We start from the raw sequence: 108,673 nt of genomic DNA on the forward strand, positions 1-108,673 counted from the left end.
GCCGTGCTTTGCCTGCTCTCCGTCTGCTCTGAGCAGTGGGAAACCAGCGGGGTTTGAACTCCTGCCTGCTCGGAGGGAGCAGCCAAACCTGCAGCAGCCAAACCAGCCTGGGCTCACAGAATGGGGAGAGAGAGAGGCTGGGGCATGAACAGCCCCCAGGGTGGCACAGGAGAACCTCAGGGTGACCTGAGACTGTCACTCACACCAGTCACTGCACCCCCAGGTTCATGGCACTCCTGCAGAATAAACCCTGTGTCTGCTGGGGCTGCTCTCTCTTGGGTGCTGGGACTGCTCTCTCTTGGGTGCTGGGACTGCTCTCTCTTGGATGCTGGTACTCTGCTCTCTCTTGGATGTTTGTTACCCCTGCCCTTAGAGGGGCAACACATTGTGATGTGGTGCAGACCCTCACAGAGGACAGCAGGCAGCAGCAGCAGGTCAAACATGGAAGGCTCTTTATTATCTGACTCCAATTCTACTTATATACACTTTGTACAGAGGGCCAGGATTGGCCCAAGGAGGTCACAACCTCCTGACCCCATTGGTCACTGTGACCATCAGTCAAATTCTCCTCTCAGAGAACAACTCTGCAAAACACACAGATAAATTCTAAGAATACAATATTGTTTACATCAAGCAGCATAAGAATCAGGCTGCAAAGGTTCAAACACTCAAAAGCAAGAAATGTAGGGGTGACAGATGCTGGGACTGTTCTCTCTGGGATACTGGGACTGCTCTCTCTTGGATGCTGGGACTGCTCTCTCTGGGATACTGGAACTCTGCTCTCTCTTGGATGCTGGGACTGCTCTCTCTTGGATACTGGCCCATGGCAAACAGGGGCTGAATCTCCTCTGAATGGGATTAATTCTGGAAAAGAGCTTCCCCTCCTGCCGGGCAGCAATCTGTGCCCAAATCCGGGAGCTGATCTCTCTGTGGAGCAGAGGCCCCAGCCCTGGGAGCAGTCCTGGGAGAAAGGGCAGGCACAGTGTGTCCTAATTCCAGAGACACCCCAGAGCTCACTGGACAAAGCCACCAGGCTGCCCGAAATACCTGCTGGGTGGGTTGGGGAAACCTGAGCTGGCTCCTGTGGATCTGTGCTGGCACAGCTATTCAACTATATGGGTTTTCTCAAAGTCTTATTATTTCAAGGGAAGGGAAAAAAAAATACCCGTGGGCAGAGCAGCCAAACAGCCTGGGAACCTGTCGGGGAGAGCTGTGAGTGCCCTGTAGGGGAGGGGAGTGTGGCAGACACTGTCCCGACATCAGCCCTGGGGTATCCCACCTGGGAATGCTCCCCTGGCTGCCTGGGAGCCCCTGCTCCTCACTGCAGCCCTTCTTTGAGCTGCTGAGACTGAGCAGTGTCAGTGCCCATCGCTCTTGGGTTCTGTGTGAACACACTTGTCTGCTCAGTCTCTCAAGTAGAGGGAGAAATCTGTAAATTCTACAGAGAAAATAACCTCTGTCCTGCTGCAGGGCAGCTTCCACACTCAAATGCCACCTCACATCCAGCCAGGCAGAGATCACAGTGTGTGTGATTGCCCAGCCTGGCTCCCTCTCCATCCCCTGCATCCCCTCCAGGAGTGTGCAAGGGGAGGAAAAGGCACAGCTCAACCCAAAGCAGTTCCAGTTCTGCTGGACTGGGGTGAACTCTGCCCCAGGGGTTTCCCCTGTCTCAGACTCCACAGCTCCACGTCCTGCTGCGTTTCCAGCTCGAGTGAGAACACAGGATCACAGAATCCCAGGCTGGTTTGGGATGGAAGGGACTTTAAAGCTGTGTGAAATCATTCCCCCTTGTCCTGTACCTCCAGGCCTTGCTCAAAATCCCTCTCCAGGTCTCTTGGAGCCCCTTAAGGCACTGGAAGGGGCTCTGAGATCTTCCTGGAGCTTTCTCTTCTCCAGGCTGAACTCCCCCAGCCTGGCTCCTTAGGGGAAGAACAGGAGGAACCTGAGTTACTTCAGAAATATTAACTCTGAAAACTTGATTTAAAAAGTGCCGAGACAAAGCAAGCAATGAAAACTACTGAAAGCAGGGAGTGAGCAGTGGAACACGAGGTAACATTAAGTATTAAAAACCCAAAAGCTCGTGTCCAGGCATGAAAAAGCTCAAGGAATGTCCTTTCAGAGTGCCCTGAGCTGCCCAGGCTGGCCGTGTCCCCAGTCTGTGACACTGTCCCTGCAGTGGCAGGAGCAGCCTGGGCAGGGATGTTTGTGCTCTGCTGTGTCCTCAGTTCCAGGCTGCTGCACACTCCCTGTGCCGGTTCCAGCTGCTCTGTGCTTGGATATTCTCATGTTTGCACGAGGAGGGAAAGAAAATTATCTGTATTTTAAATAACAGCTCAAATCCTGGAGACCTAAACTTCAGGGAGGACGGCCTGTTGCCAAGCCACCCTAATCCCAGCTTTTTCCTTCTTTTTGTTGAGCATTCCTCTAATGGAATTTGGGCTACAGCTAATGCTGATTAACATTTCCCTGTTAGTTATTGCACATAATCTCCTCTGCAGCTGTGGCAGAGCCTAGAAACGCCCCATTTATCCTCCTTCAGCCTCTGCTCCCCAAACTCTGCCAGCCAAACTGGGACTGAAAGGCTGCTCTGTTAGGGGTAGATTAATCCCTAAATGCAGGAATGTTGTCCTTTCCCTCTAATAACCTGGATAATGAGGTTGTGAGCTGATCCTGGGGTGGGAACAAGGCTCTGCTCAGGGGGCAGGAGCACAGGCTGAGCTGGACATTTCCATGATGGAGCAGTGGTAACAGCCAGCCCAGAAATAATCCAGCTAATTTTACACCTGCACTCATTCTTCCCTGCGGGGATCCAGCGCCAGAGACCAGGGCCAAAATTAGGGCAGGTTATAGACATGACCCTTAACACCACATTAAAAGTGGAAACATGCCAATGGATGCAGTGCCCTTAACTTTAATTAAAATAGATATTGTGAGGTAAGGTAGCTGAGCTTCCCTTTTGTTAACAGGAGCTGCATTGAAGGAACTGATAAATCATGGAACATGTCAAACTTGGCTTTTGCATCCTGAATAATCAATAGATTCCATGAATACAATACAGTCATAAATCAAACAGTCCTGGAAAAACAACATTCAGTTGTCATGTAACACTGAAGGTTAAAAAATCAGAGTTGAGGAAGACAATCTTTCTTCATCATTTTGGGACCCCACCCCATAAAAAAGACCACCGACCCATTTCAAAGAACAAACTCCCCATGCTTAATGGCTTTTTGGCTAATTACCATACAAAGCAGAGAATGGGATGTACCAGAGTTATGAATATACATTTGTGTTTTGGGTTTTCAATACTCCTGTGAATAAAAATACCCTGTGACCATCTGTGGATTGTGGTGTGAATTTGGGAGCAATCCCGGTGTCATAATAAACACACACTTTCTAACTTTAAACTGTTAGAGAGTCTTTGTCCTTCATAGTTGGATATTGGTATTAGATCAATACTCATATTTTTTTAATAATTCAGGAGTGGCACAGGAAGGTGCCCAGGCCCTGCAGGTGAGACAGGAAAACTTCAGTCCCCAGTGTCCCCAGGGCTGAGTGTGGAGCACAGAGAGGTGACAGAGTCCCCAAAGTAACAACTTGTAATGGTGTGCTTTTGGTTTTATCAGATTTATGTATGTATTTGTTGCTTGTTTTATGTTCTTTTTTATAAGTTGTAATGGTTTGCCCCATGTTCCACCCTCATTGGTTTCACCCCAACCACAGTGACTGGACAAGACTTCAGGTGTCTCCCCACCTGAGTTATTGATTTATTACAATGTGTGTCATTTACCTGGAGAGCCCCTGATTTGTCCTCAGTTAAACCCATCCCTGAGTTCCTCGCCCCAATAAAAGGAGTTACACTGGGGGGTTTCCCACTTTTTTTCCCTCGCTTTTCCTTGCAAATGTACTGATCTCATCTCCTCAGAGAACTGGCTGAGGCACCAGTTTGGGGTTATTCTGGTATAAGTGGGTTTTCACTCATTAAAAAATAATAATAATAATAATAAATCCCTTTTGGTGACACACACCAGTTGTTAATCCAAATTAATTTCTCTCTATCATTAATTCTCCAGGTGCGAAAAAATAGATATATTATATCTATATATATATGTATAGATATAATATATATACACATATGTATATATATAAAATATATAATGTATACACATATGTATATATATATGTATTTTTATATATATATATATAATTCCTCCTGGGAGTATCACCCTCACCAGGGCTCGAGCTTTGGGGGTGTCGGGGTCAGGGCTCCCCACACAGGTTTGGGTGTGGTGGTGATACCTGCCCTGGGCTGGGCTGCATTCCTCTCTCCCGGCATCATCGTGGACTGATGGAGCCAGGGAGGGAACAGGGGAAATGGGTATGGGATGGGGATATCCTCAATGCAGGGAGGGCACAGGGATGGGGTATCCTCAATGCAGGGAGGGCACAGGGATTGGGGTATCCTCAATGCAGGGAGGGCACAGGGATTGGGGTGTCCCCTCAATCCAGGGAAGGCACAGCTGTTTTGGGAAGCCAACAAGGGAACCCAACAATTCCTGCCTCAGGCCAGCCTGGGAGAGTTCAGCCTTTCCAGGAAGAGCTGGAAGGAGCAAAGACTCCCAGCTCCGAGGGGCAACAAAGCACCAGGTGTCCTCTCCCTGGGAACCTTGGATTGCCGGCAGGAGCCCAGGGACCTTCCCAGATAAAACAGGATCAGCAGAAGGTCCCAACAGGCCTCGGTACAAACCCTGTTCTCTGAGCACTGACAGCAAAAGGCCCTTTTCACTCTTGGAGCAGTTGGCAAAGGATAAATCCATTGTTCAGACTGGAACATGATCCTGGCTCGGGGTAATGGCCAGGATAAATAATGAGAAGTGGTTAATTAACAATGCTGAGGTGAGCAGGCAGTGATTGGAACAGCACCAGGAGCCAGAGGAGCCCCCACCTTCCCACAGAGCTCCAGCCCAGAGCTGGGCAGGGAACCCACAGTGCCCCTTCCCTGCTCCCTGCCTGCCCTGGACAGAATTTGGGGAAGGAACCCGCCTTGGAAGTGCCAGAGCTGCTCCCAGCCCTCTCCCCATTGCTCAATATTGCTTTTCCCATGGAACAGCAGATCCTGCTGCTTTTCCAAACGCCTCCTTATCCATCCCAGCCCCAGCTCAGCACAGGAGGGCACAGGGCAGGCTGGATTCCTGTGCTCACACCTTCCCCCAGCAGCCCAGCCCTTCAGCCCGTGCTGGGGACACCTGTGGGAGCCTCATCCCCTGCAGGAAAGGCTCAGTCCCAGCCCAGAGCAGCCCTGGGGCAGGATGGCTCCCACCTCCCTGTGGCTTCCTGCAGTAACATCTGTGATTTAAACCTGGTAGTTTGCCTGCAAAGAGCAGCCAAGTCACGCAATGCCTCCCAGAGATCCAAACCCCTCATTCTCTTGATCAGCCAGGCCAGAAGGCTCACAACTGATGCGAACACAAACATCAGAAAACCCACATTTGAAATTAAAAAAAGTTTATTTTGCAGATCCGTAAAAACAGCTCCGCGAAAAGACCAACATTTCCAAACACTACGAGATGAGAAATGCGTTTTTCCTATCATCAGGATATATATAAAAAAAAAAAAAAGTCACAGTCCTTCAACTACCCCCATGAAAAGCAGACATTTATGAAAACCAAACATCAAAACTTCCAACACCAAAGAGTCACTGGGGTGAGTGAGACAGTCAATAGCACCAAACACAGGTGACAACAGCCCTCGTGGGTCTGTCATTGCTATGGGATAAAGCAGGTTAAGTGAGGCCAAGCCTCCAGGGTGGGGGAGAACAGCCCTATGAGCACTGAGTTCAGACAATGACACACCAGGACAACATCCCTCCACATCCCAGCGATGCAAATATGAGCCACAAACAGCCCGGAGCTCCCCGAGCTCCCACTTGGAGCAGGACGAGGAATCCTCCCTGCTGGTGTGGCAGTTCCATTTCACACACACACACACACACACAGAGGGGTTTATTCACTCTACAGGAGGTGCAGGGCAGGAGGCAGGGTGGGCAGTGGTGCAGGGTGCCAGCCTTGCTCCAGGGGAGGAGGGGGTGGGTTTTATGGATTTTATGGATTTTACACGGCTTTGCGGTGGTACTCGGGAGGCGCCACCTCGTAGTCGCTGGCACTGAACAGGGCAGAGGAGTTCTTTGCTAAGTATCTACGAAAAAAACCAGAAAATGTTATGTTGTTTCTTGCCCAAACCCTCTGTTGGTCAGTGTTGGAGGGGTTTGAGAAGCATCAATCCCACGTATCAGCTCTGCCAAGGACTTACACAGCTCAGTCTGACAGCTCAGCCAAAAAAATCCATCCCAAAGGAGCTGCCCAGCACCTCTGAGCTCCAGGTGAGCTCCAGCATTAACAGGATGGAGCTGCTGATATTTGAGGCTCGCTCCAGGTGAGGTTCACCCCTGGCTTTAGGTGAGTTTCCACAGCTCAGCATTAACAGGATGGAGCCTTTGATATTTGAGTTTCACCCCTGGCTCCAGGTGAGGTTCACCCCTGGCTCCAGGTGAGGTTCACCCCTGGCTCCAGGTGAGGTTCACCCCTGGCTCCAGGTGAGGTTCACCCCTGGCTCCAGGTGAGGTTCACCCCTGGCTCCAGGTGAGGTCCAGCAGCTCAGCATTGACAGGATGGAGCTGTTGATATTTGAGGTTCACCCCTGGCTCCAGGTGAGCTCCAGCAGCTCAGCATTGACAGGATGGAGCTGTTGATATTTGAGGTTCAGGCAGGTGCTGTACCAAGGATTTATTTGGTCCTGCTCTGCTCAGAGGAGCAGGGACAGAGAGCAGGACAGCAGGAAACTCTGTCTGCACTAAAAGGGACCCTCAAGGGCTGGGTGAAGGGTGGCAGAACAAGGAATGGCCAAAGGTGAGGCTCCTGTGCCATTAATTCTCATGAATTCCTGGTCCCTGGGTTCACATTTCCACCTCACAGCCAGAGCTCTTCAGCACCTGCATTTACCTCAGAGTGCCCCAAAATACCAGGGCTGTCCCAGGGCAGGTTTCCCTGATCCCTGTCAGGCTCTGCTGCAGAGCCATCCTGGATATACTGAAGGTTTTCTTTCAGCTCCCAGTAACTCCTAATGATAGACCCATGGAATTATTTGGGTTGGGAGAGACCTTAAAGCTCACCTCATTTCACACTGAAGTGTTTTATTATTATCAGGATGTTTTCCTCCTAAACATCCCGTGGCTACAGGGTACCACAGAACACTAAAGCCCCTGGTGACAGTCTGTCCCAGAAATAACATTCCTAAAGTTCATCAGTTTTTTAAACGTTTTGCTCAATTGTTGTTGAGTAACTGTTGCATAATTTAATAGCTTTGCTGGGATTATCATCTGCTTTTTTTAGCAGCTATAAATAAATGCTTTGAAGCGTTTTATTTTGCAACAAGGAGCAGAGGGGACAGGGTAGAGGAGTGGAGATTAACAGAACCAGAGGAGTGGAGTCTGAGAGGCTTCACTGGGGGAAGATTTCACACACAAGTCTTAAAACAATTCACTGAGAAGGGGCAGCCTGACCTTTGTGTGTCCTGCTGGGAGCCCTCCCAAATACTCACTTTAAGAAGTCATGCAAGTAGTTCAAGAGCAAAGCCAGACTCTTCTCATCCAGGGGCGTGTAGGCCAGCATGGCTCCGATCCGCACTGCTCACAGAGGACATTGTCACAAACACTGCCAGGAGCCACTGTCAGCCCACAGCTTTACACAAAACACCCCAGGAATCTATTCCAGCATGTCCCATCCCACCCAAACCAACCAGACTTCAACAATTTATTTCCACCCCAAACCCCGCAACAGCTCTGAGCCTTTTGGAGAAATGAACAGGGAACAAACTCTCACTTCAGAGCCACTGTGAGCCCACAGCTTTACAGAAAACCAGCCCAGGAATATATTCCAGTATGTCCAATCCCACCCAAACCAACCAGACTGCAATAATTCATTTCCATCCCAAACCCTGCAACAGCTCTGTGAGCCTTTTGGAGAAACAGACAGGGAATGATCCCTCACTTCAGAGCCACTGTGAGCCCACAGCTTTACAGAAAACCAGCCCAGGAATCTATTCCAGTATGTCCAATCTCACCCAAACTTCAACAATTCATTTCCACCCCAAACCCCACAATGGCTCTGAGCCTTTTGGAGAAATGGATGGGGAATGATCCCTCATTTCAGAGCCATTGTCAGCCCACAGCTTTACACAAAAACACCCCAGGAATCTATTCCAGCATGTCCAATCTCACCCAAACCAACCAGACTTCAACAATTTATTTCCACCCCAAACCCTACAACAGCTCTGTGAGCCTTTTGGAGAAATGGATGGGGAATGATCCCTCACTTCAGAGCCACTGTCAGCCCACAGCTTTACTGGAATAGATTCCTGGGCTGGTTTTCTGTATGTCCCATCTCACCCAAACCAACCAGAATTCAACAATTCAATTCCCATCCCAAACCCCGCAAACAGCTCTGAGCCTTTTGGAGAAATGAACAGGGAATGAACCCTCATTTCAGAGCCACTGTCACAGGCTGGAGAGAGGGAAACAAGCCCTTGAATCCTTCCCCTTTATCCTCTTCAGGGGGGACTCACCAAAGAGCCTGAGGAGGTGTGGGGCCCCATAGACCTGGGACATGGGGGCGTCGGGGTGGTCCGCCAGGATCTCGGCGTACTGCGGCCTCTCGAACTTGTAGAGCAGCTGAGTGCCCAGCATGACATTGAAATACTCCTTGATCCCAGCCACCACCTCGTTGACAGCGTATTCCCTGGGGACAGAGAGATCTGCAAGGCCTGCTGAAAGCACCACCCGACCCAGGGCTGCCCCAGGGGGAGAGGATTGGCTTGGGGTGACCCTCCCAAAAATCGGGAGGGTGTTTGATTTTGTCTGGAAATTTGTCTGGAGAATTTAAAGTCTACAGACACAGGGAGGGATGGCATTCCTTGGAAAATGGGATGTTCTGAGCTGAGACAGGGTTTAGGCAAAGCAAGAGCAGCAGTTTTTAGTCATCCTGTCCAAGAGATGGGCTTGGAGCAGGCACAGGCAGCGCTGGGGACACTCAGCAGCTTTTTGCTGTCACCCAAAGCTCAGCCCAGCTCCAAAGGAAACACTGAATTAACTGCACTGAACAAGGGAACAGCCCCACAGTGTCTCAGGCACCTGCTCCCTTCCTCCCAGGCCTCTCCTGCCGGATTCCTGCAGGCTCACCCTGCCTGGACAGGATCTGACAGAGGAGCACAAGCCTCACCCCACCCTGCCAACAAATTTAGAACAAGCATCAGGGACAATTACATCAGAGGAGGTTAAAACACCCTGACAAGTCAATAATCAGCTTCCTCTTGAGTGGAAGAAAATGACTTCCCCTTTCTGTTGTCCCTTTCAAGCAGGAAAGTTTCCTGCAGAGTAAACACACCTTGTTTTGCTCAGGGCTGATTGCTGGGCTAATTACAAACAATAATTGGCTTTGCCCATCTGAGGATTTACAAGTCCTCGTGCACCTCCCTGGCCCCAAGGCCTGTGAGGGAGCCTTGGGCACTGAGCTGCTTTTCTGGGAAGTTTCTATCAGCTTCCTTCAGGAAATGGCTTTAGGGCGAGTGGGGGAGCAGAAATCTCATCCAGAAATCAGAATATGAAGTTTGGAATTAATCCCTCAGGATTTCTGAACACCACCATCACCTTGGGCTTGGGACAGGGCGTTGGACACGGGGCTGGCTCAGATTCCACAACATAATTCCAATTTTCCATGGAACCCAAGTGCAACAAGAACAGCCCAGGAGGTGTCTGAGGCTGGCAGGGAGCAGCACTCACTTGTTGTCAGTATTTCCCCTGGATTTCTTGTAGTTTGCATAATCCTCCAAGATGGAGTCCACGTTCTTCTTGGCAGGGAGGTAGAAGAGCTACAAATGCAAATCAGAATAAATGCAAGTTTGTCTTATTCTTGCAGACAGACATTTATACCTGGAAGCTGAACAGAAATCCTTTCTGGGATGGAATCAGCGGGTTAAGGTGGTACAGGTTAGGAAAGGAAACTCCTCCAAGAGTTTAGCTGGGTATTAAATAAACCTGGGCAAGCTGGGAGAGGGGAAAGTGTCCCCAGGATTGTCACAGGTACCTGTTTCTGCCTGGTGATCAAGTCCCAGTCATCCACCAGCCACGGCTTCAGCTCTTCGGGGATCTTCACCTTCACCTCCACTCTGTTCATAAAAGTTTCCTCCTGAGAAAAGCCAGGCAGGACTCATCACTCTCAGGTTCTAATTGGGAGCACAGAACTCTTGTGTTTTCACCCAAAACCCTTTGGAGGGAATGGAAAAAATACTGAAATACTCACACTTTCGACTGTTGGGTCCACACGAGCCCTTTTCTTCCTGGGAGGTTGGGGGGTCTCACTGGTGCTGCTGCCCTCCCCAATGCCTGGGGCTGTGCACAGCAGGAAAAACAAACAAAACAAAATAAAGGGGACAGTTTAGGAGGAGGATTTCAAAGCAAGGCTCAGATTTTTCTTAAATTTGGGAAATTATTTTTTTTTTTTTTTTTTTTTTTTTTTTTTTTTTTTTTTTTTTTTTTGTTTTGTTTTGTGTGGGTTTTTTTGTTTTGTTTTTGTTTTAAATATTATTTGTGTTCTGGGAGTGCCCTGTTTGAACTGCTGCACTGGCATTTACCTGAGGGAGGTTTCTGCACTAGAACCTCACCAGTTTCATATTTTTTGGGGGGAGAATTTTTAGACTCAGCAGCTCAGCTCTGCAGCTGTGTCAAATCTCCATCTCCAACATTTGACTTAGGAAATTATTTCAGCAGATCAACTTTGATTTTCAACTGCAAGAGCTCAAAATGCTGACAGACTGAAACCAGCAGATTTTGTGTGAACTTTCCCCTCCTCCTGAGCAGGGAGAGCCCCAGAGGAGCCCAGGAGGGACAGCACGAGGTGTCACTGAATTATTGGGGCAGATTGAAAGTCTTAATTCAGCTCCAAATCCTGGGAAGACCCACCCAGATGGCAAATAAAACACACTTACTTTTCTGCTTGTTCTTTTTCGTTTTCCTGCAAGAACAACAAAAAATATTGCACATATTAAAAGAGTGGTACTTAATGCAGAAAATGTTTCAAGCATTCAGCAGAGGGAGCAGATCCTCAGGGGCCTGGGCAATGTTTAGCTAAGGACACACAGAGGAAATACATCTAAATTCCATCTAACTTGGCTCCAGAGCTGTGGGACCGTGAGATCCTTCATGAACAGGTCAGAATTCACCGTTTTTTGGGCAAGTTTTGTCCTTCCCAAGTGCTCTTTGGAGAGGTTTGTAGGTGTTTTATCTCAGCCAGAATGTGGCACAAGGAAAACAGAAGTGCTGGGAATTCCCAGAAAAATCTCACTCAGCTGAATTGACTTCCAAAAAAAGACTGAAAAAAAAAAACAACCAAAAAACCCAGCAGCAGCAGAGGGAAGATTGAGGAGCACTTTGTCTATTCACTACCCATTTTCAGGCAGTTTTAGCTGGAGTTCTATTACTCATCCTCAGTTTTCTCCCTGCCAAAACCAGCCTGGATCCTCTGCTCAAAACCTGGCTGGGTAAAACTCTGCCAGCCCCACTCTGATCCCTGGGAAATCCCAAGTGATTCCTGTTCCCAGGCTCTGCACTGGGTTTATCAGGGCCAGGAAAAGGCAGAGCTCTGAGGAAAGGCTGGAGATAGGGAGAGAAAAGGGTTTGTTAAAAAGGCTTTTCTTAAACCCCACAGGGGGGAACAGGGAGTCCTTCCCAGCATTAATTCACAAATAAAAATCATGTTAACAATTGGAACCAAAGCAGAGCTTTTTAAAACTGCATTTAGATCATTTAAAACCAGATGTAATTCCCTGATTTGTCCCTCAGTGCCACATCTTCCCTCCAGAACTCTTGGTTACCCTTTCCTATTTTTCAAGCACCCATTAACTCTGACTGTTTCCTGATTTTTAGGCCCATGAAATGCAGAATAAACTCTTGGAAGCTGGAAATCAGCAGAGCCAGAATCTGCATCAAACCTGCCTTTTTTTTTTTTTTTTTTTTTTTTTTTTCTCCTGCTTTAGCTTCCAGTTATCAGATTAGTAACTATTTTAAACCCAAACTTTTGCATTTCACACATATTTCTGCTTGGTCACAGGTTGCTTTTGGAGCCAGGGGCTGAACAGGCTCAAACACAAAACACAGCACAGGGAGCAGGGGCTGAGCTCTCCCTTCCAGCACCAGAATTGCTCCCAAGGCTCCAAAAAACTCCTGGTGCTGCTTCCCATCAGCTCAAAGTTCTGGAAAGATCCAGTGCCAGGAGTCTGGAGACAGCTGGAAGTGTAACCCAGCCCAGGAAAAACAGGGCAGGAACTGGAAAGGGGCTTTAAATAACCCCCAAACAAGGCCCTGCTGCCAAATCACACCAGGACATGGCCAGGGAGCAGGGAAAAGGGGAGAGAGAGCAGGGAAAAAGGAGAAACAGGGAAAAGGGGAGAGAGAGCAGGGGAAAAGGGGGAAACAGGGAAAAGGGGGAAGAGAGCTCTTTGTGTTATATAAACCAGCAGCTCAGGTATAAAAATCACTCTGGTCAAGCCCAGAGGATCTGCCAGCAGCAGCACCCAGCCCACACTCAGACAAAGCATCTCCCTGGAAAGGAAACAGAAATCCTGCTTTTATTCCATGTAATGCTCACTTTTTATTCCAAGCACTGGAATGGATAAAAGGGGGCAGAGAGAACGGGGAAAAGAGGGAGGAGAGAGGACAGGGAAAAGGCAGAAACTGGGAAAAGGCAGAAACTGGGAAAAGAGGGGAGAGAGAAGACAGGGAAAAAGGGGAGGAGAGAGAGGGCAGGGAAAATGGGGAAACAGGGAAAAAGGTGGGAGAAGGCAGGAAAAAGGGGAAAGAGAACAGGGAAAAGGAGGGACAGAGAGAGCAGGGAAAAGGGAGAAACAGAGAAAAGGGGGAAGAGAGGGCAGGGAAAAGGAAGAAGGGAAGAGAGGGCAGGGAAAAAGGAGGAGAGAGAGGGCAGGGGAAAAGGGAGGGAGCAGGAAAAGAGGGAGAGCAGGGAAAAGGGGGGAAAACAGGGAAGAAGGAGGGTCCCAGGGGGACAGAGCTGTGCCCCAGCCTCACTCACCTCGTGGAGATGGCCGGGGTCTCCAGGCAGCACACGGTGTGAGCTCCATCCCTCCTGAAAAACCTGCACAGACAGGGCACACAGAGCTCAGCTCACACAGCCCCTCACCATCATCACTGAGCATTCCTGGGGGATAAACTGTGTTTACTGTGCCTTGGTTGGCTGAAAAATCGATTTTAGGGTATAAATTACCTTTTCCTTCAGATCCTCCAAGAGATACAAAAGGTAAATTCAAAGTTACCCTTTTAAAACAATTGTGTGAACAGTTTCTCCCCCTCCCCACCAGCAGGAATTTATGGAGCTGCAATGAGCTCAAAACGTACAAAAGTTGGATTTTGGGAAATGTAATTCTGTAAATATTCTGTGTAACACACACTCACAGCTGAGCCAAACTCACAGCCACAATCAGCTCCCTCCCACCACTCTCAGAGCAGACACTCAGGTGAGACACCCCCTTCAGCAGCCACATTAGTGCTGCTAATCATCATTTAGAGCTGTTTTAATTAGGTTTTGATGATGTTTGTTATCAGCTGAGCTGGGCTGGGCTTTGTCTGACCCCACATGAGGACAGGGAGGGGCTGGTCCTGAGCTGGAATAACTCAGCAGATCAAGGGAGATCCAGGAGGATCCAGAGGGGATCCAGAGGAGTGATCCAGCAGATCCAGGGGGGATCCAGGAGGTCCAGGGGGGATCCAGGAGGGTTCCAGCAGATCCAAGAGGATCCAGGGGGGTCCCAGCAGGTCCAGGGGGGATTCAGGGGAGGATCCAGGAGGCTCCAGGGAGGATCCAGGAGGGTCCCAGCAGATCCAAGAGGATCCAGGGGGGTTCCAGCAGATCCAGGGGGGATCCAGGAGGTCCAGGGGGATCCAGGAGGGTTCCAGCAGATCCAAGAGGATCCAGGAGGGTCCCAGCAGGTCCGGGGGGGATCCAGGGGGGGTCCAGCAGATCCAGGGGGGGATCCAGGGGGGTCCCAGCAGATCCAGGGGGGATCCAGGGGGGGTCCAGCAGATCCAGGGGGAAATCTAGGGGGGTCCCAGCAGATCCAGGAGGGTCCCAGCAGATCCAGGGGGGATCCAGGGGGGTCTCAGCAGATCCAGGGGTACCCAGCAGATCCAGGGGGTCCAGAGGGGATCCCCTGGCTCCCCATCCCCAGAGCAGAGCCAGCTCCAGCCCTGGATCCTGCCCCAGCCCCCTGTCCCCATTCCTCAAAGGCACAATCCACACCTCACACCAAACCTCCCCTGGATGAGGCACAGAACCCCAGGCTGCTGCCAAATCCACTCCTGAAGGGCTGATGGCACTTCAGCAGCTTCCCTTGTGAAGGCCAGAATCACAAATGAAATCAGGGATTAAAACATCTCATTAACAAGGGCCACGTCCATCATTAAAGGGAAATCCTGCCCAAAATTTCCTGAGCAGAAAATCCACCATAAAATCTGCCCTGAAACACCAGAAGGATGGAGTGAAGGAAACCTGACAGTCACAATTTGTTTCTGGCCTCTCAGGATGCAAACCCATTTTTTTAATTGTGTATTTTTATTGGTTTGGTTTTGTCAGAACCAGCCAAAAAAGGCTCTTTTAAAGGTTCTGATAAATGGCAGAAGGCAAAGAATTGTGAGGGGTTTATTCCAGAGCACTGAAAATTAAATATATATATATATATATATTATATATATATTATAATATATAATATATTATATAATATATTATATAATATATTATATATTATAATATATAATATATTATATAATATATTATATAATATATTATATATTATTATATTATATAATATAATATATATATAATATTATAATATATATATTATATAGATCCACCAGCATTAGGAGGAAGCACCACTTTTGGAGTGTGTCAGGTCACCAAAAACAGAGTGCAAAAAAAAAAAAAAAATGCAGAATGTGTCTACCCAGCACCTCAATTCAACTCTGCACCACCCAAAAGGCATTTTCAATGAAATACTTGAACTTTTGGGTGCCATCCAACTGCTTTTTGCACAGGAAAAAAAACCTGCATTTTCTCCTGTGCCACCAGAAATGAGCTGCAGAGCCAATTAAAAATCAAACTGATGAGTCAAATTTTGGGAGGTGTTTTGTGCAGGGGTTTAAATAAAAAAAGAATCTTACACTTCAACATTCTTCTGCTGCAGACCAGAAGTCTTCTTGCCTGGAGCAGCTCCTCTCATCTTCCCCTCTGCATATTGTTCCCTTTAAAGAGATCACATTCAGGAATAAGGTGGTGATGGGGGAAAAAAAATCTCCTTTTATTTTGGTTTCAAACTCAGTGATTTTCCCCTGATAACTCTGGATTAAACAAATATTTTTGTGTTAAACAAATATTCCTTTCTGCCCCCTCACTACTCACTGGTTGGCTTTCTGGAGTTCTTTTTGTTTCTGCAGGTTGGTGTCCACGTATTTGAGCACTCTGCTTTCTGGAACCCATTCATCCCAGCTGCAAAAAAAACAAAACAAAACAAAACAAAAGCAGAGAGATGATGAATAAATCATCCCACGATTGCCTCCTACACACAGCAGTCAATTAAAAGCTTCAGAGAATTCAGGACTGAATTTTGCTCTGTGTTAAGTCATGGAGTGGCAAAATGATGAAATATTTCCCAGTGACAGGAGCTGGAATGATTTCTCCCCCCTCTGTCATTTCCAGCTTCCCAAAATTTAAAAGATGGGCAATTTTAGGAGGGGGAGAACAGCATTTAATTCAAAAAGAAGCATCACAGGATTAAAAAAAATAAAAAAAATATTCCAAAAAAAAAAAAAAAATATATTCCATGCTTACAAAATGATGGGATATCTGTAGCCATGGTGTATTATGTAGATAAAGTTTCCTTTATTTATCCCAACATTTTAGAGGTTAATAAATTCAGCAAGAAGATTTCTAAATTCATAAGGATCTCCTTACTGCAAGGAGAAGAGCTCTGATTCCTGTCTGTGAAGGAAACCAAGGTGGAATGAATATTTGCAGAACCTGAAGTGACCCATTTAAGAGAACAGGTCTTGGGGAAATTTGCCATCACCAGCAGGAATTTCCACTCCAACACTCCAGAGGGGCTCAGCTGAGCAATCTGACAAATAAAACACACTAAAAGTGGCCAAGATAACATGAAATTCATCAGTTAAAGCTCTTTATGAAGAGCTCTGGGCTGTTTTTCCAGCCTTGGAGCATCATTGTGGCCAAAACAGGATTTCAGAGGGTGGAGAAAAGGCAAGAGCAGCATCTCCAAACTGCAGAGAAACATTTCCAGCTGAGTTTTTTTTGCTCAGCTCTTTCAGCCACTCCTGCCTGTCTTTTCTGCCTTTCTGACTGTTGATATTAGAAAAACAACCCCAAGTCAAGCCCTTCCAGCTGCAGGGGCTGTGCTGCCCTGGCTCTGGCAGCAGTGACACTTTTAATCTCCTCAGTTGGAAGTTTGGGGGCAGAAATAAAAACTCAACCAGCAAAAGGAAGAAAATCAGGGTCAGGACTCCACTCCTGGTCCCCTCCATGGCACAAAGAGGGGAAGGAAAGGCCAGGTTGGTGCTGTCTCAGAGAGAGGAGCCACCTCAGGCAGGATGTAATTAAAAGTCACATCCAAAATACGAGGTTTGGCTTTTAGTCACATCACTCAGATCAAGGCTGCTGTGAGTAAGAGTGCTCAGCACTGAAATGAGACCAAAGCAAACAGGAAACTGCTCTCTCAGGCTTTCTGGGGCTGAAGAGATGAGGTTTTTAATCACTTAGAAAAAAAAATACAAAACAAACTCCACTTTTCCTGAATTCAAACCGAGAGGTAGAAAACAGCTCTAAAAAAAAGGGAGAAAAAATTAAAACAACCTTGTGGAGGTTTCCACCTTTAATAGGATCAAAATTGATCTCCCAGAGGTGCCTGTGGGCCTGAGCCATCCCTCACCTGGAACTCTGCCAGCCTTGCAGGAGGGGAAAAATATCTGTGAGTTTATTTTAATGTGAGACTGGAGCACAGGCTACACCTGCAGCCTGAACCCAAAATCCCCTGCCAAACCCAGGGGGAGAAACAAATCCAGGGGATCTCAGTGGTTCTGCCCCTCCCAAAGCACAACAAGGAAGTTTTCAGAGTTTTCTGCCAGGGAGGAATTCCAGCCTTTCCCACCCTGAAGCACCAGAACATTCCAGAGCATTCCCAGCCAGCCCTGCAGGAAATGGGCACTTTGGAAATGTTCTCTGTGTTTTATATAAAACCAGCAGCTCAGGTATAAAAATCACTGTGGTGAAGCCCAGAGGATCTGCCAGCCCACACTCAGACAAAGAAAGGAAAGAGAAATCCTGCTTTTATCCCATGCAATACTCACTTTTTATTCCAACCACTGTAGTGGATAAAGTATTTCACTTGCTTGTCCTTGATGGCAACCTTTACACACTGCAACAGAGAAGGAAAGTCAGTCAGGCCCAGGGAAAAACGAGGAGATCTCAGGGAGTTTTGCTGAGTTTTCCCTGAACAAATCAAATCCACCAACTCAACACTTGCTGCAATAAGTTCAGGCCCTGCTCTGGAGGTGCTGAGATTGAGCTGCCCTGAGCAGTGACAGAATGAGGCAAAACCTGCAGGGCTCCACATTTCAGCCTCTTTTAAGAGGAGTTTTTCTTCCACTGAAGTAAAAATGACTCCCAGAAGTTATAATTGGTATTTTCTTGGCACCTCCAAGAGTCTGAGAGGGCAGAACCTTTGGCTGGACAACATTTCCTCAAGACCACACTGTGCTGTGCCCACTTCAACTCCAAAATATTGTCAGAGAGGAACCTCCTGTTTCAGGGAACATCTGTAAAACATCTGGAATTTAAACCCAGGCTCAGGTGGATTTGCAGCCAGGACTAAGATTCTCCTGCTGGATGCAGTTCTGAGAGTCTGGAGTTAAATCCACACACAGCCTGTGCCCGTCTCTGCTCATTTTGGAGAATAAAGGGGCTAAAGGTGACTCAAACACAGCAAAATGTTTTTCCTGCTGCAGGTCAGGAGGGCCTGAAGTGACTCTCCTTTAGCTCTGCACAAACAGCTCCTGTTTTCCCTCCCAAAGAGCTGCCCTGAGCACCTTGTTGTGCTCTGGGACACCAGGGATGTGCTCAGGAACAAACCACGGGGGAAAAAACACATCAAAGGAGCAGGAAGAAAGGCAGGGTTGTTATTCATCACGACTGGCAAAGCAGCTTTTAAAATTAAACCCCTTTAAAATAAACAAAGGCGAAGCTTTTTGGAAATTAAACTTCTGAGTTCGTTGTGACAGGGCAGGAGCTGAGAAGGATGAACTCAGCACAAAGAGCCAGGGAAATTCCTCTGGTGAGCTGGGAAAGCCCTCCCAGCACTCAGCAGACAGAAATTCCCAACAGAAAAAATGGGATTTGTCACATATTCCCAACAGAAAGTGGGGATTTGTCACACATTCCCAAGAGAAAATGGGAATTGTCACATATTCCCAATACAAAGTGGGGAATTGTCACACGTTCCCAAGAGAAAATGGGAATTGTCACATATTCCCAACAGAAAGTGGGGAATTGTCACATATTCCCAACAGAAAATGGGAATTGTCACAAATTCCCAATAGAAAATGGGAATTGTCACATATTCCCAAGAGAAAATGGGAATTGTCACACGTTCCCAATAGAAAATGGGGAATTGTCACACGTTCCCAACAGAAAATGGGAATTGTCACATCCCCAACAGGCTCCTCCTCGTGCTGCAGAGGGGAAGGAGCAGAGCAGGAATCCTGAGGTGGGAATGGTCTGGCACAGCCCAAACCCTCCCATGGGCTGCTCTGGGTGTGATTTCAGCATCACAACAACTCCTTCTCCTGCAGAGAGGAGCTGAGTGCTGGTCCTGCCTCCCTGTGCTCCCTGACACCAAATCCTGAAGGATTTAAACCCCTCTCTGAGGTGCCCCAGGAATTTCTGTGAACCTTCCAACCCACACAGCCTCAGGAGTCTTTTCTTTCCCTTTCAGAGGGAGTGGGAAACCAGAGCTGTGCCTGCACTGACAGAGCAGCAGGGACACAAATCTGCAGGGGAGGCTCCTGGGGTTAAAAAGCCACAACTGGGGGAGCAGGACTGGCACTGCCACCTCCTTTGTCACTGCAGTGCAGCTTCCCCTGGGCACTGAGGGACCTCCAGGGGCAGCTCAGGCAGCAAATTCTGCAGGCACAAAGTGTCCTGGGGTATTTCCAGTTTTCTGGGGTATTCCCAGTGCTCTGGGGTGTTCTAACAGCTCCTGGGAGCTCCCCAGAATAGCTGAGATTGTTCTGGAATAAGAACTCCAGGGTTTCAAACTGATTCCAGGCAGGTTTTTGTTCATTTTAGTTCCAGTTCTCGGTCCATTCTAGAGGCACAGCGGACAAAAGCAGGTCCTTGTTCTCCTGACACCCACCTTGGCTTCGTAGAGGAGAGGTCCATGGAAACACAGCACTCGTTCACCTGCAGGGGAAGAGCAGAGAAACAGCTCAGAGCTCCCTTTCCATCACTTGTGTCAGCAGGAACTGCCCTGAGCCAGCCCAGGGAGCTGCTCCAGGGCAGGGAATGGCTGGAAAAGCAAATTCCCTCTCCCACCTGAGGGGAGCAGAGCTCTGCCCCAAAGCTGTGCAGAGAGAGATGCCCACAACTAGTGAGGAAATATTTATTAAAAAAAAATTATATTTATTTTTATTTATCTGATTTATATATCTTATTTTATTTTATATTTTATTTATCTTATTTATAGCTCTTATTTTATCTTATATAATTTTTATCTTATTTAAAGATTTTATCTTATCTTATTTTTTTATTTATCTTATTTAAAGATCTTATTTTATCTTATCTTATATTTTATTTATCTCATTTATAGATCTTATTTTATCTTATCTTATTTTTTATTTATCTTATTTATAGATCTTATTATTTTATCTTATTTTTATTTATCTTATTTAAAGATCTTACTTTATCTTATTTTTTATTTATCTTATTTATAGACCTTATTTTATTTTGTTTCTTATTTATATTCCTCTCAACCACAACCATTACCTAAAAATCAAAACACACACAGAAAAACCCTCCTAAAAAAACAAGCCCAGCCCATCTCTGTTACAGATGTGGATTCCAGCTGTGCCCCCACAAATCCTGCACCAGGTTCCTTTTTGGGGGGACAATAAATAACAACCATCTCCCAAAACGCATTAAAACCCTCAAAAAACACCCTGACAAATCGGAGGGACGATTCCAGCAGCTTTAATTAAATTTAATTAAAGGAAAATTAAGGATATTTGGAATAACGGGGTGGGAAAGGGCCTGCTCTTTATGGGGAGGAAAGAAAGGGACAAAGATTGCAGAAATTCCGCTTTTCCCACCTATTGGCACCTGGTGGGGGCAGAGAAGGGAAAAATCAGAGGCGAATCCCCCCAGAGCTGCAGCTCCAGCAGGGCCAGCACTGAACCCCCAGGCCCAGGACCCCCCGGAACCCCAAAAAACCCCCCAAACCCGCCCTGCCCGGAGCCCCCCAGCCCTGTCCTCGCTCACCCTCCTGGAATTTGGGTTTGGGGTCCTGCTTGGGCGCCATTTATGAGCGCCGGAGGCTCCTGGGCCGCTCCCCGCGGGGCCCCGGCGCTGCCCGGCCCGGCCCGGCCCCAGCGCGCAGCCGCGTTCCGGGGCATGCCGGGATTTGGAGTCCGGGGGCTCCCCGGCCCCACTGCGCAGGCGCATTCCGGGGCATGCCGGGATTTAGAGTCTGAAGACTCCGGGTGCCACTGCGCAGGCGCGTCCCGGGGCATGCCGGGATTTGGAGTCTGAAGACTCCGGGTGCCACTGCGCAGGCGCGTCCCGGGGAATGCCGGGATTTGGAGTCTGAGGGCTCTCCGCGCTTTTCCGGCCCGCTCCGCCGGTCCAGGAAGTTCGGTTGCCGAGTTTTGGCTGCCCGTAACGTCAGGAGATAGATTGGAGATGTAAAAAAAAAGCATATATATATATATATAAAATTAATTAAAATGGAGAAAAAAGGACTGCGCCCAACGTGGGGCTCGAACCCACGACCCTGGGATTAAGAGTCCCATGCTCTACCGACTGAGCTAGCCGGGCGCCACGCGCTCCCAGCGGCCGCCCCGGGTGTCGGCAGCGCCCCGCCGGCCCCATGCAATTCCCCGTCTTGGCCGCGAGAGGGCGCCTGTCCCGCTTGATTTGCATATTTAATGATCTCGCCCTAATTAAACATCATCCCAAAACCCGCAGAGGTGCGGAGTGACAGGAGACGCGGCCGTCCAGGGAAAGGTGTGGGATGACGGGGCCATCAGCGGCCCGAGAGGGGTTAATTAATAGCGCCCCGTAATTCCAGGCGTTTGCTCTCAGTGCGCTTTAACCTGAGAGAAAATTAAAAAAAACAGCGATGGGCAACCCCGGATGAGGAAGGAGGGACAAGGCGGCATCAGACAGGCCGTTTTTCATTTTTGACCCAAAATTCGCTGAATTTTTGTGATTTTTTTTTTTGTTTAATGGCAATCCTCGCGGCGGGGCAGATGATGCAAAGCGGCAAAGCCACGCCAGGGGGCGCCATGGGACAAGAGAAACCCCTCCCTGATGTGACTAACCCCGCCCTTAATATGAATAGCCCCGCCCTCAAAGCCATAACCGTGGTTTTAATATGCATAGTCTTTACTGTCATAACCCCGCCCTTAATATGCATAGCCCCGCCCCAATAATTATAACCACACTGATATACATAACCCCGCCCATCTGTTGTACACAACCCCGCCCTTATTATTCATAACCCCGCCTATATGTTGCCCATAACCCCGCCCATCTGAGGACAATAACTCGCCCTCATTATGCAAAACCCCGCCCATCTGTTGTCCATAAACCCGCCCTTATTATGCATAACCACGCCTATTTGATGTGCATAACCCCGCCCATCTGTTGTGTCTAACCCGTCCTGACACTCACTATCCCGCCCCTAATTTGCATATCCCCACCCCCTGTTGCACACAGTCCCCGCCCCCTACTGCGCATAGCCCCGCCCCTATTTTGCATAGCCCCGCCCCGATGCGCACAACCCCGCTCCCTATTTGCATAGCCCGGCTCCTGTTTTGCATAGCCCCCGCCCCCTGGTGCTTACTGCCCCGCCCCCTATTGTGCATAGCCATGCCCCCTATTTTGCATAACCCCGCCCCTGATGCAAATGACCCTCTCCTATTGTGCATAGTCCCACCCCTGATGCGCACAACCCCGCCCCCTATTTTGCATAACCCCGCCTCCTAATTTGCATAGACCCATTCCTGTTTTGCATAACTCCGCCCCTGCTACACGCAGCCCCGCCCCTATTGTGCACAGCCCCTCTCCTATTTTGCATAGCCCCGCCCCTGGGTGCTGACAGCCCCTCGCCTATTTTGCATAGCCCCGCCCTCTGATGAACGTAGCCCCGCCCTCTATTGTGCATAGCCCCGCTTCCTGATTTGCATATCCCCGCCCCCTACTGTGCATGGCCCCGCCCCCTGGTGCCCACAGCCCCGGCCCCTGTTTTGCATAGCCCCGCCCCCTATTGTGCATGGCCCCGCCCCCGGTGCCCACAGCCCCGCCCCCGGCGGACCCCCACACGCCGCAGCCATGGCGGCCCCGCCGCTGCTGCCCCTGCTCCCGGTGCTGGCGCTGGCGCTGGCGCTGCCCGCGGGCGGGGACACGGCGGGGACAGGTCCGGGGGGTCCCCGGGAGGGGCGGGGAGCGGGGGGTCCTGGGGATGAGAGCGGGGGATTGTCCGCGGGGCTGGGCGGGGGGAGCGCCGGCTGTTCCCGGGGTGCGGGCGGGATGAGGGCCGGGATTGTCTGAGGGATGCTCGGGGGTCTGAGCCTCGGGTGTCCCGGGATGGTCCGCAGGAGGCTCCGGGGCGCTCCGTGCTCTGCTTTCCCCGAGACGCGTCTCAAAGCGGGGATTGGATTTTTTCGGGAGTTGTTTTCGTTGTCCGTTCGGTGTGTTTTACTGGCAGGAGGAGTTTAACGGCGGGAGCGAGTGGCCGGTGACCGGGGCCAGCTGAGGACCCCCTGACCCTGACCCTGGCCCTGACCCTGACCCTGACCCTGACTCTGTCCTCCTGTCCCCACTGTCCCTGCCATCCCTCTGTCTCCCTGTCCCCCTGTCCCTCTGTCCCCCTGTCCCTCTGTCCCTCTCTCCCCCTGTCCCCCTGTCCCCCTGTCCCCCTGTCCCTCTGTCCCCCTGCCCCCTGTTCCCCTGTCCCCTGTCCCCTGTCCCTGCTCTCCATCTGTCCCCCTGTCCCATCCCAGTCCCACCCCAGTGCTCCCCAGTCCCATCCCCATCTATTTCCCATCTCCCTGAGGCTGCAGGGGAAGGTGTGTCAGAGGAAAGGTGAAGACCCCCAGGTGACCCCTGTCCCTTTTCCCAGACCCGAGTCCCAGCAGTGACATCGTCCATCCCATCAAGGTTGACGAGAGCGGAGCTTTCCTGTCCTACGATTTATCCCACCGCGCCCTTCACCGGAGATCTCCCTCCTCCTGGAGCAACCTGCCCGCCTTCTACGAGCTCCAGTACCGGGGACAGGCCCTGAAATTCAACCTGAGCCTCAACAGGCACCTGCTGGCCCCGGGTTTTGTCAGCGAGAGGCGTTTCGGGGGCATCGCCGGGGCCAAGATCCAGCCCCGCTCCTCCAACTGGTGCCACATGCTCGGGGAGGTGCAGGGCCAGGCTCTGCAGGCAGGGCTGGCTGCCCTCAGCACCTGTGATGGCCTGGTGAGTACAGCCCTGCTCCTCATGGAGCCTTCATCCACCAGGGAATAGCAGGAGTTGGGGAAAAAAACTTATTTTTTTTGCCAAAAGTCACAGCAAAGTTCCCAGCAGCAGAGTCAGCATCTCATCAGGCAGGTGTGGTGCAGCCATGGATGAGCTGACTGTTGATTTCCCATGGATTGCAGTGGTTTGGGAGCTTTCCAGGGCTGTGTTTATTTGTTTGTGCCCAAATTCCCCCAAAAAGACATCACCCAGGTGTGGTGCAGCCATGGATGAGCTGACTGTTGATTCCCCATGGATTGCAATGGTTTGGGAACTTTCTGGGGTTGGATTTATTTGTTTGTGCCCAAATTCCCCAAAAAGACATCACCCAGGTGTGGTGCAGCCATGGATGAGCTGACTGGTGATTCCCATCATCCATTTCCCCATGGAATCCATTTCCCCATGGATTGCAGTGGTTTGGGAACTCTACAGGGTTGAGTTTATTTGTTTGTGCCCAAATCCCCAAAAAAGTCATCACCCAGGTGTGGTGCAGCCATGGATGAGCTGACTGGTGATTTCCCAAGGATTGCAGTGGTTTGGGAACTCTACGGGGCTGGGTTTATTTGTTTGTGCCCAAATTCCCCCAAAAAGAGCAATTCTCTGCCTTCTGCTGCATAAATGGGATTTGGGGGGCACATCTGGACATGGGGGCTCACAGCTGGAGGTGATAGCACAGCTCCCAAATAGTGAAGCTGCTGGTTCTTTCCTGAACTCTCCTCTGCCTTGTTCCACTGTGGGTATTTATTTCCTAAAGCAGCAGTGGCCTGGAGCAGTGGCACTTTGGGGGAAAGGACTTAAAACTTACTGTGGGTTTGCAGAAATGGTCCCAAATAACCAGTAGGGCAATGCTCATGCTCCTGTCTCACATTTTGGGATGAGGACAACTCCATCAGATCCTCCATGGCTTCCCAGAGGACAGGAATAAATGGGATTTTGGGATGAATCCTTCCCTGGGAGGGTGGTGAGGGGCTGGGCTGGAATTCCCAGAGCTGCTGTGGCCACCCCTGGATCCCTGGCAGTGCTGGACATTGGGGTTGGAGCACCTGGGACAGTGGGAATGTCCCTGCCATGTCAGGGGTGGCACTGGGTGGGCTCTGATGTCCCTTCCCACCCCAAAACCCAAACCCAAACCCATCCCATGGTGCTGTGCTGGTCACTCCCAGTCCCTGGGGGTGAGCTCAGGGCGCTGCTCTGTGTCTCCCTGGCAGAAAGGAGTGTTCCAGCTGATGGATGAGGATTATTTCATCGAGCCCGTGGCCGGCAGCCCCCGGGAGGAGGGAGCAGCTCAACCCCACAGGATTTACAAGCGCCAGGTGCCCCAGGATGGGGCAGGGCAGGGCAGGAGAGCCCCAGCCCCAAGGGAGCCCTGTGGAGTGACAGGTACTGACCTTTTCCTGCCCTTTGGGGACAGTCCAGGCCAGCAGGGACACCATGGGTGCTCCCAGCCCTGCTGCAGCCACAGGGGATGATGTGGAGACAGAGATTTTGCTTTCATTTCTATGAAAACTTTGCTTTTTGGACTGTGGGAGCGGAGCTCAGTCACTGCCCCACTGTGGGTCCTTCCCTGTGCAGAGCAGACGGGCTGGATGAACTCCCAAATGCAGGATTTTCAAGTGCTGAGGAATTCAGTGCGTTCCCAGAAGCTCATGGGCACTTCACTCCCTGAAGAAGCTGCAGTGCTTGATGTGCTGCACATTTCCTGCAGCTCTCTGCTCTCCCAAACTGGAGTGTGCTTCTGTAACAGGGTTATCTCCAGGCATTCTTCTGATAATCTCAATTAATTCTTTAATCTGTGATAATAATCTTAATGGGCTTCTTTGAAGTCTGTTCTTGACTCGAGTCCATTGTGGACTTTGAAGTTCTATTCTTAAAAATTAATTTCTCTGTGTGTAGCTCATGTGGATCTCCTCTGTGATCAGGGCTAAAGGGGTGGCTGTGCTGCAGGGAAATCCCAAAAGAATCCCAAAATCTGTAGGATTTCAGTGCCTGCCCCTCTATCACTGAGCTGTTGCTGTTTGCTTTGCCCCACAGCAGGAGATGCTGCTGGTGTTGTTGAGCTCCTGCCCCTGTGCTCAGCTGGGTGGGGTTGGACAGGGATCACCCCAAAGGAGGGATCACCCCAAAAGGGGGATCACCCCAAAGGGGAAAAGCCCCAGGAGCCCCCCAGGGACCCCCAGCAGCCTCAGCCCAGCCAAAGCCACAATGGGGACAGAGCTCCAAGGAAGCTGCTGCCATTAAACTGTCACAGTGGCATTAGCAATTCATCAAGAGCTCCAGATAATTGGGATTTTTCAGGCGTGGGGGGGGATAAAACAGCCCTTTGACAGCTTTCAGCACAGCCCAGGAAATGTGGGAGCCCATTGTTAGGGCGGTGAGGCTGAGCCATGAAAGCCATTCCCACTGTGTGGGATGAGGTTTGTAAAGCCTTCACCCAGCTTGGGGCTGACCCTGACCTTGCTCTCAGAGCTTTGGCACAGGAAAAGTCCTGCCTGGAGAATTCCCAGTGCGTGAGGAGCTCCTCTGGGAGCTCAGCCAGAGCATTCCTGTCCCTTGTCCCTTGTGTAGGAATTTTTTCCGTGGATGGCAGGGACAAGGAGCTCTGCAGAGCTGAGATGTTCTGGAAACACGGGGGTTTATTATTCCAAGGGTGGTGGGTGAAGAGGGCTTTGCCTTCAGCCACCAGCCTGGGCTGGAGCAAAGCCCTAAAGAGAGAATGGGGAGAGAGAGAGAGAAGAGAGCTCAGGGGGAAAAACGGGGCAGGAGCAGGGGAAAAACGTGGGGAGAAAACAGGAGCAAGTGAGGTGAGAGAGAGGAGAGGGGATGGGCCAAGAGAGGTGAGGGAAGAGAGGTGAGAGGGCCAGAGGAGAGAGGTGAGGGCAAAAGGGAGGAGAGCCAGGACAAGAGAGCGATCCTCTTGTTCCAATCCATTATATCCTTTTTTCTGTTGAATATTCTAATTCACATTGACCAACCGGCGTGAGATACAAAACCTACAGACTTTGCCTGCAGCCCGTGAGAACTACTACATCACCATGTCATTTTATATTCTAAACTCTACAGACTCCTTTCTTATGTTCCCTGATGTCTTTGCCAAGGTGGAAAGGCAACATTCTTGTCTTTTTGTCAGCTCATCTCCGTCTTCCTGCCTGCCATGCTCACATCTCCAAACCGGCTTTCATTCCTGTTTCACTCAGGTTTTACATCTACAGTATTTCTTGCCATGCAGTCACATCCATAAGTCCTTCCTGTCCCATCTTTCCCTGTCCCTTGTCCCTTCCCTGTGTGTGCCTGGAGGGATCTCGGTGCTGCCCTCACTGTCCTGGAGCTCTGGTGCTGCTGGGATTTGCCTCCAGTCCCCCAATCTAGTATTGGAACACAGAATTTATCATGATGGGAACCATCCCTTGCTGGAAAATACAGATTTGGGATCACCCAAAATGTTGATCACCCAAAATGTTGATTTTTTTTTTCTCTCAGTTTTTTTTCTCAAGCATCTCTGCATTGTTGCCTATAAATTCCTTGTTGTCTATATTGTTGTCTATAAATTCCTTACAAACGCCAATCCCTGTTTTTTTGTGGAATATTGCAAACCCTGTTCTGGTCAAATTAATTCCTTCAAATGTTTTGTTAATTTTTTGGTGTCCTGCTTTTTTTTTGGTTTGTTTTTTTGGTGTCCTGCTTTTTGTTTGTTTGTTTTTTTGGTGTTCTGCTCATGTGCAGCAGGTTGAGCTCAGAGTCCACAGCAAAATGCAGGTGAATTATTGAGTTATGGGTCCAACCGTGGAGCTTTCTCCAAACTAAAGGCAATTCCTTTGAGTTAAAAAAGAAAAAGACATTAAAGTTGCAGGTGTTTTATCAGGGAAAAAAAAAAGGAAAAAAATCCTTTTTTTTTTTTTCCGTTTTTAAAGTTGCAGGTGTTTCATCAGGGAAAAAGAAAAAAAAAAGGAAAAAAAAGGAAAAAAAAATCCCTTTTTTCCCCCCCTTTTTAAAGTTGCAGGTGTTTTATCAGGAAAAAAAAAAAAAGAAAAAAAATCCCCTTTTTTTTTTTTTCTTCCCTTTTTAAAGTTGCAGGTGTTTTGTCAGGGAAAAGGAAAGAAAAAGGAAAAAAAAAGGGGAAAAAAGGAAAGAAAAAGGAAAAAAAAAAGGGAAAAAAAGGAAAGAAAAAGGAAAAAAAAAAGGGAAAAAAAGGAAAGAAAAAGGAGAAAAAAAAGGGAAAAAAAGGAAAGAAAAAGGAAAAAAAAGGGAAAAAAAAGGAAAAAAAAGGGGGGGAAAAAAGAAAAAGAAGGAAAAAAGAAAAGGAAAAAAAAGGGAAAAAAAATCCTTTTTTTTTTTTTTTCCCCTTTAAACCCCTCAGAGTCCCAGGAGAGGCCGGAGCAGTGGGAGAGGCGCAGGGAGAGGTGGCAGCAGAGGCAGCCCAGGAGCCAGAGGAGGCTCAGGCAGCGCTCAGTGAGCAGGGAGAAGTGGGTGGAGACCCTGGTGGTGGCTGACACCAAGATGGTCCAGTTCCACGGCAGCCACAACATCGAGAAATACGTGCTGACTGTGATGAACATGGTGAGTGCCAGGGGAAATCCAGTGTTCCTGCAGCCCTGGAGGGCTCTGGGTGCTCAGGGCTCAGCCAGGTCACCCCCTGGATTTCTGGGGGGGTTTGAAGGTACCCAAGAGCACCAAATTCCTCTGGGATGTTAAACAAGGAAAGGGTGGGATGGGGCAGGGGAGCTCAGGTAATTTCTGGGAGGTGGTGAAGGCACTCAGAAAACACCAAATTCCTCTGGGATGCTAAACACACCCAACAGCAGCAGAGCAAAGGGGCTCCCCAGGCATTTCTGGCCCAGCTCCAGAGCCTGCACAGATCATACCCACTGTTACAGGATTTCATGGCAGGGCCTCACTCTCAACCCCTGCCTGTTCTTATCTCCCACCTGGGGAATTCCTGAGCACCTTCCCCTGCAGGAGAGGGGTGGCACTGGCTACAGCCCTGTCCCCGTGGTGTCCCCTTGCAGGTGGCCGGGCTGTTCCACCACGCCAGCATTGGGAACCCCATCAACATCGCCATAGTGCGCCTCATCCTGCTGGAGCACGAGGAGGTGAGGCCACCCCGGGCTGGGCTGGGCTGGGCTGGGCTGAAAAACCCTCCTGGGGTGGCCTGGTGGCCTGGCTGGGTGTGGGACAAATCTGGGTTTGACTCCTTGTCTTGGTTGGTAGAGACAGGGATGATGTGGTGGGGAGAGGTTTGGGGTGGTTTATGGGAGCACAGGGGCTGCAGAGCTGGTTTGGGGTGGTTTATGGGGGCACAAGGGCTGCAGAGCCTGGTTTGGGGTGGTTTATGGGAACACAGGGGCAGTGAGGTGGCAGAGGGCTCTGGGTCACTGGGTGGCCTGTCCAGGCTCCTCTTTTGGCTCTGGGGTGTCTGAGGTCCCCCCAGCCACGTCCTTCACTCTCACCAGCACAGGGGCTTTTCCTTCACCTCTGCCCCTGGACGGTTTCATGTTTTGGTTGAATCACAGATGAAAAGAAAGCAGGAAAAGGGCTGTCATCCCACCCATCCTACAGGCTACAAACATGGAGCAATTCCATCTGTGTGACTCCCAATTCCCCTCTGCTGTGTCTGGGGCCAAACCTCTCCCCTCCCCATCCCAAACCCCAAACAGCTCCAGCAGATCTCCCTTTCCATTGCCAGGAGGAGCTGAAGATCTCCCACCACGCAGACAACACCCTGAAAAGCTTCTGCAAGTGGCAGAAGAACATCAACGTGAAGGGAGACTCTCACCCCCTGCACCACGACGTCGCTGTGCTGCTCACCAGGTCTGGGGCCCTGGGATGGCTTTGGGGGGCTGTGGCACCTAAAATCTCACCTGGGCAGGCAGGGAAACATCTCCCTGGGAGCTGTGGGAATCTCCCTCTCCCCACCTGGACACCTGAGGGATGTGATGTGGAGTCTGGGGATATTTCCTGGTGGCTGGAGCTGCTGTGGAAGGGTTGGAATTAGGTGATCTGTAGGATCCCTTCCAACCCAAACCATTCCACCTGGAAGGGTTGGAATTACCTGATCTGTAGGATCCCTTCCAACCCAAACCATTCCACCTGCAAGGATTGGAATTAAGTGGTCTGTGGGATCCCTTCCCAAACCCAAACCATTCCACCAGGCTGTGATTCTGTGGGCTGGTCTCAAATCTCAGGTTTGAACCAGGTCACAGCTCCCAGCTGAGGTTTCCAAACCAGGTTTTCACCGTGGCCCAGAAGGGCTGGATTCTCCCAGCAGTTGTACACAGAATTAACTCTCTTTTTCCCCTCAGGGGCTGGGCTTGGCACAGGAGCCTCTGGGAAGCCCCTGAACCTCCCAGGGAGCTTGGCAGGAATTCCACCCCTGGCCAAGTTTGTGTACCTTGCAGTCAAAGCCTGCTTTGAGCCTTTCAGGCTGTTGTGGTGGTTTGGGTGATGATTCACAACCCACAGCAGCTTTGTCTTCTCTGGGAGGTTCCTTTGCAGCAGAAATGAGCCACTTCAGGCCTTGTGCTTCTTCCTGGGTGGCTGGAAAACCACAGCACCTCTGGGATGTGCCTCCCCACAAAGCACTGCTTGATTATCCCCAGCATCAGCTTTATTTACACAGCGGGATAAACGCAGCCAGGCTGGCCAGCAGCTCCCATTAATCAGCCTCAATAACGGCCTGGGGATACTGGGAAGAGGGAAGGGGAGAGGAAAGGTCACCAATGTTTTTCCCCTGTGGAAGGATGTTGCACGTCTCCACTGCGGCTCCTGTTTGGCCGCTGTCCCCGTGTGCCGGGTCCTGCCGCCTTCCAACGCCCTCTCTGCTCTCTGTCTGTCTGTCCGTCCGTGTGTCTGTCTGTCTGTCCGTGTTTCCCCATCCCCCTGGCCCCAGGAAGGACATCTGTGCTGCCATGAACAGGCCCTGTGAGACCCTGGGGCTGTCCCATGTGGCCGGGATGTGCCAACCCCACCGGAGCTGCAACATCAACGAGGACACGGGGCTGCCCCTGGCCTTCACCGTGGCCCACGAGCTTGGACACAGGTACCACCCTCCTCCTCCTCCTGTTCCTCTGAGTGCATCCTGGGGCTGGAAAAGACACGGGGGAAATTGGGAGGTGGTTCCCAAGTGGTTCCTGGCAGGTGCAAACACTCCCTTGCTCCCGGAGGATTTAATTCCAAAGTTTTGGGTTGTCCCAGGTTTAAGGAGAACCACATAATGCAAGGCAGCCTGGAGAAATTGCACTTGTGTGTTGGCCTGGGGTGGTTTGGGAAGGGTTTGGAGCAGGGGTTGCCCACTGAGAGGTTTTAAAATAGGATCTGTCTGTGATACCAGCGACAGAATTTTGCTTGTCGCAGTTTAAGTTAAATTTCGCAACTGAACGCTGCAGTTCCCAATAGAAATCCCTGTGTGGGAAAAACACCCACCAGCACGGTCTGGTTGGATATCCCCAAGTTTTCAGTGGGAAAGCTGAAGTGAAAGCACAGAGGGACAAAGTTGAGGGCTGCCAGCAGCACGTCCCCCCCCAGGGCAGGTCTGTGCCGGGAGCGGTGGCTGTGCTGACTCTGGTGCTCGTGGCTCACTCCCCTCCGTGGGCTGTGCTCTTACACAGTTTTGGGATTCAGCATGATGGAAGCAGCAATGACTGTGAGCCAGTTGGGAAAAGACCTTTCATCATGTCTCCACAGCTCCTGTATGACACGTCCCCACTCACCTGGTCCCGCTGCAGCCGCGAGTACATCACACGTTTCCTCGAGTGAGTGCTGCCTCCTCTTCCTCCTCTCTCCTGGGGCTGGGGGGTCTGGCCCACATTATCTCTGAAATCAGCTCTCTAAGAGTGTTTGGGGTCTTTGTCCAGAGCAGCTGTGGAGTGACCAAAGGGCTTGGAGCAGCCTGGGACAGTGGAAAGTGTCCCTGTCCATGGCAGAGGGTGGGATGGGATGAACTTTAGGGTCCCTTCCCACAAAACTATTCCATGGATCCTCCCTGGGTCTCTGAGATCTCTCTAAGAGTGTTTGGGCTCTTTGTCCAGAGCAGCTGTGGAGTGTCCAAAGGGCTTGGAGCAGCCTGGGACAGTGGAAGGTGTCCTTGTCCATGGCAGAGGGTGGGATGGGATGAACTTTAGGGTCCCTTCCCACCAAACTATTCCATGGATCCTCCCTGGGTCTCTGAGATCTCTCTAACAGTCTTGGGGGTCTTTGTCCAGAGCAGCTGTGGAGTGTCCAAGGGGCTTGGAGCAGCCTGGGACAGTGGAAGGTGTCCCTGTCCATGGCAGGGGGTGGGATGAGATGAGTTTTGGGGTCCCTTCCCACCAAATTATTCCATGGATCCTCCCTGGGTTGCCTCACTGTGTAAAGGGGGTCAGGAGCTTTTTTGGGGAGCACAGGGGCTGTGGTTGTACAGATAAAACCAGAGTGTTTGTTTTCCCTCTATGCTCTCTCCAGGTTCTGCAGAATCTCTTCCTCTCTCTCTCTCTCTCTCTCTGCCTGACATGGGCAAACCAGACCCAGCCAAATTCTTCCCTGCCTTTGTTTATTTTTAGCACCCGTGGCTGATGTTTCAGCCTGCTGTTGGGAAGTTCCAAGGAGTTTGGTTTGTCAAGGAGGGACATTTTCCCCTCTTGGAAAGCAATGAGGGGAGAGCTGGGCCATGTGGGCTCTGAGCAGGGGGAATTATTGCTGATTTATGGCTTTTTGGGGGAATAATGGAGCTTTTCCAGCATCCGCAGCGCTCTTAACCTTCCCTTGGCAATGAAGGATTTCCTGCTTGTGATGACCCTGAGCTGCTGCTGCTGAGAGCTGTGCTGGGGGAGACACAGCAGCTGGAGGCTCCTCTGGAGGGGTTTGGGTCTCTTTGCTCCCCCAGAAGGAGCAGCTCTTTTGGGGGGCTCAACAGGCATCTGTCACTGGCTGTGACACCCCGGACAGGAGCTCTTTGTTGGGATTTTGGCAGGAGAACAGGGAGCAGAGAGCCAGGAAACAGGACCCTGCTGACCTGGGGCTGCTGGATGGAGCTCAGGTTGGGAAAAGCCACGCTCTGGGGCGATGGCTGTGATTATTTTACACAAGATAATTATTATTTCACAAGCTGGAGAATCTGAGAGTGAAAAGCCACGCTCTGGGGTGATGGCTGTGATCATTTTACACAAGATAATTATTATTTCACAAGCTGGAGAATCTGAGAGTGATTCCAGCACTGCAGTCAGCACTGGGGGTTCCCTCAGGGCCATGAGGGGACTGTGGGACGGGTGGCAGCAGTGTCCCCAGGGAAGGTGTCCCCTCACTCAGGCCACTGCAGATGCTGGCACGGAGTGTTGTGATGCTCTGCTGGTGAAGGGACCCTTCAATCTTTGCTCTACATCACACAATCAGATTTTTAGCTTCTTTCCACAAGGCTGGAGCTCTTTTTCCATCCTTCTCCTCTTGCCAGGGAGGATCCTGGGTCCTGCTGCCTTTTCCCTGCCAGCCCCACCAGTTCTGTCCCTCTGCAGTTGATTCCTCCCAAGCTCCAAGCTCTGCCTTTGTTTTTGTTCAGTTCAGTTTTTTGGGCCCTTCCTCCAGTTCTCTGGGAGCTTTTGGAATTTTAATCCTGCTCTCGAATGTATCTGCAGATCCTCTCAGGCTGCTCACAGATGGGGATTTAATCATTGTTCCATCCCCAGCCTGTTAAGGAGTGAGCTGGAACAGGCAGAGCCCCTGCATCTTCCCCCATGGACTGGGATTTACTGCAGGTCCCTGGAAGCCAGAGGGAAACTCAGGCCAATTTTTCCCTGCTTGGAGATGTGTTTTGGCCAATTGAACAGACCAGGAGAACGACTTTGTTAAAATATTTAACAAAGAAATAGATTCTGGAAAAGCTGGGGAGTTGAGGGCAGATCCCAATCACCCCCAGAGTGGACAGAGTGAGCTGGGGCAGGACAGGGAGTGCCCCAAACAGCTCACAGGGACAGGGGACAGTGTAGGGAGGACCTGTGGGGCCAGACAGGCACAGGGTGAAGAGTCCAGAGCAGCATCAATGTCACCCTGGGCTATTCCCAGTTAAGGACACAATTCCTTCTGTTTTTAGAGAAAACATCCCGAATGTGCAGAATGGGATGAGCCTTAAGGCTCCTTCCAACCCAAACCATTCCAGGATTTTGTGTGGAGGTGCCTGCAGGGTCCAATCCATGCCCCACATCAGCCACAGCCACCCTGCCCTTCCCTGGGCTGGGAATTTGGAAAAGGGGACTTTGGAGCCCCTGGGCTGCTGAAAGTAACCCTTTTCCTGGTTTTTCCACAGGGAACTAGAAATATATCCCAGTGAGGAGTTTAAGGGGCTGTGTCCAGCCAAGGGAGCTGTTTGCAGGTGTCCAGTGTGGGATGGGATGGGAGAAGGAGGTGCTGGTTCTGCTGGGCATCACCCCATGGCACTGCCAGCACCCAAAGCAGGAGCTCTCCTGCTTCCAGCCCTTGACTCTGTGCTGCTGCTGCTGCTTTGGGTTAAAAAGGAATCTCATCTCGAGTTAATTCAGAGTTTGAGTAATCTGATCCTCCAGGACAGCCTTTGCCAGAGGCTCGGCTGGGCTGGAAGGGAGTTTGTTTAAATCAACACTGAGAGCTGAGCTGGTGACAATTCCATGTGTGTTTGGGAAATATGGGAGCAAAAGCAGTTGGAGCAGAGAGAGGCACTGCCTGCCTTGGCCACTCCATTCCCACCTCTGCTCCAAAGAAATCTGTGAGCACCTCTGGCTGCTGATAATCTCCTTTATTCCTGCGAGCAGAGTCTGCCCAGGGATGTTTCTGGAGGTTGTGAGTCCATCAGGACTTTGTGGTTGTTGCCCCTTCACCTTCCCCATGTCCTGCCACCCCAGGGGGATGTGGGGGGATCACTCTGGGGGGCTCCCACCCCAAAAAAGGTACCCAGGGGGGCCCATCCATACTAGAGGAGCTCAGGGATTACAGAACTGGGGTGGTGTCAGTGGGAAATGCTGATTGCTCCTCACCCAGGGACACTGAGCAGCTGCTGGAGGTGTTGGATCTGGGGGTGACACTGCTGTGACCTCTCTCTTTCAGCCGGGGCTGGGGGCTGTGCCTGGATGACCCCCCGGCCAGGGAGGTGCTGGATTTCCCCCTGGTGCCCCCGGGTGTCCTGTACGACGTGGGCCACCAGTGCCGCCTGCAGTACGGCCCCTACTCCACCTTCTGCCACGACATGGATGTAAGGGGCTCTGGGGGCAGCCTGGGGGGCTCCAGGGGCTCTGGGGGGCTCCAGGGGGACTGGGGGGCTCCAGGGGCTCTGGGGGGCTCTGGTGGGGCTGTGCTCACCCTGCCCCAGGGACGGATCTGCTCTGTGCCCAGGGATGGATCTGATCTGTGCTGGAGGGATAGATCTGGTCTGTGCCCAGGGATGGATCAGATCTGTGCCCAGGGATTGATCTGATCTGTGCCCAGGGATGGATCTGATCTGTGCCCAGGGATGGATCTGATCTGTGCCCAGGGATAGATCTGCTCTGTGCCCAGGGGTGGATCTGATCTGTGCCCAGGGATAGATCTCTGCTGGAGGGATGGATCTGCTCTGGGCAGGAACATGTCCCCTGTCTCCCCAGAGTGTCTGCAGCACACTGTGGTGCACGGTGGGGAACACCTGTCACTCCAAGCTGGACGCTGCCGTGGATGGCACAGCCTGTGGGGACAGCAAGGTAACAGGGGACCCCCCTGCAGGGCCTGGGGACCCTCTCTGCACTCACAGGGCTGGGCAGGGTCCAGTGCAGGGCTGGCCTCATCCCACTGCCCCTGCTCTGCCCAAACACCCCCTGCCCCCAGCAGGGGCTGCCCTCGGGGTCACTGGGATCACCTGGGAAGGTGAAACCCACAGTTAATGACCATGGAGAGCACAAGGCTCATGGATTGTCCTCTCTGGGATCTTCTCCATTGCAGGGGAGGCACCTCTGAGCCCCTCTGGGCTGTGAATCCCTTTACTGAGGGGTCTCTGTTACCCCACTGCCCTTAGAGGGGCAACACATTGGTGTGGACCCTCCCAGGGGACAGCAGGCAGCAGCAGGTCAAACATGGAAGGCTCTTTATTATCTGACTCCAATTCTACTTATCTACACTTTGTACAGAGGGCCCAGATTGGCCCAAGGAGGTCACAACCTCCTGACTCCATTGGTCACTGTGACCATCAGTCAAATTCTCCTCTCAGAGAACAACTCTGCAAAACACACAGATAAATTCTAAGAATACAATATTGTTTGCGTGAAGTAGCGTGAGAATCAGGCTGCAAAGGTTCAAACAAGAAAATCAGGGGTGACAGGTCTCTGTGGAGCTTTGGGTTTGTTGCCTCCCCCTAAATCCTCAAGCAGCCCAACAACACCTCTGAGTTTCCCATTGCTCAAGGAGCTCCAGGCTCAAGGACCCCTCCATGCAAGCCAAGCAGGGATTTCCATGGGACAATGGAAATTGCCCACCCTTAACCCTGTGTTTCCCTGTCCCCACAGTGGTGCTTCAACGGCGAGTGTGTTCCCGTGGGATTCCGGCCCCAGCCCATCGACGGTGCCTGGGGCTCCTGGAGCTCCTGGGGCTCCTGTTCCCGCAGCTGTGGGGCAGGAGTGCAGAGTGCTGAGAGGCACTGCAGCCACCCCACGTAAGCCAGCCCTGCCCTGCACTGCACGGGTGGAGGGCAGGGAGAGGGAACTCTGCAGAGCTGAGATATTTTAGAAATATGTGGGTTTATTGCAAGGGTGGTGGTTAAAAAGGGTTTTGCCTTCAGCCACCAGCCTGGGCTGGAGGGAACCCCAAAGAGAGAGGGGAGAGAGAGAGGGGGTGAGGTAAGAGATAGCAGGGGTAAGGGAGGTAAGAGAGCTGGGGCAGGTAAGAGGGCAGGGGTCAGAGCAGTGAGAGGGGTAAAAAAGGTAAGAGAGAGAGTAAAGACCTTGTTCCAATCCATTCTATCTCCTTTCGTGTTGAATATTCTAATTTACAGTGACCAACTGGCGCGAGATACAAAACCTACAGACTTTGCCTGCAGCCCATGAGAACTGCTCTATCACCACATCATCCTGTATTCTAAACTCTAAAGAGACTTTTCTTATCCACCTTTTCCCTGATGCCTTGGCAGGGTGGAGAGGGGCTGCACCCTTGGGGCCTTTTGTTTTCTGTCCTTCCACCCATCTCCAGCTCATCCCCGTCTTCCTGCCTGCCATGATCACATCTCAGAGCTCAGCTTTCATTTCTATTTCACTCACAGCTTTTACATCTCCAGCATTTCTTACCAGGCAATCATATCTGTAACCTTTTCCTGTCCCATCTTTCCCCACACCCAGGACACCAGGCAGGAATCACAGAGTTCGGGGGTGCTTTGGCTTGGAGGGGACCTTGTTTCATCATCCCCTGCCCTGCCCTGGCAGCGCTGCAGGGTGACTCAAGCAAAGGGCAAAGACTCCACGCTCGGAGATGTAAAACATCCCCCGTGTCCTTTAGTGACAGACAGGCAAACCAGGCATTCTTGGAGCCTGATTCAGAGTTGTTTTGAAAAATCCTGCTGCGGTTTATCACCCTGTGCATTCCATGGGCCAGCGCTGGCTCCTGCCTGGAAATGTCCAGGCACTGCTGGAGGAGCTGCCCTGTCCAGCCTGGGGTTTCTGGGCTGACCCATCTGCTCCCCAGATGTCCCTTTGGCCACCAAATCACTCTTGTCCTGGATTCAGCCAAAACCTCCAGCTCGCCCTTGGTGTCAGAGCACCCTGGGGTGGGGAGGAAAAGGGGTTTGTAGGGATGTTTTCCATGGCATGGGGAGCTCTGGCAGCCCCAGGAGTGAGCTCCTGACCCTTCCAGATGTGTTCTGCCCATCCTCTTCCTCGGGTGAGCTGCTTCTTGAGGGAAGTGCTCAGTCATCTCAGTCCTGGATCAGGCCCTGGGTTGGTGTTTGACATAAACTCTGTGGCAGAGGTGCTCTGGTGGTTTGTGGAGTGTTCCAAACACAGCTGTGGACAGGCAGGAGAGCAAACACTGGGAATTTCCCGGGCAGTTGTTTGCTTTGGCTGCTGGAGGTAAATATTCAGCTTTGCCCTTGGGATGAAGTGAGAAAATGTGTGCTGGGCATCCCCCCCTCCCACACCACAGCCATTCCTCAGGGCAGAGCGTGTAAACACAGCCCTAAAATAATCATTGGCTTCATTCTCTTCTGCAAAGTGTGCCCAGGAGGAGGAATTTTCATGAGGTCACTGACAAATGGCCACGGACAGTGGTGTGACTGAAGGAACAGGCACTGTGGGGGGAGATGGTGGCCCTGTCCTGAGGGTCTGGTGGCATCTGAGAAAAACAACATTCTTGATGCTTCTCAAGTCTCTTTTGCTTTAAAAAGTGCAGTGTCAGCTTTGCCATTCCCTGGGGCAGCAGGGGAGCAGGGCCAGGAGGATCCCCTGGGTGGGATGGGGAGCAGCTCCTCCAGAGCTGCAGCAGGACAGGGCTTGGAGCAGACTGGTCTATGGAAGGTGTCCCTGTCCCCACAACAGGGATGGACTTTTACATCCCTTCCAACCCAAACCATTGCACATCTGCAGCAGCAGGATGTGCAGGATGAGCAGCAGCAGGATGGGGCTTGGAGCAGCCTGGTCTATGGAAGGTGTCCCTGTCCCCACAGCAGGGATGGACTTTAACATCCCTTCCAACCCAAATCAATTCACATCTCAGTGATTCTGAGGTCCCAGCCCCTGTGTGACCCCTGTTTTCCCCCCACAGACCCAAGTACGGGGGCAGGTACTGCCTGGGGGAGAGGAAACGGTTCCGGATCTGCAACGTGCGGCGCTGCCCCCCGGACAGACCCTCCTTCCGCCAGCTCCAGTGCAGCCACTTCAACCCCATGCCCTACAAAGGGAAGCTCTACAAGTGGACCCCAGTGCCCAACAACTGTGAGTGGAGGGCGTGGAGCTCCAACCTGGGCACGCTGGAGGTGGCTGTTGGTTGTGCCAGCGTTGCCTCACAGCCCATTCACATTTTGTGTTTTACACCCTGGCTGGGCTCAGGGGTTGGTTTGTGTTCTGGGAGTGGGGCTGAGGCTGTGCCTGTTCCCCAGTGAACCCCTGTGAGCTGCACTGCCGGCCCGAGCACGAGTACTTTGCGGAGAAGCTGCGGGATGCGGTGGTGGATGGGACCCCCTGCTACGACAGCGACGGCAGCCGCGACCTCTGCATCAATGGCATCTGCAAGGTGGGGACAGCCCTGGGCAGGGCACAGCCCTGGGGGCTCAGAAGCCCCTCCCTGTCGTGCTGAGCTCAGTCCTTTTGCCAGTCCCAACTCAGAGAGCGTTCCTGGTTCTCATGGGGTGGGTGGTACATCTGTTGAGGTCACGGCTCCGGTGTCCCTGTGGTGTTCACCAGGAGCCCCAGGTATGGGGACACTGTGTCAGACTCTGTGCTGGCCTCAAGGAGCCAGAGCACAGCCCAGGCCAGGATGGATGGGGTAGGAGCAGTCTGGTCCCAGGAAAGGTGTCTCTGCCCATAGCAGAGGGCTGGAACTGGACTGTCTTCAATATCCTTTCCAACCCAAGCCATCCCAGGATCCTGTGAATCCCTTGGGGACAATGCAGTCAGTGCTGGGAGTGACTGGGAGAGATGCAGTCCATACTGTGAGTGACTGGGAGGGATGCAGTCAGTGCTGGGAGTGACTGGGAGAGACGCAGTCAGTGCTGGGAGAGATGCAGTCCATACTGTGAGTGACTGGGAGGGATGCAGTCAGTGCTGGGAGTGACTGGGAGGGATGCAGGCCATACTGGGAGTGCCTGGGAGGTGCTGGTGCAGGGCTGACGGGTTCCCCTGTTGCAGAACGTGGGCTGTGACTACGAGATCGACTCTCACGCAGTGGAGGATCGCTGTGGGGTTTGCCATGGGGACGGCTCCACCTGCCACACCGTGCACAAGACCTTTGAGGACAGCGAGGGGCTGGGTAAGGGCACCTCCTGCTGCCCCCAGAACACCTCTGGGCTGCTGCTGCTGCTGCTGCTCCTTTTGAGGGGGAGTTTAATTCCAGCTTGTTGAGTTTTTTGGGGATAAGGCAGCTGGGAACTCGGGTGGGCTCAGGCCAAAGTAGGATTGGCACAGTGCTGGCACCCAGGGGACAAAAATCACCTCAGACACCTCTGCCTCCACCACAACCAGCACTCTGTTCCCTTCCCAGGTTATGTTGACATTGGGATTATCCCCGTGGGAGCCCGGGAGATCCGCATTGAAGAAGTGGCAGAAGCCGGGAATTTCCTGGCGCTGCGGAGCGAGGACCCCGAGAAATATTTCCTCAATGGTGGCTGGACCATCCAGTGGAACGGGGACTACAGGGTGGCAGGGACCACCTTCACCTACAAGAGGACGGGGAACTGGGAGAACCTCACCTCTCCAGGGCCCACCGTGGAGCCCGTGTGGATCCAGGTATGGATCCTGCCTTCCTCCTGGGGCTGTGCTGCCCCTCCCTGCATCTGCACCTCCTCGGGGTGTGTTTCTTCTGGGAGTGTTCCCAGCCCACGCCACTTCCAGCTGAGCCTCATCCCCTTTGCAGCAGCATTCCAGAAAATATTTACAGAGGAGAGGGAGCGTGAGGAGGAGAAAGAGCCGTTTCCTGAGTCTTATCATGGGCAGGGAAAGAGCCCTCAGTGCTTCTGGCTGGGCTGGGCTGGGCTGGGCTGGGCTGGGCTGGGCTGGGCTGGGCTGGGCTGGGCTGGACAGGCAGGAGGGAGGGAGCTGCCAGTTCATGCAAAGCTCTGAGGAGTCAATACCCTTGTGACCATGAGGCCGAGCCTTCTTCTGGAGAAACCATCTGGGAATGACCCCACAGATGATGGCACAGCTGGCTGAGCTCCCTCCTGGTGCCAGATGTGGTGCAGAGGTGCTGGTGGCCACAGAGCTGCACCCCAGGGACCCCCAGAACCCCCTGCCCTGCAGCCATGGCACTCCCCAGAGCATCTCTGCCTTTGCACGGGCTCACCCAGAGTTCAGCCACCCCGAGCAGCCAAAATCTGCTTCTGCCTTTCCTTGAGCAGCAGCTGGGGCTGGGATGGGAGAGGATCCTGGGCCTGCTGCTGTTAATGGGAAGGCTGGCGTGCTCAGCACCCACAGATCTCTGGCTGGGATTCACAGTCTAATTAAAACCTTTGGACGAGAGCGTTTGGATGTTTTGGAAGGGCGCCCTGGCCCCCGCCAAAGCTCCAAGAACAACAAAGCTTTGGCAATAATGGGAGTGCTTAGGCTAAGAAAAACAGGGATCAACTCCAGACCCTGGTGAGCACGGGGGCAGGAGGTGCTTTGAGCAGGGTTTGTGTCAACCACAGGAGCAGCAGGAGCCTGTTTGGAGTGAGAGGCAGTTTAGGAAATTCCACCCGTGGGCAGGGACACCTTCCCCAAACTGGCTTAATCCGAGTCCCATCCAGCTCTGTGGTGGAGCTGGGCACAGAGTCACGTCCTCCTGGCCCTGCTGGGCAGATCCTCCTCTCCTGAGAAGTCCCTGGGGCAAATCCACTTCCCACTGCCCTGCCCGGCCACCCCCTGCCTGTCCCCTGTGTCCCCAAATTCCTGTTCACCCCCTGCCTGTCCCCTGTGTCCCCAAATTCCTGTTCACCCCCTGCCTGTCCCCTGTGTCCCCCAGGCCCTGCTCACCCCCTGTGTCCCCTGTGTCCCCTGTGTCCCCCAGGCCCTGCTCACCCCCTGTGTCCCCTGTGTTCCCCAGCTGCTATTCCAGGAGCCCAACCCCGGGGTGAGGTACCAGTACACCATCCAGCGCCCGGCCGACAGCGAGAACGAGGTGGAGCAGCCCGAGTTCCTGTGGCGCTTTGGCTCCTGGACCACCTGCACAGCCACCTGCGGGACAGGTGAGCTCAGCCCCGTGGGACACCCCCTCTGAGCCCTGTAGCATCCCTGGGGAGCTTTGGACATTCCTGGGACTTGTGTTTCATGAGGTTTGAGGGGGGAGAAGAAAGGCACATCTGCTGAGGTCACAGCTCGGGTGCTCACCAGGAGCCCCAGGGCTTTATCAGGTGTCCTGTTACCCGGCAGGGGATGGAGACAAAAGAGCTTTAGAGAAATCTGGGGGTGTGGAAGGGTCTGTCTCCTGCCTGGCTGGGCCTCTCCACGAGGGGAGGACACCCAGGGTTTTCCAGGCAGTCCTGGGGTCCTGCAGGATTTGTGTGTGGATATTTGCCTCCCCCTATCCTGCCCCACTGCACCACCCGGGGTCCCCAGGGCAGCTCTGGGGGCAGCAGAGGCAGAGGGACATCTCTGGGACACTGCCAGGGGAGGCTGGGAGCAGCAGGCACTTCCTCGAGAGCAGCTGGCACTGGAGAAAAGGGGAATTCAAGGACACTCGTGCTTTCGAGGTAGCACAGAGTGCCAGGACTTGGGCTTTGTTTAAAACCAGCTTTCCTTTGTGTGACTGGAGTGCTCGGCTTCCAGAACAGAAGGGAAATAGAGGAGTGAATCAGGCAGGAGTCGGGTGAGGGTGAGCAGCTGGAGGAGGTCTGAGCCCCTCTTCCTGCTCTGAGTGATGAGGTGAGATGAGATTTGGGAGAGCTCACACTCAAGCGTTTGGGACAGCTGACACTGAGCCTCTGGTGAGTCCCAGGGCTCTGTGAGCTCCCAAGTGCTGGAGGCAGAGCCCAGCCCAGCAGGGCTGTGTCAGTCTCAGCCGAGGCTGTGCTGACAGCTCCCCGTGTCACAGCTCAAGGACGTGTTACACAAATGGGGACAGGAGCCGGGGCGAGGCAGCGTGGGGAGGTCACCACTGAAACCCCTGTGAGCACACTGGGGACACAAGGCAGTGTTCTGTCCCTGAGCTGGGCTGGGCCAGGGCTGCCAGAGGAGCTGAGTTACCCTAACCCCTAACCATAACCCTAACCCTGACCCTAACCCTAACCCTAACCCTGACCCTAACCCTGACCCTGACCCTAACCCTTACCCTAACCGTAACCCCAACCCCAACCCTATCCCTGACCCTTATGGGTTAGGGGTGCCTGTCAGTGTCCCCAGGGGTGCTCTCAGTGCCCCAGGGGTGCTCTCAGTGTCCCTGTCCCCGCAGGGGTGCAGAGGCAGGTGGTGCACTGTGTGGAGAGGTTGGCAGGCCTGGTGGAGGAGCGATTCTGCGACGCGCTCACCCGCCCCGACGACCAGCAGCGCACCTGCAGTGAGGAGCCCTGCCCGCCCAGGTGAGACCCCTCCCCAACCTGCAGTGAGGAGCCCTGCCCGCCCAGGTGAGACCCTGCCCCAGCCAGGTGAGACCCTGCCCCGCCAGGTGAGACCCCGCCCCAACAGGTGAGACCCTGCCCCGGCCAGGTGAGACCCCACCCTGCCAGGTGAGACCCTGCCCTGCCCTGCCCTGCCCTCTCCCCCAGCCTGGGGAGGAGTCCCAGGCCTGTGGTGGTCCATGGCACCATCCCTGGGGGTACCTGAGGGCACAGGGCATGGCCTGGCCTCAGGCTGAGCCTCAGGGGAGGTCCTGTCCTGGCAGGATGCTCCTCTCTGTCTCTGTGCACATAACCTTGGCACAGCTCAGGGACAGTCCCATCCCTGACCCTCTGTCTGAGCTCCCAGACCTTGGGCTGACACATTTGGGATCCTCCTTTCCCCATGGCCCCACGTGATGGGCAATGGGACAGATCCTGAGGCACTGTCGCTTGCTCTGACTGAGATCTTTTCTCTTTTCCCATTCCCCTCTCCCTCTCCCCTCTCCCCTGTCCCATTCCCCTTTCCCCATTCCCCTTTCCAATTCCCCTCTCCCTCTCCCATTCCCCTTTCCCATTCCCTCTTTCCCCATTGCCCATTCCCTTTCCCCTTTCCCCTTTCCCCATTCCCCTTTCCCCATTGCCCATTCCCTTTCCCCTTTCCCCTTTCTCCATTCCCCTTTCCCCATTGCCCATTCCCTTTCCCCTTTCCCCTTTCCCCTTTCCCCTTTCCCATCTCCCCTCTCCCTCTCCCCTTCCCCTCTCCCTTCTCCCTCTCTTTCTCCCATTCCCCTTTCCCATTTCCCATCTCCCCTCTCCCATTCCCCTTTCCTCTTTCCCCTTTCCCATTTCCCCATTCCCATTCCCTATTCCCCTCTCCCTCTCCCCTGTCCCCGTCCCCATCCCTGTCCCTGTCCCTGTCCCCATGCACAGGTGGTGGGCAGGCGAGTGGCAGCCGTGCTCTGTGTCGTGCGGTGGCGCAGGGCTGATGAGGAGGACAGTGCTGTGCATCCAGAGCGTGGGGCTGGACGAGCAGAGGGCCCTGGGGGCAGCTCACTGCCAGCACCTGGCCAGGCCCGCTGCCACCGCCCCCTGCCACCCCCAGGTGCCCTGTCCCTCCCCGTGGGCCGTGGGGAACTGGTCTGAGGTGAGAGGGAACACTGGGGGTGTTGTGTAAAGGGGTGGGAGGTGGGGACAGGTGGCAGGACGTGGAACTGGATCATCTTCAAGGTCTCTTCCAACCCAAAATGATCCCATGGGGTGATTAATGGTGACACTCTGCATAGCCTTGATTTATTTTTGTGTTGATGTGAAGCAGCTCAACCACCACAGGCCGAGGGTTTCAAGCAGAAAATGATAACTCCTAATTTAAGCAGCCCGTCCAAAAGTGTTCAGGGTGAAGACAAATATCAGGAGAGAAAGGGGAGAGCCTGGGAACGGAGCTTGTTGCTAAGGAACAGATGGAATCAAATGTGAACAGAGAATTTGAGGGCTAGATGAGAGCCGAGTTGGAAATATTTTTCTAGGGGCCCACAAAAGCCACAATGAAGGGCTGAGAAGGATGGATGCAATGGTTTAAGGGGAAAATTATGGCTTATTGGTGGGTCAGAGCTGTGCAGGGCCAGCCCCAGCCCTCACAACTGCCCTTTGTGGTGTTGGCACCGATGGATTGAAAAATTGAGAAATGTTGTTTGGGATTTTGAGGTTCTGCAATTTTTCTGTCCTTTAATTTAAAGGCAGAGCTTTCTTTCTTTTCCATTTCCACCAGCACCATAATTGGGGGAATTGGAGGGGCTTGGAAGTTTCCCAGCACTGTGATCCTTCTGTGAGCACTCCCAGCAGGGTGGGGAGGCTGTGTCTGTGCAGAGCCCCTGTGCCCACACCAGAGGGGCTCTCTGGGGTCTGGGCGGCCCAAAACTGCTTCAGAAAGACCCCAAAGCACTGCAGAGATTTCCCAAAGAAGCTGGTGCAGGCAGAAGGCTGGTTTGTTGTTCTTTAGCTCCCTGATAGGATGGCTGGCTGTGTCCTGGCAGGAGCACATCCCACTGTGCCAGCCCTGCCCTGCTCAAGGCTGAACCTCCATCCAGCTCAGTGTGTTCCCACAAGGGCTCCTGGCAGCCCTCACTCCTTATCTGCATCCCAAGGGCTGCTCTGATAACCCAGCTTTGGTAAATAACCTCCCCCCTGCAAGCACTGAGATGTGAGTTATCTCCTGGATGGAGCTGGAGCCTTTGCTGGGAAGTTTCAGCTTGCTGGGAGCTGACCAGGGAGTTTTCCCTGTGGTTTGGGGAAGGAGCAGCTCCTTGCAGCCCTCTCACAGGTGTTGGTGTGTGGAAATGTTTGATTCCAGCCCCTGGAAATGCCTGGTGGTGTTACCAGGGGATCCTGCAATGCCCTGGAGAAATGTTTGATTCCAGCCCCTGGAAATGCCTGGTGGTGTTACCAGGGGATCCTGCAATGCCCTGGGGAAATGTTTAATTCTGTTACCAGGGGATCCTGCAATGCCCTGGGGAAATGTTTAATTCTGTTACCAGGGAATCCTGCAATGCCCTGGGGTGGAAGGGACCTCAAAGCTCATCTGGTTCCACCCTCCTGCCATGGGACACCTTTCCCAAGCCCAGATTGCTCCAAGGCAAAAAATGCAGCAGAAAATGCTGCTGTTCCCCTTTGCAGCTTCTCTTTCTTTAGTGCTGAACCAAGTCAAAGAGCCCATTATGGGGTTGGTGTGTCCCCAGCACAGCCCCTCCCTGACCTTTGCTTTTCCCCTACTCAGACAACACCCATGTTGTTATTCCCTGCTTCAGAGAAGGCTCTTGTAGGAGAAGAGATGCAGTTCATGGCAAGAGGCCACAGGAAAGGCCTTATTAGATCATCTCACCCCTGCCCTTCCCAGAAATTGTTTCTGGCTGGAGTGCAGGTCAGGGATCACCCTGAGCAAAGTCCCCACAGCACCAGCCCTGCTCTGGGATGGTTTCCAATGTCCAGAGGGGGATTGGGGCAGTAAAGCTGTGATTACCAGGGTGAGCTGTACCCCAGCATGGCAGGGACAGGCACAGGAGCTGCCCAGGGGCTCAAGAGGGTGGTGGGAGCTGGCAGAGTGACACAGAGCCAAAGCATTGTGACACAGGGGACAGTGGAGCCCTGATGGAGGGAACACAGTCACCTCTCCCAGGCTTGCCCCACTGACCTGTCCCTCTCTCTTCCCTCCAATGTCCAGAGGGGGATTGGGGCAGTAAAGCTGTGCTCACCAGGGTGAGCTGTACCCCAGCACAGCAGGGACAGGCACAGGAGCTGCCCAGGGGCTCAGGAGGGTGGTGGGAGCTGGCAGAGTGACACAGAGCTAAAGCAATATCCCACAGGGGAACAGAGACACCACTCCCAGCCTTGCCCCACTGACCTGTCCCTCTCTCTTCCCTTCCCAGTGCTCTGTGACCTGTGGCAATGGGACCCAGAGGCGCCCTGTGCTCTGCACCAACAGCACTGGGGCTGCCTGTGACCCTGGGCAGAGCCCCAGCCCCGAGAGGCTCTGCTCCCTGCCACGGTGTCCCCAGGAATGGGACAGCAGCGACTGGGACTGGTCTGGCAGCGGCTCCTCCAGCAGGGAGATATTGAATGAAATCCATTACATCCCCAGCAACCACATTCCTGAATTTAACCCCTCCATCCCAAACGTCCCGGAGTCCAATGATGTCAATGTCATCACCGAGGAGGATTTCTCAGCCAGGAAAGGAAACGTCTTTGTGGATGATTTTTACTACGATTACAACTTTATCAACTTCCATGAGGATTTGTCTTACTACCCCTTCACGGAGAAGGAGAGCAAAGGCCAGGAGCCAAAGGCAGAGGTGGGCACTGGTGGCACAGAGGGGCCCTGGGAGGTGCCCACTGAGGCCCTGCAGACCACCCAGCTGGGAGAGGAGAGCAAGGAGCACCTGGGGACTGAGGAGGAAAACACTTCTGCTCCTGTGCAAGAGCAAGGCACAGAGCCCAGGGATTTACCCACCAATGACCTCCTGAGTGTGCTCCCTGAAGATGTGGGATCTGCCACTCCCAGATACACCACCCCTGGCTTTTTGGGCGAGGAGGAGGATGCAGTGCCTGTGCCCCACTCTGAGAACTCTGTGAGCCACAACTCTGCAAACCCACCCTGGGATGAGCCCCAGGGAGCTGTGCCCACCAGGAGCAGCCTTGGGCAGGGTGGCCCTGCTCCCTGGGGTCCCCCCCTGGCTGCTGCAGTGCCCACGGGCTGGGGCAGGGGTGTGTCCCCTGGGCCAGGAGCGCTGGGCCAGGTGAGCACAGAGGGACAGGGCACAGCCAGGTCTGCAGGGACAGGCCACTCCAGGGAAATGGCTCTGGGTGTCAGCAGGGACATTAATGGGGCAGCCCCACAGCCCAGGGGGCAGCAGGGGTGGGCAGGGGTGGCAGAGGACACGCAGGCAGGTGGGCAATCCCATGGGATGGAGAGGGCAGAGAGTGCTGGCAACCCCCACCCTGCTGTGAGTCCCCCTCCTGCAGGTGCTGATGGGGCTCCCATGGGACAGGGAGGGCACCAGGCAGAGCTGCACCCCCCCACAGCCCCCACCTCAACCCCCTCAGTGGCCACAACAGCCCCCCCAGTGTCCTTGTCCCCTGCCGTGCCTGGAGCACCCACCCAGCTCAGCCCCAGGGGCCTCACCCTGCAGGATGTCCTGCTCCCAGCCCTGCCCACAGCCCCAGCTCAGCGCCCCCCTGCCCACACTGCAGGGTCCCCCCTGGAATGGGGGGCAGAGGGGGAGTCCCAGCACCCGGATCCGGCATCGACCCCTCGTGGGACCCTGCTCAGGGTCACTGCACCATGGACAGCCCTGGAGAGACCATGGACAGTCCCAGAGACACCACTGAGAGAACCCTCACCATGGACACCCCCTGGGACAGCACCAAGGGAGCCCTCACCATGGACATCCCCAGGGACACCACTGAGAGAGCCCTCACCATTGACAGCCCCTGAGAGACCATGGACAGTCCCAGAGACACCACTGAAAGAACCCTCACCATGGACACCCCCAGAAACACCATGGACACAACCCAGGGAGCCCTCACCATTGACACCCCCAGAGACACCACTGACACCCCCAGAGACACCATGGACACCCCCAGGAACTCCACTGGGAGAGCCCTCACCATGGACACCTCCAGAAACACCATGGACACAACCCAGGGACCCCTCACCATTGACATCTCCAGAGACACAACCCAGGGACCTCTCACCATTGACGTCTCCAGAGACACCATGGACATCTCCAGAGACACCATGGACACCCCCAGGGACACCACTGAGAGATCCCTCACCATGGACAGCCCCAGGGACACAACCCAGGGACCCCTCACCGTTGACACCCTCAGGGACACAACTGACATCCCCAGAGACACCTCCAGGGACACCACAGAGGGAGCCCTCACCATGGACACCCCCAGGGACATCTCCCTCCAGTCCCAGGGGACACGAGTTGTCCCAGCCCACCCCATTTCCCCCCCTGCTCTGGGAGAAGAGGCTGGAGGAGGAGGATGAGGAGCAGGAGGAGGCTCTGATTCCACCACTGAGCAGCTCAGCAGGCACTGCCAAGCCCAGCTGGGAGGTCGGGAACTGGAGTGAGGTACGTGGGGAGTCCCATTAAAAGGGTGACATGGCCAGTGTGGCTGTGAGACCTGTCCCTGTCCTGGCTGGCTCTGGGACATTGCTCTTGACAACAGTCAGTGACTAATTAAGACTTAATTAGTGCTAATTAAGCAACAACTGGTAACCAAAAGCTAAAGATGCCCCCAGCCCCAGGGTGCTGCCCCTTTTCCCCTGCGGGATGGGGATGCTGCCATGAGAATCCTCCTGGGAGCAAACACTGAGCAGGGAGAGGAGGGGTTAGACCAACCCATGATGTCTCAGGAAGGCTGACCTGGAACAGGGACTGGACAGAGCTGGAGAATAAAGTAGAGATTTATTGGACGGTTTTTAGGATTCTCCTTGGGCAGGGCAGAGCCTGGGCAGGGCTACACCCAAGGTGGACTAAGAATGATCACAAAATGAACAAAAAATGGTCACAAAACGGACAAATGCTCAGGAGATCTTGTATTTTTATAAGTTTTGCTCCATTTGATATTGGGGTTTAATTCTACACAAGGTTATTAATCATACAGCACACATCCTGCAAAAAGCCAAATTTATAATGTACATTTATAACACTTATATCAACTACTACCACTATGCCTAATTTTCTTTACTAATAGCAGAAATAAAAAACTTATATCCTATATCCTTACAACAAGGTTATTAATCATATAGCATCCACCTTGCCAAAAACCAACTTTATAATATACATTTATAACATGGCAGATGCTGATAGTTGGTGTATCAATAGCAGAGTCTTCTTTACATGTTCACTGGATGTTATCCTGACCAAAGTTTAAGCAGACTTATATCAACTACTACCACTATGCCTGATTTTCTTTACTAATAGCAGAAATAAAAAACCTATATCCTACATCCTTACCATAATGTTATTAACCATACAGGGCACATCTTGCCAAAATAATACACATTTCTAACACTTATATTAACTCCTACCACTATGCCTGATTTTCTTTACTAATAGCAGAAATAAAAAACTTATATCCTACATCTTTACCACAACATTATTAACCATACAGCACACACCTTGCCAAAAACCAACTTTATAATATACATTTATAACAATTCCCCACTCCTTTTATAATTCATTTGGCTTGAGCCATATTCCTTGTTTTCTAGCCTCCATTATTACTATGCTTAATTTTCTTTGCTAATAGCAGAAATGAAAAACTTATATCCTATATCCTTACCACAAGGTTATGAATCATATAGCACACATCTTGCCAAAAACCAACTTTATAATATACATTTATAACATGGCAGATGCTGATAGTCGATGTATCAATAGCAGAGTCTTCTTTACATGTTCACTGGATTTATCCCAACCAAACAGACAGTTTAACCATACTTATATTAACTACTACCACTATGCCTAATTTTCTTTACTAATAGCAGAAATAAAAAGCTTATATTCTATGTCCTTACCACAATGTTATTAACCATACAGTGCACATCTTGCCAAAACCCAACTTCATAATACACATTTCTAACACTTACATCAACTACTACCTCTATGCCTAATTTTCTTTACTAATAGCAGAAATAAAACACTTATATCCTATATCCTTACCGCAACGTTATCAACCACACAGCGCGCATCTCACCAAAAGCCAACTCTATAATACACATTTATAACAAACCTAACCCCCTAACAAGCATTCACTCTACTATTTGCCAAAAGCCAAGTCTGTAACTGGCATTTCCATCACGCAGTGCTCGGCCACGTGCGGCGTGGGCGCGGTGTGGAGGCCGGTGCGCTGCAGCACCGACGGCGGCTGTGCCGCGGCCGACAGACCCGTCCCGGCACGGAGGTGCTCCCTCAGACCCTGCTCAGCCTGGCGTGTGGGCAGCTGGAGCAAGGTAAGGGGACAGGGGGACTCCAAAACCCGCGGGGTGAGGTGGGTATAAGGTCACAGCTGCTCTACGGAAGAGATCTCGCCCTGTTGTCGTTGTTCGCGATGCGTGAGGAGTGAGGCAGGCAGTGGAAGGTCAAGCAAGGAAAAGATTTGTTTGTATTTTTTAATTTTATCTTGGTGAGAAAAATGATGTTCGCTTTTTTGGTAAATTTTGCAAGATAGGTTTAATAAAAAAATTAAGATAATTAGGAGATAGAAAAAGAGCAAAGCACAGCCGGATGACTCGGCATTCAGCCAAGTCCACACTGTGCTATATCAGAGATAATCTTTAAATACTCTTTCTATTGTATCAATCTGTTACATATTCATATTCTTCCATAAACTAGTTTCCATATTTCAGGAATTGTTTTGCCTGGTCCCTCCTTGGGTTTGCCTTTTTAGAGCATTTGTGTTTCTGGGCTGTGTCTTCATTGTCACCTCCAGCTGGGCCTGGGTCCAGACTTTCTTCAGATGGGAGATGCTGATAGTTGGTGTATCAATAGCAGAGTCTTCTTTACATGTTCACTGGATTTATCCTGACCAAACAGAGAATTTAAGCATAATATATCAACTACTACCCCTATGCCTAATTTTCTTTACTAATAGCAGAAATAAAAAACTTATATTCTATATCCTTACCACAACATTATTAATCATATAGCACAAATCTTGTGAAAAGCCAATTTTATAATCTACATTTATAACAGTCAGAGGGCCAGAAGTTGGCCTTACAGGTTGCCACCCCTCTGACCTCATTAGTAAATATCACTATTAATCATGTTTCTCTTTTCAGAGAACGAATATGTAAACACGAGTAAATAAATTTTTAAAATATGCATTGTTTTTATGAAGCTGCGTAAGGACTTTACTACAAAGATTCAAAACCTCAAAAAACAAAAAAAATTCAGAGCAACACCCCATGGCTCATCTAGGTAATGTCATGTATTGTATTCCTGAGCTTGGTTTGAAAAGATTTCCTGTAAATAAGAAAGAAATCCCAAAAGTCTTCCTGGACTCCTCCTTTGGGGTGCAGGTGGAGTTGGAATATTCATCTATTCCTGAGCTTTGGGATGAGAAGATTTCCTGTAGGTAAGAAAAGGTAGTCCAAAGAGTCTTTCTGGATTTCTCCTTAGGGGTGCAGGTGCAGTTTGTCCATCAGGATTGATATCAGACTTTTTAGTGGAAGTAGACAGTCCATCCTGGGTGGATGGGCCATCTCCAGCCAGGCTCTGCCGTTTCTGTTGCAAATGTGGTAATTCCACAATTGCAAAATGGGTCCCGGAATTTTGGAGAGACACCCCTGGTCATCTTTAATAGTCTGAACTTTTAATACAATATTTTTATACACGAATTTATATTCTATATTACACCTGTGTCCCTTCCCCAGTGCTCCAGGGGCTGCGGAGGGGGCACCAAGGTTCGGGACGTTCACTGCGTGGACACCAGAGACCAGCGCCTGCTGAGACCCTTCCACTGCCAGGCAGGGCTGGGGCAGCCCCCAGCACAGCTGCCCTGCCACAGCCAGCCCTGCCTGGCCTGGTACACGTCCTCCTGGAGAGAGGTATGGCTGGGGGTCAGTTCCCCACATAACCCTGCACCTGGTGGGAAGGTTGGGTTGGGATAGAGATGGGGCAGAGATGGAGAATAAAATAGGTGTTTAGTGGAAGGTCTTCAGGATTCACCTTGGGTAGGACAGGGACTGAGAGGACTAAGGCTGGTTTGGAATAGAGATGGGACAGAGCTGGAGAATAAAGTAGGTGTTTAGTGAAAAGTCTTCAGGATTCACCTTGGGTAGGACAGGGGCTGAGTGGACTAAGGCTGGATTGGAATAGAGATGGAGAATAAACTAGATGTTTAGTGGAAGGTCTCCAGGATTCACCTTGGGTAGGACAAGGGGCTGAGTGGGCTAAGGGTAAGGTGGGATTACACCCAAGGTGGACCCAATGGTCATAAAAATGACTGACTGGTCATAAGGTCTTACATTTTTATAAGTTTTGGTCCATTTGGATATTGGGGTTTAATTGTCCAGTTACAGCTTCAAGTTGTGAGGTCCCGTCCTTCTTGTTCCTCCCTTCAGCCCACCCTTGTTTGTGCTGATGGCTGAAAGTTGTCCTTGGTGTGCAGCAGGAAAAGGATTTGTTTTGTGTCCCTGCTCTGTGAAGAGCTGAGTGACATTTAATATGAGGCTCAGAACTGCCCTCCTGGGCAGTGCAGAACCTGAAAAACATAAAGGCTCAAACTTCAGGCATCACCACAGGCAGGGACACCTTCCACTGTCCCAGGTGGCTCCAAGCCCCGTCCAGCTTGGCCTGGGACACTTCCAGGGATGGGGCAGGCACAGCTGCTCTGGGAATTCCAGCTCAGCTCCTCACCACCCTCACAGGGAACAATTCTTTCCTAACCTCCCATTAACCCTGCCCTCCAGCAGTGGAAGCCATTCCCTGTGTCCTGTCCCTCCATCCCTTGTCCCCAGTCCCTCTGCAGCTCTCCTGGAGCCCCTTTAGACACTGGAAGGGCTCTGAGCTCTCCTGGAGCCCCTTTAGGCACTGCAAGGAGCTCTGAGCTCCCCTGGAGCCCATTTAGACACTGGAAGGGGCTCTGAGCTCTCCTGGAGCCCGTTTAGATGCTGCAAGGGGCTCTGAGCTCCCCTGGAGCCCCTTTAGACACTGCAAGGAGCTCTGAGCTCTCCCTGGAGCCCCTTTAGACACTGCAAGGAGCTCTGAGCTCTCCCTGGAGCCCCTTTAGACACTGGAAGGGCTCTGAGCTCTCCCTGGAGCCCATTTAGACACTGGAAGGGGCTCTGAGCTCTCCTGGAGCCGCTTTAGGCACTGGAAGGGGCTCTGAGCTCTCCTGGAGCCCCTTTAGGCACTGCAAGGAGCTCTGAGCTCTCCCTGGAGCCCCTTTAGACACTGGAAGGGCTCTGAGCTCTCCCTGGAGCCCATTTAGGCACTGCCAGGGGCTCTGAGCTCTCCCTGTAGCCTTGTCCCCGCCAGGTGCAGACTCCCAGGTGTGTGTGGGGCACAGCCCTGATGGTGCCCACCTGCTGTGTCCGCAGTGCTCGGAGCCGTGCGGCGGAGGGGAGCAGGTGAGGCTGGTGACCTGCCCCGAGCCCGGGCGCTGCCAGGAGACAGCCAGGCCCAACAGCTCCCGGCCCTGCAACACCCAGCCCTGCACCACCTGGGTGGTGGGTTCCTGGGGACAGGTGAGAGGGGGGATGATGCTCTGCATGGGGGGGACATGGGGGGAATGGGGGTGTCGGTCCTCTGGTCAGGGTGGCACTGAGGGCTGTCCCCAGCCCCATAGGATGGGGATGTCCCCATAGCACAGGGACATGCAGGGGTGGCACTCAGGGCTGTCCCCTGGCCCCATAGGATGGGGACCTGCAGGGGTGGCAATGGGGGCCATCCCCCAGGCTGTCCCCCAGCCCTACAGAGGCTGTCCCCCAGCCCTACAGCATGGGGACACGCAGGGGTGGCACTGGGGGCTGTCCTCCAGGCTGACCCCTGTCTCCATAGCACAGGGACATGCAGGGGTGGCACTAGGGGTTGTCCCCAGTCCCATAGCATGGGGACATGCAGGGGTGGCACTGGGGCTGTCCCCCAGGCTGACCCCTGTCCCATAGCACAGCGGATGGAGGTGGCACTCAGGGCTGTCCCCCAGGCTGTCCCTGTCCCCATAGCACAGTGGATGGGGGTGGCACTGGGGCTGTCCCCCAGGCTGTCCCCCAGGCTGTCCCCAGACTGTCCCCTGTCCCCGCAGTGCTCGGCTCCCTGTGGAGGGGGCATCCAGCGGCGGCAGGTGAAGTGCATGGACACCAGGACGGGGCTGGCCGAGGAGGACAGCAGCCTGTGTGACCACGAGCCCTGGCCCGACAGCACCCAGAAATGCAACCCCCAGGACTGTGAGAGCCCCGAGCCCGGTGAGCAGCCCCAGGCTGGGAAATGGGCTGGGGAGGCTGCGGGGAGGTGGAGCCAGCCCTTGGAACATGGGTCATGTAAGGCTGACCTGGCTAATTGATAATTAAGTGGGAATGTTGGGACTGTCTATAAATGTCTGCAGCATCCGTCCCTCCAGGGGCCAGGCAGGGTTTTGCTGGCAGGGATGTGCTCGTTGGGGTCAGCAGTGTCACCCAGCACTGGGACACCCAGGGGACCCTGTGGGGACCCCATCCAGAGCTTTCAGGAAAAGGAGGGCAGAGGGGAATGGGAGCTCTCAGGAAGCTGTTTAGTGGTGAAATCCCAGAACACAAGAGTTGTGAAACAAGTATGAGAAAATGGAATAAAGGAGCAGCTCTCCAGCATCTCCAGGTGTGTGTGAGCAGGTGCTCCAGGGAACCAGCCCCATTTTAACCTGTCTGTCATTTACCTGCCCCACTCACTTGGCTTCTTCTCCCTCCTCCACTCCCAGAGATCCATCCCAAGCCCCAGGCAGCTCCCTGGGAGGCAGGAATCTGGGCACTGCAAGGGTTAACAGCACTCACAGAGAAGGAATATAACGAGGGATTAGATGTCACTGATATCAGCCTGTCAGTCACTTACCAGCTTTATCTTTCTAATGTGTCCGTGCAAAAGAAAAGCTCTTTGGCTGCCCGGAAATTATTGTTGGACCTCCAGGAGGTTTGCTGGACAAAGGGAGGGCTGAGAGATGGGGCAGCTGTAGCTGTTCCAGACATCCCTGAGGTCCCCTCTGCAGCCTGGGACACCCATTTTTATTTTTATTTTTATTTTTATTTTTATTTTTATTTTTCTAGCTTTTTGTGTTTATCCTGACACCTATCCCAGAGCAGGCAGGAGCTCTGCCTTTGCTGAAATGGGATTTGGGCACTGCCACTCTGACCAAAATCAGGATGTTTTTAGCCATGAATCTGCTCTTTTTGGTGCATTTTCAGGGCTCTCCAGCCTTTAGGAAATGATGAGTCAGCCCTGCCCAAGACACGATGTGCGGCTCAGTTGTTTTGGTCAGGGGAAAATTTCCGTGCCAGGCTTGGTGATGAGAGCTCTGGAGCCAAGGCTGGACCAGAATAACCACTGAGAAGTGTAGGAAGCACACAAATAAATGGCAAAACCCTGGATCAGAAATGACATAAACGCTCTGGCTGCAGCCCAGGGCAGGAAACGCCTTTTGGAAATACAAACGTTTCCAGCCAAAGCATGAAAGGGGAACAAAACTTTCACATGGCAGGAAATCCCAGATGTGTAAATGCACAGGCAGAGGCTCCCAGAAAGACATAAATGTAATTCCAGCCTTTTCCTGTGCTTTAAGGGATCTTTACAAGATGGATTCAGGCTGGACAATCCCATGTTTCTGTGAGGAGCTTTTCTCTCCCCTGTGAGGCACCAGCAGAGCCAGGGCTGGGTCTGTGAGTCCTCACTGGACACAAAAACGCCAATAACCCCAGCAGGGTTTAAATCTCCAAATCCATTCTCAGATGGATTTTGAGCAGAGATGGAACAGATGAAGCACAAACAAACATCTCACAAGCCATCGGCTCCTCAATTAAAACCAGATTAATTAGAACCAGAGTCCTGAGCTGGTGCCAGGTTATAAATTAATTGGAGATTCCACCAAGGTTATTTTTGAATGTGGCTGTTGTCTGACAGCTGTGAGTGTGTCCTTGGATGGCTCCTGGGCACCCCAGTGATGCTCCAGAGGTTGGGAACATTTATTTGGGAATTTTTAGGGTGTCTTGGAGAGGAGCTGAGCCCCAGCTCTGCAGAAAGCTGCAGCAGTTTGTGCAGCAGATCAGACAGATTAAAGCAGAGCAGTGGGAATTGCTGTGAGCTGGAGGAGGAGCAGGGGGTGAGTGGAGCTGGTCACTCATTGGTCACTCAGCTGGTCACTCAGCTGGTCACTCACTGGTCACTCACTGGTCACTCACTGGTCACTCAGGCTGGTCACTCATTGGTCACTCACTGGTCACTCAGGCTGGTCACTCAGCTGGTCACTCAGCTGGTCACTCAGGCTGGTCACTCACTGGTCACTCATTGGTCACTCAGCTGGTCACTCAGGCTGGTCACTCACTGGTCACTCAGCTGGTCACTCACTGGTCACTCATTGGTCACTCATTGGTCACTCACTGGTCACTCACTGGTCACTCAGCTGGTCACTCACTGGTCACTCACTGGTCACTCATTGGTCACTCACTGGTCACTCACTGGTCACTCATTGGTCACTCAGCTGGTCACTCAGGCTGGTCACTCAGCTGGTCACTCAGTTGGTCACTCAGCTGGTCACTCACTGGTCACTCATTGGTCACTCAGCTGGTCACTCAGTTGGTCACTCACTGGTCACTCATTGGTCACTCAGCTGGTCACTCATTGGTCACTCAGGCTGGTGGTGACACATCCCTGCCGAGGACAGCGCAGGGCAGCCCCAGGTGTCCATCATGTTCATCCCATGGAATAAATCCCTCCCCTCATTCCCATTCCTCCAGACCCCACACCAGGGAGGTCTGAGCCCCCCAAACCTGCCCCAGGCAGGTGATGGGGCCAGTCCTTGGCTCCCACAGCAAACACAGCTGTTCCACAGGTGTCTGGGCTGGGAATTCCAGAGGGATGAGGTAAAGATTTCTCTGGCTCAGGGACAAGGGTGAATGGAGTGGTGCAGCTCTCCTGGGACACAGGATGGGGATGGAGCAGCACAGGGGTCTGTGGGGTCTGTGGGGACAAGGAATGGAGGCTCTGGGTCAGTCCCAGACACCCCTCACTGCTCCTCTTTGTTGGCTCATTATCCAGGGCTGGTTGTGTTTTGAGCTGCCACAGGATTAATTGGCAATTAAACCTGCTGCTCCTGCTGGCTCTGAGCGAGGAAATTAAATTGTTCATGGTCCTGCAAGGCACAGAGTTCGCCCACAAGGGATCCATGTGGGAAATAATTGCAGCAAATCCCAATTTTCTCCGTCATTTGAGCGTGTAGGGCCTTATTCAAGTGAGTGAGGCCGCTGAGTGAGGCATGGAGAGCAATTAATTAACTGCTAATTAACAGCAGGAGTCAGTGGGAAAGGGATGCTCTGGAAAGGACTCCCTGATTTGATAAAATGTAAGAAAAAGATGTTGCCTGCAGCGGGGCTGACACACCTGAAAATGTGGGGTTTGAGGGTTTTTCCCAGTTTTTCCAGCCTTGGCTGTGTCAGTGCCAGGCTGGGGGTGCATCCCATGGATTCCACAAATCCCATGGATCCCACAAATCCCACACATCCCACAAAATCCCACCCATCCCATCAGCCTGACCAGGGACCCCAGGGAGACACCTCAGCCCCCAGAGCAGGGCCCTGGGATAATTGACTCATTAAATTCATCCCCAGGGCCAGGGGTCAGCAGCCTAATTCCCTGGATTTGCCAGCTCAGCTCCCAGCTCAACCTTTTCCATTTATTTTTACAAAACGTGTTCCAGGAAGTTTGTTTTTCCCAGGAATAAAAGTAAAAGCTCAGGTCTGGCTGGCAGAAGCTTAAATGAAATTTAAAGCGACTTCCACAGCGACCTAAACAAACAGCTCCAAAAAAAAAAAAAAAAAAAAAAAAAAAAAAAAAAAAAAAAAGTGGGGGTTTTCAGTCTCTAATGTGCTGACTTAGCCTGGATTTTTAAAGCCCTGCTCTAAGCTATTTCTTTAGCCTTTAAAATTTGGCATGGATTTATGGAACGTGTTTCCAAATGAAGTGCAAGGATTACATTAAAAAAAAAAAATGTTAATAGAAAGAAATAGCAGTGAAAGGATTAAATGAGAATTGGGTGGGTTCTGTGGGTCTCTCTCTGAAGAGCTGATAAATTGAGTGCTGGTTACAGCTCCCCCTTGCCCAAGAGCAAATTCCGGGGAGGAATCAGAAGCTCAGCCAAGATTTCAGACCTGAGCCTGACCCTGCACAGATCCACCCTGAGAGTGCAGCAGGAGCTGGGAAATGATGGGAACTCAAGCCCTGCACGGCTCCCATTGGCTTCCCCGGGCTCAGGGAGCTTTGGGAAATGCCTCTCAGGGATTTTGGGGGTGGGATTGTGGGGGTGTCCTGTGCAGGGGATGGATGAGCCCTGTGGGTCCCTTCCAGTTGGGATATTTTATGATCTGTGAGCTCATTTGGAGCCCTGGAATCCTGCTGGGGTCTCCTGCAAGGCCAGCAGAGCCTCCAGCCAGGGGTGGTGGCTCCTCTCCCCCATCCCCAGGCCATCCCTGCTGCTCTCCTCACTCACCCCATCCCTTGTGGCTTCAGAGGGCACTAACCCCTGGCAGGGTGGGCTCACTGCTGCCTGGGCAGGGTGCAGGGACAGGAATTTCCTGTGCTCACCCCCTGGAAAGGGATGAGGAAAGAGCTGGAGCATCACTCCAAGCCTGGAGAGCAGCTCCCAGTGTGAGCCTTCTCAGCTCTGTCCAAGGAAGGCAGGAGGCAGCTTGGTTGTGATCCATAAATAACTTTCTAGGAAGCTGTGAGTGCTCAAAAAAAAAAAAAAACTCCCAGCAGCAGTGCCCAGGACGTTCCCAGCCATCCATGGCAATCCAGGCTCATTCCCACTGTCTGGGAACACCCCTGAGGTGTTCCAGGACCCTGCTGAGCCATCCCTGTCCTGCAGGAAATGGGAATAGCTGTGTTCCTGGGCTCCAGAATCCCTGGGGGCTCAGGGATGCTCCCAGGGAAGAGCAGAGCCCCAACCAGCACTTCCCTTTTCCCAGGGGCTCTGGTGCTCTCACGGCAGCTCTGGGATGTGCTGCACTCCTGGCCCAGCCCTGGTTTCTCCTCTGCTCTCTCTGCCCACCCAGCAGGGAAAAAACACAGTGTCCCCAGCCTGGGATCCCCTGGATCCTGCAATGGCAGCACTGTGGGACCCAGCAGGGCAGTGATAAATCACTTTTTGGGGGTACAGGGATGCTCTGGCCAGGCACAAAGAACTGCAGCTGGGGAGGCAGGGAGGAAATACCTCAGCTGAAACAGAAAATAAATTTTGGAGCAGTGTGGTGACCTCCTCACTGCTGGGTTGGGGGAGGGGGCTGTGGCTGAAATCCCAAACCAGGGGGAGAAGTTTGTGCTCTGCATCTGCCTCATCCTTTTTTGCTCATCCTGTGGGAATGGGGACAGCAGCCTTTGTTCCCAGAGAGGACAGGGCCAGTGGTCAGCCAGAGCTGCCCTGCCTCACTCACAGTATTTCCCATGCAGAAAAGTGTCCTGAGAAAGAGAAAAACCCATTTTCCTGCCCCATTTCTGTCCCTGGTGCTGGTGGAGGGTGCCCAGGGAGGGGAGTGATGGGGGGCTTGGCCCCAGAGTGCATCAACTCTGCCCTTTTCCAGAGAAAAGATGACATTTGTTTTGATTCAGGAGGTAAAATGGGAATCACAGGTTTTAATCTTAGGCTGGTTTTTGAGTTGATGTGATTTAAGCAAGTCTTACAGCACTGGGTGAGGAGTGCAGGCTCAGGGAGTCCTACCTCGCTCTAAGATAAATTAGAGAAGGAGGAAATCAAAAATTCAAACAAACCAAGTGTGTGTTCCTATAAACCATCTGTGTTTGGTGGTGGGTCTGTGCTGCTGGGCCGAGCCCAGGTGGGGCCTGGAACTCCACTGGAGCCGTTCCCAAAACAAAGCCCATCCTCAGAGCTGTTTGGAGGGCTGCAGGACACCTGCAGGAAACAGCCCAGATGATGCAGGCTCTCAAAATAACCCAAATAATTCAAAGAAAAATGACTTGTGGCCTTAGAAAAAGGACTTGTGGCCTTGGCACTGCTCTGCTGGCACCAGGAGTGGCTGGGGACAGACAGGAGGTGTCAGCACAGGGGGGTTTGTCCCCTGCTCCCCTCTCTGTCCCCTGGGACTGTCACTGCCCTGGGGGGATGTTTGGGCAGCAGCACAGGGGGGTTTGTCCCCTGCTCCCCTCTCTGTCCCCTGGGAGTGTCACTGCCCTGGGGGGATGCTTTGAGCTGCAGCACAGGGGGGTTTGAGGGGTGGGACAGGAGGGCTCTGCCCTGGGGGGGCTCTGGCTGAGTCTCTCCAGCTGGTGCCTGTTGCAATTATGGACATGAAATAACCACACTCACCTGTCAGGCAGGAGCAGGGAAAAGAAGTCAGTTTGTTATGATTTAGGGTTTATACAGGATTTGGGGTTTGGTCGATAAGAGGAACAAACACCCCTCTGACCCCAGTGGTCAATCCAAAAGTCCATCATTGAGAGGAATGAAAACAATATACATTGTTTTGAGAGACTCCAAAGGAAAATATGTAAACAGTCATCAGAAGGCTCAGCATTATGGCAATAAGTGCCAGAACCCTGGGATGGTTTGTGCTGGGAGGGACTTTAACCATCACCTTGTTCCACGCGCAGGGGAATTTTCACATTGAGCACCTGGTGACACTGACCCCCTTTTGTCCCCTGCTGTCCCCTTTTGTCCCCTGCTGTCCCCTCGTGTCCCCTGCTGTCCCCTCCAGGTGTCCCCTGTGACCGTGACCGCCTGAGCTTCGCCTTCTGCCGGACCCTGCGGCTGCTGGGCCGGTGTCCCCTGCCCACGGTGAGCGCCCAGTGCTGCCGGAGCTGCGGCCACCCCGGGGTCCCCCGCGGCCACCAGCGCCTGTCCCGGAGGTGACAGCCCTGTCCCCAAGTGCCACGGGGGCTCCTGGACTCTCCAATTGGTGTTATTCTCTCACGGTGCTCAAACCATCCGGTGACATCCCGGGACCTGCCCTGGGAGGCAAAGGGGGAGCTGAAATCAGCAATAATTCCATGAGGAGCTCTCAGAAATGCTTATGGTGCTATGGTTTTGACCTTTGCAGCCTCTCACAGGTGTTGGCTGGCCAGCACAGACCTTGACTTTTTATTATTATTTTTATATCTCTGATGTGAGCATCCAGCATTCCACCGGCTCTGCCGACCCCTTTGGGGTAGGGACTTTTATTATTTTTATTTTATTTTATTTTATTTTCCTATAGGGGACTTGAAGCTGGCAACCCATCCCTGTAATTTCCATTAAAATGTTTACGCACTGAAGCTGAACAGGTTTAATTTAAGAAGTGGAGACAAGGGGAGCAGAGAAATAAAGTTTCAGCTTCAGTTTGGGGCTCCATCCCCATGTCCCCATTGCTGTGCGGCAAGAGGGATCAGGGTTTGGAGTCCCCCAGCTCATCCCTTGTGGCCTTTGGGCAGGAGAGGGACCTGCCCTGGCAGTGGGTGGCACATCCCCTCCCCTCCCATGGGCAGCTCAGTCCCTGATCTCTCTGTGTGTAGCAGTGTAATGCTTGGTTAAGGTGTTTTTCTGTGGCCTTACAGGCTGAACCTTATTTTTTTTTTTTTCCTGCTGATCTAGATTGTCCTCTGTTAAGGTTAGCTGATTTTTAACTAGAATATCCAATTTACTCTGAGGCACAGCCCCTGCTGCCTGTTCCTGGAGCAGAGAGGGAACAAATAAATCCCTTCCTATCCTAGGGAAGCTTTGCTGGAAATGTCTCTGGGGGAGGGCAGGAGCATTTAGGTAGGAATTCCTTTCCCAGGCTGTGGGGAATGCCCAAAAACTTGCAGGGCAATCCTCCCTGCAGTGGGCAGAGTGAGGCTGGAGCCCACCCCGGGCTGCAGAGCCCCAGGTGCCCCCAGGGAGCCACAGCCAGTCCAGGGGGGGAATTCCTGAGTGTGATTTGTATGTAAAACACAAGCCATGACTTCAGCGTTGGTTCTTTATTCCATTCCAAGGCGATGGAAAGTTTTTATGGTCCAAGAACCCGTGTCCAGTCCTGGTTTCCTTGTCCCCATCTGTCCCCCAGCCTGTCACCCCCCCAGGGCTGCAGAGGGACAACCCTTTGTGTTGTGGCCACAGCTCAGAGTGTGTTAAATTGAATAGTCACCAAAGGAAACAGGTGGGGTTCACATTTTCCCTTCCCCAGGGGAATCCTCAAGGTTTTCAGTGCGCTGGGGATGGTTCAGGCACTGGCAGCAGGAAGGAACCATCAGTTTACACACAAAAATCATTCCCAGCTGCTGTTTGCAATGGGGGTTTGTTGATTAAAACATCAGCCGGGTTCACAGGGTAAATCAGTCCTGAAAATCAATTTATTTGGGGCACAGGGCCTGCTGAGCCCCTCCTGCAGTGCCTCTCCACCTGTAGGGTCAATCTGTGCCTGGCTGGGGGCACAGGACAATCCTTCCTGTGGGACACCAGGCCATGCTCAGCCAGGCCTCCCCCCAGCACAGAAACTGCATTATCAGTGACAATAAAACACATCTGGCTTAAATATCTGCAGTATTTTCTTTCAGTGAGACACCTCCAGTGAGAGTCTCTGGGAAGAGGCTCCTCACAAGGGCCTGGCGTGGCAGGAGAAGGGGGAATGGCTCCCCATGGATAGAGAAATGCCTTTTTTCCTCCTTCTAAAGATGCTTTTATTGTCCCAGCACAAGCAGGATGTTGTTCAGACAGAGCTGCTGCAGTGGGGCGAGAGGAGGAAAGGGCTCGTGGATCAAAAGATGTTTGAAATGGGATCATGGGATAGTTTGGGTGGGAAGGGACCTTAAAGCCCATCCAGTTTCTCCCCATGGCAGGGGCTGGGATTGGGCTTTAAGGTCCCTTCCCACCCAAACCATTCCATGATTCCACAATCTCCTGGAAGACTCTGGGAGAGTCCTGTGGCTTCAGATCCCAAGCCAGACCTTTGTCCCTGCCTCGGTCACCTCCAGACATTTCCAGGCTGGAGACAGGAAGGAAGAGGAGCTCGTTGAGTGAGTGGGAAGGAGCAGCAGCAGCAGCTGGAGGAGCCTGTTTGTGTCTCAGATCCTGGGGAAGGCTCCAGGAGCTCCCCAGCCCTGGGAGGCACCTGTGGATCACAGTCCTCACCTCCCCAGGGGCTCTGTCCGGGCTCAGATGGGGGGTTTGGGTTCCCAAAGAGCCCCAGGGCTCATCAGTCCTTCATCATCATCATCTTCATCATCATCATCATGATGCACCAGGGAGGGGTCAAGCTGGGGCAGCAAACTCAGCTGAATTCCCCCAGCTCAGCTCCCTCCTGCCCTTTCCAGAGAATAATAAAAATGGATTTATTTCCTCTTGCTCCTAAAACATCCCTGGGCTGCACAGAAAGGGTTTACAGGGACGGCCAGGACAGCCAGGGGAGGATTGGAAAAATGTCTCTGGTTTATCTTTTTGTTTGGATTTTAATTGGGCAGCTGATCCCAGCAATTCTCCTGTAGGGATCAACCTTCACCCCCCAACCCTGAGGTGCTGCAGCCACTGATCCCATTGCAGAGGGATGAAATAGCTGGGAAAGTTTTATTTATTTCTGTGCTTTTATTTCCTGCTGGGAAATAAAAGGGAATTATTATTTATAATAATTATAATAATAATAATATTCTAATAAATATTATAATATAATATATAATTATATTAGATATTATTATAATAATATTTATCTATTATATAGATAATAATATAATACATATCATATATAATATATTATATATATTTTATATAATATATATAATAATATATTATATATATTATTATATCATATGTTATTGTTATATAATTATATATTATATATAATATATATTTATACATTTTATATATTTTATACCTATTATTATATAATATATATAACTATTATATATTTTATATATATTATATAATAATGTATATTATTATATAATATATTATATTATACTATTTATTATAACAATTACTATTATAATAAATATAGTAATGATAAATATAATTATATAATATGTAATTGTATTATTATATTATTATATTATTATATTATTATAATAATAGATGTAATAATAATAATAATAATTATTATTATTATTATTATTTTTTTTTTTTTTTTTTTTTATTTCCCGCTGGGAAGGAGGGAGGAAAAGGAGCTGCCCCTCTCCCCAGCTGGTACCAAGGTGTGTTTGCTCACCCAGGGCACCCACTGGGAAATTGGGAAATTCAATAAAGCTGTTCCACATCATTGCCACAAACCAGAGCCCCCTGAGCCTCCGAGGGATGGCTGGAAACATTGGGAAATATCTACTAAAATTAGCTCTGTCTCTACATCTCTACACTCTTCCCGGGACAGTCCCGGAGGCCCCTCCCGGCCCAGCCCTGCCGTGGGTCGCTGCTGCCCTCTGCAGTTGGCCCTGTGTGCTGGAAATTCAAAGGATTCACTGAAAAAAAGGAATAAATTTGGTACTTTTTCATCCAAGAAACGCTGGGAAGTGCAGCAGCTCCTGGGAGTCACTTCCAGTGCTCCTCAATGATCCACTGCCCCCAAATTTGGAATATTCTGGTTTCAGTGCCCCTCAATGATCCACTGCCCCCAAAATTTGGAATATTCTGGTTTCAGTGCCCTGCAATGATCCACTGCCCAGGGATTGGGAATATTCCTGGTTTCAGAGCCCTGCAATGATCCACTGCCCCAGGGACTGGGAATATTCTGGTTTCAGGAGTTCTCAATCATCCACTGCTCCCAAAATTGGGAATATTCCTGGTTTCAGTGCCCTGCAATGATCCACTGCCCCAGGGGTTGGGAATATTCCTGGTTTCAGTGCCCTGCAATGATCCACTGCCCCAGGGATTGGGAATATTCCTGGTTTCAGGAGCTCTCAATCCTCCACTGCCCCAGGATTGGGAATATTCCTGGTTTCAGAGCCCTGGGTTTGGGATCTGGGCCATTTTCCTGAATTGTTGCTTGGAGAATTTTTTACCTGCATGCCCCAGCACAAAGCCCTCAGGGCTCAGGACCCCAGGGCACTGCAGGAACAAGGAGAATCACCAGAACACCCCATTCCCTGCCCTCCAGGCTGAGAATTCAGTTCTGTGCAGGCACAGAGAGCCCCCAGGAGCCCATCCCAGGAGAGGAGCTGATTATCTGCTGGCCCCAGGATCCACAAGAAGCTCCTTGGCTGCCAGCGATATCTGAAAAGAAAATACCAACCCCACTTCTGGAGGAGAAAACAACAACAAAAAAGGCAAATTCCAGGAAAGAAGACAACAGAAAAAGGCAGCTCAAGCTCCCTGGAGGGTTTGCTCCATCCCTGCAGGAATTACCTGCCTGAGCTCCTTCCCAGCACTGGGGTGGGACTGAGGATGTGTCCCCTGTGCTGGAAAATGAGGAATGTTTGTCCATGGGGGTACAAAGGAGTTTGAAATTTAACAGAAATTTCATTGAAGCTGAGTAACTTACTCAGCTTGAGTTGTTATTTTTTTTCAATACAACTTGAAGTTGGGAAGTATTTTTTCACACCTGTACAAACCTGTGGAAAAAAAAAGAGGATTGTTATTTCCCTTCCTTGCCTCTTTTAATTAATTTTTTCAGCTAATTTGGCACTCGAGGGGAGGGGCCTGGCTGTGCCATGGAGCAGTTCACTGGTTTAGCAAAGGGAACATCCCCCCTGTTTGTAATGTTGAGTCCATTCCACATTTCCATGCCCCCAGGGAAGCTTTTTGGGGTTTATTAAAACAGCCACAAATTATTTTTCTGAATTAATTTCAGCTTTAATGAGGAAGCTGAATGAAATTAATTTCTTCTGACAGAAATCTAAACCTAATCCTTAAGAAAAAACCCAAAACAAACTCAGGACCCCGAAAGCAGCATTTCAGTACAAGAATCTCTTTTATTTTTTACAGTGCAGTGATTGAAACAATGTAGAAATTCAACTTGCAAAAACTGAATTTACATCACAACGTCTCTCAGAAGGCAATTCAAACGTTGCTTTGAATCACAAAATATTCCTCTGGACACCAAAAAAATGACAAACTCCCAGCCCCACACACTGGACTCTCCTTAGAGACCGATTCCTCATTTTTAAATCTAATCTTATAAACAATTTCTCTTAAAAAAAAAAAAAAAAAAAACAAAAACGCACAGAAGATAAAAAGAGCTCAAGTATCAAAGTCAAGGCCTTGATTATTATTGTTTTTGTCAGGCTGCAGCAGGGCTGTCCCCAGGGGGGATCCCTAGTCGGGCTCAGTCACACACTGCTCCACGATCTCCCGCAGGTTCGGGTTCTCCATGGCCGCCGCCACCCTCTCCTTGTCATTGATCTGCTTGTTGACTGCAAAAACACCCCAGGGCAGGGGTCAGGGGCTCCCAGGGACACCCCACAGGCCATAGGGGGGCTCAGGAGTGAAGGGCATTAGCAGGAGGGTTAGTGGGGAGCAGGGAAGGAGGCAAAGGAAAGCTCAGTCACACCAAAACAAACGTCGGAAATAATGGGTTTGGTCATTTTGGTGGTTCAGGAAAAGGAGTGAGGTGTTCTGGGGATGTGTCCCGAAATCAAGGGTGGAATTAGGGATAAATTAGCAACCCAGTTTGTAGCTATTTAAAAAAATCCCACTTTTGGCAGAGGCTGAAGGCTCAAGCCCAGGGCACTCCTCAGCTGCTGACTCTGCCACAACACCCACGTCCTGCAAACTCCCCTGCTGGAACTCTGAGCACTGAGAACTTGAGACTTTCTGTGCTGACACACCCTGCAAAACCTGACTGAGAAACATCCACGTTTGGTGTGAGGATTTCAGGACAGTGAGGCAATTATTCTCCTTTTTTAAACACAGCACCTGCCAGAACTGAGGGTTGTTTTTTGTTATAAAACCCAACCAGCAACAAGGAGGTGATCAGAGTCACCACAGCCTTGGGAACACCTCAGGGCCACTTGGTTCCCAAACTTTTACCGGGGATTAATTTCTGGGAAAGGCAGGGGAGGAGAGGACAGAGCACAGAGAGGCTGAAGCAGCAGCACCATGCACAAGCTCTACTCACTGTCCTCCTCTGTGGAATGTGTGCCCTCAGAGATGTAGATCTCCAGCTGGAGGAGAGAGCAGCAGCGTTAGGAGCACCACATTTCCTTCCTGGAGGGAAAATTCCACTCCACACACACACACAAGGCCTGGTGTCACCCCTGCTGCCACACCAAGGGACTGGGGACAAGAAATTCCCTTTGCAGGGTTCAGCTGAGAGCTGGAAAAACAAAATTACCACCTCAAAAAATCAACTGCAGCAATCCTCAGGTAGTTAATGCATTTTTTGGGTTATTATGCCCAAGTCTTTAAAGGTCTGTGAATTAATTTAGGGAAGGTGGCACTCGTTCATGGAATTTAGAACAGGCTCCAAAGCAGGCACTTTACCTTGTGTCTGAAAGGCAAACATCTCTGGAGTTTTACTCTTAAACAAAGGCCTGTCAAAACAGAACACAACAAAAGAGATTTTCCTGTAAAACTCAAGGTCTGAGGTGCATTTTCAGAGAATTATGTTTAACAATCAGTGTAAGTGGTAATGTGCTTTCGTATTCTGAGCAGCACAAGGCACAGAGGGAGAAGCAGAAAGTTGTAATTTTTCTTTTAATTTAAGAGCTGACAAATTGTTAATTAATGAAGTAACTGGGAGAATACAAAGAAGGAATTCTGTACCACTTCCCAGCACAGCTTTGAGAGGTTCTCTTTGAAGAGATTCCCTAACCTGACACAAACAGATGGGTGTCCCCATTTCTCTCTCTGGATTTGGGCTTTTATTTTTTGCTTGGTTTGTTTGCACTGGTGCAATTCCTGGCCAAACCAACACAGCCAGGCAAGGCTGGATCTGAACTGGGACTGATCCAGACAACCTCAAATCAACCTCAAGCTCTTTGTTTCTGATTTAAAGAGAGAGATCTCACCGATGAGAGTGGCCAAGGAGCAATGAGGTACTGTGGGTGTAAACCTGATGACGACCAGATATTCATCCTCCCCTATCTCCTGCACCTCCACGCCGTTCTCCGTCACCACTTCCAGTTCTTCCAGCGTGTTTGGCTTCTCCGGGTCCCGGATGGTCCGGATTATATCTGGGACAAGGGAGCGGGGATAAGGGATCTTTCCTGGGTTTTATAAAAGGTGTTTTTGTGAGCACCCCCCTTTCCCAGCACTGTTGGTGTTGCTCCTCTTTGGGAGCCCCAAAAATGATCCCAATAAGCTGAATGTGGCCCTTTTTCCCTGCCCTGAGCCCCTCAGGACCCGCCTCACTGCCCCGAACCCCTTGGGGTCCCCTCACTGCCCTGAGCCCCTCAGGACCCCCCTCACCGCCCTGAGCCCCTCAGGACCCCCCTCACCGCCCTGAGCCCCTCAGGACCCCCCTCACCGCCCTGAGCCCCTCAGGGTCCCCTCACTGCCCCGAGCCCCTCAGGACCCCCCTCCCAGCCCCTCAGGACCCCCCTCACCGCCCTGAGCCCCTCAGGGTCCCCTCACTGCCCTGAGCCCCTCGGGGTCCCCTCATTGCCCTGAGCCCCTCAGGACCCCCCTCCCAGCCCCTCAGGACCCCCCTCATTGCCCTGAGCCCCTCAGGACCCCCCTCCCAGCCCCTCAGGACCCCCTCACTGCCCTGAGCCCCTCAGGGTCCCCTCATTGCCCTGAGCCCCTCAGGACCCCCCTCCCAGCCCCTCAGGACCCCCTCACTGTCCTGAGCCCCTCAGGACCCCCTCACCGCCCCTCAGGACCCCCTCACCGCCCCAGCCCCTCAGGCCCCGCCGCGCTTCCCCTCCCTCAGCCCCGCCAAGGGCGAACCGGCACCACCCCCGGTGCTCCCCCCGCGGCCCCGGGCAGTCACCGTAGACCTCCATGGCCCTGTCGTGCTCCATGGCGCGGCTCGGGGGCGCATGGCGGGCGCTACTGCCGGGGCTCCGCCACACCCGGCCCAGCGCCTGCGACAGCAGCGCCAGCACCAGCGCCATGGCCGCGCTCCGCCATCGGCCCGCGGGCCGCGCCACTTCCGCGTGGGGCGGGGCCGGGGCGGGGCCGGGCAGAGCCAATGGGAGGGGAGAGACCGGAGCCACGCCCAGGGGTGGGCGGGGCGTGACCTTGTCTGCCCCTTCTCGGTGTCTCCGCGTGGAGCCGCGGGCGGGGGGGACACAGAGTGACCCGGGACACGGAGAGACCGCAGGACAGCCCCAGGACACAGAGTGGGGGACACAGAGGGACCCCCGGGACAACCCCGGGACACAAAGGAAATCCCAGGAAAATCCCGGCCCAGAAATGCCATAGGGATCCATCAGCAACAGAGATCAGAGGAAAGTACAGGGGCAGAGTAAAAATACAGAGAATTCTACTTAAAGACAAAAAAAATCCTATTTAAAGACCGGCGCGGCAGCAGTGGGGACTACAGCTCCCAGCGCGCACTGCCGCCCCGCGGTGCCTGCTGGGAGTTGTAGTCGCGGCTCGCGGCCCAGCTGACCGGAACGAGGGGCGGCCCCCGCTATGGCGGCGGCTCGGGGCCGGCGGCGCTGAGAACCGGGAGCAGCAGCGGCAGGAGGAGGAGGAAGAGGATGGCAGCGGCGGAGACCCGGCCCGAGCTGCGTGTGCTCCTGGTGCCCCGCTCGGGGGAGCCGCGGGGATGGGCCCGGGTGCGGCTGAGCAGAGCCCGGCACGCTCTGGGCGCCCTCCTGAGCCCCGCCGGCATCTACCTGGAGGCGCTGGGGCCTGGCGGGGCCGGGCGGGCCCGGGGCAGCGTCCTGCCCGGAGCCTGGGCCGAGTGAGTGCGGGGAGAACGGGGGGGATCGGGGAGTGTCCTGGCTGAGCCTGGGCCGAGTGAGTGCGGGGAGAACAGGGGGGGATCGGGGAGTGTCCTGGCTGAGCCTGGGCTGAGTGAGTGCGGGGAGAACAGGGGGGGATCGGGGAGTGTCCTGCCGGGAGCCTGGGCTGGGTGAGTGTGGGGAGAACCGGGGGGAATGGGGCAGTGTCCTGTCCGAAGCCTGGGCCGGGTGAGTGCGGGGAGAACAGGGGGGATCGGGGCAGTGTCCTGGCTGAGCCTGGGCCGAGTGACTGCGGGGAGAACCGGGGGGACACGGGGAGTTCTCCCCAAGCCCCGGCGCCGCCCCGGTGCTGGGCCATGTTCGGCTGGCTGTGCTCACGGCAAAACCCAGCCCAAACAAGAAGGGTTTTGTCTGTCGGGCTGTTGGCTTCACACCCCAGCCCTGAGTCCCCCGGGGTGACACTGGGTCCATGGTGGCTTTAACATCTGCTTTGGGTCTGGGATCTGCAGGCTCCGGGCACTGCTCAGAGACTCAGAACCCTGAACTGCTTCGGCTTTGGGGGACCTTAGAGCCCATCCCAGCTCTCCCTTCCCAGGGCAGGGACACCTTTCCCTGTGCCGGGCTGTTCCCAGCCCTGTCCAGGGACATTCTGGGGCTGGGGAGGGTTTCAGTGACAGGGTTTGCTCTCCCTGTGCTGGGCTGGTCCCTCTCTGCTCCCTCCCCATCACCATGAGCATGGTGACACACCTGGAGAGATTCTGGGCCCAAAAAACAGGGGAAAATCTGTAAATGGACAATGTGTTGTGCTGGCAGAGCTGGTGTTCTCCCTCCTGGAAATGCTGGAGCGGAGCATCCCTCTGTCCTGGGTGATGCAGTGAAAAAGGCGGGAGGATGGAAAGGCCTTTAACCTTGAGGAGGAGGAGCTGGGGTTCCTCAGGCTCTGTCCTGTCCAGGATGGAGCTGGGAGGGATGGGATGGCAGCAGAGCCTTCAGTACTGAAGGTGTTATCCATCACCAGTGCACAGCCAGAGCTGTCCAGCCTGGGAAATGGGAAATGGAATAAAGCAAATAACCTTCCTGAATGTTTTATCTTCAGCTTCCTGTGGGACAGCACAGAAGATGATGGTTTGCAGTCAAACAAGACAAAACTCCTGGCTCTTGGTCAAAGCCACGACCTGTTTGTCTATGAATTCAATGTAGAAGATGGAAAACACAACCCAAATTCACTGCACAGCTGTAAGGAAGAGACACTTAAAAAGCTCCTTGAAGCTAAAAGCATCAGTGAGTAAATTTCAGTGTGTTGTATGAAATATTGCAGGTTCTGCTGCTCCTGCTGGGATGGATCAGGCAGTGGGATTGAGCACTGGGGAATTTCAGGTCCCTCCACACTGATCAGCAAAATTCATGGGCTTGAGAAATAACAGGGACATTTTTGTATTCAAAGGTGACAGCGTTAGAAATAATCAAACTCTTGTAGGGTCACGTTTGAGTGATGCAAAGTTAAAAATAAATTTTAATAAAATGCATGCAGCCCTGCTCTCTCAAATTTTAACTTTAATTTTGGGACTGATGGGAAGGAAAGAGAGACAGGCTTATCAATAACCCTGCAAAGACTAATTAAACATTTAACCTTTAACCTATATTTTATAATTAGCAAACAAAGTACATAGTTAGAATGAGCCTTTAGTGATTGACATGTTCTTAAACAGTCTCTAAAAATATTTTATTTCCAAAGTTTGTAGCTTTTCTTCTCAGTGCTGACAGAAATCCTCTTTTGTGCTGATTTTTTTTATGTTCCTCATGGCATTGTCCACTGAAAAAGCCACATAAAAAGTTTTGGGAAATTGCTCTAGAATTAGTGCAGAAAGTGAGATTTAAACCAACCACTCCAACTTGTGTTAGGATGGAAACTGGGGCAATGAACCTGAGCTGTCATTTTCTTGGGATTCCTTTACAAATCAAAAGTCCCAGCTGGCTGTAACACGAAATTTAAACATCTGTCAATTTACAGGTCTGCCTTCGATTTCCTCTGTGAAGATTCTGTCTTTTGGAAACAACAAGTGCAAACTCCTGCTCAACCAGTTTATCCTTGTGCACCTGACCTTTCCTGGGGAAAATTCACCCCCAGAGAGCTGTGAGTGCTTCCCCCTGGCTCTGCCTCCGGGAGCTGTGGGGAGAATCACAGACTGCCAGTTCTGCAGGGGGATCCTGTTCCTGTTGGACACTGCTGGCTGGATTTGTATCCTTTGCAGGAGAGCTGGGGGAACATCAGCTGGGAGAACAAAGTTGCTTTTCTGTGCTGTCAGAGCTGAGTAAAAATGTCTTTAAAGACATTTAAGTGCTGGCTGCAAATGAGGTTGTGTAGCCAAATCCTGGTGATTTTGTGGAGTGCCCTGGTTGTGTATCCAGCGTTTCCCAGCTCCTCACTGAGTTTTTGGGTTTCATTAACAGGTTTGATTCCTGGCTCTGTGTATAACAGGCTGATTTCTGCTGTCACCTCACTGCTTAATTAAACAGAAATGATGAGCAGGCACACAGGACTCAGAGTTTAGGGGGGCAGCTCTGTGTGCTGGGGGGCTCAGAGCTGTCAGTCCCTCCAGCTGCTGGATTTAACCTGTTCCTGGCCCATTACAGCACAATAAAGTCAGGTTGGCTTTTCCTCCTCTTGGAGCCAGAATTCAGCCCCTTCCCCTCGTGTGTGACTCCCCTGCTGGGCATTCCATGGCCTGGGCTTTTCCTTGATGCTGTTACAGACATTTTTGACTGCACTGATGGTGCCCTGCTGGGGAGGGTCAGGGTGGGGGCTGGCCCGGCCCCTGTGTCCCCCCTGGCTGCCCTGGCAGTGTCCCCTGACCTCAGCACGGCCGTGGTCACCAACTCCTGCCACTGTGCCCTGGCTCTGCAGCTCAACACCTACTTCAGGTACAGCTCCAGGGGGGGGTTTTGGGCTGGGCTGACCCTCTCAGGTCCCCAGTCTTGGCCCTGTACTCATCAGCTTTTCATTCTGACTTCTGAGAGCAAAAACTTCCTCTTGGTTTAAAAATTATCCTTTCATTATTTGCTCTAATTTATTCTTTGTCACTGTCACAAAAAAAAAAACCCCAAACTCTATCACATCTCTCTATTTTGATCTGTTAACAGGTAGATAAACTTTGTTTTGCCCTTTATTTTTTTTCCTTAGGAAGATTAGGAGCTAAACTTCGTCTTGCCCTTCATTTTTTTTTCCCCAGGAAGATTAGGAGCTAAACTTTGTCTTGCCCTTCATTTTTTTTTTTTTTCCCAGGAAGATTAGGTGCTCTCAGTGCCAGGGGTGAGTGGTAGCACCTGTTAGAAATACTGTAGGGTATGGAATTATCAAACTCTACAGGTCACAGCTGTGCTGATTTAGCTTGATAAATTAGGGCTCGGTGGTAATTAAGAGGTGGAGTCCACCTCAAAAGGAAAGAGCATCAGGTTGTGATGGCTCACCTGTTACCCTGAGAGAAAACTGCACCGAGAGCTCCTGGAGGAGTTAAACATGAAAAAAAATCATCTTAAACCATCTGAACAAGGTAAAATTTCGTATTTATTTCTTTACAGACAGTTCCCTGAACATTTGCTCTGTAAGAGAGATCCTGAAAGTCTCCCAGTGAAGCCTCCAGAGGGGCTGGATGAGGATGAGGTGGCCAGTTCTGAGCACAGCATGGAGCTGCTGTCCTCCCCTTTCCGCACAGACAGGTACAGAGGGGAGGAGCCTCCTGACACAGCCTGGCCTTTATCTCCTTTGGGTCATTGAGAATAAACTGCTGATTTGTTTTTTTCACTTGCAGTTGTGACAGGTAAAATCAGGCCGTTCTGCTGTAAATCTTTGGAATTTAGGGTGGACCAAGACAGCTTTACCTGTGGCACTGAACAGTTTCCAAACAGGAATTGCTGCTTAGGGATTACTTTTTAGTCTTAGAGTATTGAAACTAATAAAACATGCCAATTATAACTTTATGTAGAGATAAGAAAGATTCAGTTCTGGAATTAATTCTATTATTTTTTAATTGATGAGGCATTTTCTGTGAGGAAAAGAAAACTTTTTACTGGAAATGCTGAACGTGGACCTTGTTAGCTGCTGCAGCTGTGGTCACTCAGCTTGGCTGCAGGGAGTATTTAAATGCAAATAAGGAGGCCATGGGAAGGTTAAAACGCAGCGTGCTGGGTGGATTTTATAAGCTCAAAATGTATTTTATTTAACTGAGAAAGCTTTACCTGCCTTGTTGTTGGGGTAATACCTGGTGTTCCCTCCACAGGTCCTGGAAGGCACACTTATCCTCACTGTGGGACAGAGTGAGGAGAAGAAGACCACCAGCTTCTCCAGATCTGGTGGACAACTCCAGTTTGCCTTGGTATCAGTTTTTTACCCATCTGGAAGATCATGATCCTGAAATCTGTGAGGATCCAGAGAGGATGGTGGCCTTTGTTCCCCGGGCTGTTACATGGGCAGCTTCCCGAGCCCTGCAGAGCCAGGGTGCAGCCCCTGGGGATACAGGACAGCACTGGACACAGATCCCTGTTGGAGCAGCCCAGGAAATGGTGAAGCTGGAGTGCAAACTGGTGACTGGAGCTAAAGCTGTGTTCGTGGTGCTGGCACAGGACACGGGGCTGTCCCTGGCGCTCTGGGATTTTGAGTCCCAGGAGGCGACGTGTTCCCACTTCGGGAGAAGCAGTGTCTACGTGGAGAGCAGTGCAGAGGTGCCACTGTGTCTGCTGCTGACAGGTGAGGGGGCACAAACTGGCCTGATGCAGCTGCTTTAGGGGTTTTTTAGTGTTTTACCTGGCTGCTCTTGGGTAACTTCCATTGCATCCCTGCCCGGGTGAAATCCAACTGGAGCCGCTGCAGCTTTGCCTCACTCTTTTGGAAACAGCAGTGGGTAGAAATGCTGCTGCCCAAAGAGTGGCTGCTCTGTCTTTATTTGTGGCTTGGTTCTGTCATTCAGAGCGTGGTCTGTCCCTGATCCTGTTTGGATTAACCCAGGAGGAGTTTCTGACCAGGCTGATGATGTTTGGCAGTGCTGGTGTCGTGGATTCCGTGTGTCACCTCAATGGGTGGGAGAGGTGCTCCATCCCCATCCACGCCCTCGAGGTAAGGAGGGAATAAACTCCCTATTTCCAGTTTTGAATGCACTTTAGCAATGTCAATGAGAGTTTAGACACAATTTGAAGTCTGCCTCAAACCTAGAGGCAAAAGGAAGTGGTTTAGTTATTAAACAAACAGTAAAACTCCAAGCAGGTGAGTGACCCAGAGGAAGAAATCCAGCACCAAATGTGAGTGAATGCACATTAATAAAATAAAAGAGAATAAAGCAGTGCGCAAAATTCCCTCTTAATTGGACCCAAAAGCAGCTTTGCCAGTTTCTGCAGCAGTTTTCGTCCTCTTGGAAAATGTTAAATGTGAAAAGAAATCCTTGGAACTGGATTTCTGTATTTATTGTACTGTTCTTATAAAATTGCTGTAAGTTTATTCAGAGTCCTGATTCTCACAGTACTCGCTTTGTATTGCTGTAATAATATTTTGTGTGTGGAGATACAGGGCAGGCTTTGAGCAGAGTACTGTGCAGGTCACCTTGTTATTTCAGGCTGCTGCAGGTGCTGCACACAGAATTTCAATCCCTTCTGGGTTTTTTTGTGTGTAGATTGTCCCTGAGGATGGAACAAGAATCCCAGCACCATGTGTGGGTTTAGAATCCATGCCTAATTATTCTGTTTTCATGTTTGTCTAGGCAGGTTTGGAGAATCGCCAGCTGGACACAGTGGATTTGTTTTTAAAAAGCAAAGAAAGTGTTTTCAGCCTGTCTGCACCCTGCCCTGAGCACCCTGGGGATGAGGTGTCCCAGTCCTACCTGAGAAGTGAGTGCAGAACCTGCAGCTGCAGAGGTTTATCCCATTCCCTTCTCCCTGTGCCTGAGTGCAGGATGCAGGTGTGTGAACTCTTTTGGAACCATTGCAGATTTGGAGGAGCTCAGGCCAGCTCTGAACTTGCTCTGCTCAGCAATCCAGGAGAATGATCTGGAGCCTCACAGCAAACACTTCTCTGAGCAGCTCCTGAGCCTCACCCTGACTTTCCTCACCAAGCAGCTGGAGGAGATCTTTGTGCACACACAGGGTAAGATCTGCTGGGTCATATCTACTCATGTATCATCATTTAAGGAAGTGAGAACGTCTAATTCTTTTAATTAAAAGCTTAAATTTGCCTAGAATTAAAATGAAAATACCAGAATTAAGTGAGTAGTGAAAGATGTTCATCCCTGTGCTTTAGGTTGGATTTCACTGACTAATAATTGGTTGGATTAATACAAAATTTCAGTTCTCCTTTACTGTTTTCTGGGCAGGAAAACCCCTGAGGGAGGGCAGGGAGCTCTGTGGGGTTGTGGCTGTGTCCTGGCAGGGTGCTGGGAGTGCTGGGCTCTCACTGCCTGCACAGGGGACAGAGCTGATGTGCTCTTCCCTCTGAGGACTTTCTATTTATTCACCAGCACATTTATTAATTCAGCCTTGCTAAACATTAAAATCCTGTCTGATCATTCCCATTGAACTGATGTCTGGGGTGCTTTTGGCAGAACCGGATGAATTCCTGCAGAAGGCTGCAGATATTTTAACTGACTACATCATCAAGCTGAGAAAATTCCTGAGGAAATACCCTCGACCCCCAATCCCTCCAGAGCACACTGGAGCTGAGCTGGATGAAGATCTGCCCGAGATAGAGGAGAGCCAAGAGTGGGAAAAACTGACACCAGAGGTGAGAAGGAATAACTCAGATTTTACCACTGTGGGGAAATTTATATAAGGAGATAGTTCCACAAAAATGATCTTAAAGTTCTGAGGAAGAAAATCAACCTAAGGATGATGTAGATGAATTTTTACTCCATGTTTTTTCCCTTTAGGAAGTCATTGCTGAGGCCATCCTGAGCAACAAAATCCCAGAGGCCCAGATCTTCTTCCGAAGGCAGCAGCATCCTGCTGAGAGCCTGCAGGAGTTCATCCACACAGGTCTGAGCCTGGTCTATGACTGTCTGCTCAGGGGCAGCACCAGGGAGGCCTCGGAGCTGCTGAGGAACATGGTGAGAGGGGTTCAGGGTGGTTCTCACTGCTCTGGGATTGATGAGAGCATGGGGAGCCCCTCAGGGGGCTGTGGGTGTGTTGATTCCTCCAGGAACAGGGGAATGAGTGAAAGTTGGCTTTTTGCAGAGCTGCTGGGGCAGCCAGGCTGTGGGGGTGTTGGCTGAGGTGAGGAGCAGCAGGGCAAGGGTGGCAATTGCCATAATCCTGAGCCTTCTGATGATTGTTTACACACTTTCCTTCAAAGTCTCTCAAAACAATGTAGATTGTTTTCATTCCTCTCGGTGATGGACTTTTGGATTGGCCACTGGGGTCAGAGAGGTGTTTGTTCCTCTCATTGACCAAACCCCAAATCCTATATAAACCCTAAATCATAATAAACTGCCCTTCTTTTCCCTGCTCCTGCCTGACAGGTGAGTGTGGTTCTTTCATGTCCATAATTGCAACAGGTGGCTCTGCCTGGGGAGGTGTCCCTGGGTTTGTTCCATCAGGGACATCCCTGTGGGAGCTGTGCAGGGACTGTTTTCCAGCGCTGTGTGCTTTGGGGAGGGGAAGGCAGCTGTGTTTGATCTGTGTTTGTTCTGTGTTTGATCTGTTCAGTGCATTCTGTGGGCAGGTCTTACAGTGAGTGTCTTCTCTGTGCCAGGGCTTTGACGTGCAGCAGGAATTTCACAAGATCTGCTTTCACACCCAGGACAGACACGTCAGGGACCTGCTGGTGAGTGCCCCAAAGCTGCTTCAGCCCAGACCTGAGCCCTCAAATGTGTTTGTGCTGAGGGAAAGCCTGCACTGAGCTGATCTTCAGAGCAGAGACACCCAGGGCTTGTGCTGCATCCTCCCAGTGCAGCTCTGCACCATCCCTGTCCCTCTGTTAAAATGTCATTTATTTGTCCTGACTCTGATCTGGTTCTCTCACACAGCCTGGAGTCCTCTTGTCATTTAAATGTATGACCCTCTGCTTCCAGCATTTTTTTCCTGCAGTTGGTTAATTGTTTGCACTTGCAGGATCATTTACAACTCAAATATATTAAATACAGATAAAAACGGGGAGCCATTGAAGGGGATACTTTAACAGTTGGAGGTAACACTTTAATTTGAATTAAAGGTGAAAGTCTTGCAAGAAGAAAATTATTTTTCTGAAAGAGAGAAGAAAATGATAGACTTTGTGCATCAGGTTGAAAACCTCTACTCAGAATCCTTCCAGGAAAATAAAGAGGCTCAGTCTCTTCCCAGGTAATGTGGGTTATTACTTTTAATTATTAATTAATAGCATTAATAGGATTTAAAATTACATTCTGTGAGATGAACTGCACTAACAAATACAGACTTTAATTTCATTAATTTCACACTGGTCTTCATTTGCAGAAATCAGAGTCAGTGAGTGATTTTCTCATTAATGTAGAGTTGCTGTCATGTTCTCTCATGACAAACCATTGTGAGGGTGACAGAGCTCTGCTGCTCCAAATGAAGCTTTTTAAATAATAATAATATTAGAATTACCACTCAGTTATTCATGTTCAGATGTTTGCTCTGTTTTTGATCTGTGATATCTACAACACAGCAAAACTAAATAATCAGGAAAAATCATTTTACAGTTAAATAATGCTAAAACTGTTACGATACTCATAATTTGATGTGTCAGCTTTGGAAAAACGAGGCAGTTCTTTAGTTGTGACGAATGGGAGCTTTGCTGAGCCTTGCTGAGGTGCAGTTTGTTGGGCTGGGGGCAGCTCAGCCCAGGCTGACCCCAGCCCATTGCAGTTTCAGCAGCTGGAGGAGGGAACAGGAGCTGTGCAGGCACCAGGCACTGCTGAGCTCCCAGCTGGGCCCCAGCAGCAGGAGGCTCAGGGTGATGTTTAACTGGGCTCTCTGCTGGGATGAGCTGCTGCAAGAGATGATTCTGCTCCCCAGGAAAACACCACAAGGCAAGTGTTGTGGCCCTGAAGTGGGAATTCAGCTCTCTCTGGCACAGCACACAGCCCCTGTGTGGGGTGACATGGGCACAGTCACAGAGGGGACTTGTTTGTTGTTGTCAGTGGAGGTGGGTGAGGGTGGGATTCATCCTGTTCCATCCTGGGGCTGGGCTGATCCTGTAGAGAAGGGTTGGGAAGGAGCTGGAAGGGACTTGCTTGAGGCATGGCCATGTGTGAGTGCCACCCCCTGCCACCCCCTGTCACCCTCTGCCACCCCCTGTCCCACTCCCTGCCCTGGGAATCCCTTCCAGCTCTGCCAACACGAGGCACATTGACAACTGTCATTAAAAATGGGTACCTGGAGGGACAGGACACAGGGAATGGCTTCCCACTGCTAGGGGGTTATTGGGAATGGGATATTGGGCAGGAATTCCTGCCTGGGAGGGTGATGAGGGGCTGGGATGGAATTCCCAGAGCAGCTGGGGCTGCCCTTGGATCCCTGGAAGTGTCCAAGGCCAGGCTGGAGAGGCTTGGAGCAGCCTGGGACAGTGAAAGATGTCCCTGCCCAAGGAACTGGATGCTCTTTAAGGTCCCAACCCAAACCATTCCACAATTCCATGTAAGAAAATATCAATATTTCCCTTAGGGCTGTTTCTGTGTGTGCTGCTTTCATCCCTTTGCCTTTCTGAAACACAGAACTGAGGAACTGCAGTGCTGAGGTTCTCTGGATGCACCTGACAGCCCAGCATGACTGGCCCAGTGTCAGTGCCTGGATTGAGGAGTCAGAGCCCAGCCAGGCTCCCTGTGGCCCAGCCTGGCCCCCCCTGAGCCCTGACATCGTGGACAGGAGCACTTTGTGCAGCACCTACATGAGACAGGACATCCTCAACAAGCTGGCCAGGTAAGGCTTCTCACTGCCTCTCCTTCCTGGGTGAAGCCAAAATCAGAAATAAAATCCTTGATCATATTGGTATATAAAAATATGGCATATTTTTATACTGCTGCTTTTGGGAACAGCACAAATCCAGTGATAAATGTGTTTATTGTCTTATCTGAAAACAGTAATAGCCATAGAGCAAGAGCACTCCTCCCTCAGCCTTTGGGAGTTTCCCAGGGGTTAAATTCCTGATTCCAGCTTTGATGCAAGGGAGGGAATTGTGAGCATTTTACTGTTCTGGGCGGTGACCTGCACAGATGGATTTTGGCACGTTGTGTTTGCCTCAGTAAGGAATTGTTTCCTGAGAGGGACAGGTCTGCTCTAATTCTGAGCTGAAAACACCCATCAGAACCTGTCAAAGAGAACTGTGTGCTCAGTGTCTGTGATTTTCTCTGACAGAAAGGGAATTTTTGTCTGTTCTGAGCTGGAAGATTTTGAGCTCCTGCTGCACAGGTTGTCGTGCCTCGGAGGAGTCCTGCAGAATCCTCACCCTGTGCCAAAATACAGCACTGCCAGTGGCCTGGATTTCCATGCTCAGTTTGTGCTCCACTGCCTGGAGCACAGCCTGCAGTACCTGCTCTACACTTACCTGGACTATTACAGGTAGGAATGCTTCCCTCCCATCTCAGGTTCAAAGAAGGAAACACAGTTTGAGCTTGTGGGGAGAGTTTTCCTCAGCCCTGGCAGCATATGAGATTTTAAGCTGTATCCAGAAAGTTTTTTGAATTTGTATTTTGAAGCTTTATTCAGGTTGTCTTAATATTAATTTGTGTGTCAGTCATGAAAGGAAGCAATTACTGGTGTAATTAGTATAATGCCATAAGCAATGCAATCCTAAATGAGCCAGGACAAGTCAGAATATACAGAATTCAGAAACTTTATTAAGCTCAGGTTTGAGTTGGCTCCTGATATGGTCACAGAAGAGGAAATTGCTGCATTCCACCTGAATTTGGGATTTGAGGGTGGTACCAATATTAGGCTTTGGACCTGTATGAATAATTCCCACTTAAGGGATACTTGGAAATTAAAATTTCTGAGCTGTAACTCCAGTCTAACACTGGAATTATCAGGAATATGGACCAGAAAAAAAAAAAAAAAAAAAAAAAAAGCCAGTCCATCATTTTCTGGTTGTCTGACCACTTGTATTTGTATAACACCCTTGAGATGCTCCAAACCTTTAGTGCTGTGTTACACCAATGATCTCCAATGCTGCATTTTCATTCTGCTGCTGATTTATTTCCAGTTTAACCCCTTCAAACTGCCCTGTCCTGGCTAAGAAGGAGCTGCACGAGGCCCATCCCTGGTTTGAGTTCCTGGTTCAGTGCAGAGGGGTCGCCAGCAATCCTCGAGGTAGGGATTTCACAGGGGGTTCTGCCCTGGCCCAGGGTTTGGCACAGCTCATTAAACCTCTGCTCTGTCCTGCTGAAAACCCCCTGTCCATCACTTCTCATCTCTGAAATCTGTGTTTTAATTCCTGCTTGAGCTGCACTCAAAGATCTGGAGGCTGCACCCCCTGTCCATCACTTCTCATCTCTGAAATCTGTGTTTTAATTCCTGCTTGAGCTGCACTCAAAGATCTGGAGGCTGCACAGAAATGAGAATCATTCTGTGTGTGTGATCATCCTTCCCTCCAGTTCAGTGACATCCCCAGCAGGTGGAACAGAAGGAGAATTCATAACAAAATACACATCTCATTAAAATTAAACCTTTCCTCGGGTCCCTGTGGTGCATTTTGATTTCTCTGCCCTTGGATTATGTGTTTGCTTTACTGAAAACTATTAGTTTGTGCCCCTAATTCGTTGCACTTTTTAAACATTTCATCTTCTGCAGAGTCACACATTAACAAAAGACAAAAATAATCCCAAGTGAAGCTTTTTTTAGACAGCATAATCAGTGTAGGATAAAGAATTGAGCCACTCCAGTGCTAAACTGTGGCAAAGCTGTGGTTTGAAACAGGGGAAAGCTTGGTAAACCTTAGCTCATCTTACCTGTGTTTGTAGGCAAAGTGAGGATGGACAACAGAAAGTAAAAAATTCAGTGTTTTTCACAGTCAGAGGACACCTACAACGTGGGATTGATGATTTAACACTGTTTTTGCATGGCATTAAATATCACTTTATTTTTTTTAAATTTATTTTTCCTTTGAAGATCCCAAGATGATTTTCCAGGCCAGTCTGGCCAATGCTCAGATGCTGATCCCCAGCAGCCAGGGAGGTGTGAGCAGCATCCTGCTGGAGGGCAGGACCCTGCTGGCCCTGGCCACTACAGTGTATGGGCCTGGGGGCATCGACCAGGTACTGCCTGGGCCCCCTGATCCCTTCCTGAACCCCCTGATCCCTTTCCTGGGGCTCCCTGATCCTTCCCTGCTCCTTTCCCCTGGCGGGGCTCCCTGCTCCCTTTCCCCTGGGGCTCCCTGATCCCTTCCCTGTCCTGCACTCGTGCCTTTGACAGAAAAATGCCCCATTCTGGAATGCAGCTGCAACATCTGTGCTGGGAAAAATGGGTTTGATACAACTTAAAAGTATTTTACAGCAAAAAAAATAAAAATAAAATGATGCTTTCTGTGTTGTCGCTGCATGTCAAACTCCCGTGAGGTGGATTGGCACACCCCAAAGTTGTTTTGTTGTTGTTTAATGCAGTTTTCTCCTAATGGATTTTGCTTGTTTGCAATGCAGGTCCTTCAGAACGAAGACACAGAAAAACCTCTGAAGAAAGTTGATCCCCAGCTCTTGAAGATGGCCTTGAGCCCTTACCCCAAGCTCAAGGCTGCTCTCTTTCCCCCCTGCACTGCCCATGGGATTTTGCCTCCTGACATCTCCCTCTACCACCTTCTGCAGGTACAGAAAGTGCTTTTGGCAGGACACGGGCAAAGAGAAGTTTGTTTTTGCACCTGGGGACCAGGAGTTGTTTCTGTTGTTCCTTTGGGATCCCTGATGTGGAGCTGAAGTTCCCCAGCTTTACCCTGAGCTGCTTTTTCAAGTGATCTCCACACCTGGAGTGTGATGTTCTTGCAGTGTTCAGTGTTTGATATTGCAGAAATTACAATATTTAAATTTTAAAATGTTTGTAACGGTAAGAGAATTAGGAATTGATAGTTATAGGACAGTGATGTGAAATTCTTCAGCTGCCTCAATGTATTTTATTTTTGATCTTTCAGTCATTAATGCCCTTTGACCCCACGAAATTATTTGGCTGGCAGTCAACAAACACCCTTGCTGTGTCAGGTATGTCTCTTGCCAAGCTTTGCATGCTTTCCTAGCCTGAGCACCTAAAACAAAATACATAAAATAAAATACATTCCAGGGGAATTATTTGGCAGATAAATTCATCCAAAAGGCCATTTCTTTGACAAGAAAAACAGTGTAATTTACTAAAATTGGGTTTTGAACTAAAATTCTAAATTTTTGCATTAAGCTTTTCGCAGGCAGAATTTTTCTAAATATAAGATAGAAAGAACATTTTTTAAAAAAACAAGCAGAGGTGATGCAGAGCTCTGATGTTGCAGTGAGGAGTGGGGATTTCAGTGTAGTTTTGGATAATCCAAGGTCTGAAATAGAGTGAGGGGAGCTGTGCTTGATTCTCCTCTCACTGTGCTGGGTCCAGCTGTGTCTGTGCTGGGTCCAGTTGTGTCTGTGCTGGGTCCAGTTGTGTCTCACAGTGTCTGTGTGGGTCCAGCTGTGTCTGTGCTGTGTCTGTGTGAATCCAGTTGTGTCTCACAGTGTCTGTGCTGGGCTCAGCTGTGTCTGTGCTGTGTCTGTGTGAATCCAGCTGTGTCTCACAGTGTCTGTGCTGGGCCCAGCTGTGCCTCACAGTGTCTGTGCTGGGCTCAGCTGTGTCTGTGCTGTGTCTGTGTGAATCCAGCTGTGTCTCACAGTGTCTGTGCTGGGCCCAGCTGTGCCTCACAGTGTCTGTGCTGGGCTCAGCTGTGTCTGTGCTGTGTCTGTGTGAATCCAGCTGTGTCTCACAGTGTCTGTGCTGGGCTCAGCTGTGTCTCACAGTGTCTGTGCAGGGTTCAGCTGTATCTATACTGGGTTCACCTCTGTCTCACAGTATCTATATGAGCTCACCTGTGTCTCACGGTGCTGCTCTGTGTTCCCAGATGCCTGGAGTGATCTGCCCCACTTCTCCAGCCCCGGGCTGGTGAGCAGACACGCCGTGCTGGAGAGGTTGGATTTCCTGTTTTACCTGCTGCACGCCCGCCCTGCCTTCGCCTTCGGCACCTTCCTGGGGCAGCAGCTGGCCCGGAGCAAAACCCCCAGGCTGCTGTGAGTGTCCTCAGCAGGGACAGGAGCCAGCTCAGGGAGGGGATTCCTCCTCCCCTGCAGCACGGCAGGGCTGAGCAGTGCAGCTGGGGGTGTCCCAAAGGGTTAGAAATGAAATGTCACCTGAAAACAGGTGAGGTTTGGAATAACCTCAGTAAAATCTGCACAAGGGAAGGCAGGAAGATGTGCCAGTCAGATCAAACATGGGTGGGTTCTACTTTTAGGAACCTCAGCCCCGAGGTGATTTCAAGGAGAATGATGCCCCTTGTCTTTGATGTTTCCTAATGGTGACACTTCTTTAGTTTAATTAGTAAGGCAAAAAAATGGCTTTTATTAAATGTTCTGGCTGAAGCTTCAAAATCAGGTGTTCAGAAGAGTTCAGTCCAATGGCACATCGTGTCTGAATACGTGAAATTTGCTGTTTAGTGTGGGAATTAGAACAAATCACTTTGTTTGTGGGAATGGCTGGTTTGTCTGTTAGTCACTGTTTGTTCCTCCCCATCGTTTCCACACAGATTTGTTTCTCTTGTGTGAACAGGTAAAACTGGGGCAAAAAGGGAAACATCCCTGAATGTACAGTGAAGTCATGTTTAACACTCAGTCAGGGACACAGGATTATTTCAGTGGCTGCTGTGCAAAAACCCTTTGGGTACATTTTTCCCTTAGCACCATCTGCAGGTCAGACTCAGGTTCCTGGTGCTGCAGTGGGTTGTAAACTCTGCAGAGTCTCTTTCTGCCCTCAGCTGCTGGGGATGTGTGTGTTTTATTAATTTAATAACTTATTTTATATATAAGTATATATTTATTTATTTTATATGTAAATATATATATAAAAGTGTATATATGTATGTATGTATAAGTATATATACTTATGTATATAGTATATATACATAAGTATGTATATGTATAAGTATATATGTAAGTATATATATAATGTATGTATTATAAGTACGTATATACATATATGTATATACATATACTATTAATTTGATAATTTATTTTATATATAAGTATGTATTTATTTAATTTATATATAAATATATATGTATAAGTATATGTATGTATAAGTATATATCTATACTTATGTATATAGTATATATAGGTAAGTATGTATATGTATAAGTATATATATAATATATGTATAAGTATGTATATACATATACTATTAATTTGATACTTTTTATATATAATTATTTATTTAATTTATATATTAATATATGTAAGTGTATATATATGCATAAGTATATATAAGTATATATGTATTATAAGTATGTATATGTATATACATACTTATATATGTATATACATATACGTATATAAGTATGTATATACATATATATACATATACATATACTATTAATTTGATAATTTATTTTCTATATAAGTATATATTTATTTATTTTATATATAAATATATATAAGTATATACATAAGTATGTACACGTATAATATATGTATTATAAGTATATACATATATAAAAGTGTATATATATATTACGTATATCAGATAGATATACACTATCTAAAATTTTATTAATTTCATTTTATTATGACACCAACTCCACCAACTTCAGCTTCTGATAAACCCATTAAATTGCAAACCCCGCTTCCCACGTGTGAGCCTTCACTCTCACACCCACACCTTTTATAAATATAAACCTTCAGGCTGATATTATCACTGAAGCTTCTGACTCTGGGGGTTCAGTGCCTGGTGGGCACTGCCCTGCCCGGGGCTCACTGTGCAGGGAGTGGGACAAACCCCGGGATTGTTGCTCCTTGCAGGGTCCAGCAGGCAGCACGGGAGGCCCAGGGGCTGGCCCTGTCCTCGCTGGGTGTCCCCTCGGTGCCTGCAGCCTGTGTGTGTTTCCTGGAGCTGCTGGGGCACGACAGCCTCCGCCTGCGTGTGCAGCTCAGGGCTGCAAGGCTCATCCTCAGCCACAGGAGCAGCCCTGAGGCCTCTCTCCATCATCACAGCCACTCCAGGGACTCCTTGGGTAAGGGGGCTTGGTGTGATTTGGGATGGGTGTTGTGGGTTTTTTGGGAAGGGGAGCAAAGAGGAGTTCAGGGGTGCTGCCCTGCTGGCTCAGCAGTGCATTAAAGGCATCTGAGAACTTTGTTGTTCTTTTGTTCCTGGTTTTGTGGTCATTTTAAAGGTGGCTTTTTTATCCTGTCGTGTCAAATAAGGCAGGAGGAGTGATGCAGGCTGTATCAGGATCCAGCAGACACTGTCCTGCAGCTGCCTGGGGCTGATACCAGTGAGGTTCAGCCTGGTGGTGTAATAATATTACAGAGAGTTAAACAAAGTCTATTGCCACATCTCCTTTCTTCTCCTTCCTGTTTGAAAACTGCCTCACACCTGCAGGGAGATCAGAGGTGTAGGGAAATTAAATTTATCCTAGAAAAGCCTTCAGAAAGTTGAATTTGTAACTCCAGAGCCACAGGTGTCAGCTTTCCCAACTAGGAAACTCTTTCCCAACTGGAAATGCTGCCCTGGCTCTGATCACCTCAGCAATGTGTTTTTTCTAACAGTTGAGAAGTTAATGAAGTTGGCTGATGGTGACAAAGCAGCAGCAGCAGCAGTTCTGACCTGGTTGGAAGAGGCTTTCTGGGATGCCATTGATCACCAGGGAATAAAGAGGTGAGAACTGGGGGGTTACCTGAGCACTGACTTCTGTTATTTGTGTGTCAGAAATACCAGAGAGGGCAGGACAGGGCAGTGCCTGCCCTGGGGGAGCTCCCAGGGGATGTGGCCTCTCTGCAGTGACCCTGTTGCTGTTTGCAGCCTGGCTCTGGCTCACAGGGTCACTTCACACCTGGTATTGCAGTTCAGGGCGTCTGCAGCTCTCTGAATTCCCTGCAGGACATCCAGTGACTCCAGGAGACAGTGGGCCTTGGTCATGCAGTTCTGCAAACTCCATCACCTGGAGCTGAGCACGTCCTTCCTGAGGGAATGTGCCAAATCCAGCGAGTGGCTGCAGTTCCTCATCCAGAGCCAGCTCTGGGGCCACCAGCCAGCCCAGGTGAGCTGTTTGTGCACTCTGAGTCTTGGAACAAGGGGATGTCCCAGTGTGGGGACAGCAGGAGCCTCACCAGCTCCTGGGGTTTGGTTCTTTTGGGATGTCAGTACCCCTGGACTGTGGCAGCCCTTCCCTTGCTTGTAAATTTAATTCCCTTTACACTTGTAAATTTAATTTAAACTCTGGTAGTTACTGGGTTGTTTTTGTTTATTTTTTTTAATTGAAGAGTTGCCAAATGTTCAGTGTGAGTTATAATAAAGCCACTCATCTTTCCTTTCAAAACTCAAATTGATTTTTTTTGGTAAAAGATACTTAAACATTTGAGAATCCAAATTTTCCACCTTTGGTTTTGAACGCGATTTTAAAATGAAATAAAATACTCCAATAAAAGCAATTGGGAAGAGTCATGTCAGGGAGCTACTGGGTAACTGCAGGTAGGATGATGCTTAGCAGGCCTAGGACTTTAACTTGGATCTCCTTGTTGTTTTTTGAAGAATCTGTAACTCCACAAAGCACCTGAGTAGCCCCATTTCTGCACTACAAGAGAGAACAGAACTGGGGCTCTCTAGGAGACATTTGAGCTTTGTGGATGAGCTTCAATCTTTCATTAGAACAATGAAATAATAACATAATGCAGTTGTTCTGAGAGCTGAATTGAAGAGTGTTCTGTGCATTCAGTGCCTCCCTCTCCTCCCTGGCCCTCACAAGGTTTTGGTGCTGTTTTCCCCCCAGGTCCTTCCCCTGCTGCAGGAATTCCCTCCCGTGCTCAGAGACCACCTGGAGCTGGCCCTGGGGAAGCTGCTCTCTGCTGAGGCTGGTGCTGCTGGCAGGAATCCTGCAGGGAGCCTGTTCCAGGTGCTGCTGCAGTGCCAGGAGCAGCCCAGCCCCTCCCGGTTCCTGCTGGCTGAAGGGCTGAGGACACAAGCCCCTGTTCTCAGTGTGCTGGCAGCCTGCTGCCCTGTGAGTCTGAATTTATTGGTGTTGGAGGGGTTAAATCCTGCTGGCTGTGCCCAGCTGTGCTCTGTGCATTAAATCTGTTTTCGTATTTCTGTGCTCCTTGTGCACAGCCTGACGCCTCCCACCAGCGAGGGGAGGTGCAAACCCGTCCTTTTGGCATTTGCAGGGTGCAAACCTCATCTCCTGCCTCTGTGTGTGGATTGTCACTTCTGTGGATGGTGCCACCAGGGCTGAGGCAACTGCCCACAGCCAGAGCCTGCCAGAGGGTCCCCAGTGGGACCTGCAGGACCTTGCTGTCATCTGGAGAGTCTTCCTGAGGAAGCAGAAGAGTAAAACACTCCTGAATGGCTTCCAGCTCTTTTTAAAGGTGAGGGGATGTGTTTTTGATGTGTCTCACCTTCTGGGCTTGTAAATCCCCTTCTATCCTGCTTTGTGCCAAGGATAACCTGGCTATCCACTGAAATTCCCAGTCAAATGGGAAGTTCTTCCAGTTATCACAGATTTGGAGATCCCACATCAACCTTGCATGCAATTTTAATAAATTAAAACTTCATTGTTCTGCTGCTGAGGAAGACAAATTGTACATTTACTGAATGACATAATAGATGATTTTTTGAAGTGTGATTTATTTATTGAGGTACTTCTGGGAATTTATCATCATCTGGTTTTTGTGTCTTAAAGGATTCCCCTTTGCTGCACATCCTGGAGATGTATGAACTGTGCATGAACTGGAAAAAGTACAACGAGGCTAAAACCAAACTGGACCAATTTCAGGAAAGCCTCACACAGGTAAGGAAATTCATTTTCCCTAAATGCCATTGCTGGGGTTTAACAGCTGGGCTTTCCCCACGCTGCTCCTTGTCTCTTAATGCAGATATTTGAACAATTCTTTCCATCCCAGGTTTGTGGTTCCCTGAGTGTTTTGAGACTGACATTCCCTGTCATTAATGTTTGTTTTTCCTGGATTTGAGGCTGAGGCAGCTCAGCTCCCTGTCCCTTCCCCAGCAGGTCCTTGTTCCCTGAGGAGGGGCAGAGCACATTCCCATTCCCACCCAAGAGCAGCAGAAAAGGGACACCCTGTGTGTGGTTGTTTTGTCCTTTTCTTCCTGTTAGGGCAGGGATTAATACATGGGAGTCACAGTTTTATGTTCAGACTCAGTGTTTATTAATTATTATCTATATACAGACTCATGAGTTGTGAGCTTGAAGTAACAAGGTAGAAAATGGAGTATCTCTAACTCTTTCCAAGGTCTTTTAAGTGCTAATTACCCAATAATGAGATTACACCTAGATTATTTATACTTTTAACCCAATAATGACCACACAAGGTCTGCAGTGTGGACCTTTCTCACCCAATTAGAAAAAAACCTCCCAAACCAAGAAGAAGGACTTAGACAACATTTTGAATCCTCCATCTTGCCCCATATATATTAGAATTAAGGTTTTAGTACATATTAAGTTTTTTACTCTGTGATATCACACAATACTGTGCAAACTTCACACCCACAACCCCAGTGCCATCACTCAATTTTGGAAGCCTGTTCCACAGCCTCAGGTCAAATCTAGTGCTTGCTTGAGTGTGTTTTAGCCCAGAAAGGCTGAAATTCTGAGCCTGGAGGGTTCCAGCAGCCCTGAGCATTAACCCCTTCCCTCCCACAGCTGGCAGCAGCAGCAGGAGCAGCCCCCGAGGCGCCGGTGCCCTGGCTGGAGTCGCAGGCGTTGTTCCTGCTGGAGCTGATGCTGCAGCAGTGCCAGACTCAGTACGAGCTGGGGAAGCTCCTGCAGCTCCTGGCTGCAGCAGAGAACCCGCTGCTGGATGGTGAGGGCAGGGGGAATTCTGGCAGGGCTGGATCCTGGGGGGAAGTCCAGCCTTCCCTGGGGTTCAGAGCCGGTTTGTTCTGAGCTGTTTGTTCTCTTTGCCCCAGGTCCACACGTGAAGAGGCTCTGTGCCCTCAGTGAGGCCCTGAGGGACTCCTCCATCTCCATCAGCAGCTCCATCCTGACCTCCTGCAGCCTGGAGGCTTTCCAGGGGGAGTGCAGCTCCATCCTGGAGCAGCTGCAGGAGCAGGGGATGTTCAGCCTGGCTCGGGAGGTGGCAGCCCTGGCCCAGCTGCCCGTGGACAGCATTGTCACACACGAGGTACAGTGCAGTGGGTGACAGTCTCCTCTTCCTCCTGCTGCTGCCAGGGTTCAGGGTGCAACTCTTCATCCTTCCTCAAATGTGATTTTTTTTTTGTTAAGTCATTTTTTTATTTTAAATGCGAGTGCACCAAACTGTAAGTGCTGAGCTGCAGGGTACAGTACAACTGTCCGAATTCTCTTACTGGTTTTATTTGTATGCAAGCAGTTTTATTTGGGGAGAAAAAGAGATGGGTTTGTCCATCAGGGGGTGGAATGGGATGACCTTTAAGGTCCCTTCCAACCCAAACCAATTCTGTGACTTGTTGCATATTGGGGCACTGCTGACCTTACTGGGCAAGCTGGAGTTTTCTTCCTTGGAAAGATAACTGTGATAAACCTCTGTGGATTTAACAGGTTCTGAGAGATCTACATCATTTAAGAGACACTGGACAGTGGCATCAAACCCAGACAAGAGCCGAGTTCTGGAAAAAGTGCAACGACACCTTCAGCAAACATTCCATCTGCAGCCGGGCAGCAGCAGGGTTCTTCCTCCAGCAGGCCAAGGACGTGTGGGAGCCCCCAGGGCAGGAGGAGACCACCAGCACCATGGAGAGAGAGCTGCTGCTCACCCTGGCCGGGCACTGGCTGGCCAAGGAGCCCGGGGTGGCCGTGCAGGAGCTGGAGGAGGTGGAGAAGCAGATCTGGCTGTGCCGGGTGACCCAGCGGGCACTGGAGGCCGGGAGCTCGGGGCAGTGCCCGGGTCCTGGGCTGCCCACAGCCCTGTCCTTCAGCAGCCTGGCCCAGCAGTTCTCCTTTGCCAGGCTGCCAGCCCTGAACACGGCCAGGCAGGGCGGGCTGGAGGCCCTGGCAGGAGGGGAGCCCCAGCTGGGCCCGGCGGAGCGGACGGCGCTGACTGCGCTGCTGGGGACCCTGCTGGACCAGGGCAGCGTCCTGGAGGCCACCCGGGTGTGCCACTACTTCCAGCTGTGGCACAGGGACGTGTCCCTGGTGCTGCACTGCAGGGCCCTGGCCTCGGGGGAGGCTGGCCTGGAGCAGCTGCAGCCCGAGGTGGGGGCCCTGCTGGCGGCCAGAGCGGGGACAGGCGAGGGCAGCGCGGAGAGCAGAGCCCCCAGCAGTGAGTGAGCCCTGAATTCCCCTGCCCTGCCCCTCCTCTCCCTCTCTGCACCTCCCCAAAACCCCTGCTCCTCCTGGTCTCCCTCCCTGGTTCATTAGTGCTCTTGTGAAAGGAGTCTGAAGCCTTGCATGTGTCCCCTGTGTGCAATTTCTAAAGATCCCAAACATTTCATTTCTTGCAGCTCTTCATTCTGGCCCAGCAAAGCAGCACTGGCCTTTAATTCCTGTTCCTGCTTCTAGAAAACACACTCTACTCTTTTTTTTTTTTTTTTCTGTAGCTGGAGCAAGGAAATGCTTTGATTAATATCTTTTTCTGACTCCTTTGTACATTATGAAGGGTTTAGTGTTTCTTGTTTAATAGCAAGGCTAAGAATGTTTATCTGTAAAGTTCTCTGCATGTCTGTGCAGTCTGAGTGAGTTTCAGCTGGACCATCCCTTTCTAACAGCGATGTGTAAAGCTGAATAAACACAGGAGAGCAGAAATTAATCCAAACCCTTCAGGAGGGCTGCAGAGCCCTTACTCAATCTCATGCTTAGAAATGTTTTATTTGAGATATTGCTGAGGATATTTGTGTTCTGTTACGTTGTTTGTACCCTCAAACAAACGTAAAATTTAAACAGTCTGAGGTGTCAAGAGCTCAGTTTTCAAAGACTGAGAAAGTTTATGGAGTCACTGCAGATTTTGGGAGCCTTGCCCAGGTGTAAGGGATTTGTCTGCCTTTATGAGATAGGAATTGATGTTTTTGTGTTCGCAGCATCCAGCCTGGAGGACTGGACCCCTCTGGGCTGTGGGGATGATGCCGTGGTGGCAGCACTGAAGGCCCTGGCAGAGGAATGTGTCCATGGCAGGGGCTACTGCAGGCAGGTCCTGTGTCTCTACGAGCTCTCCAAGGTCAGCCCAGGGCTCTGCTGGGGCTGGGGAGGGCAGGGAAAGGGGGGAAAGTCCTGGGCAGGGCCCTCAGGGAGCTGCAGAGGGGGAAATGCCAACCCTTTGTGTGGAAAAAGGCCAGAGGCTTCCTGGGCATGAGGTGCTGAGGTGATCTCCACTGCCAGCGTGGCCTGGAGCTCATCAGGGCTGGGATTTTGGGTGTTCTGCTCTGACTGGGATTTTGGGTGCCCCTGCAGGACCTGAGCTGCACCTTTGGGGATATGTTGTGGGTCAGGGATGCTCTGACTGGGTTTTTGGGTGTTCCTTTGGGGGTGTTCTGTGGCTCAGGGCTGCTCTGACTGTGTTTTTGGGGGTGTTCTGTGGCTCAGGGCTGCTCTGACTGTGTTTTTGGGGATGTCCCATGGCTCAGGGCTGCTCTGGCTGGGGTTTTGAGGATATTCTGTGGCTCAGGGCTGCTCTGACAGGTATCTTTGTGCCCCCCCCCAGGAGCTGGGCTGCTCCTCTGGGGATGTGCCATGGGTCAGGGCTGCTCTGACTGGGGTTTTGGGTGTTCCTTTGGGGAGGTGCCATGGGTCAGGGCTGCTCTGACTGTGGTTTTGGGGATGTCCCATGGCTCCGGGCTACTCTAACAGGTATCTCTGTGCCCCCCCAGGAGCTGGGCTGCTCCTTTGATGAGGTGTGGGCACGGGAGCCCCGGGAGGTGCTGGGGGCCATCCTGGCCCGGCCGGGGCCGGAGCGCGGCCGCAGAGCCCAGGCCTTCATCACCTGCCAGGGGCTGCCCCCCGACACCGTGGCCACGCTGCTGGCACAGCAAATCACCCAGGAACTGCTGGCCTTGGCACAGGGAAAAGGTGGGGACACACCTGGGTTTGGACTCTGCACAGGGAAAAGGTGGGGACATGCCCAGGTTTGGTCTCTGCACAAGGAAAGGGTTGGGGACACACCTGGGTTTAGTCCCTGGGTGGGATTTGTGCCCCCCAAAGCAGCCCCTGCAATCTCAGTCCCAGCCAGGGGTGTCAGAGCAGCTCTGCTCTCTGAGCATTGTCTGCCTGATGGAAAGTTCTGTACAAATGTTCATCTGTAGTTATTTCTCTGTCCAGTGTGGTGTTGCACGAGTTAAGGTTGTTGGGCATAAATTTAATTTTTTTTTTTTTTAAAAGGATTTTTAACCGTGATCTTTGCTGCCCCACATCATCTGACTTGGGAATATTATGTGCATTTCCCTGTGTAAAGCATCACAAAGGGTTTTCCCCTTTCTTTTTTTCCTTTGGGAAATGAGGGGCAGCTGTATGATCACCCAGTAGGGTTTTGTTGGGTTAAACTTCCAAAAAAGAATTTTCTGACTGTTGAATTTAAGCAAAAACACCCCAAGTGTTTTTAGGATTGCAGTCCCAAGCGCTCAGTCGGTCTGGATGATGTCAGGTTGGTTTGTTGGGGGCTTCATAATTAATGATAAAAAATAGTAGTAATTTTTTCTGCACAATGAGCAGTGGTGACATGATTCTCTCTGTGTCCACAGGGCAGAAGCAGGTCTGGAACCCTGCAGGGGAGAGCCAGGCACTCCTGCAGCTCGCCAAGCTGTGCCAGGATCACACCTTGGTTGGGATGAAGTTACTGGATAAAATCTCCTCTGTCCCCCGTGGGGAGCTCTCGTGCAGTGAGTAAATGGCAAATCCTGCCTGGTGTAACCTGTGTGTAACTGTTGTGGCATTAAACTCACAGCTCAAAGGGAAGGCTCTGCTGCTGATCTCACATTTGACATTCAGTTAGTAGGGCTGAAGTAGATAAAGGTGTTGCTTAAGGGTTTATTTTCCAAACAAAATTCAGATTTTTGTGCTGAGCAGGAGGTGGGAAATGCAGACCTGAGCTGTTGTGGTGGTTTGTTACAGGAGGGGAATTGTGGTGGTTTGTTACAGGAGGGGAATTGTGACTCTGTTCATGTTCATCACAGTTGGAAATTGAATTTTTCAAATCCAAATGCAGAACTCGTTCCCTTCCTTTTCCAAGTGCAGAGCTGGCAGGCAGTGCAGTGCTGATGTGTTACTCATTGTCAGCTTTTGCTGGAGGAGGCTGGGAATTCTGTGGTTTGCGTGTGTTCTGTGTTTTCTCTTCTGGAGAGAGGCAATAATTCACTCCCTCAGCCCTTAAACACCAGAGTCCTCCTGCTCTTCAGTTACAGAGCTGCTGATCCTGGCCCACAGCTGCTTCAGCCTGACCTGCCACATGGAGGGGATCACCCGGGTGCTGCAGGCGGCTCGGCTGCTCACCGAGGAGCACCTGGCCCCCAGGGAGGAGTTTGGCCTGGTGGTGAGTGTCCCTGGGGCTGGGGGGGCTGGATCTGCCTGTCCAGGGCTGGATCTGCTTGTTCCAGGGCTGCCTGTGCCCGTTTTAGGGCTGGCTCTGCCCCATTTTAGGGCTGGCTGTGCCCCATTCCAGGGCTGCCTGTGCCCCTTCCAGGACTGGCTCTGCCTGTGCCCCATCCAGTGGAATGGTGTCACTGCTAAAAGTGTCGCTGCCTATTTTTGTTTGATAAAAGGGTCCCAAACTTCCTTTTCACCATGAAAAAGATGCAGTTTGGGTCGGTTCAGGAGAACCCCCGTGGCTCCAGGGGATATGGGCAGCCTGGTGAGCCTGGCACAGCCCAGGCAGGGGATTGTCCCATCCCTGGGGCTCCTGACAGGCCCTGGCTGTCCCCAGGTGAGGCTGCTGACGGGCATTGGCAGGTACAATGACATGACCTACATCTTCGAGCTGCTGCACCAGAAACATTACTTCGAGGTGCTCATGAGGAAGAATCTGGACCCGGTAGGTGAGGGACAAACGTGCAGGGAATTGTGTGGCTGCAGCAGAAACTGCTCTTTACTCAGGGTGAAATTTTCTGGGTATTTTATTTTCTTAGTGCAGGAATGGAGAGTCATGTTTCATAGAAATAAATTAATGCTGAGGCTTATTCTCATTTTAGTTAAACCGTTTTTTCCTAATTAGTTCAGGGCTATAACAAGAACAGCATTGAAACTTGGCATTGTCAGAGCATTCACGTCCTGCTTTGCTTTTATTTGCAGTTAAGGTTTCATGGGGGGATTTAAAAGCCATAAATATTCATAGCTTTGTTTAAATGAGCCATAAAGAAATGTCACATTTTGACATTTGCATGTAAAGAAACACACAAGTGCAGGATTTTCATACCCAGCTGTGTGGGGCTGCTGGTGGTCACTTTGGGGTGCAGTGGTCACTCTTTGGGAAGGGCTGGGGTGGCTGGAGGAGTGGCTGGAACTCAGTCCTGCCCCTGTGCCCAGAGCGGGTGTGGGGCTGCTGGTGGTCACTTTGGGGTGCAGTGGTCACTCTTTGGGAAGGGCTGGTGGCTGGAGGAGTGGCCGGAGCCGTGCTCAGTCCTGCCCCCTGTGCTGAGCACAGTGTGAGGCTGCTGGTGGGTTTTGGGGTGCAGTGGTCACTTTGGGGTGCAGTGGTCACTCTTTGGGAAGGGCTGGTGGCTGGAGGAGTGGCCGGAGCTGTCCTCAGTCCTGCCCCCTGTGCTGAGGCTGCTGGTGGTCACTTTGGGGTGCAGTGGTCACTTTTTTGGGAAGGGCTGGAGTGGCTGGAGCCGTGCTCAGTCCTGCCCCTGTGCTGAGTACGGTGTGAGGCTGCTGGTGGGTTTTGGGGTGCAGTGGTCACTTTTTGGGAAGGGCTGGTGGCTGGAGGAGCGGCTGGAGCTCAGTCCTGCCCCCTGTGCCCAGAGCGGGTGTGGGGCTGCTGGTGGTCACTTTGGGGTGCAGTGGTCACTCTTTGGGAAGGGCTGGGGTGGCTGGAGGAGCGGCCAGAGCTCAGTCGTGCCCCTGTGCCCAGAGCGGGACGCTGAAGGCAGCACTGCTGGACTACACCAAGCGCTGCCGGCCCGGAGACAGCGAGAAGCACAACATGATCGCGCTGTGCTTCAGCATGTGCCGGGAGATCGGCCAGAACCACGAGGCTGCTGCCTGCACCCAGCTCAAACTCATCGAGAGCCGGCCCTGGGGTGGGTGAGCGGGGCCCTGGGGAGGGATGGGGACACCCCTGGGGGAGATTCCTGCCCTGAGCAGTCCCCGGGTGCTTTCAGGGGGGACATTCAGGGCTCTCTGTGATGGAACATCACCGTGGAGCAGGTGCAGGTTTCCCTCAGCCCACGGTGGGTTTGCAGGGCTCTGTGCAGTGCTGGGGTTTGTGTGACACCCACAGGGTGAGCTCTGCAGCGTGGGCAGCCAGTGCTGTCACAGCAGTGACACCAGGAGCTGTGCCAGGGGATTTCTGAGTGGAGCTGGCAATGGTCAGGGCTGGGATCTGACACAGAAACCAGTGATTCTTTCCCGTCTCCAATCACTCAACCAGGCTCCAGCAAAGCTTTGATCCATTAACTGAACAGGCACCATGTTCCTGCTTTTCTAACACATAAATTTTGGTTTAGTGTGTTGGTGCTTTATGAGACAACACCAGGGACAGACTTGGCACTGGGAGGGAGTTTTGTAACTTACCTTTATAAATAATTGGTTATTCCTTCTTTTTTTCCTATTCCAGAGGAGTCTCTTCAGGATGTTGCAAATTTAAAGAAGCTGCTGCTGAAAGCTGTGACTCTGTTCATTGATGCAGCAGAAAGTTACTCCAAGGTAAAGTGAGGTGGAGTGGAGTGACTCCTGGGCAGCCTTGGGAGCACAGGGGGAGTAGGCTGGGCTGGGAGAGCACACAGAGCTGCCCCAGGGAGGGTCTGCAGGGCCCAGAGAGGGATCTGTGTCTCTGCAGCACCAGCAGCAGCATCAGGCTGTGTCTGAGTGTGCCATGCTGGCCCCTGCTCAGCCTTTAACCCCTGGGGTTACAGGGGGGTTCCCCACTGTCAGAGCAGGGACCACGAGCTGAACTAGCAGGGATAGAACAAATAAAGTATTTAAACCCAGGCATAATTATGATGGGAGTATTGGTGGGAATGAAGCTTTGTTTAACTGAGGGAATACAATGAGTGTGAGGCTGCAGTGCTGTCAGTCCCTGCAGAGCTCCCAGGGCTGTTTCAGGGTTCCCCCAGAGCTCTGAGGCTGCTCTGCTCTCCTGCAGGACTCGTGTGTGCGGCAGGCCCTGCGCTGCCGCCGCCTGACGCGGCTCCTCACGCTGCAGCTGCACTTCCTGGGCTCGGGGCACAGCACCAGGATCATCAACCTGGGCAGGCAGGACCTGCCAGGGGCCATCCTGGCCTTGCCCAGGTTCTACCAGGTGAGCTGGGCTCCCTTGGGGCTCTGCTCCTTCTCTGAGTCCTGTCACTGTCACCCCAACCTTGTGTCCTGTGGGATGGAGGGACAGGACACAGGGAATGGCTCCCACTGCCCAGGGCAGGGCTGGATGGGATTTTGAGCAGGAATTGTTCCTGGGAGGGTGGGCAGGCCCTGCACAGGGTGCCCAGAGCTGCTGTGGCTGCCCCTGGATCCCTGGCAGTGCCCAAGGCCAGGCTGGATCAGCCTGGCACAGTGGGAATGTCCCTGTTCAGGGGCTGAGGAAGGTTGCTCACAGTGCTTTGTCACCCTGCATTTCACAGCTGCTTTCAGGAACAGCAGCAAGGGGCAGGAGGGACAGGAGATCCCCAGCCCTGAGCCTGTTGTGCTGTGTGCAATCCCCCCGTCCTGCTCTCCCTGCAGGCTGCCATCGTGGCCGAGGCCTACGAGTTCCTGCCCGACTGGGCCGAGGTGCTGTTCCAGCAGGTCATCACCAGGGGGGACTTTGTCTACCTGGAGGAGTTCAAGCAGCAGCGGCCGCTGCGGCCCGGCCTCTTCGAGGAGGTGGCCAAGAAGTGAGTGAGGCTCTGGGGGCAATCCCTGAACCTGCACAGGGCCCTGGGAGGGGCAGGAGGAAAGGGTTAAACTGTTCAGCTGTTATGGGGTAAGGGTCATACAAGGGGCTTGAATAGAATTCCAGAATGGTTTGGCTGGGAAGGGACCCTAAAGCCCACCCAGTGCCACCCCTGCCATGGCAGGGACATCCCCACTGTCCCCAATGTCCAGCCTGGCCTTGGGCACTGCCAGGGATCCACAGCTGCTCTGGGCACCCCGTGCAGGGCCTGCCCACCCTCCAGGGAAGGATTTGTTGGTGGGTTTGGCTCCTGAGCACAGAAGTCACTCTGATGCAGCCTTGTCCTTGAGCTGGACAAGGAGGGGGCTCAGGGCTGGGCAGAGCAAATCTTTAAAATCAATCAGAGCAAGTAAAAAACCAGGAGATTCAAATACAGGTGTTGAGTACAACCTCTCATTAAAAATGCCATTGTTGCAGGCCCAGAGCAGAGTCTCAGGGCCTGAGAGAATTCTGTGTGTCAGTTCCTTTGTGACTGTTGCAGGGTGAAGCAGCAGCCCCCGGCTGAGGCTGCCCTGAGGAACCTGAGGCGCTTCCTGAGCCACTGTGAGGACATTTACACCTACTACAGGCTGGCCTACGACCACAAGCTCTACGACGTGGTGAACTCCCTGCTGAAGGACCCTCAGACTGGCTGCTGCCTCAACGACCTCTTATCCAGCTGAGCTGCAGCTGAATCCCAGCCCCGAGCACAGACTGAGTAACACAGATTTTACTCTGTGCTGAGTAACACAGATTTTATCACTGAGCTGCTCACAGGGCTCTGCTGCTCTGCAAAAACGACTCCAGAAAACTGGACAGGGTTGTAAGTATTGAAATGCTGACAGTGTTAACCTGAAATTGTGTGTTGTATAATAAATCTGTAAATTGTTGATGAATTATTTGAGGCACCAGCAAATACTGATTGGTCCAGGTTGGGGGGTGAGGCAGAGATCCAGCAGCTCGTTAAATTCAGGGAAAGGGGAGGGAACAGCCCAGGAATTGTATCCAAAGAGGCTCAAACAGGTTTGCACAATGTCCAGGCCAAGGGGTGGAATAAGCAGAATCAGTGAAGGTTTCAGGTACCCAGTAGAATAATGTGTTCTTTGAGTCCAGTCTGATTTCTAAAGTCTTGTACAGCTTTGAACAGCACATTCCTACCTCTGCTGTCTTGGAGTAAAAGAAATAACCAAGTGCAAATGTATTTTTACAGTTATTAAATACAAATTCTTTTCCAGGCCCAAGCCATGGGCACAGCTCAGCTCTGCAACTCTCCCTCTTCAGATATTTTTCCTGTCAGGCCCAAAAGAACTGCTCCAAGGCCTGCCTGCTGAAGTCCTCAATAGTGATTTTTATTAAATTAGTTGCTTTATAAAACATTGCAGATGTTGTAATTGTTAACATAACAATTTGCCCAACTGTAGGAACTGCTGCAGTTTGCTAAGCAAGTTTGGTTTTTAATGAAAGAAAACGGCCGAGTTGTGAGAGACCCACCACAACCCAGGAGAGCCCCAAGGAAGTCGTGTGGTTTGTTTGTTTTTTTGTTTTTCTTTTACACTTAACCCCTTAATTAACTGTTAAAGAACACCCAACCCAGACAGCTGCATTAGTAGAAATTTAAATGAATGGAACTAAACTTCATCCTCGAGACACAAATGGGTCTTGCCTTGCTCTGCCCCAGCAGGTGCTGTTCAGGTGTCAGGCTCTGGAGCAGTGGCTGTCCCAGGGGACAGGCTCCCAGGTGCAGTATTCCACACTGAAGTTAGCAGTTCCCTTCCCAAAAATACTGAAATCCTCAAGCTCTAACTCAAGACAAAGCGACTGGAACTCTACGTGCACACCCTGCCCTTGCTGCAAACTGCTCGTGCTCAGCCCTGGCCCTGGAGCAGGGACAGTTAAGGCCATGTCATGGAGCTGTGCTGGTTTATAATCCTTCACCTTGTTCCAATTCCTTCCCAATTTAGTGGCTGTTGCTATCAACAGCGGCAGTGCCCATTATTAACCAGAATTTTGGGTTTTTAACTGCAATTTCCAGCCCTTTTTCTGTTCCACCCCCGCCCGGAGCTGCCGCCCGGACCCGGCACCTCCAGCCCCCAGCACACAGATACTGCAATTCTGATTGTAGCATTTGGCAGAATTTAGAGGAAGAAAGGTTGTGCTACATGTTTAAGGGATTATGGGCAACAGAAAGACAACAGAAGGGAGATAAATGTCACATGAAGTCTTCAAAGTCTTGTACGTACTCGCCGTCGTAGCCGCCATAGTCGGCCAGGTCGTCTTTCATCGTCGCCTTCAGCCCCCCGCCAGGCACAACACCTTTTTTCTTCTTTTTGGCTTTATTCTGTGTGCCAAGAGGAGGAGGATGGTTATCTGGACAGGCTCTGAGCAGTCACAGCCCCTGCACTGCCCATGGTTCCCACCCCAGACGTTTTCCCTTCCCAGGAAAGCTGTGACAGCTCCAGCTGTCCCCAGCCCTGTCCCCCTTCTCCCTTTCATCCTCTTTCCCCTGGACTCTCAACAAGTAACTGATAAAAGCAGGGGCTGTGTGATCCCTGAGGGACAGCCCCACTCTTACCTTCTCTTGTTTTTGTTTTTCACTGCATAATACTGTCAGAGTGTTTGTGATCTTTTTCAAATCATCCACCTCCACTGCATCAGGGAAAAAAAAAAAAAAAAAAAGATTCCTGATCAGTGTTGTTCTTATAAGGCAGTTAAATAACATCCAGTGTCTCTAAAACTAGAAATAAGCATTAGGGTAACTATGGGCAATTACTTGATTTAAATCAGCAGAACACAGAGTGGGTGGTTCTGGTCCTTACAATCCCAACAAGGATTCCAGCTGGTTCCTTGGAAAGCCTGAGCATTTGTAGAAGGTAAAACTTGCAAATAAAGTTACTGAACATAAGATTCTTACTGAGACATCTGAACAGTAACATACAGAGACAATAAACTACAGTAAAATGTCTCAAACGGAGCACTGGATTAACAATAAATTATTATGTTTATCAATAAATGGTGCAAGAGGCTGCACGGGAGTCCCTCCTGTTTGGAGCTCTGGAATTCCTCTGAGATGGAAGCTGCCAGCTGGGATGGTGGATGGACCCAGCTCCAGCTGGGATTGAGTTACCCCTCACTGAAGGACAACAGGACAGGGAACTGCCCAGCCACTGCCCCAGCCACCAGGGCACTAGGAAAAGGAGTTTCAATTACTTCATGCTGAATTCCAGAACAGTTAATCTGCAGCTCCAGAATTACATGAACCCAATTTTGTAATAGTTCCCCTCCAAACGAGGCACTGGAATTATCCACCTCAGAGAATTCGCCCTTATTATTTTAGAAATGGCTTCAAGAACAACATGCAGAGTTTAGATCAGCATAAAAAAATCCCACTTGGTGTCTAACAAAAGTGCAGAAAGAGCAACTCTTGCACGAGGAGAGGATCCTTAGTGGATCTTCTGTGGGGATGGAGTCAGGTCAGTGCTCTGTTTAACACAAGCCAAGAGTGATCTTGTCTAAATATTATCACAGCATGTGCTCCACTGCAGCTGCAGGACAGCAGCACAGTTGGGGCTCTCTGGGAGCACAATTGGGGCTCTCTGGGAGCAGATTTGGGGCTCTGGGCACTCACAGGAAATGCAGATGTCCCGCAGCAAGGCTTCCAAGAAGCCGGCGTAGTGTAAGGACTTCTCGTACTGTGTGATCTTCTCCTTGAGCAGCTTCCCAAATTCCGTGAAGTCGTCTTTGGAAGAGGGATTCATGGCATCTATTCCACAAGTGCTATTTACACCTGCAGGGACAGGCAGGGGTGGCACAGAGAACACGAGCTGTGAGTCCTGAGCTCCCACCTCCCTGAGCTCTGCTCCCCCATCCCTGGCCTTGCAGGAAGGAAAGAAATTTGCTGCAAAACTCAGTAATTTCTCAGAATCCATGAGTGGTCTGGGTTGGAAAGGACCTTAAAGCCCCTCCAGTGCCCCTCTGTCACGGCAGGGACACCTCCCACTGTCCCAGGCTGCTCCAAGTCCATCCAGCCTGGCCTTGGGCACTGCCAGGGATCCAGGGGCAGCCACAGCTGCTCTGGGCACCCTGTGCCAGGGCCTGCCCACCCTCACAGAGAACAATTCCTGTCCAAATCCCACCTAACACTGCCCTTTGCCAGTGGAAAGCCATTCCCTGTGTCCTGTCACTCCACACCCTTGTCCAAAGTCTCTGTCAAACGATTTTTGAAGCTGAGTCAAACTCAGCAATTTCACCCAGCTATTCCTGTTCTCTGCACAACCTGCACCAGGAAACCCCTTTTTCCCTCAAATGAACAATCCCTGCCTCAACCTTCTGAGTGCAGAACTGAGCTGGTTCTCTGCAGAGCACACTCCCCAGGCTCTGTGCTCTGTGACAACCCACTGAGCACAACCTCCCCTGAGCAATGGGCTGAATCATTCCCCACCATCAAGGAAAAACTCTTCCATGTTTGAGGAATGCTGCTGTGCATCAGGATCTCTGCCACCTCTTTGTGCTGAGAGCCAAACCCTGCCCATGGCTCTGCTGAGCCCCACGTGTCTCTCAGGGGTTTATTTCCTGCTGCTGTAACTCACCGAAGGTTTCCTTTGCCAGCTCCAGGTCTGACTCCTCTTGTAACTTCTTTAGCCGTAGTTTGTCTGCCAACTGTTCTTCTGGTGTGAGCTCCTTCTGTTCCTCTGGGGCCTCTAACTGCAGGGAAATCACACAGGGAGAGGGTGGCACCCTAAAGACAGGACCCTTCTCAATCACCCACTGCTGCCTCGACTCCAAAACCTGGAAGCCGTTCCCTGGAGCCTCAGTAAATTGTTCATTTCACAAGGAATGGGAGGAAACACCAAACTCCCACTCCTGTGCCTGTTCCAGCACGTGCTGCACACGGAGGAACTGGGATAACACTGATCCAATCACTGGATAAATTATACAGGAATTAAAGCTCCCAGCCCCACAGAGGATCACATCCATCACCCAAGTTTGGTTTATCAGATGAATCAAAAACTTTTCAGATCTTGCTCAACCTCCAAAAAAACAAATCAAACCCGCCCTCTGAATTTTATGTGACCCAGAAGAAATTAGGAGTTACCCTTTTTTTAAGCTCCTCTTGCTTTTTCTTCTGTAGCTTTTCTTTTTCTTTGATTTTTTCTGCTATTTTCTTTTTTTCCGAAACTTTCGGTTCTGGAGAAGGTGAACAACAAACACAAGTGTCAGAAGTCTGAGGATTATTTTTCCCCTCCACAGCCACAGAAACACTGGAAGCCACAGAGCTCAGCTCCTGTTAAACCCAGCCCTGCTCAGGTTTGATCCCCACACACCCCCAGTGTCTGTTCCCAGGCTGATACAAAGCCAGGCCTTATCTGAAAACCTCACCTTGTTTGACCTCTGTCTCCTTCACCTCCTCCTCTTCCTCCTCATCATCCCAGTTATCCTGCAAAACATTAAAGATTCTTTTACAGATCCCTGTAACCTCTTCCAGAGCCCACAAAAACTCTGGTGGCAGAGTGAGGGAGCCACGGGAGCTGCACCTCAGGGGGTTTTGGAGCTGCTGGTTGGGGCCACTTGTTACCATGAAAAAGGCAGGTTTTGGTCAAACTATCAGCTTGTGTCAATAATTACAACAGCCAGGTCACAAAGAGTCCAACACCACCCACATAAACAGGACTTTATTCTCATTTCTGGTCTGATGAGACACTGATCAGCACTGAGGGATGGGAACCCCCAGCCCGGGTGAAACCACACCAGAGCAGCTCTGTGCTGTCCCCCAGCAGCCCAAGGAGCCTCTCCTGTGCTGGGAAAAGCTCTCCTGTGCCTGCAGGGATCTCCTGGGAGCACAGGCAGGGGTGCAGAGCCCCAGGCCCCAGCAGGATGTGCTGATCCCAGCAAGGAGACACCAGAGTCCTCCAGCAGCTCACCAGGATAATTGGCACCTGCAGGGCCTCGGCTTCCCTGCACATTCCACAGGGCTGACTCCACTCTGGAGCAGCATTATTTTAGCTCACATCTAATTAAGTTTGTTCCACCCACTGCTCAAAGAGCTCCACTCAGCACTGAGGAGCTGCCTCAGCCCCCTGGCCTGGCTGTCAGGTACAAACTGCAGAGGAAAGGGCAGCCTGGGGTGGGGGTCCACCCACGGCACTGGGAGGACTGGGAGACTCCAGAGAGGGGACTCCATACCATGAGATGTGCCCTGACCCCATCCTGACAGTCAGGCCTGGTTATAAACCCAGAGAATTCCAAATCCTGCCAGGTTTGGTTTGGTTTATAAACCCAGGGAATTCCCTTGCCTGTTTTATAAAGCCAGGGAATTCCAAATCCTGAGTTTACAAACCCATGGAGCTCTCCTGGAGGAACTGCCTCAGTGACACAGTTCTCCCCAGAGAACACCTTTATTCCCCCCAGTCTCCACACTGTTCCTGTCCTGAGCACAGCAGGCTCACCCTGCCCTCAGCCAGGCTGGGAGGGGACAGGGACTGTGCCAGCCCTGAGTCAAGAGATGAAAATCCCTTGGCAGGAGGCCCAGCCTGTGGGGAACGTGTGCTGGGGGACACCGACAGGAGTTTTGTTACCAAAGGTGCTAATTTTAAACCCGGGAAGTTGACGTTTCCCAAATCAACAGTGGCTGCAGGTCCATTAGTAAAAAGGCTCCCAAAACACAGACACAAAGCACATTCCAAAGTGTGAGGAGCCTCCAGGGGCACGGCCAGAACACACTTTGTGCTGCTCCTTCAGACCAGTCACTTCCCCACGTGGGGATTTCCCTGTGCTGGGCCCTGGCACTGAGCAGGAGCCTTTGGGAATCCAGCAGGAAGAGCAAACCAAAGCAAAATAAACCAAAATAAACCACCTTTCCCTGCTGGATCCTCTCTGGATGCAGCTCTGGCACTAAATCCATAATCCCTTGGAAATGGTTAAGCAGCTGCATCTTTGCTCTGTGTAAGGTGCAGAATGTTTTCCCACTGCCAGAGCACAGGGATGGGATTTTGGGCAGGGATTGTTCCCTGGGAGGGTGGGGAGGGCTGGGATGGGATTCCCAGAGCAGCTGGGGCTGCCCCTGGATCCCTGGGATGTCCAAGGCTGGGCTGGAGCAGTGGGAATGTCACTGGAGGGGCTTTAAGGTCCCTCCCAACCCAAACCATTCTGGGATTCCACATGGGGAATGTTTGTCCCTTTATTAAACAGCCAGAGAACCCTCAGGTGTCTCCAAGAGAACAACCCTGGACACAATTCCATCCAGCAGGAAAGCTTTTTACTTTCTAAAGCAGGAGGAGAAGGCAATGTCAGAGTCAGTGTGAGCTGCAGGTGTCTGTCAGCCACATCTGTGCCCCTCACACACACCTGGCTCCCCTCCTGGCCTTGTCCTGTGCTCCAACCTCACCCTGAGCTCTGGGCTCGGGCCACCACTTAAATCAAAGGGAAAATTACACACAGAGTGACAGAGATTTGATAATTTTAGCGTTTTTAACAGGAGATCAATAACTTTTTCCATACTGTTATTGAGAACTCCACCTGAGCCCCAAGAAAAAACTCCTGGTGCTTTTCAGAGAGATTTTGGCAACAGTGTCCTCCAAACCTGAGTCCTCACCCAGAGTTACAATGTCCCAGCGCTGGAGGAAACAAAAAGGTCTTTTTCAGTCACCTCATTCTACCTACAGAATCCCGGGATGGTTTTGGGCCAGGAGAGACCTCAAAGATCCTCCAGAGCAGGGCAGGGACACTTTTCACACCACCAGAATCCTCCAAACTCCATCCAGCCTGGCCTTGAACCCATCTGGTGTTTTCCTTGTGCATTTCCTTTGCATTATCCACATGAAATTGGAGCAAAAAGAGGTTTCTGTGGCACTGGGCAGGATCAAACAGCCTTTGAGGCACCAGGAACACACGTTTTATCCCCAGTGCTGTGTGGACAGAACGCTCAAACACGGCACAATCCAATCCCACCCGCCGGTGAGTGCAGGAGCAGGAAAATCAGCTGGAAAAAGACGCCACGGCAAAGCACAGAAGTGTCTGCTCAGCACCGCCGTCATTAACGCCTGTCCTGACTCACAGCCCAGCGCCCCAAAGGGGCACAACGCCGGGGAAAGGCCCCAAAGGCGGCACAACGCCGGGGAAAGGCCCCAAAGCCGGGAAAGCAGCAGGTGGATCCCGCAGAGAGCAGGAGGTGAAGCTTCAGGAGCGTCTGTCTGACCCTCCCCGCCCTGCAAGTCCCGGGGCAGCGGCACCGGCCGCGGGCAGGGACGGTTCGGCTTCTCCCGGCGTTTGGATTTGTCACGGTGACCGGGCCCGGAGCCGCCAAACCCCGCCCGGGGTGCCCGAGCCGGCCCTGCCGAGCCCCGAGCCGGGCCCGGAGCCGCTGTGGGGCCCGGGGTGTCCGAGCCGGGCCCGGAGCCACCAAACCCCGCCCGGCCCGGCCCCCAGCCCAGCCCCGCGCTCGGCCGCCATATGGCAGCGGCCCGGCCGCCCCCGCCGCCCCACACCGGGCCCCGGAGCCGCCTCACGGCGGGGCCCGCCCCGGCCGCACCTTCACGTCGTCCTCCTCATCCTCGCCGGCCCAGCGGTCCCCGGCCACCCCCGGCACCAGCCGCTTCGCCACCGGCTCCACCACCTCGAAGCTGTCGGCGTCTGTGGGGAGAGGAGCGCGGGTGAGCGGCGGGGAGCGGCGCGGGGGGAGCCCCGACCGGCCCCGGGCCCCGCGGCCCCGCCGCACCCACCCCACGAGTCCGCCGCCTCCGCCGCCATCTTGCCCCCACCGCGGCCGCCGGGCAGCGCCGCGCGGGGCACGCCGGGACGGCGGCGGAATGAGCCAGACCCGCCCACAGACACGCCCACAGGGGGCGGGGCCTGAGGGGAGCGCGGGAAAAAGGGGCGGGAAAAAGGGGCGGGAACGGGATGGGGAATGGGATTGGAATTGTCTTTTCGTGTAACAAATCATTGATCTCTGTACACACCTGTAGGAATCACAATCAGGAAAAAAACAAAGAAAAAAATAGAGAGTTCCAAATTTATCATCCTCTTCCTGTTCTTCTCCATTGACCAGACAATATAAATAATAACAGTATTAGTAATAATAATAATAATAATAATAACAATATAAATAATACCTACAGATCCAACAGTGGCACAGGTTATATCCTCAGCAAGTCTGCACAGTCTCACAGGCTCAGGGTGCCGTGGGGATAATCACAGAATTGCCAGGGATTGTGCAGTAATTTGGAATATGTCAATATTGGAATATGGAATTTGGAATTCTAAGGATTCACACAGAACATTTCAGTTTTTCCTGGACAGTAAAACACAGACACGATTTCTCTTCCTCCACTCCAAGGCTGGAAACTGACAGGAGCAATGCCTTGACTTACAGCAAACAGGCTCAGTGAAGGATGGTACCAGCTAAAAATCATAAAAAACACAATCCAGAGCGTAAGTATTTAATTAAATCTTTGTGCTTCTGCAGACCAGAAACGGTTGCAGAAGAACCAGAAACCCCTCCCCTTCCCATTGTATTTTACAGCATTCAGCCCCATCAGCACAGTGACATTTCTGCAGGCACCAAGAACAGAAATTCCTCCTCCTCCTCCTGTCCTGCCCTGGAGCTCAGTGTTGGCCAGGGCAGGGCTGGGGAAGGGGACAAAGCTCTGCAGGGTTTTGTCACTCAGGGTGAGGTTGGGCTCCACATCCCAGGGCTCTTCCCAATCTCTGATCCTTGTCCTCGCTGTGACGCCTCCAGGTGACCCCACTGAGGTTTGGGATGTCCCCAATCCAGCCTGGGGACACCCAGAACTGCTGCAGCATCCAGGAGCAAAGGGGAATGTGAGATGGAGTGAATCCAGGGACACCAAGGCCAGGGAAAGCAAAGGACAGGACAGGAGCTGCCACCAAAGGTGTGGGAGGTGTGACTGTGCTGCTCCAACGTGGAACAGAATCCATGAAAACAGGTCACCACAGCCCAGCAGGGCACACAGGGAATCATTCAGGACTCTGGGAATGGGATGTGGTGCTCTCCACAAGGACACAGAACAGGAATCAGTGAGCAGCTGCACAAAGCCCAGCTCAGGGTTAGGACCACACTGACCTGGCTGAGCCTGGGGGTGGCTTTGGGGACACAACTGACCCAGACCTCGACACAGGAACAGGGAAATCCCCCTCGGGATAAACACGACAGAAATAAAACCTGTAGATGAAAACTCTGCTTCACACCAGGGAAGGTTTGCAGGAGGCAGAACTGCTCTGCAGAGTTCAGTGACAAACACCAGGAAAACATGAATATTTAATATGTTTACCAAGCAATCTCTGTCAGCCTTGCTGTGCTCGATGCAGAACCACCTCCCCTCACTCACATTGGGGTTTCCCTCGTGGGTCTGACGGGCACAACACGGACACAGCTGGAAAGTGCAACGTGCCTTTGGTTTCCTCAGCTCTGGAAGCACTTTTGGAGTGGCTGGAGCCACGGAGGACCTGGGGAAAGGA

The 108,673-nt window shown here is 51.4% G+C and overlaps 5 protein-coding genes and 1 long non-coding RNA gene across 6 annotated transcripts; 3 read left to right on the plus strand and 3 right to left on the minus strand.

The window, feature by feature from the left end:
* Nucleotides 1–5,485: 5,485 nt before the first annotated feature.
* Nucleotides 5,486–20,764, minus strand: MORF4L1 (mortality factor 4 like 1). Its single transcript, XM_083871309.1, has 13 exons — nt 20,655–20,764; nt 19,534–19,580; nt 17,471–17,538; nt 15,513–15,599; nt 15,275–15,355; nt 13,134–13,196; nt 11,035–11,060; nt 10,350–10,438; nt 10,134–10,235; nt 9,830–9,918; nt 8,617–8,789; nt 7,594–7,678; nt 5,486–6,192 (listed from the first exon to the last, which is right to left on the minus strand). Exons 1-13 carry the CDS (start codon nt 20,692–20,694, stop codon nt 6,108–6,110), a joined length of 1,035 nt encoding a protein of 344 aa, XP_083727435.1. The 5' UTR covers nt 20,695–20,764; the 3' UTR covers nt 5,486–6,107.
* LOC310914851 lies at nt 6,442–7,567 on the plus strand. The gene is made up of 3 exons (XR_014591109.1): nt 6,442–6,525; nt 6,686–6,753; nt 6,805–7,567. It is a non-coding gene; the product is annotated as an uncharacterized lncRNA (long non-coding RNA).
* A 1,963-nt stretch (nt 20,765–22,727) lies between the features above and the next one.
* Nucleotides 22,728–62,778, plus strand: ADAMTS7 (ADAM metallopeptidase with thrombospondin type 1 motif 7; the record flags this gene model as incomplete). Its single annotated transcript, XM_083870667.1, has 25 exons — nt 22,728–22,812; nt 23,518–23,861; nt 25,109–25,280; nt 28,255–28,454; nt 28,904–28,987; nt 29,581–29,705; nt 30,784–30,933; nt 31,502–31,645; nt 34,941–35,085; nt 35,474–35,566; nt 36,365–36,510; nt 38,607–38,776; nt 38,941–39,074; nt 39,689–39,809; nt 40,041–40,285; nt 41,577–41,718; nt 42,921–43,047; nt 43,996–44,209; nt 46,485–47,924; nt 48,180–48,695; nt 50,435–50,581; nt 52,004–52,177; nt 53,672–53,818; nt 54,376–54,535; nt 61,019–62,778. 25 exons carry the CDS (start codon nt 22,728–22,730, stop codon nt 61,171–61,173), a joined length of 5,580 nt encoding a protein of 1,859 aa, XP_083726793.1. The 3' UTR covers nt 61,174–62,778.
* Nucleotides 62,779–66,147: 3,369 nt separating this feature from the next.
* On the minus strand, nt 66,148–69,275 carry CIAO2A (cytosolic iron-sulfur assembly component 2A). Its single transcript, XM_083871198.1, has 5 exons — nt 69,128–69,275; nt 68,205–68,369; nt 67,678–67,727; nt 67,313–67,358; nt 66,148–66,608 (listed from the first exon to the last, which is right to left on the minus strand). The coding sequence occupies exons 1-5, from the start codon at nt 69,249–69,251 to the stop codon at nt 66,511–66,513; spliced, it is 483 nt and encodes a 160-aa protein (XP_083727324.1). The 5' UTR covers nt 69,252–69,275; the 3' UTR covers nt 66,148–66,510.
* A 567-nt stretch (nt 69,276–69,842) lies between these two features.
* SPG11 (SPG11 vesicle trafficking associated, spatacsin) lies at nt 69,843–99,102 on the plus strand (the record flags this gene model as incomplete). Its single annotated transcript, XM_083870668.1, has 40 exons — nt 69,843–70,048; nt 71,146–71,330; nt 72,061–72,288; nt 72,803–72,971; nt 73,629–73,766; nt 74,327–74,793; nt 75,014–75,159; nt 75,797–75,923; nt 76,024–76,179; nt 76,634–76,812; nt 76,958–77,134; nt 77,779–77,850; nt 78,238–78,365; nt 78,498–78,505; nt 79,742–79,946; nt 80,382–80,585; nt 81,226–81,332; nt 82,131–82,276; nt 82,658–82,819; nt 83,140–83,206; nt 84,082–84,247; nt 86,027–86,238; nt 86,774–86,882; nt 87,105–87,264; nt 87,994–88,221; nt 88,385–88,585; nt 88,900–89,007; nt 89,878–90,037; nt 90,144–90,358; nt 90,754–91,474; nt 92,229–92,365; nt 93,015–93,213; nt 93,882–94,019; nt 94,536–94,669; nt 95,060–95,167; nt 96,206–96,374; nt 96,911–96,999; nt 97,439–97,594; nt 98,014–98,165; nt 98,706–99,102. 40 exons carry the CDS (start codon nt 69,843–69,845, stop codon nt 98,884–98,886), a joined length of 7,020 nt encoding a protein of 2,339 aa, XP_083726794.1. The 3' UTR covers nt 98,887–99,102.
* Nucleotides 99,103–99,531: 429 nt separating this feature from the next.
* Nucleotides 99,532–106,968, minus strand: EIF3J (eukaryotic translation initiation factor 3 subunit J). The gene is made up of 8 exons (XM_083870837.1): nt 106,918–106,968; nt 106,728–106,828; nt 103,580–103,637; nt 103,296–103,387; nt 102,790–102,904; nt 101,829–101,987; nt 100,776–100,849; nt 99,532–100,541 (listed from the first exon to the last, which is right to left on the minus strand). The coding sequence occupies exons 1-8, from the start codon at nt 106,943–106,945 to the stop codon at nt 100,413–100,415; spliced, it is 756 nt and encodes a 251-aa protein (XP_083726963.1). The 5' UTR covers nt 106,946–106,968; the 3' UTR covers nt 99,532–100,412.
* Nucleotides 106,969–108,673: the final 1,705 nt, after the last annotated feature.

This window comes from Zosterops lateralis, assembly GCF_965231275.1.
Source record: "Zosterops lateralis genome assembly, chromosome: 13".
Lineage (NCBI taxonomy): Eukaryota > Metazoa > Chordata > Aves > Passeriformes > Zosteropidae > Zosterops > Zosterops lateralis.

Bases quoted from the DNA above. Each gene is read 5' to 3' on its own strand.
- MORF4L1 (XM_083871309.1), bottom strand. From the start codon at position 20,694: ATGGCGCCCAAGCAGGACCCCAAACCCAAATTCCAGGAGG. The intron at 13,197-15,274 runs GTAAGATTCTTT...CTGTCTGTGCAG, and splicing joins CAGCAGAAGAATGTTGAAGT to GTTTTTCAGGAGGGATGGAG. The intron at 7,679-8,616 runs GTGAGTCCCCCC...CTCTGTGAGCAG, and splicing joins ACACCTCCTCAGGCTCTTTG to TGCGGATCGGAGCCATGCTG.
- CIAO2A (XM_083871198.1), bottom strand. From the start codon at position 69,251: ATGGCGCTGGTGCTGGCGCTGCTGTCGCAGGCGCTGGGCCGGGTGTGG. The intron at 68,370-69,127 runs GTGACTGCCCGG...CCCTTGTCCCAG, and splicing joins CAGGGCCATGGAGGTCTACG to ATATAATCCGGACCATCCGG. The intron at 66,609-67,312 runs GTGAGTAGAGCT...GTGTTTTTGCAG, and splicing joins ACATTCCACAGAGGAGGACA to TCAACAAGCAGATCAATGAC.
- EIF3J (XM_083870837.1), bottom strand. From the start codon at position 106,945: ATGGCGGCGGAGGCGGCGGACTCGTGGG. The intron at 103,388-103,579 runs GTGAGGTTTTCA...CACCTTCTCCAG, and splicing joins GGAGACAGAGGTCAAACAAG to AACCGAAAGTTTCGGAAAAA. The intron at 102,905-103,295 runs GTAACTCCTAAT...ATTTCCCTGCAG, and splicing joins AAGAGGAGCTTAAAAAAAGG to TTAGAGGCCCCAGAGGAACA.